This window comes from Drosophila mauritiana, chromosome 2L, assembly GCF_004382145.1.
Source record: "Drosophila mauritiana strain mau12 chromosome 2L, ASM438214v1, whole genome shotgun sequence".
Lineage (NCBI taxonomy): Eukaryota > Metazoa > Arthropoda > Insecta > Diptera > Drosophilidae > Drosophila > Drosophila mauritiana.
The window spans coordinates 14855507-14996299 of NC_046667.1; the positions used below are offsets into that span (position 1 = coordinate 14855507).

General features: G+C 42.5%; 14 protein-coding genes across 25 annotated transcripts; 7 read left to right on the plus strand and 7 right to left on the minus strand.

The window, feature by feature from the left end:
- Positions 1-4902: 4902 nt before the first annotated feature.
- Positions 4903-5854, plus strand: LOC117147310. 2 transcript variants are annotated; one of them, XM_033314161.1, is made up of 3 exons: positions 4903-4993; positions 5057-5181; positions 5250-5854. In XM_033314161.1, exons 2-3 carry the CDS (start codon positions 5068-5070, stop codon positions 5307-5309), a joined length of 174 nt encoding a protein of 57 aa, XP_033170052.1. In that variant the 5' UTR covers positions 4903-4993; positions 5057-5067; the 3' UTR covers positions 5310-5854. The 2 variants fall into 2 exon arrangements, with proteins under 2 accessions (XP_033170052.1, XP_033170059.1); XM_033314168.1 differs by having other exon boundaries at positions 4941-5181.
- Positions 5855-20050: 14196 nt separating this feature from the next.
- Positions 20051-38984, minus strand: LOC117150315 (zinc transporter 2). Of its 2 annotated transcripts, XM_033317146.1 has the most exons (8): positions 38825-38984; positions 37339-37517; positions 32686-32796; positions 31749-31869; positions 27897-28076; positions 21176-21692; positions 20851-20998; positions 20051-20393 (listed from the first exon to the last, which is right to left on the minus strand). In XM_033317146.1, the coding sequence occupies exons 1-8, from the start codon at positions 38854-38856 to the stop codon at positions 20248-20250; spliced, it is 1434 nt and encodes a 477-aa protein (XP_033173037.1). In that variant the 5' UTR covers positions 38857-38984; the 3' UTR covers positions 20051-20247. The 2 variants fall into 2 exon arrangements, with proteins under 2 accessions (XP_033173037.1, XP_033173038.1); XM_033317147.1 differs by lacking the exons at positions 37339-37517; positions 38825-38984 and adding an exon at positions 36751-37096.
- A 1203-nt stretch (positions 38985-40187) lies between these two features.
- LOC117150380 lies at positions 40188-45889 on the plus strand. Of its 2 annotated transcripts, none has more exons than XM_033317243.1 (6): positions 40188-40838; positions 41865-42105; positions 42158-42438; positions 42494-43541; positions 43638-43980; positions 44039-44118. In XM_033317243.1, the coding sequence occupies exons 1-6, from the start codon at positions 40411-40413 to the stop codon at positions 44116-44118; spliced, it is 2421 nt and encodes an 806-aa protein (XP_033173134.1). In that variant the 5' UTR covers positions 40188-40410. The 2 variants fall into 2 exon arrangements, with proteins under 2 accessions (XP_033173134.1, XP_033173133.1); XM_033317242.1 differs by lacking the exon at positions 44039-44118 and adding an exon at positions 44384-45889 and having other exon boundaries at positions 40189-40838.
- A 77-nt stretch (positions 45890-45966) lies between these two features.
- Positions 45967-47414, minus strand: LOC117150418 (DNA ligase 1). The gene has a single exon (XM_033317287.1). It carries the CDS (start codon positions 47362-47364, stop codon positions 46063-46065), a length of 1302 nt encoding a protein of 433 aa, XP_033173178.1. The 5' UTR covers positions 47365-47414; the 3' UTR covers positions 45967-46062.
- Positions 47415-47662: 248 nt separating this feature from the next.
- Positions 47663-48388, plus strand: LOC117141563 (probable prefoldin subunit 5). 2 transcript variants are annotated; one of them, XM_033305074.1, is made up of 2 exons: positions 47663-47789; positions 47842-48388. In XM_033305074.1, exons 1-2 carry the CDS (start codon positions 47743-47745, stop codon positions 48281-48283), a joined length of 489 nt encoding a protein of 162 aa, XP_033160965.1. In that variant the 5' UTR covers positions 47663-47742; the 3' UTR covers positions 48284-48388. The 2 variants fall into 2 exon arrangements, with proteins under 2 accessions (XP_033160965.1, XP_033160972.1); XM_033305081.1 differs by having other exon boundaries at positions 47702-47789; positions 47846-48388.
- Positions 48356-55798, minus strand: LOC117141527 (FYVE and coiled-coil domain-containing protein 1). Of its 6 annotated transcripts, none has more exons than XM_033305027.1 (13): positions 55562-55798; positions 54837-55480; positions 54374-54706; positions 54015-54173; positions 53432-53683; positions 53135-53369; positions 52979-53079; positions 52791-52913; positions 49894-50050; positions 49589-49794; positions 49260-49528; positions 48886-49192; positions 48356-48681 (listed from the first exon to the last, which is right to left on the minus strand). In XM_033305027.1, the coding sequence occupies exons 2-13, from the start codon at positions 55191-55193 to the stop codon at positions 48508-48510; spliced, it is 2673 nt and encodes an 890-aa protein (XP_033160918.1). In that variant the 5' UTR covers positions 55194-55480; positions 55562-55798; the 3' UTR covers positions 48356-48507. The 6 variants fall into 6 exon arrangements, with proteins under 6 accessions (XP_033160918.1, XP_033160927.1, XP_033160910.1 ...); XM_033305036.1 differs by having other exon boundaries at positions 54837-55162; positions 55218-55798; XM_033305019.1 differs by having other exon boundaries at positions 54837-55798.
- Positions 55799-56500: 702 nt separating this feature from the next.
- LOC117138614 (cullin-3-A) lies at positions 56501-63210 on the minus strand. 3 transcript variants are annotated; one of them, XM_033300833.1, is made up of 11 exons: positions 63033-63210; positions 62107-62345; positions 59980-60363; positions 59153-59914; positions 58920-59090; positions 58683-58853; positions 58511-58625; positions 58306-58448; positions 58012-58235; positions 57812-57950; positions 56501-57743 (listed from the first exon to the last, which is right to left on the minus strand). In XM_033300833.1, the coding sequence occupies exons 2-11, from the start codon at positions 62164-62166 to the stop codon at positions 57591-57593; spliced, it is 2322 nt and encodes a 773-aa protein (XP_033156724.1). In that variant the 5' UTR covers positions 62167-62345; positions 63033-63210; the 3' UTR covers positions 56501-57590. The 3 variants fall into 3 exon arrangements, with proteins under 3 accessions (XP_033156724.1, XP_033156733.1, XP_033156717.1); XM_033300842.1 differs by having other exon boundaries at positions 63099-63208; XM_033300826.1 differs by lacking the exons at positions 62107-62345; positions 63033-63210 and adding an exon at positions 60542-61440.
- Positions 63211-65366: 2156 nt separating this feature from the next.
- Positions 65367-66225, minus strand: LOC117139617 (rutC family protein UK114). The gene is made up of 3 exons (XM_033302074.1): positions 66076-66225; positions 65776-66005; positions 65367-65564 (listed from the first exon to the last, which is right to left on the minus strand). The coding sequence occupies exons 1-3, from the start codon at positions 66138-66140 to the stop codon at positions 65443-65445; spliced, it is 417 nt and encodes a 138-aa protein (XP_033157965.1). The 5' UTR covers positions 66141-66225; the 3' UTR covers positions 65367-65442.
- Positions 66226-76124: 9899 nt separating this feature from the next.
- On the plus strand, positions 76125-77138 carry LOC117147208. The gene has a single exon (XM_033314025.1). It carries the CDS (start codon positions 76125-76127, stop codon positions 77001-77003), a length of 879 nt encoding a protein of 292 aa, XP_033169916.1. The 3' UTR covers positions 77004-77138.
- A 5373-nt stretch (positions 77139-82511) lies between these two features.
- Positions 82512-83341, minus strand: LOC117150844. Its single transcript, XM_033317913.1, is given in 2 exon segments — positions 82512-82618; positions 82621-83341. Coding segments are annotated over 2 exon segments (714 nt in total). The 5' UTR covers positions 83233-83341; the 3' UTR covers positions 82512-82516.
- A 95-nt stretch (positions 83342-83436) lies between these two features.
- LOC117150845 lies at positions 83437-84746 on the plus strand. Its single transcript, XM_033317915.1, has 4 exons — positions 83437-83611; positions 83669-83879; positions 83988-84126; positions 84200-84746. The coding sequence occupies exons 2-4, from the start codon at positions 83670-83672 to the stop codon at positions 84250-84252; spliced, it is 402 nt and encodes a 133-aa protein (XP_033173806.1). The 5' UTR covers positions 83437-83611; position 83669; the 3' UTR covers positions 84253-84746.
- Positions 84747-88749: 4003 nt separating this feature from the next.
- Positions 88750-90263, plus strand: LOC117143781. Its single transcript, XM_033308619.1, has one exon. It carries the CDS (start codon positions 88896-88898, stop codon positions 90195-90197), a length of 1302 nt encoding a protein of 433 aa, XP_033164510.1. The 5' UTR covers positions 88750-88895; the 3' UTR covers positions 90198-90263.
- An 18689-nt stretch (positions 90264-108952) lies between these two features.
- On the minus strand, positions 108953-109851 carry LOC117147063 (transcription initiation factor TFIID subunit 4). The gene has a single exon (XM_033313826.1). It carries the CDS (start codon positions 109780-109782, stop codon positions 109051-109053), a length of 732 nt encoding a protein of 243 aa, XP_033169717.1. The 5' UTR covers positions 109783-109851; the 3' UTR covers positions 108953-109050.
- Positions 109852-123955: 14104 nt separating this feature from the next.
- On the plus strand, positions 123956-126197 carry LOC117150203 (protein escargot). The gene has a single exon (XM_033316993.1). The coding sequence runs from the start codon at positions 124167-124169 to the stop codon at positions 125568-125570; it is 1404 nt and encodes a 467-aa protein (XP_033172884.1). The 5' UTR covers positions 123956-124166; the 3' UTR covers positions 125571-126197.
- The last annotated feature ends 14596 nt before the right edge of the window (positions 126198-140793 follow it).

Here is a 140793-nt window from a genome sequence, read left to right on the forward strand (position 1 = left end):
AGCTGTGGATGAGAGGACTTGCGTTCATAATTTTTTATCTGCCCAGCTTAAGTTGTCCGCGTTGTTGTTCTCCACATTGTTGGCCTTTCGTGTGATTGTTGTTCCGAATGTTGCTGTTGCTGTTGTTGTCTTTGGCATGCATCATTAGTTAGCCTAATGTACTGTATGGATATCGCAGTTGCCGACCACGCCCAATCAAGGACCAGGTGCCCAGCGGACAGAAGTCCGCCTGAAGTGGATGGTCGAGTGGGGGGGATGGTGTCTGGTGGAGCTGGTCATCAGCAAGAACAATAGCGCCGGCGTAACCATGGATATAGATAGCAATCACGATTTGCACACACTCCCAGCACACACACATATACGGCTGGCTATACACAAGGGAGAAATTTCCCGTTGAAGAAAAACGGCAATCAATTGCCAAAATAGAACCGTCTTAACGTTTCGCTGCTTTCGAGCCCGTTATGCACAGTGGGCACTCGCTTCAAATGTTTGCAATATTTTAAAAATACTTTTAAAAAAGTGGATTAGCTAGAAAATAAATTTGTATCTTCCTTACACATTTTAATAGCATTTCAAAGATATTCTATTTAATATAGAAAATAAACATTTTGAAGTTGTTTCTGAATTTCAAATTCTCAAAAAGGATTAAAATTATCCTTTGTGCTGCACAGTTTTTGGTTTATAATCTATTCATTCGGCTTAAGCGTTTTAAGGTATTTCTCTGTTTGTTGTTTCAAACGAATACTGCCTGTATTTATCCGAGATAGATAATCGCAACTAGAATGGCCATTTAGACGGCAGCTCCCTGCTTACGACTTTTGCAGAGCCTAGTAGTTGCGTGGCTGCACTCCACCTCGATTACCTATACTCCTCCGCAGAGACCATCCTCTGCTCCACCCCCTGCCCACCGTCTCCACCTCCCACATTTCGCGGACGGCCTTTGTGTGTTTGACGTTTATGTTAACATGTGTGTTGTCTGCCGGCGCGTGTCTCTGCGGTGGGTTGTGCCATTGTGTGTGTGTGCGACTGGTCGTTGTGTGCGTACCCGTGCATGTGAGTGGGTGGCGGGCTGAGCATCTGCGGCGTGCCAGGAGCCCAAAGTCTGGGATCTCGAGCCCGGACCGGAGCCGGAGAATCCCAACCTCCCACTCGCACCCTGGGCTCGAGCAGCCATCCGGCTTATGCTGCGACTCTCGCGCGACTAAATCGCTTTTGTGTGCGTCGAACAGTGGAGCAAATTGCGCGGAAAATCGCGGGAACAGTCAGATGTGTATGGCTGTCAAAGTTTAATCGATATTATATATGACTTCTATCAATGATAAGACAATGAAGATTGATATATGTACATAGAAAAATATTTTTTATAAACATTTCAGACTTTATAGGAAACAATACAATAATAAGACGCTTTTAAAGCTGATTTAACAATTTATTACTTCAATTAAAATTCAAATTTTATGTAATATATATTATTAATAGGGTAAACGTACGATTATTTATATAAATATTTACCTAACATATATAAAGTATAGTTTAAAAACTGCCTAACTTTAATTTTTGTCTAAGTGAAATTGATTAATATCTCAGTTTGGCCTTGTCCACTGTGCCTTTTGGCCATTGTTTAACTTTGCTCCTTACTGCTGCTTGTTGCTGTCTTTTGTTGTTGTTTTGTTTTGGTTAGCAGTTGAAAAAGCAGAAAGATACCAGTAGGCAGGGGTGAGGGGTGAAGTCCGACCCTGATATAAGGTTGGACGAGGGATGCGGGATGTGGAAGTGGCCATAAAAAAGCGCTCGAGGTTGTTAAATTGACAACGTTAAACACTTTGTTTGGCATTTTCTGCATTATTAGGCCAACTGCCGCCGCTTGTCGGTGTAATTGATGCCAGAAAGATCCCTTTCCACTCGATCCCCATTGAGGCAGTGATTTAAATGGCTCAAAAGTTAAGTTTTCGTAATGCGTAAGCGGCTTAGAGGGGTCCTCATATATGAACGATTGGTCCAAAGCCCCTCCTGACGTTAAAAGGGTGGCTCAGAAAGCTGTGCGAACAAACATTTCAGTGTTACAGCTTCGTCAGTTGATTTCACTGTCAATTTAAAATGACATTATTATATTGAAAAGTTTTTAATCCCTTTCAGTGGCTGCCACTGAGCGGAAGGAAGGATGAAATGAGATGAGATGAGAGTGGTTGAGTGGATGATCAAAGCAATGAAGCGCGGTGCGGAAAGAGGAATTGCTATTTTATGCATAAAATTCGATTAAATGCCAGAAAGGTTAAGAACAAAAATCTCTGACTCTGACATCCTGCGCATCCTGATGCGCTGCTTTATCCTTAAATTAGGCACGAGCGCACGTAAATCTGTTGAATGTCATGTCAAAAGGGCAAAAGCCAAAGCTCGTAAAGTCAGCCACTTCCTCTTCCTTTCTTCATTTTTTTTCTCGGTTTTATGACAAAAGGCAAAAAGGATTATACACCAACCGGTCCCCCAAAACTTCTCTCAAGCAAATCGCATAAAATGCAAAAACGTATTAAAATTGACAATAAAGCGAATTTTTTATGTTTATGCGCAGGAGAGACTGGCAGCGAATAAACGGTGCTGGATAAGAGGAATCGTTTAAATTTTTTAAAATGCCGTACCACTTTAAAGCTCGTTATGCATTTTTTATGCCGCCTCAAAGGGCCGAGCAAGCGGAAAAATAAGCATGAGCACAAGCGAAACCAAAGGAATAAGGCAAGTAAGGTTCTGTTTATTTGCCACTTAATTTGCCTCAGTCTGTTTGCAGCTTTGTTCCGCTAACAACCCATCCGCCCATCCACCCACCAGCCATTCTGCACCTTCTGCAACTCCACTCGAGTACAAAATATCAGCTCAGCTGCAACTTATGAGGCAACTGCTCCAATCCCTTCGTCCCCACTTTTCATATGCACAAGCACATGCCCCTCATCGCCCCACATCTTCGGAAAGTGCCAGTTCAAGGTTTCCCCTTTCGTGCAGCCATTACTGATCTACTCTATTGTCCAGAGTTATACTTTCCTATTTAAAAAATTTAAAAAATATCCAAAAGATTATCTAGTGTAACTTCAATATCTTAATTCATTCTTTATAAATTTATATTTAATATATTTTTTCCAATTCTTTCAAACGCTTTCAATTCGACCTCCTGCCCACAACATATGTTCATATAGAGCCTAAAAACAAGCTCAATCAAATGTAAACTTTATTATTCATAAATATTGTGATAAATTCTTCTATAATAGCAGCGGGTGAACTCATTATTTTTTCACTACCTGTAATCAAATTAAAACACTAAATTACATCTGAACGCATACAAACGGATGATCAAAATGTAAATATACTGCCATTACCATGATACTTTTTTTACATTCCGTATTCACATTTTAACTGTTTTGAAAAAAAAAATTTACATTTTGCAAATACGCTGCTCACTTAAATATTCATCTATAATTTATTCATTGTAACACTTGTTTAAATTTAATTTTTTCATTCCTTCTTTTAGGGCATTTGTCCATCGGCGTGGCTTTTGTGGGTTTCGCCAATGCTGCACCCATTTTTTTTGCTTTTTTGTGTTGGAGTTATTACAGAAAGTTGGGAAGCATAAAAATTTCTTACTACTTGTCTGCAACGAACCGTAAAAACTTATGACTTGTCTGTTGGACGCACACAGCCATATAGGTGGGTGCAGTGGCTGGTGGGCGGTGGGCGGAAGTGGGAGGTGGCCGGAAACTGACCTGGGAGACGCGGTACAGAAATCTATATCCGCTTTGTCTGCCTGGTTTAGACCTGGATGTTGTTGTTACTACTTCGCTGGCGCTGCCGTTGCCGCTGCACTTTGTTTGTTTGTTTGTGCCGGTAATATTTCCTTAAATCGAGTAAACAAGTGGAGTTCAACAAAGCGGAAACGGAAGCACAATGCGTAGCCTCGCAGCACACACACACAAACAAACGTATACACGTCTTCGCTTGGGCGTGAGTGTTGCTTCCTTTATGTAAGGAGCTTCCCAAATGCGAAGGATATTGTCTCAAAATATGGCGGCAAATATATTTTCGCTCAGCTGCAACAACATCCAACTGGGAAAGGAGCGCTCCTTGCTTAGTCATTTTTTTGTTTTTCTTGGAAATTGCTGTTAAAAATAACAAAAGCTCGTCGTGAGTCCCTGCCACTCGCTTGCTTGCCAAGTTACATCCTTCCTTTTCGCTCGTCTCTTGTTTATCTTTAGTTCCACCTACTCCGCCGTGTCCTTGGAGTCCTCCGCCCATCGCCTTCATTTGCCCACTCAATTGAAATCGAGACTCAAACAGCGAACGAAGCGGCAATTGTATTTATTTGCACTGCTAAATGGCATAATCGAAGGCAACCCGGGTCAAGGGCTGCCAAATGCTCCTGGAGCCAATTCCCCACGGATTCCGGAAACGACAGGCTTTGTTGTCATGTTGTCTCAATTGCATTGGATACGGGCCTGGTCTTAGCTCGGAATTTCAGGCCTTTCAGATTGACACGCTCCTGGGCTTGTGTAAGCAAATCAGGACATCTGAAGTAGAATCTTGCACGAAGGAAAGAACGAAATCTTTTGGAAAAGTATCGATATAGTTTTACTTTTAAAATATGGTATAAATTACGAATTATTGGTACCGGATTTGCTTAAATTTTAAATAAACTTGCTGGCAAATAACTTTGACCATCAAGTTTCTTCCATTCCAACACTATTTACTTTCCGTAATGAGTGGTAATCAATGAACGAATGACTGCTCAGATGGTTTTTTGGCCTCAATTTTGTTGACAGATTTTCCAGCTCGCATTTTGGGGTGCTGCTTTTTGCTCTTGATGTTGACGAAGTAAGCCAAGGAATAACTTCAAAGTAATGTTAAGTAAAGTTAAAAAGGGAACATTTATTAAATTCCACTTAAACTTCTTGCCGGTCGCTCTAGTCGCTCTCCACTATACGCAGTATACTCGGCCGGGGGAAAATTCCTGGTAAGAAGGGAAAAGCCTGAAATGCTAACTAAGAAGTTTGAGCTGCTGTTGATGTTTTCGCAGGCATATTTCCCATGCCTTTTATTCTCTTCAAAACAGCCAGCATAGCTGTAGCTGGTCGGCCTCCAAAGTTCAAGAGCTTTACGGCAATAACTTTAAATAGAAGAGACCCATCTTGCGCCCAAATGGTTTGTCATCAAATTATGTATATCGTTGATTGTTTCTTTTCCGTTTTTTTTTTTTTTCATTTTGGTAGGAATTTGGTGCGGCCAAAACCACAACGACGGGGTGGAAAACAAGAAACGGGCATCATTAAAATACTGTTACCGGCCTCTGGTCTCTGGACTTTGGACTCTGGACTTTGGACTCTGGACTTTGGGCAATGCCAGTGCTCGACCCCGAAAACTCTTCTGTGTCGACAGAGGGCAACCGCAACCAAGATTGTTCAGGCATATACCCTTTTTTAATTTGCAACATGTCATTGGCAGAAAGACAAGTAAAAGGGACGCAGTAGCGGGGCAAAATGCGGGGGGAGGGGGCTCCGCACCGCCCTGCCACGCCCCCGTCAGCTCACGCTTTGTTGCGCCTTTTGTAGCCGGGCCTTCTCTTGGTTTTTCCCCACGCTCCTTTTTTGCGCTTTGGCCAAATAACCCAAGCAAAAACAGAATTAGCAGCAACGCCGACGACAGCGATGGGAAAAACAGAAGATGAAGCGCAGGCAAAACAGGACACGGCCGAAATTCACAGCGAGGGGAGGCCTAAAAGTTGTAGAACAAGCTTCAAAATTCTACAAGCGAATCGAAAATTAAGCCAAACAAATCTGTTAAAAAGTAAATGTTAAAAGACCCATTTTTAATAACTGCTTACCATAGTAAATTTTAATAAAATATATTATTGCATATTATTTAAAAGCTCAGTCCGTTTTTAAACACTTATCTAATATAATTTTTAGACATATTTACATATTTTACAGAAAAAATCTTTAAAGGAACTATACATTTTTGAAAAATCCAAGAATTTTGCCAAATTCTGTAATTCCTTTAAGCATGGGCGGAATTGCTCTGATTTATTTGCATGAAATTCTAGTTGGCAATCAACTTTTGAAAACAAATCCTTTAATCGACCTACGACGGTCACCGCAAAAACATATACAGTGTGATAGACGATGGGAAATGACCAAAAAAAAAAGAAATGAAAATGGCAAGAGAAAAAGGTAGCTGGTTTAGGGGAAAAGGGAATGCAAGAGCAGGGAGTGAAGTTGAAGATTTGGGGAGCAAGTGGGACGGCAGATACAATGTCATACAAATGACCCATATTAAATTTATTACGGCACCGGGAACAGCACAATGAAATTCAATAGCCAGGAGAAGAGAAACCCTAATGGCAAGCAAACAAATCAGCAACGCCTAAACCGACAGACTTATGTATGTATGTACATATTGGGTATATATATCATGCTATATATAGGATGTAAGTGCTAGCGGGGGGAGCTAAAAAATTGGGAATGAAAACCAGACTTAAGTCGGTTATTTGGGTAAACTTTTTCACTCGCTTTTCTTTTTTCGATTATGTTTTGTTTCCGTTACTTTTTCGGTTACTCCTGTTGGTGGTGGGCTTCCACAAATTGATTTATAATCCTGTCTCGAATTTCCCCCTTTCACTTCAGTGCTGCGGCGAATTTTTGAAGAAAGTTTTGTCTTTCAGCGACGCGCTCAGATTTTAATGAAATATTTCAATTATTTTGCGATTAATTGGGAAAACATTTTCCACTGCATATATTCGAGGTGACGCGTCGCAGCGATTCCGTGCCGAATTTTCTTTTTGTTTACCTGCGATATGTGCACGAAGCCCATTATCCTGCAGCTAATTAAGAAACGTGAGACAAATGACAAGCGCCGGAAAATTGTGTGGTTCCGTATGCGACAACCTCAAAAGAGACATACATATAAAAGCGAGAGACAGCAATAGTCCTTGCAAAGGCGTTGTAGAATCGGAACTGGGATTATTTATACCCTTCAGAAACATATTCCACAAAATTCTGAATTTGTATTGATTTTTCATATCGTATTGTTTAAAGCTTATGGGTTTTTATAGGAAATTATTGTAATTTAAAATTCATAATGGAAAAAAATGGACGGATAAGCGCCTTATCAAACGATCAAGTACCCCCTTTCGAACACACTTATGTGCGCAAAATAAAACACACACATACATAAGCCGAGAAACACATACGGTCGAAATATATAAGTAAGTACACACAGCCAAAGCGTGCTGGGCTTAAGACTGAAGCAAGAAATTTATTAATTATCAACTGGCCGAGGTCGAGATTGTAGATACTCTGGCCCCACCACTCCTCCTTCGCCACAAACATTGCCCCCACACACAGACAATCACGGCAAAGTCCTGATTGGCATTTAAAGCTCTTTAGGATAGCTCTCCATGCCAGCCATCGAATCGAAGGATCTGGAGTGGGGCAGCCCAAGTCGAGGAGGCTGACAGCAAAAATCGAAGTGGAGTGACTACATTGAGCCTCAGCTGAGCTGCTTAACGCTGCCAGAGTTCTGACATAATCCATGCAATTGTAAATTTAATAAGGCCAACGGAAAAGGGGCAGCAGGCGGGGATTTTGGATTTGTTGTTTTGGTGTTCTGGCTTGAGACAGCGAGAACTCAACCCAATTAAAGGATACAGAGCTGTGCTCTTTAAGGAAATGGACAGGAAAACCTTCAAGTGCCCAAGTGCATATGTGCTGCAGGCCAAGAGGTGGAAACCAAAGCCAATTCCCTTTATGAGGATTCCCTTGGTGCTGAAATAAGCAATACCGATTTTAGTAAAACTGTACATTAGGCAAACCGAGCAGATTGAAGCTTAAGCTTGCGAATATCACATGTCACTTCGCTAGTCTCAAGTAAACAATACATTTCTTTGGAATTATAACAATTTTAATCTTTTTCAAAAGGCAAGAAACGATTATGTAAATCGAATGAGCCAAATAGCCTTAGCAGTTGACGTAAGTTATTTTCGTGACAAAAGAATGGAAAACATAATCCTTGGGCATCAGAGCGCAGGTATTTTAAGACAGAGTTGAACAAAATATGAAAAAATATAGTAGTTCACACAGTTAAAAAGGCCTAATAGTTATTTAATATTTAAATATTGTTCATGTAAAACTATTTTAAACAATTAAAGCAATTTGAACACGAATAAACACATCCTGAACACGAGCACAAGATCAGCAACTTAATCCTGGCTACGTGGCGTATACGTGATATTATGTTCGACACCGAAATACTCGATGCTTTGCTGAAGCTGAGGGAACTCCATTGTAATTAGAAGGCATTGTTAGACAGAAAAAAAGCAAGTTCAGTTTCTAGAGTGCAAATGTTAAACAGAATAAGTTAATTTGATAATTTAAGGTGTGGTTTAAAAATGAATTAAATGGAAATATGTCCTCTTGATAACGGCTTTTACAAAAGAATGGTTGCAATGACATGATAAAAACGAAAATATTGGTATTATATGGAATATTTTAACGGCATTAAATGTTTTTGATGAATTATTAAATAAATTTAATAAATGTTCAAAATGAAACCGTCCAAAAACGAACTTAATGCCAGAGTTTGGAAAAGGTTTAAGAAGCTTTTGTTCGTCACATTGCCAACAATAAGCCTCATTAAAACGTTTACGAACTTTTTGTCAAACATGGCACATATTTTCAGTTTATTTCAGGCTGGGAAACGATTCAATTATTATTACACACGCTAATTGAATGGCTACCGATCTATGCTAATACATGCATATATTATTTATGCATTTTTCCGAAAATTTGTTGTTCTTCGCATTGTTGTTGGTGTTGTTGGTGCACAGTGGCGAGGAGAAAACCATAAAAGTTTCTACGCTGATGCCGCTTTTACCATTTCAATTTGTTTGTTGATTTCTTTTTTTTGTGTGTGTGTGTGTTACAGCCTTTTTTTCCGTTGCGGTTGTTCTGCTGTGTGTATGTGTGTGTGGGGGGAATTTACATTTTCGTTTTTGCGCAAAAATGTCAGAAACTAATTGTATGTAAATATGTCAAATGTATGTCGTCAACACCTGCATATTTGTGTGCGTGCGGCATTGGGGTGTGTTTGTATTGCATATTGACAATTTCATAAATGCGGTAACATTTTCAATTAAATATGCGCGCAGCTCCGGCAAACACAGCAACACAAATTGCCACACATACAGTCGCAGGTTTATAAATTTTTCTGCCACGCCCACACAGAAAACACCCATGCCATCAATCCTGGGAAAGTCGATTGATATGTACAGTATGTACACATATGTGCAGGTGTGCAGCATTTTGGTCGGTTACAAATTGCAAATCAATCAATAAATAATTGAAATGAAAATCATTTTGCTGGTTTCAACTTATCTTCTGCAGAGTCCCACTCCCACATCCAATGCGTTTCGCTTTGGTTTGACTACACACGCTCGTATGTATGCAAATGGGTAAAATTGTGTACATCTATCACTGGGATCGCATCAGAGCCCAAATCGAAATGGCCCAGACGGCACTGGGCGGAAAGGTGACAGACGACAGACACACAGACGGACAAACAGACAGACAGGACGAGCGAGTCGAGAATAAATTGCGAGTCCTTCGCCAGGTGTGTGCGATTAGTGAACTAAACTGTGGGTATATATTTTTTTTATTTCCACACACGAACCGATCAAATAGATATTTTCAATTCGAAAACTTACACATCGAACTTCAAGCACCTCGGTTTTTAAATACTGGCAATATTTTAGCGATGTCTGTTTTGTTTTTTTTTTTTTGGTAAAGAAAGATTTTCTATTTCAAACATTCAGATATTTTCCGATACATTATGATATGATAAATTAGTATAAATTAGGAAATGTTAGAAAAGTGAAATCTAAATTATCATTCTGAGGAAGTTCATAATCAACTTGATCAACAAAATATCCTTCCTAAAATATGTACACTTTTTTATATATGTAAATACTTATTTTTTTTTTTAAATATTAATAGTAGCCCTTCACATCTCTAATATATTTTAATTTCTGTGAAATTCCGATTGCCTCATGTTGCACATTTGCCTGTTTATTGTGCAGTGGAAATAGTTATTCATTTTGTTCAGGAACCAATTTTATTAAATGAATTCCTGCTTTTTTTATTGGAAATAATGCTGATAACCGATTTGGCGCCACCGGGCCAAAAAGTCTGTCATTTTCAATTTGAAATTCTGTCAAAATTTCGCCACGCGAATCGCGCAAGGGGTTGCAGGGGGGGAGGGGTTAAGTGCAGGGGTGGCGTCACCAGGCTCAACTTGTGTGCGCTGGAAAAATTCGCTTAGCCAGCCACTCCAGTGAGCTGCAGCATCTACGGGTTAAATTTAATTTCCAAAAAGTTCCACTTCTCCTTGTCCTTCTTGTCGCTATTTTTTGTATGTATTTTTTTGTTTGCAGCTAGCTGGTTTCTTTCTTTTTATTTTTTTGTTATTCGCGGCGCTTCGTTTTTGTCGTTATGCCAAAATCCTGCACAAATCCTTTGAGCTAGCACACGAACAGCTGCTTTTGGCCAGAGTCATATTGTTGTTGCCACGCCGCTTTTGTTGTTTTAAGCGTTGCTGCTTTGGTTGCAGATTTACGCACCAACAAATCGTGGAATTTTATTTTCCAGCACTATAGTAGGAAATGGGTGTAAAAGGGGGCGTGGCGCAGCCCAAGGGGCGCGACATTTTCAATTTCGCTGGTGCGAAATCCTACATATGTATGCACATACATTCATACTCGTACATATACAGGACGATGCCAATCGATCCGATCTTGATTGCATTTTGTAAATACAAACAGCAGTAGGCTAGACAAAAAGCACACATGCAGCACATTGTATGTGTCCCTGTTGCGGCGACTATTCAATCAATTTGGACACCTGACAGTTGAGCTCAGGTGACAATTCTCAGCAGGTATCTTCAACCGTCCGTTGCCTTTAACCAACTTAAATAGATTGCCCCATAAGCCGGTCTCTTCCGTAAAGATGCAGTAGGCCAGTGTCTAATTATTTGAATTATCAACAACGAAGGCTTTGTACAGCCTTACAATAATGTAAGCAATACAAACAGGTGAAGTGTTAGCAAATGGATTTTGTCGCAAATGTTGACCGAAACCTAAATTGTCAATAATATTCATTAATAGAAAAATTAATTTGTATTTCTTCGTTTCCTTTGAATTGTGTCTCCAACTGAAAATTATTTCAAGATTTACCCGATAATTACTATCAATACATGTATTTAAAGTAGTAAACTAAAGCTATACGTTAGTAATAAAATCACATTTAAATAAATCATCTTAACTATTCAGATGTTTTAATTTTCCATTCGAATGCCCAAAGTTCTTATTGCTTTTTTCAAACCATATATGTATGTATATGTAGCTGTGTTCAAAAAAATAGCAGTGCGATGGAAACTAAGAAACACAAATGTATTTCTCCATGTCCCTTTTTGGAATCCACTTTTTATTCCACTTATTTTTGTAAAATGGAATGTATAGATATAGAAAAAAGAAAATCCCGTCAGTTTTTCATGTTATCCTTTTTTTATTTACATTCTTGAGGAAATTCACCACTTTTAGGCTGTTCATAAGAATAGCAGTCTCTGGTTTTGTCCATCGTAAAGTCTCGAAATGATCAATATTTTCTAAAAAGTGAGTTTGGTTAAGATAATTCGTATATTTTAAAGGGCAATAAATTAAAAAAAAATTCAAAAAATTTTATTTTAGTGGGTAGAGGACACCACTGCTCCCAGGAGAAAAGAATGTTAATTTTTAAGCTTAGAAAGGAAGGAAAAACATATAAGGACATTCAAAAAATCCTTGAATGTTCTGCCAAAATGGTATCCAATGCCATTAAATATGAACGGAAGCCCGAAAACCGTGGTACCATACGTAAAACCACAGATATAGAGGATCGGCGCATAGTTTGTTACAGCAAAGTCTATCCTTTTGCATCCTTTGGGGACATAAAGTCTGAGCTGAACTTGGGAATAAGCGACGTTACTATTCAGAGATGACTACTGAATCAAAATGTTTGTGAGAGGAGTCCACAAAAGGATCCCCTACTTAGCCCTAGGCATATTAAGGGAAGGTTAAGCTTCCGTAAGACCTACCTAATCTGGCCAGTCTCCAAATGGCGTAATATCTTTTGGATTGATGGGTCAAAAATAGTTCTATTTGGTGGAACTGGTTCACTCCAGTATATCTGATGACCTCCAAACACGGAGTACCACCCAAAACACCCACTGATGACTTTCAACCATGGTGGACCGAAAATTATGGTATGGGCTTGTTTTTTTACAATGGTATGAGTCCATAACATATGATTTATGGTATTATAGACCAAAACGCATATGCAAATATAATTAGTGATGTCTTACTGTCATATTCTGAATATAATATACCCTTAAAATAGACATTCCAACAGGATATTGGTACGAAACGCAGAAGCTCATCGGCTAAGAATAGGTTCACCCGAAATAGAATAGATGTAATGCAGTGGCCAGCATCATCTTCCGATTTAAACCCGATTGAAAACCTGTGGGGGGACATTAAACAATATGTGTCGAAAAACTCCCCGACGTCTAAGGCTCAAATTTGGCAAGTTGTGCAGGATGCATAGTCAAAAATTCCCCCCAAACGTTGGCAGGACCTGGTGGACTCCATGTCACGTGGGTGTAAGGCTGTGCTGGCTAACAAAGGCTATCCAACCAAGTTTTAGGCCCTAATTAACACATTAAAAAGAAAAACTAAGTTCATTCTTAGTCAAGATGATTTTTTTTAAATATTTTTTCATAGCACTGCTATTTTAGTGAACACCTGAATTTCTACCTATTATGTTGTTTTAATCTATATTTTCGAAACTATTGAAGAAATAAAAGTGAAACATTTGCTAAATTGTTTGAAATTAAATACCTAACGATATTATAAAAAAAATTTGACCATTAAAATTGTAAATCATAGGAATTTTTTAACTTAAACTCGCAGGTCCCAAGCACTGCTATTTTTTTGAACACAGCTGTAGGTATTTAGCAAGTAATTTATTCTATAGTAACCGCAATTTCAAGGACCTTCCACGAAGGCTCCAAACGTTTTTAATTTTTAAATAAACTTTGCGGCTGGGCAAAGGAGGCCGTGCTGGCGAAGGCGTGTCAAGAGCAGGTTTCTGCCACCAGGAGCAGGACCTGCAGGAGGAGCAGTAGCAGCCTCCCAGAACCTTGCAATCTAAATAAAGCTGATGCCGAAAAATAACCCCAAAAACCCTTGAAGCGAACTTTTCCCACTTGCAGCGGCGCAAATGAAGTGCCACATGAGCCAATGTGTGTGAATGTGGATGTGAATGTGAATGTGAGTGCAAGTGCATTTGAGCGAGTGCGAGGGCGAGTGTGATTGTGTAAGTGTTTTTATTAAAACCGAATGACAAAGTTTTCCCTCGAACAGAAGCTGCCGTTTCCACAGCCGGAGAGCCCAAAACCCAACAACGTCAACAACAGCCAAAAGCTAATTTACACTTTTGTTGTTTCGGCTACTTTATAGAAGCCAACCATGTGTGTGTGTGTGTGTGTGTGTGTATGTGTATAACGCCATAATGGAAAAACTATTTTGCGAGGAACAAATGTTGTCAAAAAATTTGTGAATGCTAAAAAACAGTCAAGTGACTGTGAATAAAGGAGGCGGGTCTGCGCTTCTGCCCTTCATGGGGCGACTGAAATAAAAAAAATATATATTCAAAAGCGACAAAAAAAAAGAAAAATGAAAACGGAAGGAAAAAAACAAATCAAATGTGTGTGAACTTTAACACTATTTACCGCCCAAAGAGTGTGCAGCGGAAAAAGTTTATTCATTTAGCTCAACGAGCGATGAAGGCAGTCGCATCCAACCGCCAATCCAGTGCCACGCCCCCACCCCCCCCAGCAACCCATTCAACTCCCCTCACCACTCGATGTGTAGAGCATTTCGAGCTCATTTTGCACACAAGTGGTCTCAATTTGAATTACATGTGCCGTGGGTAAGCTCATTAGACTTGATACTGATACTCGTACCAGCGAACAGAATCAGTTGGATTTTTTTTCCCCATTTTCAGCCGGCTCTTTGGCAACTGTCTGGCTCCAAAAACGGATACGTCTCAATTAAAATGTATTTTTACAACATCCGCACTGGAATTTAAGCCTAATTTGCACGGCAAAGCCTGAATGTGGCTGTAAATTGAATTGGGCCTTTGTAGGGTTAAAATCGAAAAGCATTTCATTAAAGCTCGTTTGCAAACCAAGAGCAAAGCATTGAAAATATAAAAAAATAAGTAAAAAAAAACACTATTTGCAAGCCTAGAAAAAACAAAAAATCCGATCAGTTATGATTATAGTTTCATTTCATTAACATTTTCATTCCACATCTACATGTATGTATCTTCAACTTTTGGCATAAGAACACGTCTGTGACCCTGGTCTTGAAGTTAACACCCTGTCAGCGTTAAAAATTTTATGTGTATGTGAGTGAGAAAGAAAACTATCCACCCACCGCGAAACTGAAACAGGGGAAAACACTGCAGCGGAACAAAAAGAGCCTGGTGTCCAGGCAAATGTTTAAAAAAAAGCGTGAAAATCTGTGGCGAGTCAATGTAGGTGACCAACTCTATGCCATTTTTTCGCCAGCGGTCTAAATTGGCTAAGGTGTGGGTGGGTGGTGCTGGTGGTCATAGTTATGCTGGTGGCTCCAGTTGTCCCGATTCAACTCGCTGGGGTTAATTGTTTTTATTTCGCTAACTCGCCGCGAGAAGCGTGAAAAACTTCAACGAAACCCAGACCACCGCAGAGCTTTGAATAACTTTTAGCTGCCGCAAAATATTGGCTTAACGTGCCGGGCGTTATATTTTCGGTTTGCATGCCGAAATAAAAAAATGAAAAAAGGAGGTGTCAAACAAAGGGAATATAAGCAAGGAAGAAAGGGACCGCCGACCCCTGGCTAAGCCGGAAAGTGCGGTGTGGCCAAAAGAGCAGGTCGGCTATAAAAAACGAAACTCCCTTACCACCACCACTACCATGTCTCTGCTCGGCCCAAGTTCATTTGCAGTTTTTCTCAGCCAAAGCCAAGTACAACGCAAATAATGTTTAGGCTTCTGGGAGACTCGAAATCACGAAGGTGTTTCGCACTGAAGTTAGCAAAAAGTTATGAATGGGCTGAATGTGAATGATGAATGACGTGAAACCTTCGACTGATGCAAAGCCAATAGCTTCCGTGAATGATAAATGCAAAAACTGTGACAAAAAAGTGTCTTTGGTCTGTTTTAAAAGCCATAGCTCGGTTCGAAAAAAAATCGCTGATGGCAAATTCTAAAAAAAAAGGTAAGCCACAGAATTTTCCTATTTGCCTTTAATCAATACATAAAGCTTTCAAATGAATGAACCGAAAAAGGGCAAAGTTTTTCTCAATGGCTTACACCGTATCGGATCGTGTTACTAATTTAATATTATAGATGTTTTAAACAAATTCGTTGGCTATTCAAACCGATATCAGTTAAAGTGGCCTTTTTAATCTTTTTAACAACTTTACCCTTTATTGACTCAAATGTATTTATTTTGAGGTCGTTTTTGTTTTTTTTTTCGTTGTTCGGCGCAATTACACAGTCGCCTATGTAGTTTAACCCTTTTTCGCCATTTTTTGTTCGGTTTTTGCTTACATTTTCTCGTTTTTCAACTTCTCCATTGCAATGGCAACAATTGCTGTTTGCTGCGCCTGTGGTTGTTGGCCATTTCTCCCCTAGAGCACATGTATTCCCTATAAATTTTTTACGATTTTATGCAATTGTATAGTTTGCGAAAAGTTTGTTGCAGCCATTTTTCGGTGCCGCCGTCGCTTGGCATTGTTTTTAACAAAAACAACAATGGGCTTCCACAATGCACCAGTCGACCCAGAGCGCCACGCCCACTGCCCCCATCCTGCCCAGCCGCCCCCCTTAACATCCTTTTAACCATGGGCCGCCGCAAAACGCGCCGAACAAATGAACTCGAATGTCCTTTATATGCGTTCAGTGTTTATTGTGTCATTTTCTATGCTCCTCCTGTGTTTGCCTCTGCGCTAGAAAACTTGGCAACAATTTGTTGTAGCTTCTGCTGCCTGGGCAAAACGAGAAAAAAAAAATAAAAGAAAAGTGCATCTTCAAGGCCCCACTGCGGGCAACGAGCAACATCGATCCGTTTCGGCAAAGCTTTCGGATTAAATTCTACATAATTCATGGCTATTTCTGCATTAAGAAATAAACACAATATTTTGGACTTTAATGCGCCGAAGTCCCAGTTAAGTTTTCCGAAACCTTAAAAGTTGGCGGAAAACTTTTTGACACATTGTATATCCTGCTTGTTTGCTGACAAAAAGAGATGCTTGGACTGTAACAGATTTCGGTTGACGCTTTTAGTCCGAGTGGTTTTGATTAAAACAACAATGCACATTTTAAGAAGAATTTAGTATGCTGCATATATTGTCATAAAATACATAAAATAGCCTGCTGGCTAACATATTTGTTAAAGAACAAACACGTTTTATTTGGCACTAAAGCATCAAGAATTCCCTCCCATTCATCAATTAAATATTTCGCTTGCCATGGCTATGGCATTTTTTAAAGCTTTATTAAGCAACTGCAATGCATCCGATGTGGAATTATATTGGCACCGCCCACCACCTACCCCTGCTTTTCATCCCCACTCGTGGCGGCTTCCTTTCATAGACAAATATTGCACTGGCAGATGCCCAGCGGCGGACCTTCTGCACTTTTCTTGCGAAGAGGCACGTACTTCCATATACCCTTTCCGAATATATTGATGACTTCTTCAGATGCTCTGCCATATAATAAGTGGTGGCACTTAAATGTAATTCCAACCCCACCATAATACTTTGTATATTCAATTTGATAATTTCTGTATATTCAAGGACATTTTAGCTGTCAGTTGATGTTCAAAAATAAAATGGTTTATTTCAAATATTTCTTTCAGGTATCGTCATTTTAAACAATACAAATTTGATACGGCAGATTTGAATGTTTTTCTGTACATTCTGTTAATATATTTAAAGGTTCTCCCGCCTTGTTAAAAATGATAGGGATCAGCAAGTGACAGTTACAACTTTTAAACTGGTAAAGGGTATTAAATCTTTGCCTTTTCGAAGTAAGCCTCATTCTCGCTTTTTTTTTTAATGTCGCTTTCAACGATCTGTGGAACCTCACACGCCACCCGGCTCAGACTCCATTTTCCATTTTCCGGGGGCTCACCTCCCTTTTCACACAGCATGGAAATGTCGCGGCTTTTGCTTGCCACTGCTTTTATTTCAGCTGATTTTTTTATTATGGCTCTTTTTGTTTGGCCGTTGTGTATTGGCCCTGTTGTATGGCCGGTTGTGTTCCAGGCGGCGGTCAGTTACGGCCACGATGGCCGCGGAGAACGTTCGTTCGGTTTATATTGAAAAATTTGAATGCTAGTAAAAAGTTTTAATTGTCGCCGCCACGGCTGTCACATGTTGGCCTGTACGGTGGGGTCATTTAAAAAATGCACCGATGCCGCCACCGATGCCGGCGCCGCTGCCTGTTATTGTTAACAATATTTTTCAATACAATTTTCCCTTGATTAAAATACGCAATGCACTTGTTTTCCGCCGGGGCGGCATTCGGCCAATCTATGTTGGCTTAAAGTCACTACTCCCTCGCCACAGTTTTCTTACTTAATAGTTGTTTACTATGAACCCATCATGTAGGATGAATGCGAGTTGCACTTAAATATATTTATGTACCAGCAAATCGCTTTGGCCCGACATGTTTTTTATGTAGTTATCATGCTCCAGTTTTCATGTACAACATAAAAAAAAAATAAATATAAATTCGCGCCCTTTTCGTTTACTTTGTGCATTTATAATTTGCACTCTTCGCCTTGTCTTGCTTGTTGTTTATCTCCCGGCTCGAAAAGTTCGAACTGGCTAAAAGTTTTTAATGAGCAACGACGTTGGACGTCATCGTCTTAGCCCCCCAAAAAAACCCCTCCGCCGTCGAAATTGCACACGAAATTTGTTGGCGAAGTTTTGTTGTGCATTTTCGCGAAATGTTGAAGTGAAATCGTGACAGAAAGATGGGTGGCTTTTCCGTGGGAGACGGGACAAACAATTATCAAAAGCTTTAAGTTTTCCCCAGAAATGTTATATTTTAATCAAAAGCTTATCCAATTACCTTTTGAGCCACGCGAACTTCTTGGCCAATCTAGATCAATTTAATGTATACTTTTTGTTGCAATCTAGTCTCTAATTATGCAACAGTCGGCAATAGATTGAAAACGACTTAAGTACAGATTTAGCCGCTTTTGCCGCACAGTAAATAAATCATCCGGTTTTCCTACAAATTATGCAAGTGAGGACATCCACAGCTTCGAGTAAAAATGTCTCAAATTGCTTTCAGGGATTTAGCGAGGACAGGTGGCTGATGAAAATCGATACATAGCCTATTAGAAGGTAATTTTATATTAACGACTTATGCCTGCCACGCGGTAACTTAATCTCCGCATCGCCTTACATTTTTACAACCCCTTTTGCAAGTGATAAACTTAAAACTGGGTTGTAATAAATTATTGGTATAAATACATGATATTATGTTGATTTTTTAACATTAATTCTGGATCCAGATTATTACCCGCGCTTATCCCAGCGACTTCACATTTAATCATTCAGTTTTTCAACGTGGATGTTAATCTCTTTAAGCGTGCGTCCGCATCCTGGCTGGCGGTGGGCGAAGTGCATTCGATTCCAAGTGCAGGTCAAGTGTCCGCCAAAGGAAAAGCCGCAACGCTGGCACACGGAGCACGAAAACATCCTGCTCTCGGCTGCTCTTTTTAGTCCTTTTTTTTTAGTACACTGCCAGCTGCGCATGCGCAAGGAGTGGAATATCGGAGTGGGTTGTTATGGGTTTTTGGCCAATTTTTGTGCCACTACCGCTCACGTCTTGGGGGCTTCCCCGTCCGGACAAGTGAGCCACAGTCTTTGGTCTTTCAGATTGGCGGAAATTTGCGGCATTTGTTCAAGGTGACGGCGGCGGTGGGATCTTTGTTCGCCGGAGGCATGCAAATCTGTCAACAAATTGGCGGCGATTAGGCGCCGACTGTTAGACGTCGGCAGACAGTGGCACTCCCACCAATCCAAAGGGCCACAACTCCCAGTTTGCCGGCCAACAATTTGGACATAATTTGAAAGCGACGCTTCGTTCCACACGCAATGTCGCTTACGCAATGGCCACACATCAGAATTATGCATAATGACATTGGGCAGTGGGCCAGATAAGCCGCCGCCAGGTGTGATGGCTGGCCAGACCAGCGCGGTGACCTGCCCTCCACCCACACCCAAGCCCACGTCCCACCACATTCCCCTCCTCCCCATAAATTGGCATTAGTTTCAGGGCGCGGTAACCATTTTTGGGTGCAACGTAGCAGGAGCTGGAGCCATCGGCAGCTTAATAACTTTTATGCGTGTTTGCATATCGCTCATGCATTGAATTTGATGGAAAATACGTACGAGTTTCCCCCGCTTTGCAAAAATGCACCGCTGGGAATCATGAAAAAAAAAAGAGTTATTGGCCCAAAGAGATGGCGATTGGAGAATTCGATTAAAAATTGTAACCAGTGCATTTCGATAGAGTTGATTGGGATCGAGAACCAATTAAGTTTTTTCGAAACTAAAGCTATCAGCCAAAGCAATAAAAGTCAAGTGAGTGAGTTTGAATAATGCTGTGTTCTCCGTATTATTCATATTATTATGAGTGTGATATTTATCACCAGCTTGCACCACACACTGTCACCAGCTTATGATGAAGTGAACGCCATAGGAGCGTTATACATTATACACATGTAAAGCGGAATATGTTAAACCACTCCAGCTGTTTGACACTTTATGATGGGTACATGTAATGCAGAATATATTAATCGACGCTCAGGTGTTGCTGATAAACCGATAAACAACAAACGGGCGTAATTATTGTGGGGGCAATCAGCGCAAGTTTTATTATTATATTATATTTTATAGTCGATTTGTTTGTCGGACCTAGCCGAAATCGTGGTTTGTTTACGGAATACATGGATAGACGGGGTGTCACTCTTATCGGGCGTACAGCTGAATAAATATTGAATACACAATGAACTACATATATTATGAAATTTGGTTGTGTATGCGCTAGAAGAACTCTACTTCTCGGGCACATTGCACTGCTGGCAGCTCTCCATTTGGGCGGTATAGTCCTCGATCTGGATGGTGGTCTCAAAGAAGTTGTAGCGCAAATGAACCGCCGATGTGGCCGCATCCAGGATCCTCTTAGGATTCGCATTTTCAGCTGTTCGGCGGAGAGAAGAGCAGAGAGGGCAAACGATTAGACGATTAGGTAGTATAAGGAGGATAACACTAATGGGTACCAAACTCCGTTGCTCTCGCACTCCGCTGGCTCTATCAAAATTGTCCACGCTTAAAAAGCCATTTCAAAAATAATTAAGCTAATTGCTCACTGTCTGCCCATGGACATGGGCTATGAAACAGTGCCAGCGGGGGGGACGCAGCTTAAAACAACAACAAATCCATTGGGATAATTACCCTCGATGCCCAAAAGCGCGACCCCAACGAACTCCCCCCACCCAGTCGGACAAACACATGCATCAGGGCAAAGGGCACCCAACGACCTTTCTGGTCTGATTCGGTTCGGTTTGGTCTGGTCTGGTCTAGCCTGGCCTGGTCTGTTTTGTGCTGTGGTGCTGTTTTGCTCGGAAAAGGCCGACGGCCTGGGGGCAGCTACTTACCAATGGCCAAATGTGCAGATAGCGCCACTTTATTAATGCTCAGCGCCCAGATGCGCAAATTGTGCACCCGCTCAACGCCCTCGATGCCTTGGAAAATCTGCAGCACCTCGGCATAGTGCATATAGTTGGGAGTCCCCTCCATGAGCACCTGCGGGGAAAAATGGCAAACATGGAGCAGTGTTTACAAGCAATCTGATAAATCCGCTTAAGGTACTGGGCATTTATGTGATTTTAAAATCGCGAAAGGAGTATAAAAGTATGTTAAATTTGAAACTATATATGCAAGAGAAATCAAAGAAATTAAAGAAAAACCATTTAAACTCACCAGCAGGGCATCCTTCATGATCGTGAACGTGGTGAAGAGCACAATGATGGAGAACACAAACGTGCAAATGGGATCAACGATGGAGTACTCTGGCCAAAAGTAAATCACGCCGGCGGCGACAAACACTCCCACGCTCTGGATGACATCGCCAATCACATGGATGAGGGCTGCCCGGACATTCATGTTGACGGCCTCGCGTCCAACCGGTCCGCCGTGATGATGTGATCCGGGTGCCGTTTCGGCCAGAACGGCTGCAATTTCCAAATCCAGTGTGGGATCGACCAACTTGGTATTTTGGTACGAGAACGTCGGCAGCCCGCCGCCAGGCAATTCGGCATCCTCGGGCGCGTAGGCCACGCCGCCCTCAATCCGCTGGCTGGGCGAATCGGAGCATGGTGTGGATGTGGCCTGCACATGGGATGGGTTCTTCTTCTTTGACTTCTTGGAACCGCCATGGCTGTGACCATGCCCACCGCCCAGGCCATGCGAATGGCCATGCTGCAGCTGAACGCCCATGCTAACCGAGTTTGGGGAGAGAAATTGGAAACGTTATCACAAATATTTAATATGCTTGAAAATGTTGCAAGCTATTTTGTGCCGGTCCTGTGCCACCACCAAACCATTCCCGTGCTCCACCGAAAAACCATACCAGTTGGGGGCACGTTAGCCTGGCCACAGTATGAAAACAAAAACGCACCCAAAATGTTCGTTTTTTTTTTGTTTTTGGTCTGTGTGTGTTGCTCTGGCTGACAAAAGGGGGTGTGGGTTTTGGCAACGGTATGCGGGAAACGCTTTTGCATTGTTTGGCATTTTATTTCAGCATTTTAATGCACCAACAACAGTCGCACCGCACAGTCAAACAAACACACTCAGGTCATGGACAGTGGAGCCGAGTGGTCGAAGTAGTCCTCAAATGGAATTAAACTGCAGGAAGCCAAATCTTTTTTATGAAATTTAAAGCGGTAGTTGTCAGTGCTAGCAGGAACAGGAATGTTGTGCGGAATTCGAGAGCATATCTCGATTTCGAATCATAGAAATTTTGATAATCCCTTGAAATTTAAAAGAGCCAAGTGCATATAGAGCAGAAGATGGGCAAGTATTTTCGAAATTATTTAGTATAACGTACATAAAGCTAAAATATTTTAGGATTTCCTCAGCCAATTTATAAAAATATACATAACACTAAATTGCAAGTCTTCTTTTAGCTTTTCTATTTCAGCGCCCATATATTTGCGAAACCCTTTAACTAGACTTTATAGGTTGCGCAGTCATTTCCATAAATCAATTACACTTTTCTTTTCAAAATAAATAATTTTAAGCACTGTACAGTGTGCACTCCGGCGCAGCAGCAGCAGTACCGTGCCCCCTCCCTTTGGTGGATGCACCATCCCTGAATTCAGAGCCCTGCTTTCAGGGTTCATCGTTCACCGTTCACTGTTGAATGCTGAATGTTGACTGTTTTGCCGCTCTGTGTACCGGAAGGTGTGTGCGAGTCCTGTGCGAGGGATCCTCCGAGCCGACCAGCCAAACTAACCGCTCCTGTCCAATGATTCCGACCCCGGCCGCCGGCCCATCTGGGGCTGCTCCAGTTCAGTACGTCCGGACACATTGCCGCATGCAAATACAAATGTATTGTCGAAAATGGCAACCGGCTGACCAGAGCATTCTCCCCAATCCCCAAACCCCGGTTTTTTCGCAACCTCTCCAACCGCCCCTCCTCCTGCGCCCATTTCACGGCATGGATCGGCAGTTAATAGCTCGGCACATTGACTTTTTATTCATTTTAAATGCTCCGACATTGCAGATTTATGGCTTTTCTATTTGGGGAAAAAGGCCATGGTCGACCAACCGACCGACCGACATGCCAACGGACCGGGCTCTCTCTGTCCATCGCCGCCGGCTGCACTTAGCCGGCTTTTTGGGGAAACAATGCAGTGCCGGGGCATCAATAAATAAACTGGCATAAATTACGCACAACCATTGGCAGGAGCAAACACAAAGCACAAAGTGAGCAGCCACGTAGCGGAACGGAACCATCTAGCCGTTCTTATAGACCAGGCCAAGTACCCGACTCGCTCGCAGTGGGAAGTTCTGCTGGGAAATCGATTGGCGGCTAATTGACGTACTCAATTGATGACTCAAAGACATTCTGTTGGTCTTAAAAGGAGTTTACGCCGAGCGATAAAATGTTGCTGGCACTGAATACAAAGGGGCGTAACATAATTATAGCTACATTTATTTTACACATTAAATATATTTAATGCTTGATTAGTTCTAACCCAAACTACTCTAAAATTTTGCTAAAATTTATAGCGCCTGTCTTTGGAACTCCACTAGCCCAATAAAACATAAGACCTCGGTGTAAAGTGCGCGTTAAGGTTGCGATGAGCGAAATAAACGTGTTCCGTTGTCGTTTCATCCTGGTCGTGGTTCCTTGTGCTCCGCTACTCGGCTCCTTGGACCGACAGCTTAACGAGCTGCTCATCCGGGTGACAGACCAAACTGAGACCAGGATCACGGCAGACTAGGACCAGAGCACCCCACATGCCTCGAGACATCCTTAGTGGCTGCAAAATCCTGGCAACAGTCACATACGCGACCAAAGCTAAAGCCCTAGCCGAGCCAAGGCGAGCTGAGTCAAGATATGCGCTAATATTTATGTTCCTGTCAATTAAATCAGGACGTGGCATATACGCCACACACAGAGCGGAGCCGTTTCCCCTTGGTCCTTGGGCACTCTGCTGGGTCGCAGGACCTCGCTTCCAGCTACCAGCTCCCGATTGCCAGACTTATCCGAGTCCTGGTGTTGTCATGGCTGCTGCTGTCGTTTGTTGGCCACTAACGAGGCGAGTAAAGATGCCGCAAAATCAAGGGGAAATGCTTCATTGCGCGCTACAAATTACAGCGCCACAGTTGGAACAACAATGCCGGGTTGACGGAGGAGCATGGGCAGCCAGGAGGGGCACGGAGCTTGGTGCCTCTCCTGATGGCCGGGGAATGTCGCTCGCATTGGCATTTTTTGCGCTCGAGGACACACAGCGCAGGAGGGGATCGGTGGTGGAGGTGGAACCAGGGGCAGAGTGGCCGGGGTAATGCCTCGGCAATCGGATGTTCAAAGTCGAAAAGCGTATGTGCTCCGCATGGAATCCCTGGCGCCACCATGGACCGCCATCACTGACCGCGTGGCCACGCTGGTTAGGGGACCAAAATAGTAGAAGGTAGGGTCCTAACAATGTGAGCTTTTTTTGGGACTACAGAGTGGTGTTCAGCAAAACTCAGAAAAAAGTGGCTTTGATGCCTTCTGCCTCTCATAAATTCATTTGTTACTAATATTTTTCGTACCAAGGATTTTTAGGTTTTCTACCATATTTTAGATAATAATTTCGATTTTTGGAGTATTGATTAGGGGATTTCAATCTTAGGATTGAACATAAAAATATTTATGGGTACTTTTAGGTGTTATGAACTAGGTGCTTCCAGCGAATAAGCTGATTTGGCACCACTGCTACCTGAATCTGGAGCTAGATGTGGAGCTCTGAACAATTTATTTAGTGCCCATCAACGCGACGCCCCACACGAAACGGCAGAGGAAGTGTTTGCTCCTTCTTCATCACCGTTTATATTTATTTTCTCCTTGTGTTTCTTCTGGCGTCTCCTATATTTTTCCCCGTTTTTTGTTTCTTTGCTGTTTGACAAATTATGGCCACATTTGGCCTGGTAACTTCTTCGAACCGAGCTGGCTGGGCCATCACAGCGTGGTCTTAAGAAATTGAAAATGAAATTGAGTTGTCAGGCTAACAAGCTTTTGGCCAGCTTCGGTCTCAAGTGGCTGCCCGGAATAGGAAAGCGGAGGACCGAAGACCAGACCAGGCTCAATGTTCACATGGTGAACACTAAACACAAGCAAGGAGCAAAAATATATCAAGTGGAAGAAGCGAATTCATAAGAGAAATTATACGACAGATAGGAGTTGCAACAGAAGCTGAATCATTTTTAGGGTATTTAAAACTTTTGCTATACTAACTAGTAGTTAGTAACTACTTCATATTTAGATAAATTACAACGAGAAGAGTTTTCCACTGAAACGTAAGTATCTTGTATAGTTTTGACTTAAATTGCATTTGCCACAAAAACGGACTCTGTATCAAATTTATTTGATTGCTTTAAGGAAATTTGGCTGTGCATTCATCCATCTGTCCTAACTGCCATTCCCACGGCTAAGCGCCTTCATCTCCACACGCTGGTTGTAATTGCTTTAGCACCTCGCTGCCCCAGCACTTCCCGCCGCCTTTCTCGCCAGAATAAACCTCTCATATTTCACTGGCATTTGCTCTCGCTAATGTCCCACTTGCAGTTTAAGGTCAGGCACAGTGGAAACTCTTTATAAGGAATTTTCTTGATCTAATACGCTTTTCAATTCCAACCACTATATTAAGTTGTTTGTTGCTAGGTCATTGTACTTAAGGTTGATTTATGTAACTATTTTAACTATTATTTTAATCGTATATTTAGAATTCAAAAGAACTAGCACAGGAACACAATACTGGTCATCCAGAAAGTATGCTATGTTTTTTCAGCAACTTCATTATTACAACTACTATGGTAACATATTGTGGAAAAGAATGCTATGAGGATCGAAGCTAAGTTTCATTGTACTTTGGCGATTTCACTCTCTCTTCTAACATTTCTCGTTCTGTTTCTCCATTTTCCCCGCTTTTGGCCTTAATGGGCGTTTTAACGATGTGAAGTCGACGGACGTCGTTGCCGCCACTCAAAAATTAACCCAACAACAACACAGAAAGCGAATCCGGAAAATTCAGTGCGTGTGTGTGTGTCTGTGTATGCGGATGTGGGTGTGTGTGTGGCGTTTTCCAGCTATTTTCGGCATTGTGCTAATTGAACTAAAAACTGGCAAAAATAAAATCCAGAGAGCTCTCAACAACTAAATGAAACTAAGTAAAAAGCCTTCAATAACAACGAGAGCAAACGGGACTGAAAATAGTTAAAACTTGCAGCTAACTCGTTTGCCCGAACGCATAACGGCAAAAGGTGGCCATTTAATTTCGTTGTTCGAACACAGGTCCAAGGTACACCGGAAAAAATGCGTATCAACTTCAAAGTTTATTAAAATTCTTTCCCGCAGAATTCAATTGCTGAATAGAGGAGTGAAATAAGGAAACTAAAATATACTTTTCCGATGTATACGAATAGGAGTATGCTTCAGCATTGACTTGACTTAACTTCCTACTTTTATGGCAGCATACACAGATGGCCTTCGCCACGCCCCTCGTCCACCGCCCATCTCCACAAAGTCCGGCCATCTTCTACGTCTTCTTCTTGGACAAATCTGTAAGCCAGGAGAGTTGCTGCTGCTGCACGTTTTTCACAATCAATTCACGTAATCAAACAATTCAAGTGGCAAACACTGAAAATGCCAACGTCAACTGGAAAATTTTTGCGCTACCGCCCAACTAGCGGCAACAAAAACAAAAGCAACAACAGCTGCAGCAACACTCGTGCAGGAAAATAGGTGAGCTGAGGTGGGCGTGGCACAGAGGCGCTCAGTGGGCGGTGGGTGGAGTAGGGGGCCACACACACGTTAGTGTGAGCTCGGCATTGAACGTTGCGATTTATGCGCCAAAAACTATGCTTCGACAGCCACATGAATGAGCATCAATGGGGAAAGGGGCTGGCATAGGAGCGGGGCGTGGCAGACAAGGGGAAAGGAGGAGGCAGATCCTTGCAGGTTTTGCACTTGGCGAAATCAAAACAAGCGGGGCGATTAGTAATTCATTAGGCGAACTGGAAATGCCCTTCCAAAACCCAAAGTAACTTAAATTCACTAACACATTTAATCTCAAATGAAGGTTTAAATAGTGAATATTTTTAGGCTATAAAAGAAATGGCAGCTTGATTTGTATCTCGCTTAAATATATATATATTCTTTCTTTAAACAAATATAACATAATAACTTCCCAAACTCTGTTAAGCCCAATATATTTTTAAAGCTTTCTAATAATAACAAATCCAATCTTCAATTACATTGGCTTAACTGACTCGGGAAGCGTTTAACAACAAAAAAAATCAATTGAAAAATCACAATTAAATTAAGTATAACGTTAAACTTTTCGGGCCTCGATATATTTTTAGCTCGCCAAAGTGAAAAGAAATCCAATGGCCGAGGGGCTCCCCATTGGCCGCCGTTTGGAGCATTATCGAAACCATCTTCGATGGCACGTTACCCCATCCCGCCTAGAGAATTTTCCACCTTTGGGGCTGGAAAACACAAACACCAGCAAACTCCTCGTCGCCGCCGCCTTTTGGCTTTTGTTGACGCAGAAGGAAAAGTACAAAAAAGAATCAAATAAGAAACGAAAAAAATACGGTAAAAATAGAACGAGAAGAAATTCTAAACTTGCGGAAAAAGTTGTCGCTAAAATGTGGAGAAAGTTGCGGCAACAACTGGCGGATACGTAAGGGAATGCCATCCAGGAATCGAGCAGTTGGCCTGGGATCGGGTGGCATTTGGAGTGTGCACCATGTTGACCCATTTGGTGCCTCATGCCCGGGACAAGTTGATTGCGGCAATTGCAATTGGAAAACTGCCCAGGGGAAAACAGGGGAAAACTTTGCCGCCGCACGGATGGACCAAAGAGGACAGGTCGGACTGTCCGCCAGCAATCAAAGATCTGCATATCAGGATGAATACGACTGTACTTACATGACATTCACCAATATGGCCAGGCCGGATGTGATCAGCATGATCTTCGCATTCACCTCGTAGTCGCCGCTGATGAGTCGTCCGATGGCCAGCCAGACGAGGATGCCCGTGATGACCCAGATCATGAAGACGGAGGCCATGGCGCCAATAACCTCAGCGCGATACCAGCCGAAGGACATCCTGTCAAAGATAAGAGCGAGTGGAGCTTAATTAATGTGGGAGCACAGGTGAAGATAATGAGGCAGCGAATGGAGACGAGCAAAAAATTTCCACTTGCCACCCGATAAGGATGGCAAAACTTTGTTACTTTGGCGATGGCGACAACTTTGCCAACTAGCAAACTATTATATGCAAACAATAATTGCACTTTATGTGTTCTCGATGGCTTTAATAGTTGTGCCACTTTATCTTACTTTTTTATATACATTTCATAGTTTGAAACTTTTAGTTTCACATATTCATATTTGATATTTTGTTGAACCAAGCCAATTATAGTTTGAGCTAAAATTGAGCTGTTTAATATTTTATTTCCTCATTAACAAATTGGTGACAATTGGCATGCTCTTAAAATTTAGATTCTTCAAAAAAACCGCTTTCAGAAAATAATATCCTTTTAGAAGCCTTAAGGAGAAGGGGGAGGTGAAAGGACAAACTTATCGGTCACAAGCGAAACATAAATTGCTGATGACATAAAGAGAGGTCACTGTGGGCAAGTTGGAAATTAACACGACTTGATAAATGTGACCAAAATTCGTCAAATGCCATTTTAATTTGTGTTCGCTTAGGGGCGCGGCTGCTCCCCCAAATGATAACATTTCGCCGGGCAGGAGTGTGTTCCAGGATTTCCCTAATGTAATGAGCGTTTTGCATGTGCGCCCACCCCCCTCCCTCCATCGCTCTGCTTATTTTTCATGTAGTTTTTTATAGCTTATTTTTCGTTTTTTGGTTGGGTCAAAGTCAACACCTGAACGGCAGCGGCGGCGGTGACCAAGTCGAGGGTCGTTCAATTAAAGCCCAACCTAGACGAGAAAACAAGCCAAGCCACATCAGAACGAGCCAGGAACAGGACCAAAACCAGGACCAACCGGTAACCGACAGGTGGAAGTGGGAGGAGCGACCACTCTCGTTATAAAATTGAAATAATGGCAAAAGGCAACAATTTTGCCAGCCTGCTAACTAATGCGATGCCAGAAGGCAGCAGGCAGCTACAGCAACGAATGTCTCGCTATAATAATACAATTTAATTTCCAGCAAACATCCGTCGTATCCTCACTCCTGGAGCCATAGCTAGCAAACCCTACAGAAACCACCCAAAAAACACCCAGCCGTGTCAATGTATGGCGTAGCTCTCTATACGTGTATATACAAATACCTCTGTATATACAAATTTATATATATATATATATACGCTAGTTGGGGCCTTGCAGTTGGCGTTGCAAGTGCAGCCATTTGCTTAATGACCGCCTGCTGCTGGCGGCCACCCCCTCGTCCGACCGACGGCCCGCCGGTCCTTAGGTCCTTTCTATCCCCAACGGAGGAGCAGCAACATCGCTACCTCAATGGTGGTTCCGGCACACTGGGACCGGGTGCGATAATTAAAAGAAAGTAGCCAAAACACTTAATTGGGATTAGCGATAATGAAATACGGTAGTGTGTTATGCCAAACTAACTTTTTGGCAGCCAACAAAGTCAGATATATAGGGAAAATGAAATTAAAAGGAAAGTATATTAAGGATAGTAATTATGTAACTTTAATATCTAAATAAATGATGCTACATCATAGCAAAAATAGCAGTTTGAAATCAGTAGTTATGAGATCATTTTGGATTATTAACTTAACTTCATAAAGAAATATTTGCAAAATCGGTTACTTAACTTTGGCCAATTTAGTTGCAACATTCCTAATTAACCACTGCTAATTGATTTACTCGAAGAAATTTGGCACTTATCAAACTATGTCATTACAGAAATCCTATGCTACTGCAAATTTGCATCATTCATTATCATGGAGGAATATACCGCAGGTATTAATTGAATTATTCCACTGTACCGTGCTTAGTTTTACCTAGCTTTTGCATTTCGTTTTCTGCGTTTGCCTTTGCAATTGTGCAAATGTGTTTTGTTTTGATAAATTAGGCTTGTCAACTCGGCAACGGCAGCCAGAGCGCCAAAATGGGTGGTGCGGTGGGCGCAGGAGCCCCCAAAATAGGGAGGAAGGCTGCGAACCGCACTGAAACCAAAACCAGCCAGAGGACCAGGCCCAAAGAGAGAGGCATTCAGCCAGCTCGAGACTGGGACTGCTGCAACATGCAGCAGCAACAGCAAAAGCAGCAGCAACAGCAGCAGCAGCAACAGCAACATGCAGCATGCAGGAGCAACTGGAACAGAAACAGAAACAGAAGCAACATCAACGCACAGGAGACGACGAAGATGGAGGCTCTGAGTCCGGGAGTCTGATGGCAGGAGCGAAATTTACAAAATTACCATGCAACACGCTTGAAATTGCAAAAGTTTTTCATTATTCACTTTGTGGCTGCAGTCGAGTCGTCGAGTGAGTGAGATTTTTGCATGAATGAGCAGAACGTGCCGTTTGCCTCCCTCCTTCTAGTTCAGCCCAAGATGGATGCCGTATGGGGAAGGGGCGTGCGGCGAGGGGAACTCTGAGAGGGGGGGGTCGGATGTTGGGGCGGAGACAAAGGAGTGCTCCCAAAGACCAATTGAAAAATGTGCAACGGCCAAATGTACAGTGCGCAGCAGCAACAGCACCAACCAGTGATGCCAAAAGCCATTTGAAAAACTAAACGTCATTTCAAAAAAATGTCATCGTTATCCAAAAACATTCGCAGGAATAGATTTGGAATCTCCAAAAGTTAAGAAGAAGTTAAATTTACAGAAGAATCACGAAAATGAATTAAAACACTATGTTTTTTAAGAACTTTCACAATAAGATCATAGAAAAAGCTCCAAAATGCAAGCAACTTGTGACTTTCGTCCCTTAAAATTTACATATGCACTTATTTATTTCGTTATAATGCTGACTAAATAAGAGATATAACTTGAATGTTATAACTTGAATGTTACTGCTAAATATAAAATTTGGACAACACTGTGAGCAATTGCAACACAGGGGCCGCAGACGCAAGAGGAAGGCACTGAAAATTTGGAAACAGGCTTTTCGCCTAATTAGACGATGGCGAATGGGAAATGCAGGCAGCAGCAGCCAAGGATATGGAGGATGGCCAAGTCGAGCGACAGAAATTATGGTGGAGAGCAGCCTTATAAGAGGGGAATATAAATTGCAGGGCAATGCAGATACACTCGTTATAAGGGGAATCCTCTCCAGAAGTGTTTTGCGAAGAAATTTTATATTCAAGGCTTGCAAATAGAATGATTTGTCAGCTTTCTATCCTTTTTTTGTCTTGGAAGCTACAGATAATTGATTAAGCTTTAAGAATGATGAATATTCTAAAATATAAAAAATTATAATCCAAAGATTAATCGATTCTTAATTGTATTAAATATATTAAATATATTAAATATATTAAATATATTAAATATATTAAATATATTTCTCTCGCTCTTATTATTTCAATATATTCTTAAAGTCTTCTCAAAAAGGTCAAACAACATTCCAGTGAAGGATATTTAAGGAATAGCTTTACGTTATTTCCGAGAGCAGAATCCCAAGGACCCGGTGATAAAGGAGGACGCAGACGAGCCATGCCAAAGGAGTTGGCAGCAGATAGTGAGCAAAAGAAATGCGAAAAAGATTGAAACTTTACGTTTTATTGATTTCCCTCTACCCGGCAAACGACTTTTGGCAGTGTCTACATTCCGGAGGGCAGTACTTACCGCTGCGTAGATGGGCGTCCGGCAATCCAGATGGCAAACAACGAGATCATAAAACTGGCGAAATCGGTTAGCAAATGAGCGGCGTCTGTTGCGATGGCCAGGCTGTTCGATAGGACGCCACCTGTTCGGGGTCGCGGGAGAAAGTAAATAAATGCGCAAAAAATTAACTCGACATTCAGTGGGGCTTGTGGATGCTGATTGGGGGGATTACCCCCAAAACGGCTGCCGTGTGACAATACCCCCGGCCTCAGACGGAAAACATTAAAAGGGTGGAGAGCTGGAGCCCTTTCTCTCTATTTCCCATTATCGCAGCAACAATTTCGATTTGAAAGCGAAAGAAAAAAAGAGTGCAAAACGCAAAGCAAGGGGCGCAGAAATGAAATCCTTTCCTGGCAACTGGGAATTGGTAGCCGCCTAGTCGTGGTCCTCAGTCCCGGTCCTTTGTCCTTTTCCCAGCGAACATTGTAGGTAATTGCAAAACGATTAACGACAACAGCCGTCGAAGCTCCGACGACATCGTCGCCACTCGAAAATTAAATGTTTATTGTATAACCAACCCCGGTGCCGTCATAAATGGAGGAGGGTTGATGGCAGACAGTAAGCCCTTCCGGTCGCCATATTGTTGCACATCCGGTCCTCAGTTTTTAATCGTCTCGTCGTCGTCCTCTCGTCGTGTCCTTTTCCCGTATCCCTATTCCTCGCTGCCCACATTGTTTGACTTTGCCTTATTTCTTTCGCTTTTCACTTTATTCGTTTTGTTTATTTGTTGGCTCAGATTCTCAGAGGTGAGTAAAATTAGTTTGAGAATTGAGAGGCAGACGGAAAAGAAATATTTCAAAAAGAAATTGAAGGAGGAAAGAGTCCTTTGTGGAGTCGTTCAATTGGTAGCTCCAATGGCGCATGTAGCCCATTTTATATATATACTAACTCTACTTACCAACGATTTCGGCAATCATAAAAACCAGACACAAAATGCTCGCAATGATCAGTTTTCGGCGAGCCTTCACATCCACGCCCTCGCTGCGGGCACGATGGCAATGATCCCGGACTGAAATCAAAAAAATATAGGAATTAAATTTATGAATGATAAAATATAGAAAAAAATCTTGAACACGATCCACATTTTATATTTGAGTGCAATGAACAAAGGTTTTGCTTTATATGGATTTTGTGTTCGGAATATTTTACATATTAGCAAAAAATTTCGTATACAAAATTCTTGATATGATATTACGACCTATTAAAAATAAATGTAGTATTTATACTTAATCCCTGGTTTTAATATGCTAGTTTATTATTTTTTTAGGTAGAAGATACTATTGTAGAATTAAAACTTTTGCATAAGTGCCTCTCCCTGTTTGTTTTAAACATTTGTCGCCTGCTTTCATGCTCCGCATTTATTCTTAATTGTTAATAAAAGGTCTTGCCCACATGCACCCCAATTGATGGCCTTTAAATAAATTTCGCGATATTCTTAAGCCCCGCCAAAGACTATAACCTCCTTTTTTCGCAAAAGTGGTAAATTAACAATGTGCCAGTGCACACTTGTATTCCCTGTGGGGAATGAGTTGGACGTCGCCCATCTGTTATGCCGCTGAGCATGCAATACATATTTACAAAACAGGCATTTAAATTTATTTAACATGGTACGTGAATAATGACCGCCGGCGGAGCTCCTACTGCTGCTCCTGATCCTGCTGCTGCTCCTTGCCAGCCACGCCCCTCCCATATGGATTCGGTATATGGCCCATTTCCGGAGGTTTCTGCGCTTGTTTTTTATGTTATTTTTCGTTCTTTTTCTCGCTTATTTTATTCTTTTTTTTATTTTTGGTTTTATTCATTTTGGGTGTCACTGACAGGCGAAAGTTGGTAGCTGCTAGTTGCTTGGCTCGGTTTGGTTCGCCAGTTGGCTGGCTGGTTGGTTGGTTGGTTGGTGGCTCTCGGTCGGCTAGGAGCAGTCTATTAAATACTTTATTGCATTTGTCGCAGCCGTATTTCATGCTTTGTCATTTCCGCTGCATTTTCTTTGCACTTGCTCCGGTCGCCACCCACTCCTCAACTTTTCCTCGCCAAGCTGCCTTTCATTGTCCGGAGCGGGAAAAGCTACAGGAGCTTCGTGCATGTGCATATGCTCCGCTGGCTGCTCGGCTGCTCGGCAAGTGGAAGCCATAGAGATGAGCCCGTGCAAGAGGAGTTCTCACCCAGATTTGCACTGTCAATTAAGCCTGGTGGTCAAGTGAGCATTGCAACTTTCATAGAAATCTTTAGAATAAGTCGTTCTTATGTTTTAAGTCACAAGGTGCATTCAATTCATTTAAATTATCCTAATTGACTTAATTAAAATTTTTAGTGCCAGTTAAATCATAAATATTGAAGGGTAATGTAAGTAATTACTTTGAATGACTATCAATTATTATTAATTTAAAATTATGTATCTCATTCATGAGTTATTTTTTTGTCTTCCGTGAGTGTCAACCCTCATGTGGAGCGCCTCATCTCTGACATGGTGGCTATGTGAGCGCGGTTTCTTCATTTGAATCCAGCACAAGGCCACCGACGCCTGGCCTGCGTCTGCTGGCAACCGCTTCCTGCTCCTCCGGCTGCTCCTGCTCCAGCGCCGGCACCTGCTCCCAGCGCCACCTCCTCATCGACCGCATCCTCCACATCCTCCATGTCCTTGCCCACACACTCGCACAATGGCAGTAACAATGCCGGCAGCGAAATTAAATTCCTGTGCATAACCAAGGCCCGGTACTCTGGAGGAGCAACTGCTACTGCAACTGCAACTGCAACTGCGATTGCGACGATTGTGGCACGTGAAAATTTCACCTATTAGACCCGCATCCAGTTTCGAGTTTTCAGGTTCAGGTTTCCCCCTCCGGTGGAGCAGCCAGTGCAGCCAGCTGATGCATAAGAATCGTCATACTTGCAATTTAAACAACTCCGATCCATCTGCATCTTTAATTGGTCGCCTTGGACCGTTCTGGTCTCGTTCCGTTCGCCTTGTTTGTTTGCGCAATGCGGAAAGTATGTTGGACTCCCGGGGAGCTGAGGTTAATGTTCTGGGATTCCGGGGGGAGGGGCTGCTGCAAGACGGTGGATATGGGCGCCACATTCACTGATGTGCTCTCTCTCATCTCCTTCTTCACATCCATATCTGGTTCTGCCATGGCAACAATTGTGCTCTGTACTTGTTCTTATAAATAATTAATGGAGGGCAGGGAGCAGGCATCGCCATCAGTTGGGGCAAGGGAATGGGAATGGGAATGCCAAGGTGCAGGCGCACAGGCATTAATTGGATAGAAATAAATACGCGTCAAAAGCCATTCCATTATTTGCAAATATCAATAACAATGGCTCGACAGGTGCCCAGAATCTACGCCAGCTGAGATCTAAAGATGATCCAATCCCTTGGCTTTGGAAACATGTCAGTCCCTTATATAATTGAGCACTTGTTACACGGAAAAAAATAAGAGCCTAGTATGCTGTATTAGTACAAATTGAAGCTCATATTAATAATGCCTTTCTTTTCCAGAGCTTTGAAAGTAAAATATTTCTTTCTTTTTTTAATTTAACTTTTTTACTTAAGCTGTTGAAATTCGTTTAAATTTTTTTAAATAACATGAGAGACATCAAGTGCTTTGTTTGCGCAATGAACACCTGTCTATATCCAATCATTATACAATCGAATGATATTAATGACTCATGAAACCAAATCAGATTTTACGGCTATCGAAGGCTCAGCATATTTGATTACGCGCTCATTATGTTGATTATAACTTCACATCTGATATATGTATATTTCCACGCCACATCATCTCCTGTCCTAATTAGCAAGTTACCATTGCTCTGGACCGCCGCGCTCCGCCTGAGCACATCCATAACCAGGAGTCCGGAGCACGCGGCGATAACAACGAGGGAAGACGTTCACTCGGGGGGACAATGGACACGGCGACCTATTCGAACTGCTTAGTATTCCAGCATTTGCGAATGGACCCATCTGGAGCGCGTTTTACAAACGACTAACTACGGCCAAAGCAAATCAATGCAGCTGCATCGAACTGCACTCGGCTAGTTGAGCTGTCTAATGGGAGTTACTAACTCAAGCCATGATTGAATGCATCGAGCGCCCCAAGACGATTGCATAATGTATTTATACAACTACGAGAATATATCGCTGTGTGTGGCAGTGTTGGATGGAGGCAGCTTTCAGTAGCGGATCCACCTCGTCTAGACGCCAGTTAATTTCATTTCGGGCCCAGCTCGTCTGCCAATAAATCGAATCATCGCCAAAAGAGCAGAAATAGCTAGCAATTCTTCCTGCGCCACTTGCGACTATCGCATACTTATTAAATGTAGTTTCTGTCAGTAAAATGGGCATAGATATTATATATGTAGTTGAACAGATGGCTGTTAACTGAAGTTATTGTATTGAGTGTTTTTAGAGGATGCAGTCGATCCTTACACCAAACCCTTTCCTACAGGGTATGAGATTAGTTTCAAAGCCGAGGTGCAGGAAATTAAAATATAAACTTGACACAGCCACGTCGATTTCTCGGTTTCTGACCCTATATGTATGAACTATATGTGAAGGCAATGAATGAAAAAAATGATCCAAACATTTATTTGGTCCATCGACGATGTCGTACGTAAATTATGGCGAGCGTTACACTGGCTCCTCCGGCGATTTATGACATATGGCCATAGTGGTGGGATGCGGTCTGCTCCCAGCAGCGGTGTGTCAGCAAAGAGCATAAATTTTGATTATGCCACAGATGCTGATGGGGGGAGTGGATTGGGTGGATTGGGCGGCGGCGGCGGATTGCTCTCCGGCTAGCCGGCCCAGTTTCCACCATAATTTGGTTTGCCAACCTCGAGAATCATCAGCTGATTGATGACACTGGGTGGGGAAGGGGGGTTCGGTGTATGTTTGGTGCATGGGCGAATAGTGGGCGCGTGGGCGGAAATAAAGCTTCGAGTAGGTGGTAAGTTGTTTGCTCACCATATTCGTGCAGCATTTCCAAGCGGCTTTTATCCAGCGAAGTTGCCGCATTCCTATATAGCCGGGCATCATTCATTTCCGACGATTTCCGTGCCGTCTGCCAATTAGCGAGCATTTACCCGATATTACAGCTCCTCAGTCACCCATACATTTGGGTCCGAACACGAGTAGATTGCAGCGAGTTTTTCGATTTTGCCCGAATAAAAAAATTAAGGAAAGCAAACAATCAACGATTCGCGCTTAGGAACAATCAAGCTTCGGGTACCATACAAAATGGGGCGGGGGGGAAAAACACACACGGAAAAATAACAATGTGAAAACTAATTTGGTTGATTTTCGTTGTTGTCGAATTTGATTTGTTTGCATTTGACTTTTAGTGCAAAGTGCCGCTGCCTGCTGCGTTTTCTTGATAATTTATGAATGACTGCAAATTGCTGCGAGGCAGTCCGACCTGATTGAAAGCGACACGAAAGTGCCCCGCCGTTTGTCACAGTCACCTTGCCACCGCTTTAAGCCCGCCCCTCAGCCCCTTTTCACCCCTTTTCATCCCCTTTTCAGGCCCTCTTAACCCCTTGTTGCCTCACTCACCTTCGACGTTGTTGGACCGCCCGTGTAAACAAAAAATTTGCGCAGGTGTTGAAGGCGTTGCCGGGTGATTGTTGTTGCCATTGCCAGCGACTCCGTTCGAACCTGGTTGTCCCTGCTCCATCAGGTGAAAGGATGGGGCCGTGCCATAGTTGCTCCGGCGCGTTCGTCCCGAGTCGCGTCTGCAGGAGAGGAAGATGGTTACTCCACGGAACACTCAAGATCACCCACATAAAAAGCACAAGAACATTATTCCAAGGGGTATATTAGATATATTTATATAAATATGTACAGAGTTAGGCTTTAATTGGTTGTAGAATCTGCACTGTACATCATAATATACATATATTTTATATAACTTTATACTGCAAATGCTAGTTTTAATCAAAATGTTCATATTTAGAAATAATCTTACAAGTGTGTATCCCAAAACGAGTTAGGAATGTGGTCTAAACAATATATTCCGCTTTCCCAACTAATTCTTTAATTAAAATGTGCCATTCGTTAGTTTTATTCTGCACAAGTTTCTATAGAAATGCACTTGTTTTCCACGGTAAACAAGTGAAAGACGCCCAAAAGAATGAGAAGTAAGTAAGTGCAGCCACAGCAGGAAAAGTTTTTCCGTGGCAGCTTCGACTGGAAAAACCCCGGCAGAGAATTAAAACGTAGCGTCGTTGCCGGTGCCAACAAAACACTGCGGCATTTAAGCAGACACAATGTACAGTGGGCCATTGACTGCCATAAGCCCCACCGAAGCCACCGTCCATCAGCAGGCAGTTGCCACTGTAATGAGCTTGATGCTTTGGAAAGCGAGGCGAAATGCACCGAAAAAGGGTTTTTTTGATAGGTGCTAAAATGAAAAGTGCTGCGAAAAATTCAATTTGAAGTTTTGTTACTTAACGCAAACTACGATGACTACTTAAAGGCCACGCCCACTCCGCCGACGCCGCCCTCATCAGCAGCACGTGTGTGTGCGTGTGATGTGCCCGTTGATAAGTTTCTCATGTTGCAGGGAAGTGTGTGTGTGTGTGTGTGCGTGGGGGGCGTGCGTTGGTGGGCGTGGGTGTGCCAGAGCAAGTGCGCGTAATTTTTACTACGGAAAGTGCAAATGGCGCTAAACTACTTGCTCTGCAACTTTCCAACGCAATTGCACAAAGGAAGAAAAAAATCAAAAAAAAAAAGAAAAAAAACTGGGGGCTGAAAAAAAAAACAGCAAGCAAAATACGTTAGCCGTCGCACTTTAAGCTTTCGATCCAACTTTTGGAGGCCTGTGCGCACCTAGAAAATCCCAAGACTCCGGGAACCCGACAGTTGTCACTGCTCCCACGCGGTCCGCTCTTACGCCTATTTAACAAATCAGCAGCTCATTTGGCGCTTTATGTTAATTCGGCCCAAAAGAGATTTTATTTTCGGCCAACTTTTTGCACTGCGCCAACTTTGGCCCAGGAAGTCAGGCGATAAACCGTTTTCCCAACATCCCATAACTTACTTGGCAATCGGTGTATCCTCGTTCCTGGACATTATTATTTCCGAATATTAACACACTTTATAATTTTTTAACAATAAAAGACACACTAACACCAGACGTTACAACACAAGAACGCACCGACAAGTGTTCCTTATAAGATCCCATATGCTCCACTGCTCCACAGAGGCTGTGAATGATAAGATGCGAGCAAATAGTAGATAACCGTGGTTATCTTAACTTACAACTTTCAGATCGGCGAGAGCCGAGTGCAATGCAAGTGTTTGTACTTAGAGGGGGTGAGGAGGGGTGGATCAGTCTAGAAGGTAAAGTAAAGCAGAAACAAAACACTCAAAAAAATAATGTCTGGAACATTGTCTCGCAATAAGCAAAAAATATATGTACGTATGAAACATAATATTATTATAAAATATTATATTTTTAAAGCGGATTAATATAATAATGACAAATATAATATACATGTAAATATTATTAATAAAAACAAACAAATTTAAACCAAATTTAAGTAATAACATCTTGAAATAAACTTTTGATATAGTGCTTGATGAACTATTAAATAATGAATTATTATTATCAACAATTGTCATTTTCACACAACAAATCTGATCTTAAGTTGCTATATTTTTTTAGTGAAATATAGTATGGCATTTTAAATGTTGTGCCAACATTTTTCTACGTGCAATCTCAAACGAAAAGAGGAAGAAAGATGCCCATTCTTATCAGGAGGTATGATATGTCAAGTGTGAATATAGCACACGGACCGTTCAATGATGGTAACGTGCGGTGAGACAACCAACGGGATAAGTTTGCTTTTAAGAGAAGGTTTATCCAGCCGGCAGATAAGAATGTGAATGGGAAAAACACTCGCCAGAATTTTTGAATCTTGCGCTTATCGTAGGGCTGCCAGATAGCTCAAAACAGTTTGTCGTTGGTATTTAAAAAGTAGTCCTGGCTTTACAAATACAGGTAAACATTGTGGGTGAAATGTTAATAAAATAACGAAGTTCAAAAGCTACAAACTCGTTTTTCTAATTCTAAAGGCATACGAAAATTATAAATATATATTTTAAGCTACGTTTTTAAACTCTGATAAGCATAAAGATCATAAGAGAAGAAGAGCCTAAAGATTTGAAAGTAACAATATAGTAACAATATTTTGCGCAGGGTATATGATAAGATAAGATTTATTTCATTATTTCAAGTACAGGGTTGATAACTTTCTTAATTCATTGGCTTTGGCAAATGCATAATATGGGTTAGAATATTCTTGAAATACCACCCCCAAGAATAACGGTAACTGGCAAGTGCCATCCCTAAGCGATAGGTCCGTTACGACTGGCACATCGCTGGCACGAGTGGCGATGTTTTAAAAAATCAATATGAAGGCCACAACGTGCGGGAGTTCGTGAAAGTTTAGCTAGCGTTATTAGTCAATGATGTCGGGGCGTTGTGCACTCGAATTGATAGCCGATAATTCGCCCGGACTGCCGCCGCGGCAGTGACCAGATAGATGGCCATGGCCAACTGAACGGAAGGAGTGCGCGAGACCAGAAAAAAGCGAGCCACAAGCACCAAGCAGCCACCAAGTGATGGCCTCCTCCACATCCTCTGCGCGTGGGAACAACAAAGCAGCCACCACCAACACCACCACAGCCACCGCTCCCGTCTCCACCGCCTCGTCGGCTGCCGTTTCCGGTTCCGGTGCCACCTCCGCGGCTGCTAATGCCTCCGCTCCGCCAGCTGTGACCCTAAGCGAGCTGATTGGCCAGCAGCTTAAGCACCTGAACGCTGATGAGCTGCTGCACAAGGACGAGCTGCAACTGCTCCTGCTCATAACGCCTGTGCAACGACAGAAACTGAGCCGCAATCTGGAGGATGGCGATCTGGAGGCCAGCACCTCGGCGGCGCCACTTTCGCGTCCCGAAAATGGCGAGGAGGATGACGACCTGATTGGGGCGGTGGGCGGACTGGGTATTTCGTCCCCGACTACGACCAAGGAGCCGGTGCTGGATTTTAGGTGAACATAACGATGGGGCCACTAGTCCATAAAAGCACAAACCTTAACCTAATCGCTTCCACTAACTAACAAGATTTGTCAAAACGATGTCGATATTGTCATTCCAAAAAAGCAACCTTAGTGGTTATCTAATATCCTAAAATAGGTAGAAAGTTTAAAAACAAATAGCATATTCACATTGTACAGTGATTATACCCATTATGTGTAAAGAAATAGGGTATATTGGATTCGGAGAAAAGTATGTAACAGGACAATGATTCGTTTCTGGCTCTTTTCAGTATTCATGTTCATGATCAGATTCACTAGCCATGTCGATCCAGACATGTCCGTCCGTCTGTCCAGCTGGGTAACGGGTATCTGATAGTCGAGGGTATCCATTATTTTTATTTTTTTTTTTTGCTTGTGAATATATTAGATTTTGGTATGAACTTGAAATTTAAAAGAACCTGACAAAAAGCATACTTTTTCATACATGTGTATAAGTATAAATATAAATCCTTTTTTTAGGTATTTAATATTACATTCATTTTTTTAGTTTCGCATGTCACCCTCGAACAATATGCAAAGCAAATTAAAAACGCGTGGTGCTTTTTCAACCAGTGGCCTAATGTTGGTTAGGCCAAGCTATTATGCAAATCCATAATTACCCCATGAAATTAATATAATTTGTGGGAGTTGATTTTGCACCCTTGCACATTGTGCTTCGTTTTAGATTGAATGACCCGATTTTTTTAAAATGTATCTTAAAAATTATATTTAATTTATTAATCTGAAATCGTTATATAGGTTTAGAAAAATGTGCAATTTGAAATTCACATTTATGTCATTTCATATGGTTCATATGCCCCTTCATTTGTTGCTAGCACTTTTTACCACTTTGTAAAAACGGCCCAGTATAGTCGGTTGCATGCATTCGTACGTTTAGGTTAAGAAGCATTGTTTGCTGTCGAACTCGGTATTTGGGTCACTTCGTTTTGACATTTGCCGTGAATAATTAACCATGCCACCCTTTTGCCAACCGCACAGGCCACACGTACTCAAATGGTTTCAACATCTGCGCCACCAAACGGGCCACTTCAAGTCGGAGGAGGAGTCTCGTCGTCTGCGGGAGGCTGGTAACGATTCGTACCGCAAGGAGCGGCATCCGCTCAAGGCCAGCGATCTCTTCACGGAGGCCATATTCCTGGCCCCCGCCCGGAACACGCTGGCAGCCGCCCTGGCCCACGCCAATCGCTCCCTGGTCCTCTTTGATTGCGGTCTATATGCGGTAAGAAATCCAGTAATATATGTTGTAAAGATATATATTATAATCTTGATAGGAATCCTACGACGACTGCCTGTGCGCCCTGGATCTGGGCTATCCGGAGGAGTACTTGCCATTGATTAAGCTGCGCCAAGCCGCCTGTGCCTTAAAACTGCGTAACTTTGCGCTCTGCGAGGAGCATCTGCACGAGCTCCTGCACATTGAACTGAACCAGGTGTTCGAAGCGAGGACCCATGAGCTCTGGCACCAGTGCGAGGTGCTCAAGGTGGAGCGCTTCGAAATGGCCGTTCAGACGGGCGATGATCTGGATACCAACGATTCGAAAGCCTTTGAAATGTGAGTTCGAATGTTCCATGTGGATAATGCCTAATAGGTTGTATATGTTTTATAGAGCCTGGTTGGACAACTCCTCGTCGCTGCACACAACCAGGGCGGTGGCCAAGAACGCGCTCATCTTCGAATCGGAAGCGGTGGCCATGGTGCCCAGTGGCAATTGCCGGGTGTGCGACAACTGCGGGATCACTCAGTTCATACCATTTCCCTGCATTTACTGCTCCAACCGCCTAGTGGTCTATTGTTCCCGACAGTGCCGCTTCAAGCATGCGGCGATTCATGCGGTGGAGTGCTTTGGCCACCAGATCGAGCTGTTCGAGTCCTTTGGCGAGGTTTTCGGAATGCCGCGACTCCTGCAGCTGGCCTTCAGGATGCTGATCACAGGACTGCCGGAACTCTTGGGCCATTGCCGAAAGAAACCGACGCTCAGCAAGCTTTGGTCGGCCATCAATGGGGGATTGCAGGAGCGCCAGGATATCGCCTATAGCGCTGTGCTGCGTTTGGAGCGTTTGAAGGAGGAGCGACCCACGGACACGGTGATCGCATTGGCCCTTGCCGCACACATCCTGTCCATTTACCTGAGCAAGTGCACTACGTTTTTCGACCAGCTGGAGAAGAGTCTGCCTACGGCCTCTCGGATGTCGAGTGCTGAATGGGAGCTGCTATGTGCCGCTCTACTCATGCGTCACATTGGCCAGCTGCGCCACAGATCGTTCACTGCCTGCCGATCCTTCGTCCTGCCCGCTGATCCGCACGTCTTCTCGTCACTCAACGAATTCCAGCTATGGGCCGCACCCATGCGCCTGCAGGAGGGCCATCTCCATCTGCTGGCCGGCGAGGTGGCTGTCGTGTCGTACTCCGTCTACCCGGATACACTGAACTTGTGCCGCCACAGTTGTTCTTCAACGATATGCGCCAAGTTCTCCGGCCGCAAGGTGACCGCGTTGGCCCTTTTGGATCTGCCGGCGGGCTCCGGCATCTACAACTGCTTCGCCGGAGGCAACTTTCAGCAATTGCCCCGGGAGGAGCGCACCAAACAGCTCCTGGAGAGCGGCATCAGGTGCCACTGCAACGCCTGCCAGTTAACGCACTCGGATGATCAGTTCGTAAGTTGGGACACCATTCTTCTTTGATTAATGGCTTGCATGTTCTGATTTATCTTTATTGATGCATTAAATATTTAAATATTTATCATCCTCTAGCATAAGTTCCATCGCTACCGTTGTGATAACCCAAACTGTATGGAGATCTTCACACCCAACGCCCTGCCCCATGCTCCAAGTCTGCGTTGGTGGCTGTCCGAGGAGTACACCCAGCCGGAGTTCAATGGCGCCGACCTGATCATGTGTCCGCATTGCGGCGAGTACCAGAAACTGGAGTGGTTCTGGGCCTTCACCACGTCGCTCATCGATTGCGAACTCATCGAGGAGAGGTGCAAACTGTACGCGGCCATCGAGCGCGCCGAGAACCAACTGATGGATCTGCACGAGTGCAAGGTGGCTCTGGCCAGGCTGCTTCTGGAGCAGTGCCTCATGGTGCATCGCGGTAAGTGCTCGGAAATGGAGAGCTTTGGCATTTATATATGATTTTTGATCATCACCAGCTCACGTTTCCCTCTTGGTTGCGCACCTTTTCCGCTTCTCAATCCAACATTTCATTAAATTTATTCAGATTATCCATTAATCTGTCTAATAGTCTAAATCCAGTTCAGAAAGTTTTCTACCTCTGGAATAAGCTATAAAGTAGATATATATTCAAAAGAAAAACTGGTTCTTAAAAGGATTATATTAGTTTTTTAATGACAACTTTATTTATTGAAATTTCGCAATCATGTACCCCATATATTTTCTGCTAGTCCTCTTCTCCTGGATCCTGGTAAACTATCTCTTTTGATCTCTCTCTTTCTCTGTCTGCTCCTCCTACCTCTAACAACTGCGCCAACCAAAAGAGGGGGCCACAGTCCTGGACGACTGGGAGTTCAACAAACTGGGCTCCATCCTGCGATCCGTGCTGCCCAGCGTGATGGCCCAGTACGGCGGACAGTCGATCGAGTACGTGAAGTACTTCTCCTACTTCTGGGATGTGATGGCGTTGAGCAACTACAAGTGCAACGATCGGGAGCTGATGCAAATGCTAAATGCTTTGGAGTTCATAGCCGACGAGTTCAAGGATATATTCATCAACTACTACGAGGATTATATTGCGCCCAAATTTGCTGAAGAGTCCTATGGCAGTGTCGTAGATACGCAAGTTTAGATGAGAGCCCCAAACAAAATGAAGCGAGCAAAGTTAAATAAACTTAGATAATATATTTTACTCAGTAGCGAAAAGAAAAGAAAACACCCACACAGATTCTAGGAAAATTCTATTGTTGACCCATACAAAACATAATTGCATATATACTTTGTGCTATTATTCAAAAAAATGGTGCTGAGATATTAAATTGTACGAAACGAATGTTACATTCATTTAGGTAATTAAGTCAAGGCAAATAGCGTGCGAGAGAAATCAAAACGATCATATTAGTAGAGAGTCATATCATGCACACATTATGTTCATATCACACCTAGGAAATGATTAATTACTGATTAACTGATTGATTATATAGCAAATGACTTTTTCATTTAGCATTGCGAGCAATATTTATGAATTAACATACATAGCTACAAGGGCCAAACTTAGCGATGGTTCACTGTACTCTCATCGATTTTCGCGCTCTTCAAAATTTAGTTAAATGCCCCACATTCGAAACTTTGGATCTCGTTGAGCTGTACAGTGACCACTGCCTAAATGGAATAACCTAATCGGTAGATTATAGGCCGGGGCAAATCTAAGTGTAAGCATTAATTTAGCTTCTGAGAAGCTTCTACCTAAGCGTAGCCACTGATCTCGATTGTTTGCCACGAACACGACAAATTGTTTTATCCACCACAGAGAAAAAACCCCTTACTCAATCACTTACATACATATGTATTTGCTTGCCATCGGGCAGCCTGACTGTAAGCTTTTAATGCTTAAAAATCAGATAGGAATCAAACGCAATCACTGCAGAAACAGAAAAGCAAAAACCAAGAATAAAAAACCAAAAATGTAAAATGAAAAACGAAAAACCAACAAGACAACAAATGAACAATTTAAATTAACGAATATTCGAATTATATGAACAAACAAGTGTTTTTTCAAACCTCGCCTTAATTTTTTAAAGTGTTTTGAAATACGGTAACGATAGCGGAGATAACGAGTTTCGATCTCGAATCGAAAACGAAAACAAATACAAAACCAAAAACAAAAACACGCACTGATAAAGCATAGGCCAGGCAAAATTCACACCGACACGCCCACACACACACACACACAATCAGACACGCGAATCTATATAAATAAATAAATACAAATTACAAACAAGATACTCAAACAACTTCTAGCAGCTATAAACAAATGCAATAAATTCTTTTTAACAACAAATGAAAACTTTGTTTTAATATGGGTTAATGGCTATTTCTTTGTAAACCCATCGTAAAACATATATTATTTTCAATAATCATAAATAAATTTATTTATTAAAAACAATAACTGTTTCCATGCTTAACCAATAACCTTAATTTAGCAACATCTCCCTGCTTTCATTTACTTCTTGGAAAAAAAGTTCATAATGCCGGCTTGTTTGGTTTTAGGCGCATCCTTTCCAGCTTTGGCGGCTGAAGGTGGTGACTTCTTTTTGTTGACGGGAGCTGCAGCCTTTGGGGAAATCTTTTTGTTGGCGGGCTTGGCTTTTGTCGGTTTTCGCTGCGTGATAACAAAGCCATCTTCATCCAGATAGGTTTCATTGGCCGGTTCCGTATCCATTTTCTCGTCCACTGCGGCGGACTCTTCATCGGCGGACTTCTTGGGCGGCTGCTCCTCGTCCTCAGAGTCGCTGATTCGTCGCCGCTTGGAGGACGAGGCCCTTTCCTGATCGGAGTTGTTGTCCGACTCGATCACCTTTCGCCGCAGCATGTCCAGCTTTTCCTCCTCGTCGGAGGATTCGGCGCTCTCCTCGTCGAACAGTTGCATGGAGGTGTTTGCCTTTGAGGGCTTCTTGGTGGGACTAGGGGATTTCTTCGTCGAGGCTTCCTTTTTGTTTGAATTGGCAGCATCTTTCTTGGATTTAACTTCAGATTCCGGTGGCGACTTCTTGGCGCCTGGCGGTTGCTTCTTAAAGAAGTTGTCCATGGTGCCGGACGTTGATTTGCTGGGCGTGGCTTTGACATCCTTTGGCTTGCTGGCCGCCGCTGTGAAGAAGCTATTAATGCTACCCTTTTTGGCTGCTGCAGGCTTGGCTTTAGAGGCCTGTTCCTTGGGCGAGGTCTTCTTATCCTCCGGAGAGGACTTGCCCTTGCTGCCCGCTGGCTTTTCCGCCTCCGACTTTGCGGGCTCTGATTTAAGTGCAGATTTTGAAGGCTCCAACTTAGCCACAGACTTCGATGACTCTGATTTATTGGGTTCAGATTTGAGTCCATTGTTGTGTGTCGTCCCATTTGCACTGGGCACTACCTTTCCCGCTCCAGGACGCTGCTCCACTTTGGCCAACTTCACCTCCAGATGCTGCATGGGTTTGAAAATCGCACCCGGCGCTTTGGTGCCACCGGCTATTTTCACACTATACAGCTGGGACTCCGCATCCTGGACTTTGGCCAGCCAATCCTGCACCCTGCTCTCCAGCACCACAGAGTACAGATCTTCGCCGGAATCGGATCCTTGCGTTTTACGCTTGCCATGGACTAGAAATCTCTTCTCGAATTTTGTGGCAGGTTCCTGCTCTTTGATGTAGGCCTCCAGCGCATCGTTCACCTCCTTGTAGGACAGCTTGTACTCCTCCAGGAGATCGGTGACCAGCACACAGCGATCGAAATCAATCATGCAATCGTCGAGAGCCTTTTTAAGCGACATTTCGACAATTTGTTTAGTTAAAATAGCGCGAAATCGTATTGCGGGCGTGCCAACTCATGTGACTAAAAAATGTGCTAAAAATCACCAGTAGAATAATTAATACTAAATTCGAATTTTGCTATGTGTTTTGTTAATGTGAAAAAAGCTCTTAATTATTTAAGTTAATTCATTAAATATTAAATAAATTATTTTAATTAATTTGCCTAAATTCTGAGCTATTTATTAGTCCTAACATTTGGCTTGAATATAGCTAAATCGAAACTACTGCTGTCTATCGATAACATCTACTTGCCGCTATTGCGGAGAGAAGAAGAAGAAACAAGAAGTAAACAAACCAGATATCCCAATAAATTTGAATTTCTTTTTAATGCCGAAACAATGCAAGTAAATCCAAAACGCAACACAGAAGCTCACAGAAAAGCCGAGTAAGTGGATAAAAATACAAGTGAATGCAGCAAATGTAAGACCCACTTACAGGCAGGATGCAAACCAGGCGCGCATCACCCAAATTGAGGAGTTCATCAACGAGGTGCTGAAAGAGGATCTCAGACAGTTGGAGAAGTGCATCGGGCGGTTCAACGAGGAGATCATGGAGTACCTACAGCTGAAGAACACACTCCAGACCTTCGACACCCACCTGCCAGATGGCTACAAGACGCAAGTCAACATCGGCAGCAACGTATTCATGCAGGCTCGCGTCCGGAAAATGGACAGCATTCTGGTCGATGTGGGCAAGAATGTGTTCCTCGATATGAGCATTCCGGAGGCAGAACGCTACTGTGACACCCGCGTCAAGATCTTGACCAAGCAATCAGATGTCCTGCGCGAAGAAAGCGTCAAGAAAAGGGCCCAAATCAAAATGGCCCTGATAGCAATCAGTGAAAGAACCAAACTTATCCAACAGGATGAAAGCAAATAGCTCCGCTGCGTCCACAGAAGCTGATAGCATCTGTATCCTTGTTCGTATCGTATCAGTGATCACATTATTACCAAGATTACACAAGCACTTAGTTTTTATTTTCTACCACAATTTACAAAGATAATTTACAAGTTACGCGCCTCCAAAGTGTTGATGGCATAGAGATTTTGGGTGAGAACGATTTTTAAATGGAAGGAGGAGGGGCATGCAAATCCTGGCGACTCCTACGACTGACCCTCTGACGATCGAGTACGCCGCATTATGGATTGAGCCACCGGTTGCCCAATTCCAGCTGGACTTCCTGAGATCAATAGGTTGCAGTACTGATCGCTAATAGTCTGATTCTGGTTAAAAATCCGCTGGGAGGTGCTGGTCAAGTTCTGCAATCGCCTGGCCATCTGCGGAAGTCACCGATAGGTTAGACAAGTTAGAAAATGTTATTTTAATTCCAGCTGCCCGTTTTAGAAGTCCAATGGTTATCCAATTCGTCAAAATTTGGAACAGGCTTATTGAAAATGAAGAAAGAGTTCAAGTTTTACATGGTTTATAGATGGCATTTTGGCATATAAAGTGTGTGAAAGATTTGTATATTTCCAACTCACATCGTTCCCCGCCTCGGGATTGGCCAGACCGCCACTTGTCGGAGGTGGACAATTTATCGCGGAACTGGACGCGCAGTTGACCGTCTGCTTAATTCTCTTTATCTCCGTCTCTAAGAGCTTGTAGTCCCGGAATAGATTGCGATAATCCTCGGCCAACGTCCGGTTTTCTTCCAGCAGCATGTGGATGTGTTCCTCGGCCCGCTTGGCGCAATGACGCATCGCCTCGTCGGCTCTAACCTGGGCATCCTTCCATTTTCGAAAGGAGTCGATAATCTGCTCCTGCTGCTGGTTAACTTCGGTCTGTTGGCTGGCGGGAAGAGAGAACATGGCAGCTGCTTTTATATGGATGCACTCTATCCTGGAAAATTACCTACTTTAGGCGGATCTGCATTTGCTGGCAATTTTCCGAAATGATGCGCAACTCCTCCCGCAGAGACTCAGTTGTCTCGTTCATCCGCTGGATACTTTCGCGATGCCGGATGTCATCCAGCTGCAGATGGCCCTGCATTTTCCGAACAAGATCGCGCATCTTCTCCATCTCCAACTGGGCACTCTTTTGTTGCTCTTGAAGTGCCCGATCGCGTCCCGCGGACACAGCCTCCTTCTCCTTCAAAGCGATCACCTCCTCTCGCAGGATTTTGCGCTGAAATTCATAATCGCTCAGTTTTAATTGTGCCCAAGGGCGACAATAGTCGGTTACCACCTCTGTTCTCAGCTCATCCTGCAGCTGCTCCACCTGATCCAGTCGCGTTTGCAGGCTCTGCGCTTTCCTCTTGGCGCCCTTGAGCTCCTGGCACTGATCCTCGAAGCTGGCCATCAGGCTTTCGTACTTCGTGCAGAGCTCCACGCTTTGATCTTCTTGGGTTTTCAGCAGGGAAGGGAGTTCCCGCAGTTGGCGGGATAGATCACCTGATAATATACATATATATATATATATATATATAAATTACATTTAACATTATTATAGTATTATAGGTTTTTAATTAGAAATCAAAAGTTTTCACTCACAATTCTTCTGTTTGAGGACATGCATCTCTTCTTTGAGCCGATTGTTCTCGCTGAAATCGGAGTAGCTATTGATCATGGTCTGCAGCTGGGTAATCTGGTTATCTCGATCCTTTAGATTTTCCTGCAGTCCCTTGACTTGGCAGGAAAGGTGTTCGTTCTGGTGGGGAAAATAGTGGGCGAGAAATCAGAGAAACGATTAAGAGCAATTTGGGAAATGTGTGCTTTAGTGGGTCCAACTTGTATCTCCAGTTCACAGTTGATCCGTTCTGGGCAGGATTGGCTGGCTAGCGAGCTCTGCTGCAGCTGCTGCTGCTGCTGCTCCACCTGTTCGGTCAGCTCCTCGAGATCCCTTTTGAACTCATCGATGATGCTGAGGTAATTATCCCGGGTGGCCTGCAGCAGGTCCGACTCGGTCTGGCAGTGGAGCAGCGTGTGCTCCAACTGCTGGCGGTGGGGGCAATCGGTGGAGCTGTTGCCTGTGTTCTACAAATGCAAATTGAGTTGTGGCGCACTGGTTGGTACCGCTGCACTCGAGGCTTACCATGGCCACTCAGAAATCGGTAACTAATTGCCTGCAAATCCGCGCACGAAATCACCTGTCAGTTGTCAATTGTCGATTGCAGATACGCGGATGTATCTTTGTGTTCAAATCGTTTTCGGTGTCGAATGCCTGGGAATGGAGCCTTCGTGCCGCCGAGCTCACAAATATATCTCGCAAATATATCACCCAGACGAATTTCGGCTTCATTACCGTTTCATTTCATTTCAATAATATTGCTATTAAAAGTTTGTCACGAAAATAAAACCAATTCGAAACGTAGGTGGCAGGGTTTCGGGTTTCCGGTTTCAAAGTTTCGCTTCTTTGGCACTTTGGCAACACACAAGTTTGTTGATGAGTGTGGGGGGAGGGAGGGGCTGACTTCCCCCAGTTTTATAGATATTATTATTTGCGCGGCCCGACTGTTTGACACGATTTGAAAATAAAGTTAGTTGCAGTGGGTGGCAGCGAATACTATATTATCGTCTGTCTATTTCTTGGATACGATAGATGGATATATGGATATTTATGAATGTGGAGGGGAGGGAAGTGGTTCGGAAGCGTGGCTCGGCGCACTTAAAACTCTTTTAAAGGCATATTATATTGCAGTGGGTGGGGCGGGGACTTAGTACTACGAAATTGATAGCTAAGCTCAGAACTCAGGCTCGGGGAAATGTGAAAATCGATTGGGACGAGGGCAATGAATTCTTATGATTCCTTGTCTGTCATTAAACCCATTAGTGGAGCCCAGCAATTCGCTTTTTCCATCGACTCCATTTGCACATTTACGGTTCGCACCACCAACTTTCTTCACTGCACTTCACCCCCTTCCTTTGCAAAAGCACTCGAAAACAATTTGCACTTTTGGCAAACTTTCTCCGCGCGTTTGCACCTCACAATTTCCGGGCTAATTGCCCGATTTTCCTTTCGCTTTTCAAATCGACGTAGCGCGACTTAGGCGACTAATTACGGCTCGTAAATTGGCTGGCGAGGATTTGGCGCGTTATTCCTGGCACGTTCCTTGATTCGCTTCACGCGACTAAACGGCCAAATCCGCCGACGGATGACAGGATTCTGAAGCGAACTGCTCCGCTGCTGGGGCTTCCTGCCGAGTTGTGTTTGATATTGCGCCCGACAGTTTCGCCAAAGAGATGATGGCGTGAGCAGCGACTTTGTTTATAGTTCACACCAAGTCAGTCATCAGTCATCTAAATAAACATTTATTTAGGAAGTTACTAAATATTTGTATGTGCACTGAGCTCAATTTAAGTTGGTTCGGAATTATGATTTACTCCGGGCATAGATCGAGATCGATGTTAGGGTTCGTGGTCCTTGCAGTCACGAGGATCACGAGCAGTCCTAGTCAGTGAAGTCCCAATCCCGGCGGCACTCATCAATATGCATATCACTGCTCGCCGGAATCGCGTGTCGATTGTGGGTAAATAAATAACACGAAACCTATTTCCGATTCGCTGGATTCACTGGCTGGAGGGCAGAAGGTGCTCCCCCTCGGGGGCAATTGCAGTTGAACATACAGCCGAGTTTCCACAATAAACACATTGGCGAACGATTTGTATTTGTCGTATGTAGACATTTGCCCGGCGGGAGGAGTGAAGTGGATCCCTTTCTTTTGTGTCTGGGCCGAATATATATACATATATGGGTAAATAAATCGGGGACTCGAATGGCAACAGAGTAGTTCTTTTGCCAATCCAGCCAGGATTTACCGAGTAAATACTGTACCGAGTATATATGTGAAGGCGAATGTCGTTTACCACATAAGAAGAAAGTTCTATGTGCTGAAACGGAAATCGGAAATGTATTTCAAGCTCATAATTAGGTTTGGATATGAAAGAAACTTTATTTAAAACTAGTTAAGAATAATCATGTTAAAACTATTCATTTCAGCAATCTGTGATTCTAGTTTCTGTTTAACCATATATAGATAGATATAGATTCTTGCCATATGGAATTGAGTTTTCGTAGCGAACTATCGCGATGATAAATTACTTAAGAACGACAAACTTTAAGCTAAACTATACAAACTACTTAACGTGGCTTAGATTAGACTAACTGTTTAGGAGGCCCAACAAGTGACATAGTTACTTGGAGGTCCTAAACGTTGTAGTTGTCTTTTTCGTTGGTATAGTTTTAGTTGTCGTTGGCTTGTTTGATGGTTTAGTTGTTGGTTGTTGTTTGTTTGTTTTTGCCGTGGCTCCCGGGATTTTGGTGGCTTTGGTTGGCTTCCTTGTTTGGGAAGGTGTTTTCGTATCGCATTCCTGCATTTGATATGACAACCGGGGTTATTGGAATCGGTTATTGGTTATTTGCGATGCAATCAAAGCCGTCAGATACTCACAATTGTCACTTGATTTTTCTCCTGCTCGAATGTCTGTGCAAACATTTGCGCAATGGTCGTACAAAATGGATTTTCTTTCGAGGATTCGTCGTAGATTTCGTTGTAGGAGAACTCCTTGGAACCCTGAAATGGTGCACATATTTTTAATATGCCTTTCATGCAATCCTGCAGAATAATGAAGAACTCACCAAGGAGCAGAGGAGTTCGGCGATCTCCCTTAGAACATCGTTATTTCTTTGATAAACGCCGATTTCCGATTCAAGCCTCGCCTCCAGCTCGGAAATTTTGACTTTTTGCAAAGGGAAATAGTTATAGCGAAAGTATCGAGAATCAGATATACCCACTTTTCGACTCGGTGTCCAGGCGCTGGTACTTTCCGTGCAGTTCTCGATTGACTTGGCTAAGGCTGAGCAGGCGTCTACGTAGAGCTTCCAGCATTTGAGCATCCGCGTCCCGATCACAGGGCCTTGATTCGGAATCAATTGAGTTCAGGCAGGATTGATCAAGGTCCGACTGGAGGATTTTCAGATTACTACGAATGCTCTCCAGTTTTTTCACAGTGTCCTCACGCTCGGTTGCCTTTGATAAAGAAAGAAGGTGTAATCGAAAAGGATTTGCTAAAACTCAGTAGAATCCCTCACCAGTTTTCCGATGAAGCAGGACAGACGTTTTCGCCAACTCTCTATGGTCTGGAACTCCTGTTTGTTGTGCAGATCGAGCAGATCATTGAGCTCCGTGTTCAGCAGTCGCAGCATTTCGCTCTCCTGGGTGTCGTGGATCGAGAGATCCTCGAGCATATCGCTTGTAATCCCGTCCGCGGTCAGTGTATCGTTGGGCGACTCCTCCATGCTGGCCTGATCCCTGGACTCAATGCACCGGGTGATCTCTTGCAGCTGTTTTCACGGTTTTCGAAATGTAAAAAAAAGCTAGTTAGAAAGTTTCGATGTGCTATTAGATTAAATACACTGAAAATTTTACCAAGAAATTCGGCATTTCACTAAAAAGATACTCGATTGAGTATTCGATTGTACGTTCAAACAGCCGATTAAGCGATAAGAAAAGTATTCCAATGAATCTATAATTAACTGAGCTCAATAATGAGTAACGTCACCTGACGACGATGATGTTTTTTTTTTTTAAACCAACGAATAGAATGAATTACATAAGCACACGATACACATATGCAGATTTATGGTTGAGTAATGCCACAAAAGGATATCTCACCTGTTGATTGAGCTGTGCTATGCACTGATCCTTCAAAAGTAGCTTCTGCCTGGCCGTGTGTACCACCTCGTCCAAGGCATTGATCTGCGACTTTAGTTCGCCGATCTCGTCATGCTTGGCGGCTATCTCGCCGACTAAGGACCTCATGCTCTCGCTCATCTGCGAACAAAGTGAAACTCCAGTTAAAGCCAAGCTTTAAATATCGCTGAACATAATATCAAATTTTATTAAAAGCAGCACAAAATGTACGTATTTAGTCAGCGAGACAATCATTTAGATTTCTCGCTCTTGTGGGACTTCGGGTCACACTTGAGCTTGGAATCACCGCCGCCTTTTCCCTTCAAGGATCTATGGCCTACCTTCTCGCTCTCGCATTCCGCGTGGGCGTGATCCTTTCCCACGCCCCGCAATTGGTTAACGGTCAGTGTCTCTAGGGAAATGCCGTTGAAGTCAAAGTTATTGCAGTTAGGAGAAGTCTGCACGCGTTCTATGATCGCACAGATGTCCTCCCGCAGCCTACGATTCTCCTCGAGGGTATGCTGCTGTCGCACTTGGACAGACTGACAGCAGGAAACGATCTTGCTGTACGCCTCCTTCTCCAAGTCCGACACGTTGCCCAGGATCACGCTGTTCACGTGGAGCAGGAAATTCACCCACTCCTGGAATGTGACCAGACGCAACTGGCAAGTGTGCTACAAGAGTATGATAATGGGTCTTATGAAATAATTTATCTGAACAGCGATTTTTCTAGAATTATTGCTGATAAACCGTCTTAAGAACTAGTTTCAATAGATACCCTCCTTGATTTACAACGAATCTCACCGTGTCATCACCCTCGCGCTCATCTAGGCAGTCAATCTCGTCCAGCCGCTTCAGAAATATGCTGTTCAGCTCGAAGCTCATATTGCCAGCATCGCCGTTGGCGTCCCGCAGCTTCTGGATCAGACAGCGGTAATGATCGGTGGTCATCGCCTCGGTGCTGGCAGTGCACTGATGATGGGATGAGGCTTCCAGCGTCGATTCATGACGTGGACGCGAGGCACTCGTTTCGGTTGGCTGCACTTGCCGACACTTTTGACTGGCAGATGATGATGGTGGTGGCGGTGGCGATGCAGGTCTCGACGGATTCAGACCCATGGACTTGGCGTCTAGGACGAAACCGGCTTGGCGACTGGCCATGATATCAATTCGAAATGTAGTTACCGCGTTCCTCTTACTTAGAGCCGATTTAGAGCTGATTTAGTCTGCCAGGGAATAGCTTGTGTAATTAGACATGAGTACGAGCTTAAGGTTTCCACATCGGAACGTTCACTTCGAAAGCGGCAATCTCAAGGCACTGCTGATCGGAAAGATCGAATGCAGTTCTCCTCGCCTTCAACTGCACGCAAATCACAAATCGCAAATCACAAATCACTTGGCGCAAGTGCACTCACGAAAGTACAAAAAAACAGTTGTAAAGTTGTAAACTTATTAAAAACAACACAAAAATGGGCGGAAGAAAAAATAAAAAAAAGGAAAAACAACGAGAGAATATATCTGATTCGAACCTTGGCGGCGACGTCAAGCAGCTCAGCGCGCTGCGTTCATATCTTTTGTTTGCAGTCTTCTGACGTAGCAATGTAGTTTTGTTTATTTATATTTTTCTTGTTTTTGAGCCACACACACGCGTATTAAGTATACGGTTTCAGCATGTTGTTCTTGTTTTTTTTTTTTTATTTCTTGCCCCGATCCGAATTCCGCGCGTTTCGTCTGGGCTCCGTTCGCGATCGCCAACGAAAGCGAACTGAGCGCTCCACCACTCGCTCCACGCCAACCGCCAAGAGCGGCTCTCTCGCCAGTTGGGGAACTCGACGGACTCTCAGCGCTTATCAGTGCGTCGGGAATCGAATTGGATCGCTCCGTGTTTACCCAAGAACTTAGCAGTCTGAATTTTTGGCCGGGCTCACAATACAGAGGTGGTCAAAAGTATTTACACAACGAGCTTTTTTTTCAATTGTCAACTAATTGAAAAAAAAGCTCGTTGTGTAAATACTTTTGACCACCTCTGTATGTATCTTACACAATATGCGCAAGTCATCGCTGTTTGCCCAAGTTGCGGTTTCGGTTCTGCCAATTTCTTATAATTGTTAACTCATCCGCAGTGTATTTGCCAAGGGATAAGTTTGTTTGGCCGCATTGATAACTCCGATATGATCGTTCAATGTGGTTACACAATAATACTTGGAAAAAGTGTTACGAACCCAGCTGCAAAAACAACGAATTTAAAGATTAGGAACTAAAAAATTTCGAATGATTCAGAGGATAATCATTTCAAATACAATTCAGTCTTGCCCATCCCAAATTTTACACAATATGTTGGGCACCAATTGAAAACAATATATTTTTGCAGATTTAAATTGTTACCAAGTTCGTTTTATTGTACAGGCGAATAAAAGCATTTCATTGAAAATATTTAAAATCCTTTTAAAAGATAGACAACAACTGTGTTAACGCTCATTATACGTTTTATTTATATCGATTTCTCCTTTATGTAAGAACAAAATTTATTTACAGTGTTTAGATCGCGTTTGCTTCTGTTTTCATGTTTTCGGTTCGGCGTTAAACTGTTTTTCAAAATCAATTCTATGTGTCCTACTTAACTCAAATCCATTACAGAAGTGTTGCCTACATACATGTGTATGCCTGGAATTGATTCCACATATCAACTAATAGATAAAACAACTTTCGTACAGATTATCATAATCACTTCACGTTCAACACATGCTTGGGGCGTACACAAAAAATAAAGATAGAGGAATATGAATAGTCATTGCAATCCTTGCGTTCTGTTCACATGGATCTCAAAACATGGGATGAATGATGAAGCTGGGGCATTTATTTGGATTTGGATTTGGATTGGGACAGACACGTATAAATGTACATCAAACGCTCTCTAAAATTCATAATTCATTTATAAATTTATTACTTTAGCTATATTTATAGTTATTAATATTTTTTGCTTAATTTCTGTTGTTGCTTCTTTACCTTTTACTCAGCTGCTTACAATTAGGGGCTGCATTATGCATTATTATTTCTCTTATCTTGCTTTGCGTACGATTCTTGTGGGTGGATGTGGTGTGGTTGTGGCTCTGAATGGGGTGGTGGTTGTGCAGGTGTGTGTGGTTGTTTGGGCTTACTGCTATACACTTGTTATGCGCAAAGAAATTACCATAAACAGTAATTAGAGAATATCAAGAAATATATTAGAGGGATAATAATTATGGTGGTGCCTTATCCAAAACCATTTTTAACTGTTGAATTTTGAATGTCAGGCTTACAAAATGGGTTGCGAAACGAAATTTCACGATTCGGGGCGCGCACTAATTGATATATTTATGTATTCGGGTTATTGGCTGGCGGTCATCTATAATCGTGGTCAGTATCCGCCATATCAATGCCGCTCGTATGCTCAGGCCATTCTGTCCGAGCTGCAGATTGTTTTTTTTTTTTTTTCGTTAGAGTGCAAGCCCTGGCGATTTGAAGATGAGTGTGATCCGGATCCTGCTCAAGACGCTCCTGCTACTTTTAGTGGGCCGCTTAGGCCAAGTAGTTGTACACTTTACGATCTTCCGGCGATCGTTGCAGATACTCGCGCTCGATGAGGCCCTCAATGCGCTTTTTGATAAACACGGGCGAGGGCAAGAAGCGCGACTTCAGCTGCGACGTCACATCTGATACTAGCAAGTTATGCTAAGAAAATATAAACAGGAGTCATAGTTAAATCACAATCCAAACCAAGATAGCAAACGTATACTTACAGCCAGACGCTTGCGGGCCTTCATTATGCGCACAATAGCCGCTTCGATCTCGTGCTTACGATCCTCGTCGACCTTTCCGCGCGTCTCCTTACGCTCTGGCTCTGATTCTCCCTTGGCGGCTACCGTTTGTATCTTCACCCTAAAATAGTTTCGATATTATTACCAGGCGTCGTTCCAACTCACTGAAAATTATATCTAACCTGTGGAATTTGGAGTTGAAGGCGTCGTTTACGTAAAACTCATCCGTGGGCTCAATGTCCTTAGTTTTCGTTTTAGAATTCCGTACTAGCAAACGCTGAGCGGGTTTGCCCATGGACAACGATTGTAGTGCTCGGACGAGCTCCCGTTCCGGTATGTCCGTCTCCTGGTGTATGTCATCGTAGGTGAGCACGTCGCGGTTATTAAAAAGCAGTAGCACGCACATCTAATTTTGGAATATGAAATATTTATTTTTGATCAATGAAAGGAACAAAGTAAAAGATGTTTTAGCTTACCTGGTAGGTGGACACTTGCAATATGTGCTTGCGTGTGGTGGTGGGCACCGCACAGCCGCTTGAACTGGAGCTGGGTGCATCTTTATCCTTTTCACTTTCAACTGCCTTGCGGCCATAAAACACAGCGTTGATATAGGCGGTTCCTAATCGAAGGGGTAGGTATAAATACAGTTGCTTAAACAAGAATATCATATAAGAAGCTCACCCATTTGTGGCTGTAACGTCAATTGACGTCCTGAGTGCTTATTTAGATAGAAGTTCTTGAAAATGTCAAAGGCTTCACGCGGAGCGGCGGGTATATTGCAGTTCGGAGTTGCTGTCTATAAGGGAAATTGAAGCTAAGTAAACCTATTCACATACTTATGGAACAAGCTTACCTGTGTGGGCCAAAAACCAGTGGTTAGTATGCGTACCGTTAGCTCCACACCGCCAAGGGATAAATTGTTATTATTTACAAAGTTCTTAAACTCATCCATGATCGTATTGGAGACTGACATATCTTTAAACATTCCCTCTAACTTCGAGGTGAATTGACAGCCGCATTCAGTCTGCAATAATAGAGATAAAAGCGATGAATAATTATGCGAAGATGCCATCTTAAAAACTAAATCTACCTTTAGTTTTGATATCATATTCTTCTCGAAATCATCAGAGACTGATTTGTTCAGCAGCAATCTCTTGGCTAAATGCGTCTTGTAATAGCGCTCAAAGACATCTTTCTCCAATAGGAAACGGAAGAGGACCATTGTCTTATCCAAGATGGACTCGATTTCCTGTTCGCTCATCTGTGGAAAAGTAATAGACAGGATTAATACATTTCAGAAAGCATATTGTAAATTCAACTCACTCCCTTGCCACCCTTTTTCAGTTTGTCATCGATGAATAGCGATAGATACTCCGGGGATTTGTTATTTAGGTTCAAGAAATGTTCAAAATCGGATGAGATGACGTTTTTGAATATGCGATCGTTGGCGAACGAGTGCACCAGAAACTGGTCGAAGCGGTCCTTGAGATCCAGCAAGTTCTGCACGAATGTTATGGGATTCGTGTTGCCGTTTTCTTCTTCCTTAACCAGCATGCGTCCTTGCTCTCGCAGATATGCCGACATTGTGTCCGCTATCACCTTGAGGCCCTCCTCCTTCAGGCGCGAGAAAAGCTTATATGTGCAGGCCAGATCCTCGGTCTTTGAGTTCTTGATCATGTACACCACGCCCGAGTTCTCCATTTCAACAATGGGTCGCATGTGCTTTTTGATCAACTCTTCTTCGACCACGCGCACAATGCGGGGCTCCGTATCCTTATCGAGATACAGCGCTGCCCGGGAAGATTCCTCCGTGATGCGCGCCTCCACTTTCTTGATGTAAACGCCAGCGTTGTTCTCGGCAAGAAAGTTCTGCGACTCGAATTTGTAAAACGCCGCCGACTGCGCAAGGAAGGGCTTTTCAAAGTCCTCTTCGTAGACAGTGCGCGAGTTAATTCCCAGGGTGATCAGCATACTGCAAGCATTCTTGATAGCCAGATGGTTAATGGCTTCGCCATGACGTTCCTCCATCACCATGCCCAGCAACTTCTCTCGCAGGGCCTTTTGAATCTCAGAATAGCGAACCACCTGATAACGGAAACGGCGATAAAAATATATTTCCAACGAAATATATGCAATAAAGATATTCCTACCTGATCCCTGAACAAAATTAATCCCAAATTGTACACATTGTCCACCTCGCGCTGCTGCACATAAACTCTATCCATGTACATGAGTATGTCGCGGATCATCACCATAGATGTCTGGTGGTCTGTCCAGGCCTGGTTTAACTTGGGTAGGAAATTGCTGTGCAGAGCCTCCAGCACGTCCGCCCGCACCTTGTGCTCCAGGTGCTCTGAGACGACCTCCCTCAGACCGTAATACAGTCTATTGCCGTGCTTGTGCAGCACCATGTTGTACGCATTCCGGTAGAGCTGTTCAAACGACAGTCCGGAGTTGTTCTTTTTCTGTATCTCCTGGATGGCATTCTTTAAGCTGGCCCAAATGGTCTCCACGTACTTCTCGTCCATGGAGGCCTGGAAGAGAAATGGAAGATTATCAGCTTGGATAGTTAAGAAATAATTTTTTCAGGGATTAAAACTTATAAATATGGCTAATGTAATGTAAGATTATAGGGATGTTCTTAAGAATTTCGCTTTTTAGCAAAACTACTAAAAGTTAAAATCCCTGGTTTTTATCAGATGGTTGGCTAACATTGAAGGCCCTTCGCTTGTACTCCGGCAGCCAGAGTGGGTACTTCCGTGCTATTTCCTTAAAGCGTTTTTCTGTACTTTCTGCGCTCGCTGCAGCGGAGGTTGATGGCCCAGAGGTGCTTGCACTAGGTTCAGTTTTAACGACAGCTGGAGCAGCAGGAGCTGGAACTGGCATGGAAAGTGGCATCGGCGTGAGCTGGTAGTTAGTATTAGTTCTGTTATCAGCCCGAACTCTGCCACCGCTGGCGGCAAGGTGATAACTGCGCCGCGAGGCAGAAGCTAATCCCTGCGAGGACAATCGATGTTGGGACTGCTGGTGTTGCAGCATTGAGGAGGCGTTGGGCACATTGATGTTCATGCTTCGCGCCTGATGCTGCTGTCCAAGAACGCTTTGCCTTGCAATCCGGCAAGGCACGGCAGAGTCCACATTACCGACAGTTGCGCCATTGAAGTTGTTGGAGCCGGCCACCATGCGATTGTGGTAGCGGCCGTTGGCGTTGAGGTTGTTCAGTGGCTCCGGCTGCTGTTGGCGGGGATCGCGGCCTTGCATGAGATTGCTACGCTGGTCCAGCTCACACGTCCTGTCCCGGTAGTGGCTCCTCTCTTCCTCGCTAAGTGCCAGAGAGCAAGGGGCTGGATAATAGCCTGCTGCTGAAGCCGGTGCCTTGCGGGACCGCTTTTGGTTTGACGACTTAATGATGATGGTCTCAATGTCACATCCGCCGCGCGGTTCTGCTACTCCTGGTCCGCTGCTCCTCCTCCTCCTCTGTGCTCCGTACTCCGGCCAGAGTTCTACTCGCGATTCGGGTCTCGCCCTTCACCCTGCTCTCCACATACAGGTGTTCACAGTCTTTTCGTGTGTGTTGTTGGTCAACAAAAATTTCTCGAAAACTACGATTGAATTCGTTGTAACTTAAAAACTAAAATGTGTGTTGAAAATTCCCCTGGCCCCGGTTGGTGTTTTGATGTTTTTATTTGTTTTTGATTTTTGTTTTTTGCTTTTCTTGTCGCCTGACATTTTGTAGGGAGCAATCGCTTAACCTGTGAATCTGCTAATTGTTTTATAAAAATTATCTAACTCTTAATACCCGCAAATGGCATTATCTTATCGAAACATTTTGCAAGTTCACGCTGTGATCGACAGATTTTTCAGTGCAACTCTCATCTAGTGTCAGAGTTATAAAACTGCAAAGCGAGTAACGTAGGTTTCCAAATGATTATATCACGTTTTTCAAATTCCTTCGCAAATTGCAATTAGGACTGTATAACGTAAACTCAACCTTTTCAAACACTTCAAGGTAAAACTTTGAAGAAGTTTGACATAATCTGGGATTATACAAATTGCTGTGGAAAGTTTATCATGTTATCCCCATTAAATTCATTCTTAATAGTGATTTTTTGGATTTGAGCTTAAAACGCACATGTTTTTACATTTTGTGGTTTAAGTTTGTATTAGTTTCGGTGTTGTCAGATAATAGATAATCTCATATCAGTTCGCTCTTAGCAAATTAATACGATTGAGAGCGGGTATCGTGGTTTCAACGATGCTCCATTGTGGGTTCTTACCGGAAAGGCCCGAATGCGCATTTTGCCCTCCTTCTTGGGAGGATTTCCCCGAAGATTCATGCTTTGCAAGCGTCGGCACTGCTCCTCCACTTTATTGGCGGTTCGGACTCCGGAGCAGGGAGCTGCAAGAAGAGCAGGTGCTTCTCCGACTTTTCCGATGACGGAACCTGCTTTCCTCGGCGGCAATCAATGGTTCACACAAAGAGAGCACAGTTATCCTGGGTTATCCTTGTGTTATCCTGAAAGATAAGGAGAGGTGAATGGATTAGTTCTATCACAGATCTCCCAGCATGTTTACACGACAATCCGCCTAGGGTGGTGCCGAGATGAGCATTTTGGTTTCGTATATTTGTGCAAACATTCCACGCAAATGTTAGGGTGTCAAGCGCGATGTACACAAGCAGACGTGTGTACATACATATATATATGCCCGTGTGTGTATGTCTATTTGGGGAAGCGGCTGGTTTTATTCGCGAATAGTTTGCAATTGCGGATATATCCCGGGATACCAATCCGCCGTACTGCGCCGTCACTTCCTTTGTCGCCGCCTATACCGCAGATATCGGATATATGTGCATGTACATTGATTCGCTGGCCCATCCGATCTCTCTGCGTGAAAGAAACGGTGAAAAAAAACTCACACGGCGACAATATAATTGTTATGTACATATACGTGCAATTAATACAAGAACCGTTGTTTTCGCACGCACTTCCGACCGATGATCGATAAATCTACGTCCCGGGAAAGTGCATTCAGTTGGTAGACGTTATCGAGCCAATGCTTCTATTTTCACTTTGTTGCTTTCTTTATTTTCTTAACGATTCTTCTATTTCACTTTGTCATGGAAAAGACGGGTTACATATGTGTGTGCGTGTGGGTGCCTGCCCGTCTCACGGTCTACGCTTGTGTGCGTATGTTTTTGTACCTGGCCTTTCGAAACGGCTTTCCACGGCGTTTCGCACAATTTGCACTCTAACAAACTATATTTTACCGGTGCGAATGCATTAGTAAAGTCACTACTATTATTTAGCTTAATTTGTTTCTGTTTTAAACGTTTACGTGCATTTCATATTGATTGTAGGTTTTAATAGGGATGGGCGACAGAAGTAGAATTGTTGTTGTTTTTCGAGGCGAATGGTAATAGCTATCGATAGTACTTTTCCATTGGTCGATAGTTCCAAAACCAAAATGAATAGGAAACAAATTGACTTGGCGTCGCAAGCAATTTGGGGAGAATTTAGTTAGTTTTTATTTAATTTAATGAAGAAAAATTATATTTAAAAGGAAATAAAACTGACTTTTTACGATGCTTGCATCACAAGCAGGAGCATAAGGATTATTTTCAATTATTATTGATTTCTTTATTTATATTAATTTAATTGTGTTATTTTATTTTAGATTGTATGTCTATTAATTTTATATTTATAAGGTTCATAACTCTTACAAATATATTAAAATTGTCTTTTCTTTTTATTTCATCATAATTTATATAACTTAATTTTTCCCATCACTAGCTAACAGTGTTGCAAAATTCGTGTTGCTCTCTGTGAATGGTAGTATTTAAAAAAGAAAGCCCTAAAAGTATGCTGTATTTTCAGTAGGCGCTGGACTTTAAAATTCAGTTAGCCCATTTATAAATTTTGTAATACAGATAACAATAGTTAGCTATAACTATGTAAGTGCCAAAAACAAAATGATTGATTGGATTTTCCGTGTGTCTGAATATAAACAAACTGTTAAGAAGATTTGAGGTTTTTAAGATATAAGACTCTTTCATTGGACTATGAACGCACAATTTTATCAATAAACGCATGTTTAAAAGAGTAGGCAATTTATAAAATACAGGTAGAAAAGTTTTTAAGTCTACCTTACATCTTATCTGGGAAATTCCCGCTCTGACTGCGAGAGTGAAAGCTCAGATGAAGAACTAATTACCCTGCGACAAGGTCTCGGCATTCGGTTAATAATTTAATTATGACAACTTGCAACAGGCGAAAAACATATGTAAACGGATATCCAGCGATGGCTACCGCATGTGGCTTTCTTAATTGCCCATCGATGCCCAATGTCTTTAGTACTCCCTTGGCCGGATAAGCAAATTGGCAAAAATGTGCAACAGAATTGCGAGTTTCATTTGGGCATAAACCTTTGAGCCGTGCGTGTAAATTATGCGCACTTTCACCGAGGAGCCCTTTGCGGCTTCATTTGTCGTGCGTCGAAATTAATTAGCCGCACTTCAAGTTCCCTTCTGCGTAGGTGTTCCTCCGATGTCGTCAGCTCAGCCGTATTTATTACCATTTATGCACGACTGTCTGTTTGGCTGATGCGCCGCGAATTAATTACACTATGGCGCACAGTCAAATCAACATGGATGTTGCACGCTGCGGGTGCGGGTGCGACTGCAAATGCAGAACAATGTTGCTGAAAAATGAATGGTTAGCTGGGCTGGTGTAGTTGGGGCAATAGTCGCGGCAATATAGCCACATAAGCACCGCATAATCGTGCCTCATCGCAACCACTCATATTCACACCAGGCACTCGCTGCAACAAGGACAATAAATCATCGAAAGGCAGCCGAGTGCAGACAAATTCACTGAAATTTAAATAAAAATCAAAACAAATGCTAGACAAAACACGAGTCCGGGAGTCGCGGTCCGTAAAAGGCGAAAAGAGCCTGAAAAGGCAGCCGCATCAATATGGAGCATACACTGAAAACAATAAGGGGTGGCAGATGCACGTAATAACTGCATTGAAAATCAAAACTTTATTTGTTGGCCAATACTTACGCTTCTTACTTACGATTGTTTTTTAACCAATTTATATTATATTATATTTTGTATTTTCTGCAGTGTATGGGTAATGTCCTACAACAGCAACAACAGCTCAAAGTCGGCATTATGAATAACTTTTAAATTTGAATGTGAAATAATCGCTTTGTCTGAGCGGGCTACCGTTAGCAACATGCTGCTCTTGCAAGTGTTGCTGGAGCTGCAGTGGCTGCTGTTGCTGCCAGTGATTTATGCAGCAACATTTGATGAAATATAATACAAAAGGCGCACAGCAGCCGCAGCAACAACAAAGATAAATTGCCGCACGCTAAATTGTAAGCTATATAAGGTTTAAATGCAAAGTGTGTTGTCCGTAGCCTGTTGCACGTTGCATGTTGCATGCTGTTGCTCGCCGCTCGGCTGCTGCATGTTGCAACAAATGTTGCTCGGCATTTATGGCTTCATTTGACAACAGTATTGAACTCGCTACGTTTTCCAGCACTTTTCCTACGCTTTTCTTTTTATTCATTTGGCTCTACATTCTTACAATTTACTGCGCATTAGTTGCTATTGCACGGTTTTCGTCTCCACGGATCCGGTCAAGGCGATGCACTCGATCTCCACCAGAGCATCCATTGGCAGCTTGGCCACCTGGAAACAGCTGCGGGCCGGGAAATCCTTATTGAACACTGGAACGGCAGATAAGGAAACATAAAGCATATACATAGTTGTTTTTGGAAATATAGTATAGCTGTCATAAAGTGTTTACAGTAAACAATAAATGGGCGATAAGGCGCTAACGATGCCGATTGCCTTATCAGGCGATTGCGATCAAAAGGCCGGTGTATACAGTAGGTATTGCATTATAAACGACGCTTATAAATAGTGCCTAGTACTCACCCCGCTTGTAGACCTCATTGACGGCCCCGAAATCGTTGAGATCCTTCAAGAACACAGTGTTCTTGACAACTTTGTCCACTCCGGAATCGGCCGCCTTAAGAACAGCCTCCAGATTCTCCAGCGCCTTCTCCGCTTGCTCAGTGGGTCCTCCAGGAACCAGCTTCATGGTGTCCTTGTCCAGACCCAGACATCCGGACACATACACAGTGCGATCGGCCACCACAGCCTGGCTACATAATGGTAAATCACAATGGAATAGGAGGTGCGCCCATCAGTTTTCACAGGTAATTGTTTCCTTACTTGTAGGGAGCCACTGGCTTGGCAGCATTTGCAGTGCTGATAAGTTTCCTCACAATCGTCGACATTTTGATCTCGAATACGGCACTATATAGTGGCAAAAAGCAAAGTCAATTGCAGCTGCTGGAAGTGAACTGATCGAAAGCTTCGACTTGCGTTCAACAAGTTGCTTTTGCTATCAGCTTTTGCTTTTCACAAGCTCATTCGCTTTTTCCCGCGCAAACAGGTGCAAACAGCTGATTTGATGAACAGCTGTTCAATGGATCTGTTATCATGATGTTAATATAATGTCAAATATAATAATATATTCTGTTGAAAATGTAAAATATTGGCTTATTTGATGGAAAAAATTATAATAAGGGGTATATAGCGATTGCAAAAACAGCCAATTTCACATCGCTAAGATATTTGCTTTATTTTTGCTTTGCGTGAAACCTGACAGTATTATTAATACATTAAGTTAACTCAGCTTCTTTAATATCTTAATTAACATTTTTCTGTGGAATTTATAATTCCCGACCTGCGGAAATTTGGGTCGCACCCGCTTTCTCTAGCTGGCTGATTTTGTTTTTGGCCAGCCGATATTTGATTTAACGCCATGAAAAATGCATGCCATGTCACTTAGCCACGCCCATCTGAGCCGCCCCGACTAATTATTTATTATTTGGCAATTGCTGTCTGTCAGCCGCTGTCAGCCGGGCCAAAAAGGCAAAAAGAAAGCCAGAATCTTTACGCATGCCAAAAGTACCGAAAAAAAAGAAGGAAAACACTCTGTAATTATATGAAGAAGATGGGCCAGATCCTGAAGTGTGGCAAAGGGTCTTAATCCCAGACTGAAAGCTGCACCCAACCCCAACTGCAGCGTGCAGCATGCAGCGTAGGTGCAACCTCAGAGCAAAGAGAACACGCCCAGCAAAACGCCGCCTCAAGATTGATTGCAGACGCTTTGTTGTTTCTGTAGCTCGAGCACTGAAAAAAAGAAACACTTACTCACTTTCCTATAAACCACAATTATTCTTAAGACATTTTTAAAAATAAAGGTAATACTTTCTCATTAATTTTATATTTAAAATTAAATGCAGATTAAATACCTAAAATTGATCTCATGTAAGTGATATAATGCAGAATATGTCCTTCAGAAAGCTTCTTTTGTTGATGAACTTTTTTAAGATATATTTTTTTACAGTGCATTCGCGATGGTGCAGCCATCCCACGAAGTTGCAACGGATTGCTGAAAGAAATTTCTTTCGGCTGACTGTGCCCGAAGCATTTTGATGTCGCATTTTAGTGCATTAATTACTTTATGATCCACTTTATGGGCATAAAATATGCAAGTTCCAAAATCGGGGTAAAAGCAATTTCCAAGAGGCATCTTCGTGGGTGTTGCAGTGCTTGGTTTTCGCATCTCCCTTTTGAGAGTCAACAAAATCAACATTGATATTAATTAGCCGCAGCCCGGTATTGATTTATACACACAATTTACTTTGTTTAATGATGGCCCCTGGCCTGGCAAACAATTTTACATTAAATGCTTTAATAAATAAAGCTCTAAATAAGCCAAACTGCAACGAGAAGATGCCATATGCCATATAATTACCGGCCCAATAACAAATTGCCCCTGAGTTGCAGCAATGCAAAGGTGTGCATTAAGAAAGGGCCGCGCCAGAACCAGATTTTGAGCCCCAATCTCAAACCCTCAAGGATCCCAGAACACTGCAGTCCCATGTCTGCAAGTTGCTCGATATTTATGGCACTTGTTGGAGGAGTTGCAAAGCCACAATCCCATGTCGATGTTATTGCAGGTGCGGATTTTTGACTTAAAGAGGGCAAATGTTTCTTTTTAGGTTCATGAACCACACTAAAGGTAAAATAAAAACGTAGTTAAATATATTTGTTAAGCCAGTAACAAGGCAAGTATGCTTAAGATACATTTGACAACTTTAAGATACTTTTTTTTGGGCAAACTCATAGAACTGCCATTGAGCACAGCTTGAAAGAAGAGACCGCACCTGAAGACAAAAGATTCTCCAGTTGCGATCCAATGAACTTTCCCTTTCCACTTGACATACTCCTGCAGATGGCTCCCCATCATTTTGTGGCTGCCATTTTTTATTGGCTCAAATAACTTCATTTGTTTAAGGCTTTATTGGAGCGCCGCTGGCTAAAAGCGATGCTGGGACAGGTCTCTCCATGGCGCAAATTACAACGATTTCTCAGACGACCAAGGAGCTGCGGCTACCGTCGCTTGCCCGGTTGGTCTGGTTATTGGATACTCTATAATTTGCATGTGATTTTTATGGCTTGCTCGATTTTCATGCTAAGTTATTTGATTTTAATTTGCTGCGTAATTGCCGGGCTTCGACGTCAGTTGTTTGGCCAGAGGAGGCAGGAGGAGCTGCCCCAACTGGTAGCCACGTTGTCTAGGTGCACCTTCCCGCCCATTAACCGGCAGATTTATGTTTATGGCACTATTGACGCGACTAATCCCAAACACCACCATGTTGGGCTACTCAATTTCTCGGAATTGGAATGGAGGCAGTTTATCCAAAAGTGGGTGGACCGAATCGAAACTCAAGGACGATCCGTGAAGAAACTCACCCAGTAATTAGCAGAGTAATTGCAAGGGAGCCAAAACTGAAATATGTGCGCTATATTTTAGTCTTGCCAATAAGGATTTGTGCTCTTAATGATGTTTGAATCTGTCGTAAACGGAAATATACACTGCACTTTCAGGCTGATTATATAAGAAAAGCCTAAAGGTTGAAAGCCACTGGAATTGCCTTTTGATTTATTCGCTCATTAAAACATTTAAGGCCCAGTGTAGTTAATAAGCATACTCAATGATTTTCTAATACTTTTCCTTCACTATATAATATTTAGTAGTTACTTTTACTATTATTATGTTCAAATATAGTGCTATAAGATACGCAAATAAACCAGGCCATAAACAATTGTTAATGTGAGTGCTATTGCTTGTGAATTTTCCAGTCGCATTGCTACCTTTCCATTGGCTTTTTACCAACTCATTTCGAATCGCTCATATCCACAACGCCCACGTTGGATGATCTGTCAGAGGTGCCTCTCTACCGGCTTTAATTACCGTCCCGATTCCGCCACCCATTTTGCTCCGATCTCTGGCGATGCAATGGGCAAAACTCCACAGGATATGGCCAATGGAGTTGACATGCAACTGCCAAAAACGCTGCTCTGGAAAAATGTGACTTGGTCGCGCAAGTGAAAATTGCACTTATACTCGTAGTGTGTGTGCGCTGCATTTTCGTTAATTTGCAATGCAAAATAGCTGCACGATCCACGGCCGATCCAGATCCACGGGCCGGGGCACACGCCCTAAACGCCACAAATGAAAACTAATGATTTTCACTTTATAACTGCAATGGTTGGGAGGGCAAGGTGGAGTTGGCTCACGCAAAACTTGCCGCACGGAAGCGAATGGGATTGCGGGCTATGGGTTGAGTTGCTCTGGGCTTGCATGGAAAATTTGAAATTTAATCGCTGGCAATTAATTTCGTCCAAATGCAGTGAAAAGCGTTTCACAGAAGCGTGCGGGCAGGGGGAGGGTAGGGGCGTAGTGGGTGGGGCTAGGACTGGCGCCCCCACAGTTGCAGCAGCTGCACCGCCCGCTGAGCGTCGAGGTGGGTCAGTCGCATGTCCACCTGTATCGATTGGGAGCAGCAGCCGCCACGGGAGCAGATGCACTGCAAACAAAACTACATGGAATACAAGTTAGTTCACAAAGATTTTATTATATATTATCTAAAAATCAGGGGTAGATTGGAAAGTCCTTTCCTTGATAACAAAAAGTATTTGATAAGAAATAAACTCTATATTGAAAAGTTATATTTCAAAGTCAAAATTAAATTAAATTTCCTTTATTTATATTCTTTAAATTTAATATTTTATTCAGTGATTAGTGATTTAGTGATTTTCTTAGGTGCACCCAACTCAGTTGGAGCGGCATCTGTGTGGTCCACGGGCTCCATCGGATCTCCAGTGCTGAGTCTTGAATTTACCCAGCTCGATGACAAACGAACGTTCAGCATCCAGTGCTCGGCACCGGACATTCAACATTCGCATTCAACATTCGGCATCCAACATTCAACATCCAGCATTCGACATTTGGCAAGTGGTCAACCGCTCAACGTCGCAGTCGGTGGGCAGGAAAATTGAAAAATTAACAAGTATGAAATGTGCAATTAAAGTGGGCTAGTCCCGCCCCGTCCCCCACATTACCTACCCCACCAACCAGTGGGTAATTCGAGCACCTAGATCTGCTTCTCCAACTCCCGCGGAAGTCTAGCAAAGTGAGGATGACAACGACTGGGACAACGATGTCTACACCTGAGCTGCAGATACCAAGGGGCAAGAGGCGAATTATTAATCTACTTTTAATTGCAGCCACCCGGAGGAGCTTCTTAGCCGAAGGTACTAGGTACTTGTTGTGGCACTTAGCTCCACCCCGAGATCAGGCACCATTGATTAATGTGCGCCAATTGTGAAATAAATGTTTGTGTGTCGGAATCTTCGGCTGCTGGCAACTCTTGCTACCTAATTGAATTATTGGCAGGGGCAAATTTGTGGCAGACAGATATTCATATTCGCATTCAAGTACGCGCTCCGCAAAGTGGGCGTGGCAGCCAGCCTTATTGATTGTTGTTTGCTCAAAGGCGGAGTGGGTTTTTAACCACTAATAATATGGGGACAGGAGGAGCGAGGAGACGCCTGGCGAGATGGGAAATCTGGTAAATAAAAGGAATTCTGTAGCTCTGGAATTCGTAATTTTAAAAATCCGAATGATGAAACTAGTTTTTAAATATATAATATTTTTGTTACTCAGTTCATATAATAATAAAGTAATATAAATTCATAAAAAATAGATTTCCCAACTGATTCAAGGAACAACTAATAATTCGTTGCCGCATCACGTGTGCCCCACCTGGGTGAAAACCATTAGTCCTACCACGTAGCAGCCCAACAGACAACTGATTGCATCACATGACCCAGTTCGATCATATTTTCGTACACAAATATTGACTTATTTTTTGCCATTTTACTGGATTTTCACCCACTTTGCCTTTGGCCTCGACATGATCTCGTCCGGCAAAGTGGCACACTTGGAGTCGTAGTTGCAGTTTTCCAACTGGGAAATGCAATTGCAGCAAATTGGCCAGCAACAAAAAGGCAAAAACATGGCAAAAACAACCACAATAAGCAACAATGTACAACGAGGTCAGACTAGGGCGATGGCGTCGATGTCGATGGGTCCATGGGATGCGAGTCGCCAGTTGTTGCTCCTCCTGGCCATGTTCTCCCTAATGTCAACTCATATTGTCCGCGGTGGGAGGAGGGCGGTGCTGGCGGTTTTGGCCTACTTGGCGGCCAAAAAGCAGACACACTGAGAAAATATTTCAATGCGATTAATATTTGAGGTAAAACACGTGTTTACATTTCGTTTGAAGTTAAATAATCATAACCATGACTTAAATTCTCAAGTGCATCAAGCGAAAAAAGTTGCGTTTGCATTCGCATTGCCGGAGGTGGTGTCACTGAGCAAACGGACACCAACTTTGCATTCGGTTCTGCTCTTCTCAATTTGGCAGTCTTAGCCAAAATGCTATAAACTTGGCCATAAACACAACAATTGAATGCGCCGCCGCTGAAGGACAGAACAAATGTATATTTCGGATGGATGCGAGTATTCAGGGCGTTGCCGAAGCTGTTGGCTGAGGAGCCGTGGTCCCCGTTCATGGGACTCATCCCCGCCCAACTCCCCCTCGATGACCAATTGATAACAGCCGAAATAAAGGGAAACTCGAAGCTCCGAAGGCGACATGCATCTGCAGTTGGGCCCAAGTATCTGCACTCCGCCTTCGCCAGCCTCTTGTAGCTGTCACTGGGTGCAGAAAAAGAAAACGACGGAAAAAATTCATTAAATTGAAAAAAGGGTACCAAGTGCAAAAGGTTACAGGTAGAGCCAGCGCACACAAAAAACAAACGAACCGAGGAAAGGGTTAAAAAACAAAACACAATAAGCGAAATGAAGTAAGCGCGAAAATTATTGACTCGATGGCGGAAGATTTCATGCTCTTACCAGGAAAATTTAGAAAATTAAATTATTTTTTTGGTCAATATAAATTTGTTGTTTGTTATGTTGAAAGTAAAAACATTTAAACTGCGTTTTTTCAAATCTGTTTCACATATAACTGGAGTTGTAAGCCCGATTCGAGTTGGCCAAAAGCAACAAAACCAGCCGCAGTGAAAATAAACACCAACGAAACCGAGAAATAAATCTGACAAAAGTTTTTCAGTCGCAGCTTTGACTTTAGAATGGCCCGATGTCCAATGATGAAGTGATTTCCAGGGGCGGGGGCGCTGGCTTTTTCCCAAGGGGTGAGGATTCAGAGGATCTGAAGCTGGCGGGGGGAACTTGCAACTTGAAGCCGGTGGAGCGACTTTAATGCGCACGCGCTGCCTGCCACTTAACGAGCGGCGGCCACAAGGAAAGAAAGCTCCTGCTGCCTTCGAGGGCGTTGTAAGATCTCCTCGACGGCTGCAGGAAAAAATCCACAAAAAAAAGGGAAAAAGAGGTGACAAAGTCACGAAATTCTTGTCAATTTTCAACTACAGACCAATTTGTTTGTCTTCTCCCGGTTGCAACAAAACAGGAGGAAAAAAAACGAACCGCAAGGAAACTAGGAAAAAAGCATCGTGACAAATCAAGCTACCAAAATTGGAAGCCAACTCTGCGGCTAGAAGAGTCTGAAGCTGGCTGCCCCGGGGCAATCGACCCATATTAATAACTTTTTCCCAGCCCAATTCTTCTCTCCAGCTGCCTCAGTTTTCCGCACAGTTTTCTCACATTGCCGATTTTGGTCGGCCATAAAGCCAAATGAAATCGTCTTGGCTAAGTGATTTCCCCAGTTCCCGGCCATATATAGCCGATTGATTGCTCCACTAAGCGACGATTCTTGCCCAAGGCGGCAAAACACTCTTGGATCTTCGATGTGCTATTGGGTTCAATCCCTCGACCATATCAAACAAAATAATTTGTGCAACACTTGCGGCACAAAAAATTTCAATTACAAACGATCTAAGGCGCTTTTACTGCCACCAGAATTTGATTTTGATGTAATGGTTACTGCTCACGTGTGGGAGGTGTGAATGTATATGGATTTTTCTTGACCAAATATGGCTAAAACCGCTGTTGGGCCCAGATTTCACAAGCAAATATTTGGCATTTTTCGTACAGAGGAAAATAAACTAAGATTATGCTGTGGTTTTAATATATAGAAAATTTTACATTGTTAATAGTAGGTATAAATACAATGGCCATTGAAATTATAATATATGTTTTTAGCGATGTTTAAAAGCTGTTTACATATTTTTTGCAGTGTTCATTGCAATTGCTTGAGTGAAATATTTTTTTAGAAAGTCCCCAATTGATCTGAAAGAGGCTTCCACTTCGCGGGGAACATGAAAAATCAATCATGTCAGGATGGGAATAAGATGTTGACAACGGGCCAGATCAAAAGCCGGATCGGAAACATTATGGCCACATTGTGTAAGCTGAGCTGAACTGGCTAGCTTGGCTAGCAGAAATGCGTAACGAATTTATGGACCCAGATGGGTATGACAAATCCACCAAATCCGATTTAATTCCGAGCACATATCACAGCGGCGACCACACCCGAGCTCCCAATCCCAGTCGGCCCACTTGATCCTGGCTGGAAAACTGTGAGCGCCACATGTTCGTGCCTTGTTTTGATTTACTCTGGCGGTTGGTTTATTTATAGACGCCTCCAACGGGCCTCCTGTTGCGTCATCTGGGGGCGGCGGTGGGTGGCTTGCGGCTCACAACTCTCGATCTCGAAACCACCACCCAGCTGCCCCTCACGGAAAAACCTTCTTGAGTCCGCCGTCGCTGTTGCTTTTTAATTTGGCAAATTTATACACACCACGCGGCCACCAGAAGTTCGCCAAGTCGGTTGTTTCTGGTCGGCAATTGGTTTATGGTGCCCAGCACCGTGGAAATAATGTGCAGGAAAATATGTAAACCAAGGTATGAAGATGAAAGAAAAATGGTATAATTTAAATATAATACATTAAAGTATTAAACAAAACTTAAATAAATTTATTTGAATTGTTACTCTTCAGATTGAATATGGGCAAAGGATGGTGTATTTTTGTTTAATTTCGCACCACTGTACTGGCAGTTGATTCATTCAGTCGAAAAACCGTTTCCAATCCGGACCACCCACTGTCTTAAATTTCAGCAAATCCACTCGGAAACCGAGACAAGACTCTCGACTCGCACTGGGCATATTTATCAAATTGTGCAGAGCAAAAAGGAAATCGCAACAGATGCTAAACAAATGTCGGCTTAATTAATAGATTTATTGGTTTTGTCTTGCATATTACAGCGGCGAAAAATTGTTAACGAATTAATCCTTTCAAGGCGTGCAAATTGCGGGGCATTACTCATACGCCCCGATGTGCCCCCGAATCCACTAATGAGCCACCACCACCGGCTGTTCGCCTCCCTCGGGTCAATAAAAATGGATAAAAACTGCATTGGCCATTGCCAAATAAGGTGGGTCCAACTGGCGGGCGCATCTCTCGCGGATATTTAAAATTTATGTAAGCCACCGAAAGGTTTTGTGCCAGTTCCAGCGAACAGCGGGCAAAAAGAGCCAGCCATTCAACCATTCAGCCATTGAGCCACTCGTAGACCAGGCCAAAACTGTGGGTCGCGTTCCGCCTAAATCTTCGACAGGCAACACATGTTCGGCCTGCGCCTCCTTTGCTAGCTGAGCCCAGCTTGCGTTTATCATGCCACAGTCAAAATGATGATGACGATGGTGGCGGATGACTGCGCGGATTCTGCGCTGCGCCAAAAAAAAAAATCCAAAGAATATTGTTTTCATTCACTTGGATATAAACTTCATTTGTTTAGAATGTAAGTAAGGGCACTGAATGTTTTTTATAATAAATTATGGTAGTATTTATGAGACATCTTCTTCTTTATATAAGCTTAAAAATAAACTTAGCTAAGCTTAATATTCACCTGATTTATTCCTAAAATTAGAATCCACTGATAGGTGATAATAGGTTTTTTTGTATATTTAGGAAATATTATTCAACTGCAATGGAATTTCTTCCAGTTGAGTTGCACTCGGCTACTGTTCTTTGGTTCTCTGGTCTAGGGTCTGGCACTTCCACTTCAAGTGCAACTGCAACTGCAACTGCTACTGTGCGCAAAACTGTCAAAAAGCGAGGGAAGCACAACTGATGCTGGTCGCATGGCCTGAACTCCATGTGGGCTTGATTTAGTGCTACGTTCTCTGACTGCTGATGCCGCGGCTGAAGATTCGGGATGGGGATCGGGATGTGGACGATCGGAGGGACCGCTGAGTTATGACTTGAACTCTGTAGCTTTGCCCATGACTTCGGGTTGTGGACCTTGATCTGGGTGGAATTTTGCGGCCCAGCTGTTTGTGGGTCAATATCAGTTTAAGTGCCAGTCTTAACGCCGTAGAACTAAAGCTTTCATAACTATCAGCGCAAAAGCCTATAACCTTCTTTGCTAACTGTATTGATTATTGTTTGCCAATTGAGCAATCAGCCTTATCAGTTAAGTTGGCTGTTCATTAAAGGGCACTCGAAGAGCAAGATTGAGTATTTGCATTAAATATCAATTACAGTAGTTATTGGCAGTAGAAAACTCTTCTATATAGAGTAAATTTGTGTAATAGAAGGTCCTTATTAGCGATTAATTTACTATTTTTAAGGGGAATTAAATACCCAGAGGGCTTTTAAGTTAAAAATGAAATGAAAAACAGTAAGAATTTTTTTTATACTGGTGAGAAGTTATACAATATTGATGAGTTTTGTAACAATTATTGCCTCTTATCATTCAAAGAGACTTTCGCAATTCGAAATTCTGTTTATCATTCAGTAAATAAACACTCAATTGATCTCATATATAAAGAGGATTGATTAAGCTGAAAATAGTCACAAGTCAATCGAAGTTCATAATGGCTGCATTTACAAACTATTCCTTAGCTTTCCTAGTTTTGGCTTATTGCCTGTCTGTTGTCCCAGCTAAGCATCCAAGTCGCCAGGAAGCGGAGGAGAATATGTCCAAGTTCATGAGTATCCTTCGGCAGGAGCAATTTAGCGCCGGCTCACCTCGATTCAATGATGTCCTGGGCAACGCCAGGGCCATTGTCGAATATCAGGACAAAGGATTCATTGGAATTCGAGGCATTTTCCAGTGGATGACCAGCCCGAATCCTCGCAACGATGGCGTCTATAACTTCATGCAGTTCTTCGCCGACGAATCAAGTGGATATATAGGTATTCAAAACTACGACAAGAGCTCCAAGTTCACGGTACTGTTTTCCATTTGGGATGCATCGGATGCATTTCCGGGTGATGATTTCGCCTGCGAGACCTTCGGCGGCGAGGGCGTCGGTTATAAGTGCTACAACAGCACGTTCCCGCTGATCAGCAATGCCATATACTACCTCGACGTAGAGATCGAGGGTTCCACCTTCAGGGGTTATATCTCGGATCCGCAGGAGAATCTCGACAGTGTGACCAGCACCCAGGTGAACCGTCATTTGATTGGTGAAATCATCACTCCGCACGAAAAGCTAACTAACCTCATACCATTCGGATACTACAACGAGAACTATCGCGATAAGGACACCTGCAGGGAGGCCTTTGAACTGGTCACCGTCAACCAGGCACCGCATCAATATACCAAGTATGGTCATGCCAACACCAAGTTCACCGAGGCCTATCTCTACAACTCGGAGTGCGAGGTCGAGAACATTTTGGTGGCTCTAACGGCGGACAAGAAGAGCACCATCTACTTCACCAGACCCACTGATCTGAATCTATACAATTGAGCATTCAAAGATACTGGATTGGAGTACCAAGTCATTTGTTGTTTTTATATATTTAAATAGTTTAAGGCAGGATTATTAAAATCCAAAAACTGGATTGTGTATTACATGTATTAAATGGTTAAAACAAAGACTTTTCTTTAGCACATATATTTGTTTATTAAAATTATGCAATTTCAAAGACCTCGTAAGTAAAAACGAAGTTTATATATTTTCGTTGTTAACTTATCACCAAAATCTTTGTTGATTCCCAGCTTGCCTTTCAGAACTCCTGTAGATCATTGGATTTTTCTTGTAAAACCCAGGCAATCTTGTTACTAGGCAAAATCAGAGTGCCTGGTGGTTTTCAGGAAACTTGTCTAGACTTTTTGCTGCTCCCGTTTCTGCTCATTAAGACCAATCCCCCAGCTGGATGCGTTTTTAGCATGTCCTACGCAGTCCGGCACAAACTTTTTATTGTCTGTGCGGGCAGGCGGACAAAAAGTGGCCGAGGAGCGAAAAAAATAAATGAACTGTCCCATTGTCTTCTGGGATTAGGGCTACCGGTGCTCGGCTATGGCTTCTCAGCTCAGTCCTGGAGCTTCTGCGCCGATGGTGGGTGATAAATGTTGAGGAGCTAGCGGCGGCACTGGCGCAGACTCCATTGAAATTAGTTATTCACGCGGATCGTTTAAGGCAATCCAACACCAGACAAACTTGGTAGCTGCCTGCTGTTCTATGGTTGCATTCATTTTGGATACCCATTAATTATGGAGATGAATGGTTTGTAAAGTATTAAAGTAAAATCATTAGTAAAAATTATAAATAAGTAGTACGATTTTTTAATATATAAGATACAAAACACGTTGTGGCTCGTAGAAGACCTTTTCGTTAATGTATTGTGGAGTTCCCCTCTGGAATGAATAGAAGTTCCGAAATTCGATTGACAAATATCTTTGCATACTTTTTGGATATAGATTATAACTTAGGGGATAATTTCAAAAAGTTAAATAAGTTCCGATTTAAGCGCTTTTAATTCTACTTCCTTTTGATCATCCTTTTTAACACATCTGAAACTATAGTACACTCCAGATTTCAGAACACCAGGTATCCGAGAGTCGCAAACGCGATGAGTTGTGCCACGTTTTTTTTGTTGGCCATTGCTCTTGGTCATGGCTTGTCAGTGATGGCTGCTCGGCTACCGCTTTTGTTTTAATGATCGTGCCCGGGATGCTCATTTACCGCTGCTGTTGGCCAACTGCAGGCAGCAAACGGCAAACGGGATGACTCCTTGGCTTTGTGTCTCTTATCAGTGCAACATTTTGCATGTTGGCCAGGAAAGCGCAGTGGCCACGGCCACGTCCTCCTGCTGGAGCTTAAGCATTTGTCACAGTCCTTCCCCGCCGCTGAAATAAGGCCCAAACCATACACACACACTTAACATGTGTCTTTTTATGTATGCTTTTAGCCAGTTTTATCGCCGGCTTTCGGCTACTGCGGCGCTGCAACGTAGCTGCAGATCCCCTCCTCTAATGGCTCATTTCCTCGAGCGGCCAACAACAACGGTAATTAACCTGTGCATGTTAATGAACTTCAAACTGCAAACTCCTACTCCACTGCACTGTCCAAAAAAGTAGTAAGTTAAAGTTAAGATACTTGAGCAGCACTTAAAATTACATAGAGAGGTAGAGGTGTTAACAGATAGGATATCATAGATGGACCTAAAAAGTGATTATATTATTGTTAAGAATATTATTATTTATAAAATTTGATTTATTAGTACTCCGGTTTGTTCCCGGCTTAACTTTAAGGTTCAACATCTAGATCTTCATCATATGTTAGGAAAAGTACTTTCGTTCACTTTATTGGGTTACTAAAAGCTTTAAAAACTATTAATCACTTAATAAACATTTAAGACAATTATTTTTAAGCATTAATGATCGTCGGCATATTTTTCCCAGTGCATCCCGACCAACTGTCCCCAGTTTATGTAGATTTTTGTCTTCTCTCCTCACGTTGGCGCTAATGCAAATGTGAAAAGGCATTTTGTGAGCCAAAATGAGGTTGTTGTCGTGCCACTGACAATCTAATTAGAATACAAAATGCTTTTAGAGGCAACTGCAACTTTGGCTTGAGCTCTTGCTCCTTAGCTTCATGCCCAGTGGGTCTTCAGTGGGTTTCAAGTTCATGGTGTTGACATATGTAGTTGGTGGTTGGATAACCCCGGAAATATATATCCCCTTTGTCCCAAACCGTCTAGTTGAATAACATTTTGACAGCACCTTCGGCGGGATTTGATTTCACCCAGTAGGACATTATTGTGATGAGATGGCGACTCGGAAAAGTCAGAGTCATTTGATGGCCGCGATTGGGATGCAGCCATTGAGGAACTGCAGTTCAAAATTGTCAACTTGTATTCATAATGAGTGGAAAGTTTGGCAGGCAGTTGAGTAATATTGCAGATATATTATCTACGGCCTAAATGGAAAATTAAGTCGGATTAGCGATTCAAGTGAAGTGCACATAAGTTTACCTGTGTCATCTGTATTTAACTTTTGTCTTAGTGAAATTCAAATCTCTTAACTTAATGAGTTGCTTAAATTAAAATTTGAATTTTTACAGTATGGCAAAGAATATTTTTTATCAGAACAATAGCTTCCTAGAAAGTAATTTTCCCTCAACCTCAAATGAATCATGCGTCACGTAGCTTACCCCATCTGCTCCACCTTGTACAACAAGTTTCAACTTTGAACTTTAACAATTGATTCGATGTGCCCACTCATGGCTGCCCAAGTGGTTTTTTGTACCAGGAACTGACATCACATTGTATGGTTTACTTGAAGTATGGACGGAGGTGGAGCAGGAGGAGATCACAGCACGTGCAGGGAGTCAACAAGGCAGACAGACACACATATTGGGCTAATTAAGCAGATTTCAAATGAAAGCCAACAAAGAAGAGATTCGATCGTGGGCCAAACGACACCACCTGGAGCTGAATCTTTAGATGGAGATGGGGATGGGGATGGAGTCGGAGAGGGCCCGTGGAGCACCCACAGAGATCGGAGCACCCATGGCACGCGATAATCAATCAAAAACCATTAAAGCCAAGCGTTTCAGCCGAGACAAAGACAATCAGTGCGGAGTAGAAAGCATTTCGCTGGAAAGAAAAGGCGTAGAAAATAAGGGGCAGACGCGGCGGGTGGGTGTGGCAAAATCAAATATGCGTCAAGACAAGTTAAAGATCAAAATCAAGATCAAATAGAGCACAAGATCAACTGCGAGGGGGGAGGAACAGCAGTTGCAGCAAGATGATTGACAGAATTAGAATAGGAAATCGTGAGCGGTGCGGGGGAGTCCCCTCTTTACGATTACGAGTATTATTAAATGACCCAATTGTGGCTAAACGGCTTTTTGTTTGGGCCAAGAAAAGTGAATGGAGAAGAATGTCGCCCGTCTGGGCTTCGGTTTCCATACCTCCTGCCTTCCCCTGGCCAAATGTCGCTCAGAGTTGGCAAATGCAAATTAAACCCCACCACACCACATCGACTTCCCAGCGTGCAACTTTCTAAATGAAATTCCAATCGCACTAGGTCCAACTTCTCCTGCCCCTTCTATTTTCCTTCATGCTTTTCCGCTCATGTGTGCGCAAAATTAAAGAAATAATTTCGAGTAAAAATATAACAGCTGATTGTCACCTGGCAGGCGAGGAAAACTGTAGGAGCCTTCATGGGTCTGGCTAAATCAAAGACTTGACATCGTGAGCTCCTTTCTAAAAACGTTTGTGCTAATTTACATCGACAAATGCAGCTGGCGTACTAAATTATTGGACTACATAGGTAAAATATTATAAGCTTTTTAAACTAACTAAAAAAATGTTTTATCAGTTCATAACAATAAGATTTTGTTGCTTAGCTCCACTTAATTCTGATAAAAAAGGACACTCAAAAAGTATCCATAAGATTCTTTTTTGAAAGCCATTTTGCTTGTGCTCGCGCTTTAACAAGTATTTCGCCCTGTGTATAATTTATCCCCCAATTGTCTCCCCAGTGGGCTCAATTAGAGACGCATTCGCAAATTGCATTGCACTTTTATTGTCACCACTCGCGAGAAGTGTCTTGGATTTGAGTTTGAGTCTGAGTGCGGTGGCATTTTGTCGCGACGCCAGCGACGGTGTCTGGATCCCATCATCAGTCACTCCTGGACAGTCCGGATCCAAGTAATTGCCCCCAACATGCTCCGCCTGCAGTCCAAGCCCCAACCACTTGTAGGCATTTTGTTTGACTTGGATTATCGCTAAGTGCATGGGTTTAACATTCCGCGGATGTCCAACTAAACGAGGGATTAACCGGCACCACTTGTCGGTTGTTGTTCAAGTCGATTCCGACCTTGCATTGCAGGAAATTATTGAAAATTAAAGTTTTTCTAAATTAAGCTGAATATGTGTGGGCAATTTACACGGTTTACGAATGTAACATGTAGTTCTTAAAGACTTTTCATTAATAAAAAATAAGTTTCTCATCTATGGCAACACATTGTAACCTTTCTACTCCACTTTTAAAATGATGTACTGAGTATTTTGCTCTCCTTTCGCGGCTTATTCAAAATAATTCACCAACAGCAACAGTTTAAGGCCAATCTACTCAGCACATTCACACTACGCTCATGATCTCCGTAAACGGAGTACCCGCATCCCATGCCAAGTGCCCATTAAACCGCATATATAAATCACCATTAATTTGACAGTGGATTTTTACATAACTCAGGCCAACAGGTGAAAGCGAAAAGCGCACAGCTGCCGGCGGACAGTGGAGAGATCATGGAGTGTCATGGAAAACTCGCCACTTGCACTCGTGGAAATTGACTGGTCTCCCCGGAGACCCAGCTCCTGCTCCTCCACCACCTGAAGGAAGAAGGAGGAGGAGGAGGAGGCTGGCATGCAAAATCGAATTGTGTGCTAATATTTGGCCAAAATGCAAAGAGCCCGCGGTTATCGCTGCACCACGAACATGACGAAGTGACTCCAGATGGGGAAGTTTTCAAAGCAGTAATAAAAATCATTACTTTCCAGCCCAAATTGGCAAATGTTGGCAGCGGGAGAATGCGAATGCAGGATTTTCGCCTGATCGACATGCAATGTCGGGGAAATTGCTGTCAAATGGGTAAAAGTTGCAGGCAACACTTTGGAAAAATGCAGTGATGATGGCAAACTATGAAAGGGAAAAATATTAAAGAAACGCATTAAACAATAACTTATTCTAATATTTCTTTTCTTGATTGAACCTAGAGAAATATAAATGGGATCTTAACCCTTTGAGGGAGATGCCATAGAAGAAAGCTAACGCATCGGCGCATTGGTATGGAAAAACTGTGCCGCAGCAAAACATGGCTTTTGTTTTAGCCCTAACCACAGACAGATGTCCCAGCTAAAAGCTTTTCCCGAAAAATTCCAAACGCCGATCCCCCCTTAGCCACCAACACATGACAAGCACAATTTCTCAATTTTATTTAGGAGGCAGGCAGCAAGAAATCTTTTACTTTCACTGACGACGCACATTCTTGGAGCGCCGCTCGGCCTCCGTGGAGGTGCTCTTGAAATTCCGCATACAATCCTCATCCGAATTTTAATGCCTCCAATGGTCCCGGTATTCGAGTCCTATTCCTTTCGCTGGCTGAGAAACAGTGAGATGCGTGACTTGGGCATGTTGGCCAGATGCTTCTGCATGTCGAGGTTAAACTGCCTATTGCGATTGCGTTTGTCCAGCGACTTCTCATCTCGCAGATGCAGATCGCTGGAGGAATTGACGAGTCTCAGGTCCGAGCTCGACTTAAAGCTCAGCGATAGATGGGATTGAGAGCGCATTAAGCAATGTAGTCCGCCCGTGCAGGGCTCCTCATACTGACTGTTTGGTTTAGGTATCAACTTGCGCAGTTCTTGCACTTCCGACGCCAAGGAGTCCAGGCGTGTCTCAAGTCTTGTCTGGCCCACACTGCGTCTCAGCTCTGAAGCGGTAGTGGTCGCCACAATGGGTCCATCGGCAAAGCCAACAGTGCGTCGCCTCGCACCCGATGGCAAGGATTGTGGGGAACTGGTTGTCGCATATTGTCCACTTGCTCTGTTATCACCCACATGTTCTCCTTCTATATAGTGTCCAGGTGGTGTGTGATACTCATTTCGGTGGGTCATTATGTCACTTAATAAGTCCGCGGAAAGAGGTACAATTCGCTTCTTTTCGGAGGATTTCATTGACGCCATTTTACTTTTAATTTGGAAACAAACTGGTCGAATTAAATTTGGATACACATTGGATTGGATATGACAAAAAATCCTTTAATGTTTGAGTGACAGGAAAATGAACACTATGCTGTGTTATATACATATGTATATAAGTTTAGAGAATTGTTTTCTACTGCCTATTACTTTGAATAAGCACCTTTTATAATGTTGTCAAATATTTTGTCAGATAAACAAAATTTGAATGCACACAAGACACTAAGGAAAGTCCGTCCGGCAATCCGGTTAAATTCAAAGGAGTTCCTTTGAAAAATTGTCAAATGTTGTAGGGTCCTCGGATACCTGGCAACAGAAATGGAGCTCGGAAGAGACTTCATCAAAAGGACGTTAGAATTGTCACGTATGTGAAATAAATAGAAATAAAATCCACTCGCTAAGAAATTCCCTTTTATCGCAGGATGCCAATAATAAAGAAGTTTTGCTTTTGTTTTAGTCTAAGAATTGGCGCATTTTCAATTGCGTATGCAGGTCTTACAATGGATGTATTAGACACAGTAGCGACTATATATACTAAGTCACAATATTGTGCGGATATACTCCTACTCTGGATAATTTCCACCATTTGGAATATCATTTCCGCATTGGTTCTTTTGACTGCACTTTTTCGGGTAAGATTAATGTGCCATAAAACATTTAGCATCATTAGGTAGTTGTATAAATGAATAAAAATATTTGATTGAAATACTTGCATTTTATCTGAGCATCCTTTGTTTCAGGAAAATCCGCATCTGCTGCCCGTCCACCTGGTGACTTCTCTTTGTGGCCTGATTCTCGAAATGACCAACCACATGGTGATTGCTTCACTCGGCAGAACCGACTACGTTTTGATGTCCTATGCGTTCATTATGATAGCCTGTAAGTGATGGCCTCCTCTTGGCCACATCCACTTCCACCTCCATCCATCTCCACTTCCAACCATCGCCCACAGTTGTATCTGCGGACGTCGTCATCGTGCTGAGCTACTACCAATCGGAGGTTTAGTGGACCACTCCGATTACCCATTAACCCAGGCGACCGACCGGGCGCAGCATGTAGCATTTTGTGGTGCGCGATTAGGCGCGAAAATTTATTTGGAAAATGTTGCGCAATCCGCGCCGTGCATAAATCGTGGCCAATTGTCACCAGCGGATTGGCAACCGAACCTCAGCGACCTGCGTTTAATTATCGCCCCGCCAGCGCCCGCCGAGCTACATGCGTGCTAATTGACCAGGCTGAAGCTCAACGCTGCTCCAATCCGAATCCGAATACGAATCCGACTCCGAATCCCAGTCCAGGTCCCAGTCCCAGTCTCAGTCCAAATGTCCAAATGATAACCGCGACGATGAAAACGCATGCTGAGCCAAATGAAAATTATGTTGCAATGGGGCAGGCGTGCTGCTCGCTGGCTGGTCAGTGAACCGCAGTTTGCACCACCATCCATCCATGGGGCTTAATTAATTTCCTTGATTAATTGAAAGTGCGCCTTGCTCGCAGTATTTTCGTTTTTTGTCTTGTTTTTTTTTATGTTTATTTCTGGGCCATGGTATGTTTATGTGTATTTTTGGCAGTGCAAAGTTGAAGGCAATAAGAAAAATCGCCCCGGATTCGATTCGGTAGTATGTGATGGGCGTTGCCCTGGCCAACCCTTGGCCATTACTCTTGGCCCGATCCGTACCTTTCCTTTTTCCCCAGCTGGTATTCGATTATGGCCGGAATTATGATCCTTGTTTGCTGGATTCGTTGCAATTACTTCGGGATGCCCTGTAAAATGTAAGCAACTTTTTAAGTTGTTTAAAGCGCTTAAAAAATACGATTTGCTCTTCGAAATAAAATCTTAAAAAACAATGTCTCTATACAAAACGATTGAGGTCATTCAACATAAACAATGAACATACATCACCAGCGAATCGGAACCATAATCTTTGACCTTGTCAACCCACTGAGAGCAGCAAGTACATCAAGATAAATTAAGCCTCAATTGCGGATTCAGCATCAGACCAACTAACATCCATCATTCCAGTTTTATGGCCGCACAATAGAACCCGGAATACCCAGCGAGTCAATTTCGCAGCGGCAACTGAGCAGTTGCAATTCAACTTGCAACGTTCACCGAAAATTCACTGATTTCATAAAATATTACGATAAATGTCGCTTTCAACATTTATAAGCCAAAAGGATTTTAATACTTTATTGCTTATAACCGCAAAGCGACAGTAAATGCTCCTACTTTAAGAAACAAAATGCAATCGCATTGAGGCGAATCGAAAATAAGGAAAACAAGAAAAATGAATTGTCTTCATTTTGTAATTTAATGGTATTTTATTGAATTTCTGATGCGGATGGGCAGGGACAAGGCGGATTGCCCCCATCCTTGGGGCATCTGTATCTGTATCGGAATCGGGATCCCATCCCATCCGATCCGATCTTCCCCAGCCTGTTGACATTTAAAATATGGCCGCGTGTCAATGCGACTGCCCTACGCCCATTTTTAAGTCAGGTTTACATTTCGATTTCGGTTTCGATTTTTAATTCGCCACTCGCCCGAAATCCCAGCGTAAATTCAATTTGAAGGTCCGAAGGAAGGCCTGCAGAAAAATGTGCTTTCACTTGACCCGCAATGCTGCGTAAATAAATTTTATCGCTTCGCTGACACGTGCGCGTAATATTTCATTAAATTTAAAAACTACACCAAGGGAAATATGCCAAAGTAACGAACAAAAAAAAAATAAAGAAGAAAATAAATATAATTGCGTTCGGTTCAAAACGGCAGCATAAACAAATCGACGATTGCATCGTAACTTCGTTTTCAATTTGGCAAGTTTGACACTTGGCCAGTTAGTGAGTGTCCCGCCATCTCCGCCAGGCGTTCCAAGTCCGACTCTCCAGTCGCCGATGTGTGTGCCACCTACGTTGGCCCAAACTTAGTCCAGCTCTCCACCTGGAGTCAACCTGTCGTGGCTACCGCCGCCTGCCACTCACTTGCCGGCAGTGCGTGCTGCAGTTGCTCCGGTGACTGCTCTGATTGCGAATGCCAATTGTTGGCGAAGCAATGCCAATGTTTATGATGGCCCATAATTTGTTTGCCCGCGGCTAGGTCGTAAATGCAGCTCAGGATTTATGCACAGACCAGCCAAATTACTAAAGTAAATGGTGAATGGTGTTTAAATTTAAATATTTCAAGGTAATTAATTTTTATACTTTCGGCTGAATTCTTTATAAATCTCATGAGGCTTGTAATGTTTTTTCTGGGTGTGGAAGCCAAGGAAGTTTTATCCTCTACAGGAATGCAAGGAATTCCTTCCTTAAAATTATTTAAATATATTTATATACATAGTTATATAAGGGCACTGCAACTTTGAAAGTTTAGTCCAAACACTTAGTGCTGTAAATACAAAAAACTTGACAAAATGAACGCCCACAGAGACGGACTAAGTCGCATGAGTGATGTACGCCTATTACGAATAATTTTTAAAGACTGGCAAGAACGCCATAAACATATGGCCATTATGCTGTACGCTTTGGCTAATGGCCCGCCTGCCACTAAGCCCACTGAGGTGAGGAATATATGTACATACATACATACACATGTTTCGGCTCTTCCCGTGCCGGAGCAGCACTTCCAATGAGCTCGTAAAACTCGCCGGTCTGTTGGACGACTGCTTCCAGAGCTTCTTTCGGTGCTTACTGATGTCTTAGATGCAACTACAAGTGCTGCTCCCGCTGGTCATTAGCCGAGATGGCGGCACGCACCCGATGCGGCATGGAGTTGGGTCATTTGTGCCGACGAATGGGGCGTCTCTTAAGCCGATGCTAATTTCCATAATGCACGCCTTGATGGCGGCCAACAGGTCCTGATCCCCACTGCGGTTTGCGCACTCTGCGAATAAACAGTGAGTGGTTATGGGTCTGGGTTTTATACGCTTTACATATGTTAGCTTACAATTTCATTAGTAATTCCCATGAAAAACGATTCATTTTATCATTACATAAACACCCAAAAAAACTCTGTAAATATGCAGTAAGTATCTTTGAATACTCTTTTATTTTTCAGTGTGCTATCACCTTAAAATGAGTAAATGTCTGAGTAATCTAGGAAACTTGGCTCAAGGAATGGTCACGTGATACGTCAAGTGCGGGAGAAACCTATTCGGAAATACAAAAATGAGTATTTTGCAATCAAATGAAAGCCAAAATCCAATTTAGGATCGCCTCCAGTTGACACCTCCGTGGCCTAGAGACTCCACTTGCCTCGGCTGTGGCCCTGGCCATGGCGATTTAATGGCTTCGCAATTGGCCTGACCCATCTGTGGACCAGGCCAAGTGCCAGGTGATCGTGGCCAGTGCGACTGCGAATCGTGGAGCGGAGCAGGCGGCTTTTGTCGCTGTCCCCGGCAACATGAGTATGATTTATTGTACTTTATGTAGCCGGAGCAGCTTCTGCCCGCAGTTCGTGATGGCTTCGCTGGCTTCGTTAGTCGCGTTCCTGGGATCTGTATGCATTGCTATATACTCTGTTCATGGGTATTTCGAAAGTGTTCTCAGTCAGGAGTACTGTATCTTTGGTTGTGCTTAGCATATTAAGTAGTAACCTGGGATCACATTTATACATGATTGACTAAGGAATATGCAACATCAAGCAGCAAATCACACGATCTATTTATATAAAATAAGGACCATATGCTATTGAAAGGGTATTACAAAGTACTGTTCTGTTTTTTTAACTGGACATTCTGCACTTGGCCGTGCGGCGATTATGTGTATCATTTTTCTTTGCCAGCGGCTGGGATTCTACGTTATTGTATTTTATATTATTTGTGCTTAATTTGGAGAGCACAGGTAAGGAGCAGTGGGAGCCGTGCACCTGATCCCCAGAGTGTTGTGACTCTTGAGGCCGTTGGACAAGTTCGTTGATTCGCGGCAGGCAAATGACCATGTGCTCCTCAACATTTTGTGGGCAGGAGCACTTGGACTATTAGCCAAGATATTTTCCCTCCGCCCCCTTTCTTTTGGCGTTTTTTTTTTTCCTTTTGTCAATTCCCAGGGACTTTTGCTTGGCCAAGGAACGCGATTTATGTTAGTATGGTGTCAGTTTAAGTTAATGGGTTATACTCCCCGCCAGTTTTTTATTTCATATTTTATAGGTGAACGTTTTTTGTGCGTCTCATTCTTATTTTTATGCACAATTTTATTCTTTTTCCTTTGGCAGCTGCGCAGGTGAATTTTTTTGAATTTATGGCCATACCTTTTAAATTGCTTTGTGGCAATTTCCGTGGCACCCACACAATGCGAGAAGTTAATTTATTAGTAAAGCCACTATTTCAGGTTTGTTTTGATTTTCGTTACTTAGCTAATCTATATAATCTTGCAAGTAACCAAAAAATGTTGGCCATCTTCCCTGCTTAACGAGTTGCTTTTAAAAAATCGTATACATTAACTTTTAGTAATTTTCAATTCACATTCAAATACAAGCTTTATATCGAATATTTTATCGGAAATCAGTGTTGATCAGGACTCTCTCAAATGTCAAAATGTTGGCACGCTGTAGTATTGCAAAACAAAGCGTTCTCTGCCTCACGTGTTGTTTCCACGCAACGCTTATAAATTACGAAATAAGCTCCGAGTCTTATAGAAATCCAGAGTAAGATATGAAACGTCATTATTATGGTACTGCGGATGACCAGCAGGAGGTAGAGAGTTCTCCAAGTCCGCCGCCTCCTCCGCCTTTCCAATCGCCGTTATCATCGCCCGAGTCTTTGCAGACTCCGACTGAATATCCCATTTTGTACGTGGATGTGGTAAAGAATAAGCTCAAACAGGAGGTGCCGCCGTCCGCAACACCGCCCCAACCACTTGCGCCGGAGTTCAGAATCATTTGCGAAGATTTTCCGGCTCTGCCAGGATCATTGCCATCCGCACTACCATCGACATCGAGATCTGGGCAACGGTCCGACAACTGGACCGCCACGTTGAGCGACAGGGAGCAGGTCAATTTGGCCAAATATCGAGATACAGTTAAATCCAGTGATCCGTGTGTCAATACAAGCGGTAACGAGGTGCTCCGTCAGCCAATCAATGCTCCCGAGAAGCGCCAGAATATGGAGTTGCTGCCCCAGGTGTACGGATATCTCGGCAATCATTTTCGCTTAAATTTGAGCATGATATTTAACAAGCAATTCCTGTTCGAAGGCGTCAGGCAGAGGGTCATAAATGCGGCCCACAAGAGGGCTGCCCTGGCAAACCCAAAAATCCATCCTCCACCCGGATTCGAGAAATGCAAAATCTTTGCCCGCTTGATAACCAACAGCGCTGGTATGCCACTGGGTGGAGTCACCTTTGAGCTGGGCTCTCCCACTTCTGATACGAATGGGAATATGGGGGCGAAATCTTCGGGCTCCACCGTTCAGGGAGCCTTTGGGATGTTGGGACTGGCCAAGAAACTGCGATCGATCAATCGGAACCCGCTTCTATTCGGAAATAATGTGGTCCACAATATGGATGGAACCGCGGACTCGATTTTTACCAGGCCAATTCCAGAAGCCCGTTTGGCTCCTCAAGAGATGAACTACAAATTGCCATTGAACTACATGTTCAATGCAAATATGCACCTACTGGAGCCCAAAATCGAGGAAATGCAAGATGAGCTCCTATTTTTCTTCTTCTACACATATACTGGCGACATGATGCAGATGCTCGCGGCTGCTGAACTGGCGGAACGTGGATGGCGCTATCACAAGCTTGAACGTGTCTGGCTCATTCGCCAGGCGGACAATCCCAACTACTTATATCACGGATTCCGGGAGTTCGGAGAGTACAATTACTTCAACATGTGGCAGTGGAAGATCCTGACACGACACTTTTACCTGGATCCCGAGATCCTGGAGCGCACTCTATCCAAGGAAGAGCTGTACGTGACGTACGGATACCATCCCCAGATGTCGGGTATTTAGAAGAACATAGAAGCTCTATTGTCATAAATTCCCTGGCTATTCGGGTTTAAAAATTCGCTCTGACGCTGTAACATCTTTTTTATAAAATCAAATTAAATTTTGTATAAATATTCATAAGTGTTTTATTGAATTGGGTGTTTCCCGTTTTTGGGAATTTGTAGTGTTTATATTTATTCTTCTATTCTTGTACTAAAACCCTACTTAACCAGCAGATCGCGAGCCCCGCGGATGACCAACCCATGCCACCACCAATATAGTCACCTTGCAGCCATGGACCCACCGCCGAAAAAACCAAGCAACCACACCCTCCAACTGCCATCGCAAGTCCACAATCCACACAAGACCACTGAGTACCCAGCACCACCACCTCATAGCCAAGCCCCAAAGATACGAGGAAAATCGCAGCGCTCATTAGCAAAATGGAGCAGACGGACAGTTGCACATTTGGAGTCGCAGCTTTCCGCCCAGACACGATCTCTTGGCCAAGTGTCGCCGTCATTTAGCCCGCTAATTGCCACGTAAATTTGCAACCATTTTTGGCAGCTCATTAAATTTATTATTAAAACAAAAGCCGGAGCGAAGCCAAGTTAATTGCCATCAAATTGACATGCGAGCCGCTTGGAGACGGACGACAACACCCGCCTGGAATGGCAGTTTGGGATTTGCTCGCTGGGATTCGGACCGGACCCGCCGGAGCTCGCAACTCTGCGCATGCGTATTAATTGCCATGGAAACTTCATAATTTCATGTGGAAAAATGTGAACGTCAGGCGGGCTCAGTCTGTACAGATATATATATATATATATACAGCCCACCGCAAGTACAATGTGTAATTTAAGCGAGGGAGACTTAAAAGATTGGAGTGGAACCAGGTTTTTGGATCTGTCCACTTGGCGGCTTATTTATGGCACGGCGAAGTTTGATTGAAATGTGTTGTCTGTGAAATTGACAACTTGGGTGAGATTTGCACGGCTTACAGCTGGATTGGTCTCGGCTTTGGATACGCGATTTGGTTTACCTATCGGGTTGGAGCACTTGGATAATATTTTGTAAATGCTTAAAGCTTTAGCTAAATGTATAGTTTTACTAATTTCATATTTAATAAACATTTATATACACAGCAATATTAAAGCTTTGATCAAATCAATATATGTAAGTACTAGCAAGAGTTTCTTCGTCTGCTAAACTATTTTCCAACATAAACTGATACTCTTTTTTTTGCAGTGTGCCTATCTGGAGCCAATTAAGCATGAATCATGGTCGCAAGACTCGTGGCAGGAGCGTTGTGCAACGAACGCTCTGATTAATAAGCCGCCCGCACATGGCCCACTCCTGGCCGGGAATTAACCCCGAACTCCCAAGCCCGATTCCGATCCCGATCCAGGAGTGCACCTATAATCGCGAGGCATAACCCCGGCGCACGCATGTGCAACTGCAATTACCGTTAAGCGGGATGGAGGAGCGAGACAGGTAGGGTGTCAACACGGTCGTAACTTGCAATCAACTTAAGATGACAGGGGAAATGAAGCATTGACGCCTCGCACGTACCACGTACATACATATGAAGCCGGCAAGGAAGCGGCCGAGGAAAGTGCCTGCCGAGCCAGCCACATCACATCCCATGGTCCACTGGTGGGCTGGCGGAATAAAAGATATAAAAAGGCGCTGCTGCAATCAGGTTTCTCCTACTGCTCTTGTCCACGCCGAGTGGGTACCAAATTAGACACATTTTATTATTAAAATCCACTTGTGTTGAAATAAAACACGACTTTCTGTGTCGCACATAATGAAAATATATGGCAAGTTAATGCCGGCAAATATTTATCAGCACGAAGGCACTGTGGCAAGATGGTCGGTCCATGGTGCGAACCCATTGTACTATACTATTGTATCATATTGTACTATACTTTAGTTATCTTTGGCTTTAAATAGTAATGACCAGTCTAGTTTTATATTATATATCCTTTTAGCAGCGCCCAGAAACCACTGTTTCTTGCCACATCTGCCTTGGAAGATTGCTAGAATCTTCCTCAGAACTAATTTGATTTTTCTTAGCTGCAATTTCAGAAGTTTGACTTGGCAACAGCCTCTGGAGATGCAAGAGCGAAGATCAATGAACGCTGCGATCAAGGATTTTGTCATCGGGGGAGCGTTTTCATTCAAGTCACGTAGCCGTCTTTATGCATATATCAATCCGGCAAAGAACCTAGCCCAGCGATGCTAATTGCCGGAGCCCAGTAGAGGCGTCTTCCTTTTGCCCAATGCTGGGCGAGGGCGAATTTGTAATTTTAATTAGTGGCCGTCGGTGGGGGAGAAGACCACCATCCACATTTGCATGCGAAGATCGCGTCAGGTATATTTCGATTTTGGCTGGTATTTGCTTATTTATTGATTTATCTCTCGGCTTTTTCGGTGTTCGGCGGCTGATGCCAGCGGCCGGCGGGTTCGTTGTCTCATTCATCAGAGACGTCTGACTGTCTGGCGACTTCGGTGGGCATTATGCCATAGCCAGACCCATGGATATAGATATGGCCATAGCCCTGGCAGGGAGTTCAAAGACACAACGGGACATTCAACCTGGATGGGGGAAGCGACAAGGCCACGGCAACGACACCACGCTCCACACCCACGTGTGCCCAGCGGCTAGGGAGTCGTTGACCAGGAGGGTTGACTGAACTGGAGCTACAACATCCACTGGAAGAAATGTAACAAGTGTGGTGGGGTCAAGACAAATCATAAGGTAATTTTCAAAGTGAAATGTTATATACCAGAGACACTAGAATAAATATTGTATTGGAAACCCTTTTTTATGCTTATACTTTAAGTAGCATCCAGTCGGTGAAGAATTTAAGCTAGTTATGCTCAAATCTTGGAACTGTGCTTAACAGGTATTAACTAACTTAGGAGGTTCAAACAGATTCATTTTGCATTAAAGAAACAGTGAATAATTTGGACTTTTGTATCTTTTAAGATTCCCGCATTCTCGTCATTGTATTCACTCGTATGATTTTTTCCAGTGTGGAAAACGGAAAATCATCCCGGGAAGAACTGTTGCTACTGCCTGCCCCAACAAACGTCAAATTGCAGCAGTGAGAACTATGGGCCTGATTTGCAATTCAGCAGTAGAACAATGGTACCAGCATCCGCATCGATCGCGGAACGGTGATCTGTGATCGCAGATCGTCTTCCCGTAACAATTTCCCTTCTGCTTTATGCAGCATGCACGGAATTAACGGATTTCGAACCGATACGATTTAATCTGAGCCGATGCGATCCAATCCGGCGATCCCACTCATAGCTGGCCACTGAACTGCAGCGGAGAAATCGCGTATCCGATCGGTTCGGATCGGATCGGATTGGATTGGATTGGGAAAAGCGAGCAACACAAATGTAGGTGGTGTGCATATTAATAAAGCGAAAGTGCAAGAACCACAAAACAGCCGTTCATTGTGCTACAATGGAGTGCACCACCCCCAATGGAGGCACCCCACACTTCGGACTTACCCCAACATCTTGGCTGCATAATAAAGTTGCTACATTTCCACGCGTTATATCTATATCGCCATCGATATGCGGCCGGCTTATCTAAGCATTTTGCATCTTTCCCCACACACCAAATTTGTCAAAACCAAATTTGAATTGAATTTGTCAAGGCATACGGTCCATGTACCCCAACGGCAACGATATTATGTAAGTTTAATTAGCATAAATGTGATTGATCCCCCAGTCTCGGCAAGTTTTCTCGTATTATTTGATTTTTTATTGATCTTTTTCGACCGAATGAAATGCAAAAAAATGCAATTGCATTTTTCCGTTTTGGCTCTTTTCCCTATGCTTTTTGTTGTTATGAATGCTGAACGTAACTATACATGGCAAACTGATCTCTAGAGACCAAATACTTACCCTACTGATGGCTATTAAATGGAAAACATTGAGCTTGGCCAAGAAAATGGGTAAAGCTGAGTGATTATGTTTTAGCTCGTTAATTATTAACCAAATTATTGCCATTTTGGTGCATTTAAACTGCATGAAGTGGTGACATTATGTAATTCACAAATACAAATAGGGTTTTTTTAAATTCAATTTAAAACTGCTCTTTTTAAAGCGTTCTGTAAACATTGAAATGTATTCAGCATTTATAATACTTCCATTCAAAAGCTTGCCATTCAGACGAAAACAATGAACTTCATTGATCATTGCAAACTCCCCTTGCTGATAGGTATTGCAAATGTCCATAACTCGCGAATGACGTCCATCTATTGTTTAAATTTCCATACCATGTCATGCACATATTTAATAGCCATTCTGCATATGACAAAATATGCAATACCCAGAGGTAAGCCAAAAACCCAAACTCTGTTGCAGGTGAAATTTGCATGGTCATATCTATGCCTTTATACGAGGTCGTGGGGAAATTGAACTTGTGGCCAGATATGAGAAAAGAACCGCAACTTTAAATTCCGCCGGCATATTATGCTAAATTAGAATCAAGCGAGATTAACAAATCATTTGATAGTTAAATTTTGATCTCTGATCCGATTTTATAATGAGCAGTAGGCATTTCTGTGGTGTTGCATACGTTTGGGATGATTTGCAGTTTAAGCATTTAAGTAACCAGCAATAATAGCAGGCCATAACATAAAATTTAAATTAAATTAAACATTAATTTGCTACAACCAATTATCCAGTTGCAGCTATTTAACTTGTTCTATTCTTCATCGACTTAAGAATCCTATTCTTTTTATTTTATTGTAGTGCCCTCTGCCAAACTGTGCGTAATTCGAATGCGGGGACGAATCGTCTTCATAGAAAACCTGTTTGCTTCTATGGCCCCATCAAAATCCTCATTAGAATCAATGTCAGCCTGGGGGCCAGGTTCCCAAGTGCATATAAAAATTAATCAGGCAAAAGGCTCCCCGCCGCAGAGAGCGACAAATTAACGAAACGAGCCCAAAAACGGCAGCAAAACAAGCAATAAAATCAAACTAAAACTCAAGTCGAACTGGAAGGAACCACAACAATGCCACAAGTTGCAAATGCGAGTGGGGCAGCAAACAAATCTCCCCAGCGACAAAGCAAATGAGACCCACTGCGCATTGCAGTGCAACAAATATATTTTACTTTGAATATGTATTTTAAAAAGATTTAAGTACATATATAGCAGTTATGTTAATGTTTCCAAATTAAATAGAATTTAATATGCAATATATAATTATAAAAACCTTATAAAATATAAACTTTTTATAAAATTTTGCTTAAAGGATATGGAAAAACATAAGTTAAGTTGTGAAACAAAAAGTAACATAGTTTTATGACGTGTTTTTCTCTGTGTAAAGAGAAGGCAAAGGAGCTGGAGTTTGGGCTTGGAGTAGGAGTTGGAGCTGGAGCTGGAGCAGCAGGCCAGTGGGACAGTTGGCCAAAACCGGCCGTGGTCGCAGCGAAGTCGAGGCTCTCGCACAGGCCAGCGCTGTTGCAACATGTCAAAATAAATCAATTGATTGATCTTGTTTTATTTATGTCCAATTCAATTTCGATCAATGAGCAGCGCACACGAAGGCAGCATGTTAAGCGGCCCGACCAAGATGCCCCGATCCCTGCCAGGTGAGGAGGATTGTGGCTGAGGGAGTGTTGCGGAACTGCGGAATGGAGGCCTGTTAGCCCGGCCCAAAGTGGACGCAACTGGCGCTTAACTGGGACCGCAACTTGGCCCGCGGGGCGCGTGCGTAAAATTATGTGGCGAGCGGAAAGAGGCCCGAACTTCGATTTGGCCAGGAGCAGATAAGGCTCGGAAGGGGCGTATACGATGCTATGGGGCGATAAGCCAACTTGGTGTTTGCACCGATCGCGAAAAGCGAGCTGTACTTACGTGTTGATTGTACTTAACGTAGTAAATTAATTAGTGGAGCGGTGGAAGAAAAAGCAATTGCAAATTAATGGTTAGCATACGAGTGTTTTCTAACAAATAATATTTTACATAATATCATTTAAAAATCATATTCACGTGTAATACTGTTTTAATTGCCACCGAAAATTGAGCAGTTACCAAAATTCCATTAAATTAAAGCTCGATTCCCATAGCAGGGAACTCTCCCCGTTACTTCTTGTCCCATGCATTATGCATGACACCTCCTCCAGCAATTTATCCCATGACAAAGATGGTGAAAGACGACCTTAATTGCCTCACATGTTCTGCCACCCACATATGTATGAACCATTGGCGTTTGGAAATAGTTTTCTCCGATCCGAGATCCAAAGCCCCATCCAGAGCCCAGATCGAGGCCCTACCTTTTCGCTGGTGCAATCGAAAGTGCGGCGTGCATCTGTTCAGATTAATTGTCAGCTTTCTATGCGCGCACAACTGTTTAGGCAGTTTCCCGTTTTTCCCATTTCCATTTTCCATTTCCCCACACTCGGGCTGCCGCATCACGTGTCACAATTAAAGGCTAGGAAAATGGATTGTGTGGAAGGTGAAGGGCTGCAATTTTTACGTAGTTTCCAACTTCCGTCAAGCACTTAAAGAAAATTTAAAATATATTACTTAATAAAAAGGGTTGGTTGTTGATTTGAAAATGAAAATAAATTTTTAAAATTTTAAAAAATATATATATTGGTAAATAATATCTATAAAAGTCTAATTTGTCATCAGACGTAAGCTAACAAATTTACTCCTATATTTTTTGATAACTTTGTAAAGGTCTTCAAAAATCATTATGTTGGGTTTTTATTCCTTTTTTTTTTAGTGCTGGAAAGCAGACCTACAGAACTGAATTTTCAGTGCTGAATGGCGGAGAAAGTGCATCTATTTCGGCTTTCCTCTTCCAGAAAAATGATAAATTAGCTTAGAAAAATCACGAGTGTCAGGGCGTGAGTGCGCGATAGAATTGGAGTTCGGAATAGAGTGGGTTACCCGTTCCTGCGCGTGTGTGGGGACTTGATTAATGCACTTGCGCTCAGGCTCGACTCGAAACCTCCGACTATACTATATGCGTATATATATATATATATCCGAGGAGTTAGCTATATGGCACGCCTTGCACGGCCCACGGCTCGAGTCTAATAAAGTAATTTACTCCGCTAAATAGTTGCCGGCAGCCAATTTTAAACCCTCCTTGATATTTTCGGGTGCCTTTTAACAAGCTGCTGCGCTGCATTGCAAAATTAGCATTTTAATTGAAATGTCACGCCGAATGCTGACTGCCGCCAAGTGCCTTTAAACACAAGTATTTCCATTTTATTTCCCAGACACGACACGCACTTTTTCATATGGCCATTTACAAATTTTCGAACTGATGTTTTCATTAGCTTTTTGTCTGATGAATGGCATTTCGGTAAATTTGCCAAGTAACCTGTTCGGCTTGTCAAACGGCAGCCAGTGATTTAGATATGCCTATTCAACGCAGTTTTATTTATTTCGGCCTGGAGAATGGCAATTGATGATGATGAATGACGCATGCTGAATCTGAAGCAATGTCGAGGTGCAGAAACTATCTTAATTGGACGGAAAATGTTAAAATAAAAACCAAAACATCTTAATTTAGGTAAACAAACTAAATAGTTGCAGTTTTTAATTACAATTACTTATGCGTGCCATGCGTTAATTTAATTTATTTTATTATCAGTAGAAAAATCCCACCTCTGTTCCAATTGGAAACATTTGTTTCATCTTGTACACGAACCTTTCCTTCAGACCTAATTGGAGTTTTCCCATGCTCATACCAAAGTCATCCCCAATTTTGAAAGCCAATAGATTCGATATTTCATAAATAAGAAACACATCTTCCGAAAAACGCAAATGGGGGAAAGTCAAAGTCGGGCGAAAGGTGACAATCCTGAGAAACAAATTTGAAAGCCATTCAAGCCATCGTTTTCCATTCGCCTCCTCTTCCAGCTGCATCTCTAATCACTTTCCAGCTACCGCAGATGCAGTCTCCTCTGCCCCAAAAGACTTCATGCCGCATGTGGCTGCCATAATTATTGTTTATAAATAATACAATGCTCACGTGTTGAGACTAAATCTCCACTTTTCATTCGCACACACCCCTCACACAGATGAGTTATGATCGTGCATCCTGCAACTTCACTTCTCTAATAAAAAGAAAATAAATAATAATATTTCAATAAAATTATTTAAGATTAATTAGGAATAGGGATTTGAAATGATTGTGTTATTAAACATTGCATGTAAACGAATGATAATTTTAATTATTGTATATTCCTGGCTTGTCACTCTTTTTTTTTCAGTGTGGCTACGTTTGGTTAAATTTTACTTGGTATTGTACAGCCACCGTGTTGGGTTACTTGTTGTGTTAATAAATTTAAGCATTTTGTGCATAAATTATAGCGATTGCATATTAATTTTGGGGTTATAATACGGTAGCATTGCATAGCAGCTCGTAAGTGATAGGGTTTCGGTTTAGCCTAAGACTTCTGTCATGTAGACTACATTATTTATGGACTTACACGTGTTATGATGGCACCCCAGGGGCCAAGTGTCGTTACACGATCCAAAAATGTTGGCATTAGGGATGCAATAGAATGCGACTAATTTCAAAATTATTTGTGAAGAAAGTGGAGCAACTATCGAGTGGCTTTCTCAGTCTTCGAATATGATTGAATAGCCCCATTCCCTCTGATTTCATTTATCGGCTCATAGAATATATTTAACACCAATAAATCAACGCCAAGTGCCAGCCATGAGATATTTTGGATATATTCTATAGATACTTTATGTAATCGATTTGATTCGCTGAACCATAAAAATGAGTTATCGTGTGTGTGGCACATGCCGTTTAGAATTATCATATAAATTCTTTTGAAGCTATGAACGAATCTTTGGACTGACATTAGTATTCGAAAGTGGCCAGTTTTCTCCGCTAAAGAGCCGTTTCTTTGTCTCATTTCTGGCCCTTGTTTATTACATCAACAATTGTTGCAGGTGAGCCGTGTGAGTCTTATATGGTCATTGTTTATAAAAACCTAAAAATATTATATCAAAAGGTAAACTTTTATTTCTATTGTGTGGTATTGTGGGTGAAAGTACTCCACAAGCGGCTTGATACACTAAAAGAATTTTTTTTTAAGTAATCAAAAATGTATAAGTAATTGAGCAACCATTTTTTGAATATAATCAAATAACTTTTTAATTATACTTAGGAGAAATTTCTATATAGTTTAAATGCATTTCTAATATTAATATTGCTTGGTACTTTTTTACTTAAAGATATATTTTTTAAGTGTTTTTGTACTTTGGTGTCATTATTAACTCATTAAGTGGTGTTTATGTAAAAAAATTTGTTTATTTTCCAGGCAAAACAATTGCGATGTTGCATCATCACCAATCCGAGAAATACGAATTTCAGCCTCATTTGAATATGCCTCCAAATGGCGTCGACGACTTCCGCCAAATGCGTTTTAGTGCAACTTTATTTCGATTGCGAAATTTGTACAATTGTGGCCAAAACAAACAAGCAACCACTACAAAGGCACATGTCCATATTTGCGTTATGTGTAGCGAGTACAACGCATTTGTGGCCAATTCACCGATTCCAATTCCAATTCGGTATTTATAGCTTGACATTTGCGCCAACATGGTCGCCATTGCCTATCCCCCCATTTTCCATTCCGCTCACCTGGCTAGTTAACATGTGTTTACCTGCACCTGCGCCGAACCAGCCCCCCATCCCGCCCACTCCAAAAGGCCCCAAATTTACAATGGCAGCCATTTTTGGCTCTTGGCCAAGATGAAGATGTCGTTGGCACTCGTTGTTTTGGTCTGAAAGTGAAATGTTCAGCGTTTTGTGGGGCCTCAAACTGGCGGCTAAATACACCGAGTCCGTTTTGAGTTTTCGGCCAGGCTATAGAGGTCAACTGGCCATTCGTGAGATTCTCGGAAGAGTCGACAGTAACATTGTACCGGGTTCGGGAAACAGTTCCAGTTGGCCATAAAGCACCAAACGGCCGTTGGAGGACAAGCAAAGAAGTTTAAAATTTTAACGGCTTATGCAAAGTGATGTCGAAAATGCTCTTTAAAACAGCAGTTGAAAAATTAGTTTAGAATATAATGAAAGCTAAAATTCTGTACATTACATTGTGATTGCAACAATAGAACATTACACTTTATAATTTGTTCAAGTATTTTTCCTTGCTAAGAATAAAAGAAAGAAATACAAGATTAAATTGTATTAATTTTTCCTTGCTAAGAATAAAAGAAATACAAAATTAAATTGTATTGTTACTTTTTGAATAATGTTAGTGCAAAGTCTATATTATATATCCACAATTTCTATAGAGCAAAAATATTCTAGATTAAAGCCACTCACCTTCCCCAAAAGATATCACCCAAAAGAGCGACACGCACCATTTCATGGTTCAAAAGGAAACAAGCTGCACGAAGCAGAAAGCCAAAAAAAAAAAAAAACAAAGTAAATTTCATTTTACAAGCGTACAAATTAAAAATGCCCAAAGTCTGCGCTTTAATTAGTCAAACTCGCGCCAAAGCCACAAAAGCAAAGTGATGGTGGTGCTGGTGGTTTTTCTTGGCGGTGGCGACGCACGAACCACGAGATGGGGAACAAATAAAGTTGGAGCCGCCAAAGCCGCACGTTGAAATCGGAATCAGTGTCGGGGCATCGGGGGCCTAAGGCTTGAATTCAGAGTCACGGCTGCGACATATGGCGACAACTTTGTGAGATTGCCGGGGGAAACTTCTTGGTATTCCAGACGGTCAAATTGGCGTGCGGCTTCGACTTCCGCCGCAGTACAGATATACATAGACATACAACGACACTTGTCCAACGGTTTTTAGGCTAATTTTTAAGTGGCCAAGTTTTGGAAATTAAATGGCCTACCGGCCAGATTTATGCGCCAAGTCTAGGATTGCTTCTTAGTGGCACTGGCACTGGCACTTGCCCTGCCACACTTGGGGCCACGCTACACTTTTACAACTAAATTTCCAAATAAACTAGCTTTTTACGACTGCCCCACAGCGATCTCAATCACATTTCCTGGTAACTTGTAAATGGAGTAACAAGTGGATAGGCCTACTACTCTCGTTTATATTTCAACTTTTTTTTTTGACTTCAAATGCTTTATTGCTGCTTCTTTGAATTCTCATTTCTCTCGGTCTTGGACCAAAAATGTGACATATTACGAATTTGGTTTAAATTAATTGCCCAAGATGCGAGCAGAGATATCCGCAATACGTGACGAGATCGAGGGAACAGGAGCACCAGTCTCATATTCTCTTGGCTTCTTTGATGGAAAGATGTTCGAAAGATTGCATCTATACACTCCTGGGTAGGAATCTTGAATTGTTTACAGGGAATTAAGAACCAGAATGGCCAGTATGAACTGGCGCCAAGTGTGGGGAAAATTGTACGTTCAGTATCTCAATATGATTCTATTTGTATTTCATTCATCAATGGTGCGTTCCATCTGATATCTGGTATGTGGAGTTCGATGTAAGAGATATAAAAATGTTGGGGAATTTTACGGGCTAATTGCTATCATAGATTTTAATTTTGAGTAAAATAAAATACGGGAAAGAGATTAATATTTCTTACAATTTTTCGTGGTGATAAGATCTCGACATGGTGTTTTACCCTTTGTGTTTGCAGCTCTTCTACAGATTAGCAATTTTTCTTTGAGTGCGATATCTCAACCCAATCGATTTGCCATGCCATGTACGCCTATATTTTTTGTTCAACATATAACAGAAGTGGCAGAACCCCAAACAGTATCAGTAGCTATAGAATTGCGTTCCCCGAATTACAGTAGCTACCTGTTGATGCCTGAGCGGATCCGAGACATAAGCACTTGTTGTGTAGGCGTAGCCTGAACAATTTTTGAAATGAATTGCCCAGAAAGACATGGTTCACACGCACTTTTGTAAGCGACAAAAATTCCACAATCTCTTAGCATTGTTTTGGCAAACAAATAATTACTTCGGCGCGGTGAATGATATCGCCGGCATTCAATTCTCTATTATTTTTAAGGCATGTGAGCTGGGAACACCCGGACAGCCGGACAGGTACAAGTCGCTAGTCGGTGAAAATACCCGAATTTCTATTGATTTGCCATTGGGGAGGAGAAAGCCTTTGTGCTGCTAGCACCGAGTGTGTGTGGCCCAGTGCGAATTGAAATTTCGGCTTAATTTTTTTTCGGCTGGAAAGCGGCTAAAATGCGACTCCAGCGCCATTGTTCCCGCCCATTTCGGGTCAAGTGTGTGGCAAGTTCGCTGCTTAAGTCTTTCGTTTTTATTTTCTGCTCGCTTGCTTTTTGTTGCCCGCTTTGCTTGTTTCTGTTTCTGTTCTGCTGTCAGCGGCTCATGTCAGCGAATTTGTTAAACAAACTAAAATGAAATTTCGTTTCGGGCCTCGTTTAATTAGTGAAAATATGGCTGTAGCACAATTAAGGCGATGTTTTGCATTCGTCGGGGGATTAAATCAGTCCCATTCCGCACTCGGACAGGCAGAAGGAGATGATCTCGTTGTTAAACTGCTAACTCATAATGCGAATGCCTCGTCGGTCCGCGTCACTTAGTGCTTATTTTGTCTGCACGTCTGGGACGTGTCGGCCCGCCAAAGCTTCTCAATGGCCAGACGGATTTGCACGGTAAATGAAACCAGCCGAAAGATGGAAGATGCATAAAAGGCATTTAGGGGCACTGCGGAAAAAATTCTAGAATTATAGAAACTCTTAAGACGATAAAAGAATGTAGATAAATGAGGTATCACATTTCCTAAATTGCGCTGAAAGCTTTATCAGAATATATTTGTTATTTGTTATGTGGAATGGGAAAATAAATGTGTAGGAACTGTTTTTTATAGAAAAAAACTAAAAAATATTAACTTAAAATTGATAGTATTATCTTACATTTCCTGTATCACTTTCCCAGTGCAAGTCACGTTTTCGGGCGTATACAAATTTCGAATAAATCCGTAACTGCAACGTGAAAGAAGCCGATGTGATTTTTTTCGGTTTTTTGTTTCTGTCATGTCATGGCCTGAATGGTCGACTGCTTCTCTTTTTATAAACTGACTCCCCCGAAAGTGACACACTCGCCCGGTCTGGATTTTTGATTATTTTCGATGTTTTCTCATCTGGCATCGCCATCTCTGCCCCCCTTTTTTGTTTTATTTCTCGTATTTTGGTATTTTACCCCCCTTTGGGTTGAAGTGTCGTGCGACAAGTGCCGCAATTGAGTCGCTCGCCTCTCGAAACTTGTCAACATTGCCCCCCTTTTTCGGGGGAGGTGCGCTGGGTGGACATGCCTGTCTCCAAGTCCGAGCATTGTCTGTACGTCGAACAGGTGACGCTGGCTTTGTGTGTGGGGCTTTGTTGTTTTGTTTTGTCTTTTTGGCAGTGAAATCGAGCAGAGCAAGATTTTCGTGGGTCTTGGCTTGGATCTTGATCTCCTCCTCGTTGGCTGGCGTTGATTTATGGCCAACAATTTAAGCCATTTCATTTTATTTTATATTTCTGGTTGCCTCTACGGCATTGGCTTAAATGTAATGTCAACTGTTTTGCATGTCATTTGAATCGAGGGGTGGGGAATGGCTGTACCTGTCACTCGGCCACCGAGCTTCGTGTTGTATGGGAAATGATTGGCCAACAAGGGGAGTTATTTGCCATGTTATGGTGCAGAGAAAGTGAAAAAAGATTTGATGGAAAGTCTATCGGGAAACGAATGATAGTTCAGATAAAGAAGCTACCATTAAATCGGTTAATCTATATGGTAAATATTTTATATTGTGATATTTGCGCCAGTATTATCAATACTGGCCCTTCACTTGGCAATATCCAATATTAAATCCGCAAAAAAGTGCAGCTTCCAGCGAACAAAAAGAACAATTAAACGTCTCTTTTTACATTTTCTGCTTGATTTGTGCTCTGGAAAAAATATAAAAGCCCCAAAAAATATCACGAACTGAAATGCGTGGGAATAAATTTTGCGTGCGACTTATTATTCGAATTTATAGCAGTAAAAAGAGAATCATAAAAAATCGCAACAAAAGGAGGAGCGAGAAGGAAAACTGAAAAACTAATCGGACAAATATAAATATGACAATAAAAAAGTGTTTAGTGGCCGAAGCGAACCGTTTCGTCCAATTGGGCAACTGTAATAAATTATCGAAAAACACGAAATGCCCGCGCTCCAAAGACCCAGTTGCGATCTATTAAAAAAAAGCGAAAATAACCAGAAATTTTGCAAAAATTTGGGGCCACAGATTAGCATCGGAGAAAAAATCGGAGGTAGGGGTAAAACAGGTTCACACGCTAACCAAGGCAGGACCACCTCATCTGCAGGAAGTGTAACTGAAATTGCAGGGGTTACTGCTCCTTGGACCCCGCCCTTGCTACCTGTCCTGTGGCAGCAACAAGTGAATGACAGGATAATCGTCCTGGGTACCTGTTCAGCTCCTTTGTTGCCCCGGGTTTTGTGCTGCTTTCATTCCCCGAGCTGCTGCCTCCTTTTTGGCATGTGAACAAACTCGCATAAAATCTCTTAATGTTTGCATTCTGATGCGGCTGTCGTCTCGTTTGATGCGTGATCTTGTTGATTATGCTGATGTCTGGAATTGAGATCGAGAATTTCGGTCCTCCGTTTCTCAGGCCACCGATGGCAGGTTGGTTCACTGCCTCATTCGGGTTCATCTCCCCTGCCCCTGGCGAGTGTGAAATTCTTGCTGGTTTTGGCATTCATGGAAATTGCCTATGCCTTGGAATTTTGTGGGAACAAGTGCAGCGGCATCGCCAGAATCGGCCACATTACGTGCTCCTTTTAGTCGAGCCAAGGGAAGAACCCCCGCAGACGAGAGCGTGTGAAATTCAAGTTTTTGGGAACGATTTTGTTCTGGTTTTTTTTTGGCAAAAACTGTGTGTGAAGTTAGTGGGAAATACACGCAACAAATGAACAAAAAGGACACTGGAATATCTAAGAATAAATACCTTTTCAAAGGATTTTTCTTATAAGCTGTTATAAAACAGTATTAATAATCATGTCACACAATTCGATCAAGCACTTCAAGCTTTTCGAAAGATTACCAGGTTCTTATAACATTTTTTTAAAATTTCGACCAGGCATCAATCAATATGCGACGAATTTTAAGTCCGAAAGCCGCTGAAAAAGTCACGCACCTTAAATGGAACTGCCCGCGTCCCATTTAATTAACATTCCTGCAACCTGCTCCTTCCTTTTGTTCAGCATCGCTTTCATCCTGATCCCGATCCAGGTTCCGATACTCAATACCCATTGCAATGCCGCTGCCGATGTGTGTTTATGTGCCCTAAAGTGCTGTCACCTTAGTGCGGCACGCATCGTGATTTATGCTCGTGCAACGAGAAAATTAAATAATAAAACTGAAAATCTGTAACAAAAATGCTGAGGAGCGCTGCTCTTATAGCCGCTGCACATGCGCAATAAATTCGGTTTTTATGACACCTGACAAAATACGCAGCAGCCGCAGCAAAGGCTGCAGCAGCAGCAACTGCAACTGCAACAGAAGATGCAGTTCAAAACGGAGATGGAAGCGGCGGCTTCAGTCGAAATTCTTAATGACTAATGGCATAGGTGGATGCACAGTAAAAAATTCTAGATATTTCAAATGAATGTTATATAAAGCTTAAAGATTAATAGAATATATAAAAAAAGGTAATTATTTTTATTTATAAACATATAAAACTTTGTTGTCCCAGTAATCGATTTTTCCTTATATTTCCTTTATTCTTAAGGATATTTTATAGAAAATGCCTAGATTTTTGCCGCCAGTGTATGTGAGAGGAGAGGCTGCCCGGGATGTTTGGATTCGTTTATTGCCCAGTGTCTATTGAAGATTAATTTCATTTACACAACTTCATCGCCTTGCCGCCTTGGCTACAGCTTAACACTTTGTTGCTCGCCTGGTTGCGTTTTGAAGTTAATAAAGTCATAAATTGTCTTACCGGTGGCTGGTCGCTCTTCCCTCTTCCCGGATTTCACTGTGCCACAGCTCTAATACGCAACAGTTGGGGCCGCAGTCTGTAGCGTCGCAAATCGTTACGTGTCCATGTGGTTTTATGGCTTCTTTTGTGAGTGCCCACTGTTGGGATGGTGGAATGGTGGTCCGCAGCGCTTAGCGGCATATGTTGCGGATTAGAAACGGAGCCCTAGATACCCAAGGGAATAAGTGTGAGGCCGTTGAGGCACTCGAATTTCTAACTCATCATCTTTATGATCGATCTCAGCTGAAGACTAACACCTTCAAGACGAAAGGGTTAAAGGTTCTGCAGAAAAGTGTTGAGTTAATAACAATCAGAGCATTAGGTTAATAAGCAAAATCCCATATGAACTAATTGTTATGTTGCCAATCAAAGCTGTTCAATTACAAAGAATGCCTTTCACGTGGGCAAGTTAGTTTCCACCACTTAGTGGAACGAAGGAGACCTTCGAAAATGGGTTTATTTAAGTGACTAGATAGATAAGGAGCGTGCTCAATGATATGCAAATAAGCGCGAAGCAAGATGTCATTGTGGCTCCCCATCAGGTTCCTTATCGGCGGGCACACACGGGCAGCTTAGCCCGGCTCCAATCAATTCCGATTCCGATTCTCCGGGCTCCCCGGCTGAATGTAACACCGGTCCCGTACGCCATTCGGCAAACAATAATTTGTTGGACTTTTATTTTTTACGGCCGCGTATTGGCACAGCTGCTACTTCAGCGATGAATCGAAGAAGAGACGGAGTCGTCTTTTAATAATACAACGATGACAGACATATATCCACATCGCCGGATCGGATCGGAGTTGAGCGGAACGGAAAGCAGCGTTATGCAAAAAAGGTGCAACACATTTTCCTGCCCCACACAAGAGCAACTCTTTGTGTGTTCCTGCTATACAAATACGATAATGGTGCACCTATAAAAAAAGAACCTAACGGATCGTCTGTGGTGGTGTGGTTCCGCCAGCGGTGTTGCATGTGCTGGAATTCGCCTTCCTGTCCTTACTGGGTTGCAAGGTTCTCGGCAACACGGCCCTCTGTTCAAACACACCTTGCTTTCGTCATAAAAAGCAGGCTCTTCCGCCTGGAAAAGCGGTCGGTACACTGAAAAGAAATGTCGCTCGAAATATATGTTAAAAAATATTAAAAGTCAATTGTTAAGCCACTAATCAAAGATTGATCTAATGAAAATATTATAAAAACGATATATATTTATAAATATAATATAAATATATATGTGGATTTCTATATTTCTTCAAAAGGCCCGAATGAAAAACTTTTAGTAACAATTTAAACAAATTTTATTGGGTACGACAATTACTGTACAGACAGGACTTTCTCCATTACGTCCATAAAGTGGTCAAGGCTTCTTCAGTCGTCGTCTCATTTGTTGTTATACGATTTGGATCGTGAATATATAATCTTACACTCTTTTTATGATTTAATTTCTATAGTGAATTTATATTAATTTCTTTTCTTGTCTTTTAATCATTATATTAAAAGTATTGTTCTAAGTGCTTTAAAGTAGCAACTTTGGGGTGGTTTTCTCTTCTTCCGATCGCCGGACAAAGGATACAATAAGGGGGAGAACTTTTCCTGCTCATCTACCTGTCAAGTTTACGCCTGACAGCATTTGATATTTTCCTCGAGCCTACACCAGCTGCTCCTGAAAAGTCCTTGAAAAAAGGGATACACGCCCGAGTTGAGGTTGCAACATGTAGCAAGTACTTTGTAGAGGGTGCCTTGAATAGGGGTGGCTATCTTCGCAACACGGACAGGTGGTGATCCTGCGGATGGGCCCACTTTCAATTTGTTTATGCATTAGGTGCTTATCAAGCGGTTATCTATGAATAGAAAGATATAAACAAGTTGTGGGTGCATTGTCCTGGGTGCATATTTTCAGTTCCGGCAGGATTAATAGAATATGTTATATATAAATAGAGAATATCTTACTTGAGGGGGAATCGCATTTAAGATCTATATGGTGGCAATCGAGAACTTGATAATATAGATTCTAAACTTCCGCTTCAAAGGTTGACACCAGCTGAATACGCTTTCTATGCCAGGTCTTGTTAACATATTCCAAGCCTCAATGCATTTATAATCGCACTAACCCCTTTAAAATGCCCACAATTACATGGAAATTAATGCTCCCCACCTCAGAAGGTTCCTAGCACGATCCTCGGTCATGTCCCAAAAACCAAAAAAAAACAAAAAAATTCTTACGTGAGCAAGCAGACTTGGGGAACGGCTTCAATTGAAGTTCAATGAAATGTGTCGCCGCGTGCGCTTTGATTTTATTGCCAGCACTTAACATAATGAGCCGCCCCGATAAAATCACGTTTCCTATCGCGCGGCGCATGCGCAATGTGCTCGATACTCGATTCCAGTGCGCATATGCTTCCTGTCTCGCCGGATATTCCTTTGAGTGCCCCGCTCCATTGTCATCCGTCTGCTGCAGTGCAGCACAAAAGTTCAAAGTGCACGGAGCAAGGGATCCATTGAATGCCAAGTGCAGTCGAACAAAGGATACGGCAAACACCACCTGTTTCCTTGGGCTTTCATTGGGTTTCCATTTGGGGATTTACGCGAGAAGGAAGTTCATTGAACTGCGATTGCTGCAATTGAAATCGTAACGCGCGTGCAGGGGCAAACAAAATTCTACAGGAATTGGTTTCCTTTGAATATCATACGTACAGTAAAATATAAAAAAATATAGAAATGTATTTGCACATATGGATAAGATTTATTTCATTGCATTTTTTAAAAATTTTCTGATTTACCAATTTTAAAAAGTTGTTCATTTAAATGCATTCTCATTTTAATGTGCTGAATAAAACAGAATTATCTGTTTTGGAAAGTCTTTATAATTACATAACTATGACTTGTATTTCAAATATGCTTCGAAGAGCATGTTGGACCGGGCGTAGCGTCTGTCCTCCTCCATAAACTGCAGAACATCCCTGATGTTCATATGCTTAAATCGCGGAGCAAGTGTTCGCTGGACCGGAGCACAGGGCACGACTTTCGATCCACTTGGAGCACCATCTGGGGCTGGTTGTTCCGCCGGGCGCTTTCGAGCGCCGAGGGCCAGCAAGGCCGTATCATTCACCGATTCCAGACGAGCCACCTTTCTCTCCTCGTCGATGTTCTCTGCACGGCGCTTGCGATAAAATCCGGTCTCGTCATCCGATGATCCGTAGTCGGCCATCTCGAGATCGTTGAGGAACATCATCGTGACCCTCATATCGTTCTTCATCACACAACGTTGGTCGTTGTGCAGATGATAGCTCGTTCGATGCTCGCACAATTCGATAGTCTTCTTGACCACATGTTTCATGTAGGTCTCCAAGGCGGCCAAAAAAGCCTCCAGAAGCCATTCTTGCTCGGAAATGTTGATATCATCCGCCTGGTTGCCCTGGGACAAGTGCTTCATTATCTTTTTAAAGATACTGTTGCGGTCAAAGAAGGATGCACGTTGATTTTTCTTCATGGACACTTTTGCCTTGCTTGCATCCTGAGAGCCTGCGTCCGGCAGAATAAGATCATTGACGATGAGCAGCTGACCAGCATACGGCTGAATAGGAACTTCAATGGAAATAATTGACATCACGGATATAATTCACAAACTGCACGAGGCTTCCTTTTTTTGCTGTGAAAATTTCGATAAGTCTAACTGAATAAGCTTTACAGCTGCTGTTGTCAAAAAACAGTAACAGAACAGGGTTACTGCCTTTCAAACTTAGTACTTTATAGTTGATTTAAACTGTTACGGACTTTGAAATAGGTAGAAATTCTATTATAATATATTGATAATTATCAAACTTTTGAGTAAGGTGCTATTTAGATTCTCGCGACTGCAATATGCATCAGCTGGACATTCAAATTCCTATGCAGCCCTTATCCTACGCCACCCAGCCAGGTGCTAGTGGTGCTGCCACGAGTCATCAGCAACACCTCCATGGAAACATATGCCGGTGTACCCCGCTTGAGTGCACCCACCCCTCGTGGACTGTTGACCGCAACATTTTCCTACACTGAAATAATGTACATCAACTGACTTTATAAATATCTTTATAAATAAAAAGAAAATAAATTACATTTCAATGTTATAGTATAACAGTAACAGGTATCTTAACTTTTAGGGTTTCCATCGTATGCTGTTAATTTCACTTGGATAGCTGTACATAAGCCCTATGAAAAACATTATAACCTCCTATGAATAAATGGCACAATCTGTGTTGGTAATACTCCAACTAGTGACTTTCATATTCGTAACTCAATTGGAATTTCTCTGAGTGCCTTCTATGGCCCACTAACTCGGTCCTGGCTAAGCACTTGTTCCTGTTCAATGCCCAGCAACAGGAGCGGAATGGGTTGGAGGAAAACGAGGCATGGGCAGGCGCAGGACACGATATGCAAAGTGCACAGGAATGCAAGTGGGCCTTCTCGGGCGACTGGCGACGTTCGACGGGCACGAGCGCCTAATTATTCAAATGGAGGCGGTCTGATGCCCTCTGGAATGCCCTCCGTCCTAGACGCAAAGCCTCGAGTCCGTCGCCGGTCGGGGTGAGCGGATATTAGTTAAGACAGCGGCGCGCGACAGTCGCCCGCTTACCAACTCCTGTCGCCGTGTCCCGCACATTTCCGTGCACCACTGAACTTCTGGCCCGAAAGATCATCGTAGCCACAAACACACACAAGCACATAGGGGAGTGCTGGGCCGCATTTTTAATTGCCACGTTACCTGACATTTCCAGGAGCAAGACGCGTGTTGTTTTGACGTCGGTTAGAAATTTATTAGAAATGCACGGCGATGTGTCTCTTTGTCGGCTAACTCAACTTGGCTTAACTTCCGAACAGGTTCATTACGCGTGCCGGCGACACTCGGCGCGGCGTTGACCTAATTACCTGTTTAGGTTTTTTAGTTTGTAAATTTCCAGCCCTCGCTACTTCTACTTATAGGGGTGGTAGGCTACATACTCCTGCGGGTGGGTCAATGGTGTCATTAGAGTTTAACTTAAGTGCAAGGTGCAATATCCTGGTAGGAAGGTATACTATATTTTGCATAAAGAAAGAACTGTACTACCTTACTATATTTATATTTGGTATTTAGGTTTTATTGTGGAATTTACTTTAAAGTCGAGTGCAGTAAAATGTGGTTATAAAATGCAAGGTAATAGCTCATTTTCAGCCTATATTGCCTAGTCTTTCCCTCTTCATAGCCTGGTTATATATGTATATGCCAATTTCATGCGCCTTGCATCATCATATGTACACACATGGCAGGGAAAACGTCCGACTGCCATTTCCGTGGAGTCAGCCGCATAAACTAAGCTAACAATTCAACTAAAATGCCAACCAGATAATAAAACTCAAATCGATTGAAGAAGTGGAAGCATTGGCCTTTCCGAAAGATGGAAGATGGAAATAAAAAATGCGAACACGACGCTGGGAGTCGGGAGAAAGACTTGCAGCCGGGCAGGGCATTCAAACGACCACCCACACACTTTGGATACGGAGTTGGAGTTCGCCATTTGGAGGTGGAGCTTGGAGTCGGATGCAGAGCATCCTCGCCGCCTGCGCAGTGTCAAATAGACAACGAAAACAAATGCACTAAGAAAGAAGTTTTCAAAATTTTAATTCGAGAATTAAAGTTATTAAAGTCAAAGTTAAAGTTAAATATTTATCATTCTTATTATAATATTATTATTATTAATATTATTGTTATTATTATAATAGATTGAATTGAATAATTTTCTTTTTTTGGCTTACAAAAATGCATATAATTTAACTTGGGATCAAACTAAAGGAAAACCTGTGAATATTGGGACCATTATTAGAAACACTCCCGAATTGTTCTCAGTGTTTACGAGTGTTGCGTGGAGCGCAGGCGTAGCCTCCACAGGACGGACAGATGCAGTTAAGCCGACTCGCGATGGAGGCATATTCCAGCGAATAAATATTATCATATGGAAATTTCGCTGCGCAGCAATTACGAATGCAGCCAAACGTTGTGGCAAGTGACCTGGGAGACGTCAATCCAGGCACAGGAAATCGAAGTCGCAACTCGACGGTTTTGACGATGATGTAGCACCACCAGCTTTTATGCACTGCACGCGGAGTTCCCTCCGTTCCCCGGATCGCGAACCCATCTCCTCCTTAACTAAACCCACCGCCATTTAGACCATGTTCATAGAGATCGCAGCGTGTCGCAGTCGTAGAAAGTTTGAATGGAGCTGGCCGAGACGGGTACAGTGGTTGCAGCCTAAGTTGAACATTTATGGAATTGGTGCTAAAAACTTGTATGCTAAGAGAACTGAATTAATCTGCCAAAATACTGAATAAAAAAGAACTACCTTAAGCCAAAACTAGATCATAAAAACTAGATTAAATAACTACTTTTCCCCTTTTAGATTTTTATTATATTTATATATAAGATTAATATCTTAATACTAATGGAGTGCCTCTTTTTAAGCTCTTTTCAAAATGACATTTAAAAGTACACTAACCCATTACCGAAGGCAAGTTACTTGCATGGAGTCTCCACTGTCCCCTGGCAGACCCACAAGCAACCGTATCCACTTCAGTGGCTGTACGTACCTGTTGGAGCTGCGTTTTGGGGGCGCAGCAAATGAAATTGCCAATTGTTGCGCTTTCGGTGGCAGTGGAAGTGGAGCTACTGTTTGCGTCTCGTTGCTGCCACACACCTTGCAGCTGGAACGGAAGCGAGCCATCTCTGGGAGATCTCCTGCGGGTCGCCGTTGTTATAGCTCCGTCTTGCCACTTTCAGCGCTGGCTGCTGCCTTTTTAAGCCATTTTAATATGAGCGTTGCACATCTTGTGGGTGTGGCTGATTGGGCAGGCCAAAAAGCTACAGCATCGGACCAAAAAAAAAAAAAAAATAAATAAAAGAAGGAAAACCAAACCAAAATGGATGAGCTCGGGCCCAGCCCGATGATCAATCTCAGCCATGGAAACGCTTTACCATGATGATGATGATGAAGACGACGACGTGGACTCTGTGGCCGCTGATGGTTTTGATTCCAACCACAGCCCAGCAGCAGTTTTGCAGTTCGCTACTGGTTTTCCACCAATTAAGTGGGCGTGGGCATTTGAAAACGTTAGCCCCATCTGTCAGAGGAGGAAGCGATCTATTTGGCCTATGGAAATGGCAGACAGGCCTGGAAAATGTTTCAATTATCAGTCGTTTAGGTAGTAATTAATGCCAATGCAATGGCAAGGTGAGATTGCGATGCACACCTGCAATGGGATTTCTTTTCTTGCTATCCTCCTGTTAAGGAACGGAAGTAAATTGACACGCCTGCAAAAGGACACCCACTTCTAATTTATTTTTACAGCACCACGTTTCCGTTCCCAGAACACCCCATTGAGTTTGGCATTGTCCTGGGGAACAGGTCACAGGAATTTCATTGTTTACAGGTTTCTTTTAATTTCAAAACAGCAACAAGTGTGATTTTTTGTTGCGATAACTATCAGCAAATGGCTTTCTTATGAACTCTAATTCACTTCAAATATTTTTAAGGATTTTTAAGGATATGCTTACACTAAGACTCTAAGAGTCTTATCAAAATCTCATCCCAAGAAAATATTATTATATTTTTAAATTGATTATGCTCATTATGGACCCTGCATTTTTAAGCATATTGCTGTCGAATAATTTCACTTTATTTTACATATAACTGGCTCTTTGAAGTAAAAGCAACAGTAAAAGCCACAGAATAAGAAGGCCAAACCAGATCTTATAAATTATGCAAAATCATCCGCATTTACTAGATAAATAAATGTCCCACCAATGCTAAGTGCAAAATCGAGCGAACAAAGTGATTCTTGGCCGGTGCAGAAAAAGCAGCAAATGCAAATTGCTGGTGGGAAGAAGAATATTTCCGGAGGAGGACGGAGTAAATTGGAGCGCTACTTGAGGATTCTCCCACAGCCCACTGGACTACTTTTGCCATTCGATGACAATAATGTTGTCTGCGCTTCGTTATGGCCAGCTAGCAACGCTGCCACTTGGGCCTCACCTGATCTCACCTCTAGCCATTGCCATTGTCACCAACGACATGGCCATAACCATAGTCTCTTGGCCAACTGGGATCAGTAGTGGCGGAGGAGGAGCTGGAGGAGGGGGAAGACAACCCGCTGAGTTGGGCATTGTCTGCACGCTGGGCAGATTTCCCAGAATTGACACCTTGCCTTTTGCTACAGATTCGTACTTGCCGCGCCAAGAAGTCTGGCCTGTTCTGTTTGGGCAAAGAATGAACAGAAATAATACAAGACAAGGGGAAAACAATCCTGCAGCACATTCATCATCCGGACAATTGTCTCTGCCTTCCAGGTGTTGCTCAGGAATTTCAATTTGCATAAATTTGGTCCAGATTTGCGTACAATAGAGTTAAGGGGATGCGAGTGCAACACCCATGATTATCGAGACACTTTTCATCCAAAATAAAGATGTTGCCGATCTGCAAAGGAAGCAGAACAATGATCCTTAGCTGCTTTGAATTTTGGGCGCAATTTGTGTTCAGACCAAACATTTTCAATATCAGAAATTAATTGCGCTTTTAGATGCAGCCGTGATATAGATATAAACAAACACATGCAATATTTAACAACCTTTTACTATATGTAAACACATTAGAAAAAGATCCATATTCCCGAGCAATCTGTCCAAACAAAAATATTACCGAAAAATATCAGGAAAAAGGATAACCGAAATTATCTTATCTGAAACATTCAACTCTCAAGGGTTAGTTGAATATAAAAATAATGCCAAACAGACACTTGTTAAGCAGTTGCCACACAAAGCAAGAAAAAAAACGAGGTAAATAGATGCGGACTATGAACAAATATTGGCTCGACGACCGCAGGAAAACCGAAATGTTAGATAATTTAAGTGTCATTTGGACACGCACACGTTGGGCACCTGAATTTTGAGCATTTAACATTTACAATTCCCATTGCCCATTTTGTTTGGACGCTACCTAAGGTGATCGTGATTTTCGATGACAAGAGCATATTTACCACAAAATGGGTTATTTGCCCAGTCAAAATACAAAAATATACATATTTGGTTGGGCTCGCAAGCAAGATGTTGCTAGGCAGGTGCTAAACGATAAGCTATCTGCCAGTAAACTAAAAATATATATCTTTTCGAATCGATTTTTAGAGCTGCCTGTGGCCAGACCACCGATCGAAAACGAATAACCATAGCCCGCGCCGCTTGACAACATCGTTAGAAAGCCATACAATTTGGCTTAGCATTGTCCCACATTGAGGTCCTTTGTCCTCTGTCTCTGCCACGAAATGAATCCTTGGCGAGCGCCTTCCTGCCCAGCATGCGACCTGGCATTTTGCGCAGTTTTCCTTTTCTAATGGCAACGTTCTAATGGCTTTGTTCCTCATTGTTTTCCCAGTAGCAGTAGGTGGCGCATTAGCGCTGCCCGATCCCGCCTTTTGATCAGGTGGGCTCTGGGTTAAAGGATCCTGAACATCTGTGCACGTACTACACTGGCAAAAATAGTTGAAAATTTAACTCTAAGTCATTTAAGATGAAACACGAACGCAGGCAATGTGGCCACTCTTGAAACACCAACTTATATACCTGTGCGTTGATAACAAGAACAATTCACAAATATTGAAAATAAATAATATAGCGGTTTCAGAACCTGCAAATATATAAAAGTATCTACCCTGCATGTCCTGGCACAAGCCAATGCCGCAGTTCGAAGGATCAATCTGTGATCTCCTCATACAAAGGCAAAAAAAAAAAAATAGAAGCCTGCTCGTCCGCAAGGACAGGTGATGAACATCTTTCTTCTGCACTCCTGCCATTGTTCTGCCAAAACAAGAGATACCAGGAGTCAGGCGAAAAACGAACCTGTGCCTAGGCTATATGGCGATGCCTATCTCCAAGTCTATTATTCGCAAAAAGATCGGAGGTGGAGTACTTCTGAATAGATCGACAGCAAACAAAAGCGGAATATGGACAGCTGACAAATCCGAAGAGATGAAGCCATGTCGACGATGGCTTGTGGAACACATGCCAGCTGCCCTGGCGAAGATCAGGATTTGGCAAGGTGCTCTACTCGTCTTGATTACATCATCAACGGCTAGGTGGTCCAGATAAAATAATCTCTAAGCCCGCTTAGAAACGAACAAACTGTCAGCATAAATCTGGCTTATACATATGGAGTTTGTCATAATTTTCAGCGGAGAAATTTTCGGACCCTCGTAATTGATTGGGAACGGATGTGGCAGCCATTCTCGATTGCTTTATACCTATTATTAATTGCCATAAATCTTGGAGCACTAATAAGAAGTCTGGGCCACAAATTCAGTGCTCAAGCTGCAAAGTTGCCAAGGCATTTAAGCCGTCATTTGGTCCGACTGACAGTGGTCATAAGGTGTTAAGCTATTTTATTAAAATGTTAAAGGGTGTAATACTAATCAAAACATTATTAGCCACAAAAAAACTTTATGTTCATTAGTTAATAAAATTAAATGTCTGACACAAACAAATGTGTTACTAAAATATAATATTTTTTTTCTTTCTGGCCCACTGTACTGTCTTTGATTTCAGCCGTTAACTGTTTCGATGCTCGCCTCGAATTGCTTTCGTCAAATTATATAATGATGCCAACAGGGACCGGCCTACAACTCCGAAATCCGGCGACCAGGTCAGCAGCAGGAACCACGCCCACTCACAGCCCTCGAAATCAGCCGACCACGCACCTTTTGCGTGGGTGTGGCCGTAGCAGGCCAAATAAAAGTCGGTAATCCTTCGCCGACCATCGAATCCTTTTGTGCGAAGCAACGGACCCTTTTCTCTGGCCACTTGACAGTTTAACCAAAAATGCAAACCGTTGAAATCAAGTTAAATAGTTTCTCGTTAAGCAGGGCAGGGCCGGGATATTGAACCCTTTCGTGGTGCCTTTATGGTGGTGCCTCTTTGGCCTCGCCGCGGAGCACCTGCCAAATGATTGATCATCATTTTGCCGCGGCCCTCGACTGAAGTGCGTTAGTTTGTATTTTCCGCTGCTTCAATGCTAAAAGCTCATCAATTATCGCCCCGAAAGCCCAATGCATCTGCCTATTTTGGGGATCGGTCTGTCAGTCCGCAGTCTCCAGTCTTCAGTCGCCCGGCTTCAGTCTTCAACTCTTTTCGAGGCGCCAAAGGTCGCACTTTCCTCTTTCATTTTCTCCTATAATCATGTCCATCAATTTGATGGGTTGTAGGTGAATATACAAGTTGTCTTTCTCGCTGCGCAATGGAATGAAGTTTTATTTTATAGCCCAGCACGTGGGAGGTCCACAGATCTCACCCGTAATTGGGTTACAGATGTTGGCCTAAGTAAGGAGAGGTCTTAAACGCGATAAAGGCGAGTAAAATATGGGTTGGCTGATTGGGCTGCTCAAATGTGGCCACACTTTCTTCTCGGGTAGACAACTAACTATTTAGGCCTATGAAAAATTTAAAATATTATCAATATTGTCAATCATAAATTCGAGTATGTCAAATAAGTTTTATTTCCTTAGAGTTTCAATTTAAATATTTATATTTATTTAATAGAGAAAGTACCTAACCTTTCTACTCTTTCCTGCGAGTTTTCCTATCCATTTCCATTATCCTGGATTTCCGACTGGGACCAACGCACCGACATCGGCACACTTATCCACTGCCAAAGCCAGGAATCCACTTCAATCGCATGCGCAGATGTTTCCCAGGAAAACCATTCAGGATTCGATATTGAGGACTCAGGCTGCAAGGATTTGTTCATTAGTGCGACCACTCGAGGCACGCTGCATTTGAATAAATAGAAGCAAGTAAAATAGAATGGAAAAAAGGAAACATGACAGGCGAAACGGTAGCTGGGGATCCCCATGAAATTCGGGAGCTGGGGAAGCGTTGAGTAATTGAAAAGAAAGAAGCGTGCGCCGGCCTGGCGGTATATAAATCACCGTGCCACAGGATAATGCATCCCGAGTGCCCCGGAGCACTAATTTGAATTGCACCCCGGCATCTGCCTGGAAGTGCCTGGAAGTACAATTTCTGGCTTCGCTCGAATGCAATAGGAGATCCCCCCGATCCGGGATCCTTTGTCTGCCCGAATGAGCCGCACCTGGCTGTGATTTTGAGAACCCAGCCACTTTGGATGGCAGGGGAGCAGGTTGAGCCCAACCAGCTCCACGATCGAGGACAGAACATGTGCCCAAAAAGCAGAGCCACAAAAACCTCTAACTGCTTAAATTACAATATTAAAAGTTTATTTTATGGGGCAAGTTAACAGTGGACATCGGAAGGAGAATCTTCCAAGTAATTTGTTAAAAAGCCTTCATAAACAAATTCGTAGTTATACTTTTAAGTCTATGTTAAGTATTACTTAAACCTAAATATTTAAATTTATTTCTTTAAAATTGTTTTAATAATATTATTTTCAGCTTATTATAAATATTTCCAGCTACTCCCGCTAATATAGGTTACTTTTTTGTAAGTCCAAGAGCATTCCTTCAGCTGTGGACGTGGCACGATGGGTGGAGGAGCAGTGACAGAAATCAGATCGAGCGCTGCCGCTTATGTGAACCCAACTGAACCTGCGCGGAGTGTACCGTTGTCCCATGTGGCGTTGCAACATCCCGGCGAGAAAATAATATAACATGAAGAAAACAGTTCCAGCTGGTGGCACGAGCGTAATGCTGTCGTTATACATTTTTACAGGTTGAAACCATAGCGTTGGAGTGCATTTTTTGCGATTGCAAATGGAGATGCACTGGAAAAAAGCAAGAGTAATTTAAAAAAAAAAGCAAACCCTTCATGAACTAAGTGAACAAAAGTGTTTCTGTAACTTTCTTGATTTTGAAATACCTTTAGAAATGTGCTCCATATTTGGAAGTACTTATATTTAGTATGCTCAAGTTAATTTCGATTTTTTCCAGTGTAAGTTTTGGGCACTGTGGTGGGCATGTTGGTTAGGAGAGGAGGCATCCACAGGCACGCCGTCCCAACTAACAGCCATTAAGCGACTGCCTCCGCCCCCCTGCGCCACAATTTTTGCATATGATACTTTGGACTTTTTTTTGGATGGAGCTCCGTTGCCGCCTCCTGCTCATCGAGTGGGTCATGGTTTGGGCCACGGCTTGGGACCAGGTTATCGCCCGGTTTATGGTGGCATCGCGCGTCATGTTCATGCCGAATTCCCGCTCCGTATGTAATAATTTTCGCCGACTCCATCGTCATTGGCAAGCTGTTTTTGGGGAGTGCATCATTATGCTCGTGGCATGCATTATACTTAGTCGATGTGCTGCAAGTTAATGTTGTTATAATGTGTGTGGCTACTTGGCGGGCTAAAATGAGTTGGGGATCGGCTGGCTGGATGTAGGCTGATTGAAAAAATCAAAAAAATCCTTTTTTACAATATTTTAGCCCTCGAAATCATAACAGATATTGAAATTTTAAGAAATCTAGAGGCACTTTTGGAAATTTATACGATGCTCCTTAACATGAAGTTTCTGCTTAACATTTATTGCGTTTTCCGAAATGGAAATAAATTTCTCCTGACGTAATTAAGTACTTGTTTTAGTTACATGCATGTAGTATGTAATATCCGATCAATAATTCAGCAAACATAATTCAGACATTTCAATTGCTTCTCGTTTTTACGTTGTCTGGGTGGCATTAAAGGTTGTAAACTTTATTTACAACATCCCAAAACTCGAGCTGCGTTTCGTTAATCAAACATAATGTCCTGCAGCATCGATGGAGAGAAAACTTTCATTTGCAGAAGACCTTAAACAAGAAGCCCCAAGGGGCAACAACAAGCCACACGCACTTTCATTGCGCCTGGAATTGGGTTTGGTATTGGAAACTTAACCAAACTGAAGATCCCAATCCCCACAGATCCGTGACGCAGTCTGCTGTGGCAATAATAAAAATGCTCGATTGTAATTCTCCTGCTGCAATTATTGTCTCCGCTTTCAAATGCGGTAGGCCTCGCAAGTTTTCGAGATCCGAACGGGGCAAAAGTAATTTTCAATTTTAACAGCCGGAGCATAAAATATAAAGCACAACTTGCAGCACACTTGTTAATGCCACACGTTGGGGCAAGTGATTCCTGTTTGTATGGATGCACTGCAAATAAAATTATTCCTTAAAGTCTCAACAAAAAACTCAAGCCAATAAAATATATTTAGATATATAATGAAAGAAGATAAATTAAAAATGTATTACTTTTAATATAATTCAAGATCACAACACATAACTTTTATTTTAGCCCAATAACTTGTTTGCAGTGCCAACTTTTGTCGCTTTTTGCCGTGTGTCCTGCAAAAAGAGGGGAATTACAAAAGTTTTTCATGTCTTCAGACAAATCTCATTAAAAGGCGTCGCATCTTCGTGTCGAGCCCGCAAGGAGTCGAGTTCTCGGATCGAGCTGGAAGTCGGAGTCCACGTCCATGTCCAAGTCCATCCAGAAATCGTGGCCCAGTCATCGGGCGACTTGTGGTTTCTGGCCCTTTTTACCTTGTTTTTTATTTTTTTACCAGGCGGGAGGCGTTGCATTTAAAATGTCGTTAATAATTTGTTGCTCGCCCCAGACCAAGATCAAAATACAGAGAGCTCCGAACGCTGAAAGCCAGAAACCCTTTCTGCTTTTTAGAGCTCGTCGTAAAAAAGTTTTATTATTTTTGTTCCATTTTCATTGCCGCCAAAATAGGATTAGCCTGTTGCGGCTTGGCCTCTTTTTGCGTCTTGTTTTTGTTTAATTTGGCTGGGTTTTTTTTTTCTTTTTTGTTGCCGATCGTGTCTGGGATGTTGCAACATCCAAAAATCGCTTAAATATCACCATTTTACACGCTTCCCAAATGTTATAGCCGCGCAAAAGGATGCGTATTGGCTGCGATTTTGAAACGAAGTCTGCGGTTTGCGTATTTGGGTCACCTATTTTCAAGTTTCGTGATTGATTTTTAGCAGATCTGCGGCAGAATATATGGAAATTAAGTTAGTGGTTTTAAATACTAAGTTACTAAATTACAAGACAATATTTATATAACAAAAGATTTAGAGGAAGATCTGTTAACATTGACTGAGCTGTTGGTCTTTTCTGATTGTATTGTTTTCTATATTTTTTTATTTCTTATTATATTAAGTAGTACCTGTATAATTAGCGAAATTTCCACTCTCACTTGCCGGCGTGGAATTGGCCGCAATAAACCCGTTCCAGTGTGATTTAAGAGCGGCAACAAACGCAAACTAATTAACTTGCACAGCGGTCGGATGGTTAGTCGCCGTGTCCGGTGGGTGGTCCTTGCCCGACCCACTCCCGACCACTTTTACTCCGGCCAGCGCCAAGAACGAAGCCCAGAAAAAAAAATTAGTTAACAAGATCATTAAATCTTTGTTAACAGCCTATCGAGCAGAGACAACGGCAACAGAGACTCCGCCGTCTCCCAGAATTCTAAGGTGGATTGGAGGAGACGTCATGGGCAGCGTGGCCATATAACCACCACAGCCAAGCCAACGACGTGCGATAAGATAACAGATGCCCAGAACCTGGGACTCAAGCTGATCTCAATACCCATGCCCAAAGTACCTGGACATGGCATGTAAATCGGAGGACGTGGCACAGACCGCAAATAGTGGCCAAAATAGCTAAAAAAGGTATGGATTTTCTTTCAAAAACTAGCTATTATCAAATTTATATTTTATTCTCATTAAAATGTATTTTTGGAATCAATATAGATAAATGAAATTCTAATTATTATATTTAAAAATGAATATTTAGAGAAATGACTCGCATTTATTTATTAAAATGTATTGATTAAATGTAAAATTGGCTGGAAGAAAAATAATCCAGATGGTCATCACTGCCCGCCAAACTCGAACCTGTCTTGTAGAATTGCACATGTTTATCTATTAATTTATGCTGGCGGTTTTTGGGTTCCTCGTTTGGCAATCTCAGTGGGATCGCACTTGCGCCCGGATAGTCTGCTTCCTGGGAATTCCTGTGGAACGGGGCAATCTGCATCTGGATGAGAATCCTCTCGAGCACAGCAGTCGCCCTGCCACAGGGACAAATGCTTGATAAGAACGCTAATTAAGTTAAATGCCAACTGTGTGTGGTTTCTACACTGAAAAAAGATGTTGTAAAGAGTAAAGCATTATACTGACAAGCTGAAATTACATGCAGCTTAATTGTTTAATTATTAATAATTATTTACAAGCTTAAGCCATATTTTAAGTATTTAATTTCTATGCAAAACTATTAGAAATTACTTTCTCACTTAATAATAAATTTGTTTTCAGTGTTGCCGCGATTCCAGGTAAGTGATCAGGAATTGGCGTGGCTTGCTTCCCTTTGATTTATGTCCTGCCATTGGACAGCGGTCGGGAATGGGAGGGGGCCACACCTACTATCTTATCTGTTGGGTGAACACTTTCGCTGTTTGTTTGTTTGGGTGCTGTTGCCACACATCTGCCACTTGGTGTCGAGCGTGCTTGTGTGTGGTGGTTTCCACTTGAGGACCGCGACGTGCTCCTTAATTGTTTACCAGTTGTCTACTACATGGATCCTTTCCCTCCCACAAATCACAAAAACGCATAAATATGAGTATTTTTAAATCGCTTCTTTGGCGCCTCAAATGGTTTTCAAATCGAAGAGAAAATTTCGAGAGCGGAGCAGAAACAAAGTGGAAACGAAACAGTGATAGTGAAGAGAATCAACTGGCTTAAAGAGAATGGGAATGCTCTTCTCTGTATTGAATTTTAGCTTGCCTCTTTCTAAATATTCTAGTTGCAGATTTACCTTATTGTATTTCTGAGAAATTTTAATGTTATGCATGCTCCGTTAATTGTAATTATTTTCCCTCAAAATCGAATCAAATCCAAGCCGTAAAATTCTTACGAATGGAATAATTTTTCTATCATTATTTGAAGACGAATTAAACAATAATAATATTGGTACGCGGAATTAGTAATGCTATAAAGATGTTTACAAATATAATATCGTTTACTTACATACGGGGAAAACCATAGTTAAACAATAATTGTCAAACTTTTTGCTCAAAATCGATTGAATATTGCTTCATTTTGATTCCTTACAATAACAAATTACAAACAAATTTACTACGTTCACTCCTTTCGCTTACAAAAAAAAAAAAAAAATTTTTATTGATGCAGAAACCTACCTGCTCATTAATGCATCCCCGTGTGTCCTAATAATGTTAATATTTTATGTTAGGTACCTGACTATGTTTTTTGCGTTTCAGTTATTAAGTCAACTAATGATGCACCTGATAATGATAATGAGGTAAAAGGAAACCCTCGTTCGCTAATCCTCCAAAAGTGGGGTGTTTTCGAATTTCTAGTTAAATTTCTAGGTAAGATCATAGCTCTCCTTATTGCGCATTGAATGCAAATGCAGAGAGGACGAGAGAGAGAGCAGCTGCGGAGAGCGCAACAGCGCACACAGGTAAACATATTTGACTATATAGCCCACACTAGAGCAAATATAACGGCATCGCTTCGTTTGCGGCTTCGATTGGTGCAAGTGTACGAGTTCGGCACGTGAGGCAATCGTACATAAACAACACGAAACCTGTTTAGCCGAGTGTCGCGATTGGTGGAAGCATCTACCTGAATGAACATGCTTACTCTCGTCGGAACGCCCGATAGAGCGCTCTCTTTTGGCAGCTTCGTGTGATGAGCCGAGTGCAGGGGCAGTATAAAAAGGCCGCACCACCACCAAACTCGCTCAGTTATTCCCAGACTCTAACCGAATCACATAACCAGCTCTCCCAACGCAATATACCCGAAATATAACCGATATTCAACCGCTTTGCTTAACGGAACACGCGTTTTGTATCTGTGCATCGATCGAGTATTGTGCCTGTGTGAACATGACACACTGAAAACAAAGTGACGAAAATAAAGAACTTTTTACAACAATTCCGGTAAACTATCAATAAAAAGCCAGTAAAATGCATACCGTGGAAGACATGTTGGTGGAGAAAAACTACAGCAAGTGCCCGCTAAAAAAGCGCCCAGTTAATTACCAGTTCGAGGCGCCTCAAAATCACAGTAACACCCCAAATGAGCCGCAGGATTTGTGCGTCAAGAAAATGGAAATTCTCGAGGAAAATCCCTCCGAGGAGCTGATCAACGTCAGCGATTGTTGCGAGGACGAGGGTGTGGATGTGGATCACACAGATGATGAGCACATCGAGGAGGAGGACGAGGACATCGATGTGGATGTGGACTCCGACCCCAATCAGACCCAGGCTGCGGCTTTAGCTGCTGCCGCAGCTGTGGCCGCCGCTGCTGCCGCCTCCGTGGTTGTGCCCACGCCCACTTACCCGAAATATCCCTGGAACTTCCACATGTCGCCCTACACCGCCGAGTTCTACAGGACCATCAATCAGCCGGGTCATCAGATTTCGCCGCTGCGTAGCGATCTCATTGCGCCCAGTTCCCCGAGTGACTCGCTGGGCTCGCTGTCGCCGCCACCACATCACTACCTTCATGGACGCGCAAGCTCCGTTTCCCCGCCCATGAGATCGGAAATCATCCATAGACCCATCGGCGTGCGGCAGCACCGTTTCCTGCCCTATCCAGCGATGGGCGGCTATCCGAGCTTGGGCGGCTATACCCATCATCACCATGCGCCTATCTCGCCGGCTTATTCCGAGAACTCCTACTACTCCATGCGATCGATGACGCCTGAATCCAGCTGCAGCTCCTCGCTGCCCGAAGATCTATCCCTGAAACACAAGAACCTGAACTTGAATCTGAACACCAGCCAGCCGGGAGAGCAAGCAGCAGCCAAAAGCGGGGATATGTCGCCCGAAACTATCCCGAATGCCTCCGCCAAGAAGGACAAGAACCAGCCGCCGCGTTACCAGTGCCCGGATTGCCAGAAATCTTACTCCACCTTCTCCGGGCTGACCAAACATCAGCAGTTCCATTGCCCGGCCGCCGAGGGTAATCAGGTGAAGAAGTCCTTCAGCTGCAAGGATTGCGACAAGACGTATGTTTCGTTGGGCGCCCTGAAGATGCACATTCGCACCCACACGTTGCCCTGCAAGTGCAATCTGTGCGGCAAGGCCTTCTCGCGACCATGGCTCCTGCAAGGACACATTCGCACTCACACGGGAGAGAAGCCCTTCAGTTGCCAGCATTGCCACCGGGCCTTTGCAGATCGCTCGAATCTGCGAGCTCATCTGCAGACCCACTCCGACATCAAGAAGTACTCCTGCACCAGTTGCTCGAAGACCTTCTCGCGGATGTCCCTCCTAACCAAGCATTCAGAGGGCGGATGTCCTGGCGGCAGCGCGGGATCCTCCAGCAGCAGCGAACTCAACTACGCCGGCTATGCCGAGCCGTAAGGCAATACATTGTATAGCTGAGATCCCAGCCATGTTCCACCAAAAATTAGTTCCTAGCTCTCTTAGGCGGCTCCAAGTTCCCGAAACTCCCAGTGCAGACACACAACTTCAAGCAGAATTTCACTTGTTTTTATTTTCTAGTCAGCATTTTCTCCCAGAAAAGAGAAAATTAAAAATTACGTTTTAATTTGTACACACCCCGCAACATTTTTGAAAACACCACCACCAATTTGAATAGCTCGAACCATTTTTTAGAGTGTGTGCCCATAATACATCCTAAAGATGAACTTTGTAAAGTATTCTTCGATTTATCCTGTACATAATGTATTATGTCTAACTGTAGACTCTAAGCTGAACAAATGAAACGCCAGACAATCGTAAGCAAGACATACATCTCTATATTTTATACGATAGTATTTTTAGCCTAGCTGTAGAAACCGTAAACTATTTTTGATATGACCACTACTTTTTCGCGTACACATTGAAAATGTTCTACTGTAGTTTAAGTGAAGATAAGCAAACAACACATACATATATTTTGATACGAAAATGTTTTGTAATTCTAAGTAATTTATTGCATCAAGCGAAGAAAGAAGAAAATACATTTTATTTACATACAAAAAAAAACATTTAAAACTTTTTTATTTAATGGGTTGGCTATGGGATTATTTCATTTCAGGATAATGTGCAAATCGTTCTACACAAACTTAAAAAAAAATCTATTATTTTCCTAATTTGCTTAATTATGAAAGTAAGGCTAAATTAGAAACTCCTATAATATAGAAAAAGCTGTTTTAATTCGATCATATTTAACATGTTATTGTCATCATCAGTGATCTATTTTAATTCTTTGAACATTTCTGGTTTCTTAATGGAAAATTTCTCATATTTAAATGTATATACAATCTTATAAATATTTATCTTTTGGATGTTTAGACCACATTTTTTTCTATTGTCCACATTCAATTAAAAGTCAATTCCTATTTCCGGCAGAAGGTTCAATGGAATCTAGAATGATCGTGAGTGGTCTTCCAGAGTTGTGGTTTTATTGGGTCATCATGTTCTTCTTCCCGAACAAATAAACAAATCGAATCGAGTGGATTGGAAAATAAGAGCCCACCAATCAGCCATTCGCGACATTTTATGGCCCGCCCAGAAAAGCAAACGTAAGGCGCATTTTCTTTGGCAGACTCGGATCATAAATTATATTTAAATTTCGGTGCACGTACGACGAGCACAAAATGGCAGTCACTAAATCAAACTTCAAGCCTCAGTAGGCCCGCGCCCTGGCCAAAAAGTCCTATTTAGACATGAGCCCCACCGATCTTAATGAGAGAGCAGTGAAAATAGAGTCTTGGCCTGGTGGAGATCATCAAGTGTGATCGATGCCTACCAGTGCATCCAGCCAAGCGGAAAAGCGCGGGGAAATCATAATCGTACGGCTAGGTATATCGTTCGGGTGACAGAGCATACGAAATTATGGGTGCGTCCTCCTGAAGCCAAACGAAATGAAACGAAACGAAAACTCATTATCGAGATCAATCGATCGCCAGGCGGAGGAGAGCCTGCTCCAGAGGCCCACAAATAGCACACACATGTGTGTGGGGATCGGGATCGGGATTGGCATGGGTTTGGGTTTGGAGATGGGGATTGCGGGCCCCGACGATCCGCGATCATCGGCATCAGCGATCGACGACCACGACAATTGTTGCCAAATTAGATCATCAGGCAGCTAGAAAACCAGCTAGAGCCAAACGGCAACGGCAGCAACAAGACTCAGTCAAGTTTCACGTGGCTACACTGAGCGAAAAGGCCAGGAAAAAATACATTTTTAACTTGCTAATCTCTTTATAATCAAAGCAAAACCTAAATATACATAGTTAATGGCAGGCACATCTGTTTTAAACTTGCTTACTACATTTTTCAAACATTGTGAATATGAGCATTAAACTTTTTCCAGTGCATAGCGGGATCCAAGCCCAATCGGATGGATCGGGCCAACGTAAATATACGAAAATTAATATGCACGCATTTCGTGGCTCCACTTCCTCCACGGCGGCTTGCTCCAGTCTCGGGTTACCCAGCCTGCAGATCCACAGGGTCCAAGTGCCGGTCTCCCCAGCGCCCCAAAAAAGCCGCAGCTCGTCGATGGGAGCTCTGCTCCCAAAACGACGATCGTTCGTGCCAGCTAGCTGGCTAAACAATTTGCAAACGATTTCTAATAAGCGTCTTAAATTGTAACAAAATAGACGCGCATTTAGGGCCTTTTGTGTGCCTTCGCCTGGCTTTTTACGGGCTCTCGATAACAAAGATCGGGCGAATAAAAAATAGAAAAATGAAATAAAAAATGGCCCAAAACATGGACAGCAACAAAACGGCAGGCTAACTGCCTCGCTTGACCCTCTCCCTACCCAAAAAATAGATATAAAAAGCAGCCCATTGGGTCTTTATTTCTGATTATTTTATTTTATTTGTGCCAAATTTCGCGCTTGATCGGTGCATTTTGGGCTGTTTTTATTTTTTATTATTTTTTTTGGGCTAGCTATTCCACTGTGGGTAGCGGGTCCAGTTGGGGTTACCATGATGAAGATCTTTGGGTTAGGCCGTCGACAATTTGACTGATTTTGGGGACCCTGGCTTTTTTGGTGACTTATTTATGGCAAATGAATATTGTGCCTTCGGTTTGTTTGTGGGAAAATTTCCGATAGATGAATCTGGTTGTGAGGTTCATTGAACTGCGTTCGAAGGATTTTGCTAAGTTTCAAGATTTTGTTACCTTTTTCGGGGAGTTTTGGAAATTACATAGGTATTTAGCTCGGCATTTTATTGCTGGATTATGTTCTGAAGGTACTTTGGGAATATGGCACTCATAAATAAATACTATGGTATATTAATTCGTGAATAAGTATAAAAGTATACATTATTTAAGACTTAAATTAAATATAAATTTACTCCAGCTTAATTCCACTTAAAATCTGAATATTATGCTAAAGTTGATATACCCTGTTTCCAGCTATTTACAGCGCTTACTTCAATTCGTTAACAATAAACAAATATCACTTTCCTGACGTTTTTCGCAACTGCAGCTGTCTGTCTGCTCCTGCACCTTTTGGGCAACCATAACCCCACAGCTCCCCATTCAATCCCCCCTCCCCCGCGATATCCCACCACTTGGTGTCACTGATAAAAACGGAGGATTTTTGCCAGAAAAAAGTGAGCTGCACCATAATAAAGCAGCTAAAAGTCAAACGGCAACGCAGAAAGGTAAACAGATCGAAGCTTTATGAATATGCAGAGATAAACGAGCGGAGGAACCTCCCCCTTTGGCCACCCACCACCTGCGTCACCCTTTTGTCTATTGAAAAAAAGCCAACACTCATTTTGAATTTCAAATTTTTTAACGAGCCAAAATGAAAAACTTTCCAAACAAAAGCCAAAATACACACACACACAAATATAGAAGATCGATCCAGAGCAGAAAGAGATGGCTTGCGAGGGGCGCGAAAGAGACGGAAGAGGCAGAGCGAGCGACAAAAAAGCGCAAGCTGAAATGAAATTTAGCGTAAAAACGCAGATCTTTTGTCTGCGATAAACGTGAGCGTTTTGTTTGTCACGACGAAACGAAGTGTGCTTTTTTGCGCGATTGCCAAAGTCGGATTTGGGAAATAACCCCCATTGGAATATATATATATAAGGGTGGAAATATTTTAAGTAGGGATTAACGTCGTAGATGGTAAACTCATAAATTAAATCTTATTGCAGAATTTCTTAAAAATATCAAGTTTAATAAGAATGTCCTATTAATAGCTTAGAAGATATCGCATTTTTCTAACCGAGATATGCAAAATATTTCTTAACTAGTCCAAATGGGTTGCATAATCAGAAGAAAAGCTGTCATAAGAAAAATCTCATTGTTCGAAAGATAGGAGAGAGATGCACGAAATGCACAAATGGGGCTTGCTGTCTCCCTCTCTTGCAGAGCGCCTTCCCCCACACCCCCCTAGCGACCATACTATGCATTCTTTGACAGTTTCAGCTAATTTGAGTGAGCCAACAACAACAGCGCAAGTGTTTTCTGCTTTGTCGCTGTTTTTTTTCTCTTGTGTTTGGGGCCTACTCTATTCGCCTCAGTGAGAGGAAGTGGGAGAGAGATGGAGATACGTTGGGGCTAAGCTGTAAGTTTGTGTGTGAGTGCAATGGTGAGTGCGTGAGCTGCACGACAACGATATCATCTTCAAATGCGAGAGTGAGAGAGACGACGTAGGCAGAAAATTGTTGTTGGTTCGGCCAATTAGTTAGTGGCTCTGCGTGCTCCAAAAGTGTGGGGGGAGGGGCGGACAAAAGGGGGTGGTACGTCGCAACAGGTGAGAGCGGGACAGCGGATAGACCAAACTCAACAATTGCGGCAGGCAAAACAGCAGTTAACGCGTTTTATTGTCTGTTTGCAAGTGCCCACTGTTTCCCGCTCTTTTTCACCCCACCCCTCTTACTCATTCCTTTTCGGTGTTTGTGCGAAAGTGCTGCTGCAAATATAGCTATTTTTAGCGGGGAATATAAACACATTTATATAGCTTTACATACTAATTAAAAAAATGTCTGATGATTGTATAAGATGGGGTGAATAAATTACAGTCATACCTTTCTTTTTATCCGTAAATACAATGCTAATTGAAGTATTGAAGAACATCTTTCGTAAATGTTGTAAAACAGTTTTATATAGATATAAGTATATTATCCGACATAGCTAAATGACCAGAACTCTTAGTCGTCTTGCCATCTCATTTGTTGTATTTTCCCCCCTTTATTTCGAGTGTGCGTGAGCTGTTTTGCGTTAGTCAGAGGAGAGGGGATGCAACATGGCGTTGATCATTAGCGGAGATGGTGTTATTATTTGCACGTTTTGTGTGAAATGCACCCGCTCTCTCTCTGTCTCCCACTCCCGCAACTATCCCCGTCTCTTTCGGCGAATGCGTTTGCTCGATCAACATGAATAGATTATAGGCCATGGGCTATAAGGCCCGGCTTTAACTATTTGCCCGTGGCTCAGAATAAATGAATCTTCGTTAAAGTTAGCAGCTGGCAATTAAAACGAAAAACAAACTTTCTTCCACATTTACGGTTGCTTTAGGTGAAGAGCCCACTAACCTCAAGTAACTAACTTTAAATGATATTTCATTCGGCAGCCACTAATTAAGTTGTGACTCGCTTACACGAAACTTTGGCTATATAATCAAACAAAAGAAGCAAAGTAATCGATTAATGCTGATTAAAGATAAGTACGCAATAAAGCTGACTGGCTTCGTCATTATAATATTGTTAACTCATTACTTTAAGACATTATAAAAGAAGAAAATATGCAAATACGCACATAAATACTATCATTATATTCATTGCATGGCACTTTTTATTGTGTGAATAAGTTTTTATTATATTGTTTCATTATACAGCGAACTACTTCCTCGTATCGATTACATAATTTCCTGCGCTTAGAATTATATTTATTTTGAGAACACCTATGTATCTCCTACAATCCTGTGGGAATCGCGCTTCATTTGGCTCATTTCCATATCTCCGACTTCCTTTCTCCCGATCTCCACAATCCCCACCTGGCGGCCATCACCTTCCGCGCCTCCGGCAATTGACCCCCGATGTCAAAGGCTCATCAAAACTACAAAAATTTGGGATACAAAAAATTAGATCCTGCTCCCACACGGATCTCCGGACTTTGGGACAAGGTGCAGTGAACTCATCGGCAATGGCATTCATATGCTAAAGATCCCACTGCTCTATTTCCTTGCAGGCACATCGGATCGAATTACCAAAAAAACGAGCAGAGATAAAAAACTACAAAACATCAAAATCAAGGCAGGAAAAAGAACCTGTTCTCTGGGATTTCCCCGCACCCTCGCACTGATTTTCCCTGGACGTGCGCATGCATAAAGATGAGGGTATTTCGGATTCGGGATCCAGATTCTATATGCTGGGAATGAGCGCTGACAAGCGGGCATCATCGGAAAAATCGAATTCTTGTCGGGGTCATGGGAAATTCTGGTCCCAAATCGGAAGTGGAAACCGTTGGAAAATCACGGCAGGATGCGCTATGGAAATCTTGCCCTGTCATGTTTACTTATAATTTATGTTAATTTTCCATTCCATTCCATTTCAGCATAACAGGACTCTAGTTTTGATTAATAGAACACACCTTGAAACAGAAGGGAGCTACTACATACGTGTGAATTTCAGCTGCGAGAAGTTTCAGCCTCTCGGAATATTATGATGAATGTACACATGTAGGTACTTCTTGGGTCCCACATTTCTGCCCCTCTTGACACATTCGGTTCTCCGGCCGCCGGCGGCCACTTAAAATATATTTCCTAACAATCGACTCGGCACATGTCCAAATTGATGCCCTGGGGCATTGCTACCAAAAATGGTCTCATTTTGCGTATGTTAAATTCAAATTGTTATGATCCGTAAATGTCAAAAAGACGCAGAGCAGCAGGCTAAAAAATTAAGAAAAAAGAGCATTAAAATTCGTTTGCTATTTTCATACACTGCGAATAGTGTTGGGAACTTTCAGTTTATTTTTAAACCTTTTTAAACATGTAATTTTCAAAGTTGATTTAAAATGTTAGTCTTATTTTAAGCTATTTTAGTGATATTTGATTAAATAGGTATAAATCATAAACGCAATTGATTAATTAATTTCTTTCTCTGTACTTATGCCGCAATATATGTAGAAACAATTGCGGACTATTTTCATATGTATATCTGGGCAGTCTTTTGCAATTCAAATGCTTTCCTATGATTCATGATAGCTGCTTGTGGTTGTTGTTCCTGTTGCGGTACTACGTTTTGTGGTCTTCAAGGTCCATTGCTCTAAGTGCCTTCGAAAACCGCAAGATCAAGACTGGTCCACCACCACCCAGCGCCCACTCACCTGGCGTCCCATCCTCAAACCTCCAGCCATCCATCGGTTGTAGATCAGCCCTGGGCCAGAGGTTTCTCTTTGGCGGCTAGCTTTTCTGAACTTTCTTCGCATCGAAATCGAATGAAATGAAATGAAATGCTCCTTAAGCTTAATTGTCTCAGGTTTTTGTATTTTCTTCAATTTTTTACTCATTTACCGGCCGGGGTCGAGGTTGCGATGCTTTTGGCCCACAGGTATTCAAATGCTTTGAAAATATGCCTGGTATTTCTGTAAACAGTGGGACAAAAATGCTGTGAGATAAATAAATAGTTTATAGATGAAAAAAAAGAAAAATAGTTTTAATTGAAAAATGTAGGATGATGTTGAGTATCTAATCAGACCGATGAATCTAACTCACAACTCATACATTTTAAAATCAATTGAAATTAAGAAAATGTGTTTTACAAAATACATATGATATAAATGAGTCTAAGCTTTAAATAAAGTGTATTGAATATAAGTTGGAAATTGAATTAATTATTATTAATTCATTCATTTGTTTAGATTTCGACACACAGTTGCTTTTGGCAAATAGAGCTCCCATATTTACATTGGCTTTGAGTTCATTTGAATTCAGAACAATAAACAAAAACCGGGGGCTAGAGATTTCAAACAATTCATATATATTTCTCTTTTCATTTCTCTAAAAAGCCGGGCTTGAAATTGGTTTCGATTGTTTATGCATTTTGTAGCACACACAGTACCCCCCTCTTCTGCGTGTTGGAGAATTCTAAAAGCCAAAAGACTTCCACTCCATCAACATGAAAAGTGAGCTCGAGCCAAATTCAAGATATTCCGCTGAGTGGGCCACAGTGGCACATCAGCAACAAAAACAAAACTGATTTCGAAAGATGCAGCAGCAGCTGCCGAGTGTGATGGCTCGATGGGTACACTGAGCGAAAAATGCAGATGCTGCATAATATATACAAAATTTGGTAAGTCTAATGAAACTTAGTTTTCTAAATGTCTTTTAAGTGTATACATAAGTTAGAGTTATTTAATATATTTATAGTCATATATATAAGAATTATTTTAAGATTCGATTTCGGTATATTCAATTTCTGAATTGGAATTTTAGATTTTAAAACTTAAAAAATTACAGGGTATGATTTTAACAAGTTTAACTGTTTTGATAACTTCTAGTTTGCATATCCCATTTATACAGCGTTTTCTAGAAAACTAATCAATTTTTTCAGGTGCAGAGGATGCCTAGAGCTTGGGTTCAACCTGGCCAAGTGAAGGGGCCCGGAGGGGGCAGCACCCCCGCTAGGCCGACAGCTGCTCCGGCTTTCGAAAAAAGAAGCTGAACTGCAGCAGCGGAGATTCGGAGACGGCGGCTTGGGAGGCAGCTTCCATAATTTCCATGCCAGTTGTCATAATCAAAAGCGTTATCTGGTAGCTAACAGCCGCATAAATTTCAAGTGGTCGGGGAAGAGTCTTCGACTGCCACCAAGTGGCCCACCGACTCCAAGTGGATTTGCGGTTGGCTTTGGCTTTGGCCGCATCAACAACACATTGGTAATTACGAATGTGGATCGCACCGGTGTTTGGATCTGGCATATTGCCAGCCATTGGCTTCTCCGCAATAATGACAATAAAGAAATTATAACAATAACAAACTAATAGTGAGATGAGGCGGTCACAGGGGGCTGAGCCAGAGTGGCGGAGCGACTTTCGCCTATCCGATTACCTGGAGCTGCCAAGAGATCGAGACTGAAACTCGGGAGCTTAGCCCAAGGCAAATGCGATGGGGTTTTGGGTTCAAGTTACCGCCGAGGAAGCGGGGTATTTTTCCTGATTTTCTATAATATTTTTTATGTATATGATGGTAGTCTATTAGGTAGTTGAATAAAATATTTTCTCAATTTTTTTAATATTAATAAAATATTACTATACGCAAAACATGCCAATTCACTGCGAAAAGATTGGTACAAGTGTCAAATTTAGATTTTTGCAAATGAAATTGTTTTTAAGGAAGAATACAGATTAGTAAGTTATAATCAAAACTCAGAAATTTATAATTTTAGTGTACTTGCTAAAAAGGATTTTCAATAAAACTTGTGGTGTTTACTTGTATTTCGAATAGCACTTTCTTAGCCAAACCTATGTAATTGAAATCTAGGCACACGCGTGATTTCGATTTTCACTCCTTAAAACTTTTAAGGAAATGGATATGCCGGCGAAATGTCCATTTTGGTGTTTCTTTGCAGCGTTATTTCCTTAAAAGATATTTTGCCATTGCCGCATGGAGAATTGTAAGTGAAAAGTTCAAATGTCAGGCAAACAAAGGAGACAAGAGAGTCAAGAAAAAAAAAAAGAAAACGGGCAGACAAAAGGTAAAAGTAGGGAAAGAATTGGCAAACGATTTTTTATGCAAATCATAAATCCAGCCACGATGGAGACACCCAGACATCAGAAACAGAAACTCCAGGCAATCCGGAATATGATCCACAAATTGATTGGGAAGCAATGACGGGGCATTTGACTGATTGACTGACCGACCGAATGACTGACTGATGGACAGATCGGGCTGAAATTTTGCACACTTTCCCAGCCGAGAAGTCCAGAAATAATTAACAATTCGTAGAGAGCTAATGCCAACACGGTTTAATTTCATTTCGCACAATAGAAAGCTTCGGGTGGCGGTGCCTATTACTGAAACCACCTTCCGCCTCCTGGCCGCTTAATACACCCAAGCCCTCTCTAAACTCTCATTACACGCAGAGAAATTAGTGTTGACTAACTATAGTTATAGTTGAGGAAAGAAGCCCTAGGAGCATATTAAGCAGGAAAAGGAAAAGCAAGGTGTTTCAAAAAGAATATAATTCTACTGGACAGTTCAGTTTCTTACACCATCTGTTGGATACTTTATACTATGGATTTTTTCCAAGTGCACCATCAAGACCTGTTTTCGCGGTTGACCTGGCCCAAAGCCAGCAAGTGGGCTTCAATAGAAATTAGCAAATGTGTCGCATCATTAGCCACAACTTGTGGAGTTGCGGAGTTTCAGCGTTTCAACGATTGTGTCTCTGATGAAGACCCTCAACTGAGTGCTATACTCCCCCGATCCCGCGACATCTTTCTACTATAGCTATCTTTCTTTTTTTTTGCGGTTTGGGGCGCCGGATTAGCCGCATTGAGGATGCGGGTCCGATGTTGTCTGCGGTCCGTTCGAAAATTTCACCTGAGGTCTGTTGATGTGTGTTATATAACCACGATTTTTGGGTTGGGTAGGTGTTAGCCTGCTGATGGCTCGGTGATTTATTGCGTTATGACAGTGGGCTAAAAGAGTTGGATTTTCGGGGCTAAGTGTGTTTGGTTTTGCGAATGAAAGTGGGTGAGTGGCCGTTTCAATTAGAGCCGTTTCCTCATTTCCATAAATTCCTTTTTTTTTTTGGTGTTTTTTGTGTGCACTCTTTTCCGTAATATCCACCCACTGCCAATCTAGAGCCTTTCCAAACGATAAATCTCACCTCTCTCTGTGAGCTATTTGATCAAATATATTTTCACACTTGCCACATATATCAAGGTACGAAATTTGCACTACAAATGATTTCAACACCGTGGGGCCGCCGGAGGAAGTGCCTGGGCAATGCTGAGTTATGGGAAACACCAAGCGCAATGTTCTACAAATTTAGCTGGCTAAAGAATCGAGGCGAAAATCCTCAAAAAACTTGAGGCATAAATCTCCTGACGCCTTTCTTCTGGACGGCGCAGGCAGTAAAAACAAAATGCTGCATAATTTCGTGGCAGCGCCCGCCTTTCCTCTCAAATGGATTACAATAATAATTTTTCATATGCAGATTTTTGCGGTACTCCCCGAACAAGTTGCCAGCCAAAGCCATGAATAATATTTCATCGGGAGGAGCAGGAGGATCTGGAGAAGCAGGCGATCCTGCCTAGCCTACGCCCGCCTTCCTGCTCCCAAAAGGGTATGGTAGTCGAGTGGGCAACGCTTTGTTTGATGCACTTGAAGGCAACTCAGCGACGCCAATGCCAATGCCAATATGTTGCAGCAAATTTGCATCATTGCCCCTCGCGATCCACCCACTTCAAAGTGCACTGAGAAAAATTAACAGCTGAAGAGTGCAAAATTGCAAAACCTTACGTGTGATCTTGCAGCGAAGTTTATGGTTTCAAATACGATAGGCATATCTAATTAACTAATTATCTAAATATTGCTGCTCTTACTGCTCTTTATTTTAGTTTTAATCCAATAAATTTTGTTAAATCATTTAAATATAATACGTAAAAATTCTGAGTGCATGGTGGGCAAGCGTTATCAACGCAAACGTTGGCAGCTCAAGAATTATTATGCTTTCCGCTAAATATAATAAAAACAAACCACAGACGAAGGAGTCCGCGACTCCGATTGATGGACTTTAAGTCAAAGTCAAGTTGGAGTTCAAGTTCTGGACCGCGACCAAGACGAAGACGAAGCTGTAGTTGGAGCTGAAGCTGAAGATCCGGAGCCGTCGTTCTTCTTCTGCATAATGCAAGTCGAGATCAAGGCAGGCCTCATCATCATATTGCCAATAACGCAATGCAATAGATTTATTGAATTATTGCTTTGGCCGTGGCAGGTACATGGACTCCAGACTCTACTCCACTCCACGGCACTCCAGTCCGCTTTGCAGCACTCCACTTTGGGTCTCGGGCTTGGACTTGGATTTGGGTATGGATATGGGGTATGGGGTATGGAAAAATGCTTTTCGAGTGGGTGATAAATTCAAAGAGTCGGTCGCAGAGTCATTATTCCAAGCGGCCATAAAAGAAAGCTTTCCCGAGTGCTTGACGTTTGAGGCAATTGGGCAGGAAAATGCAGGAAATTGAAGGAAACCTCCGGTCTCAGTTCCAATCGCCTTGATAAGTCCAATTAAAGTTGCCAGAAAAATGGGAGGCCGTTTTACTCAACATTTCGGCTCAATCATAAGCAAATAATCAAGCCATAAATTTGACCGTTCAGTTGGCAGCATTTTGATTTTCTTTTGACATATTTTTGAAAGTAAAATTTGGGGAAATATTCACAAATAATTTGCAATTACCTTCTGCGCCTTTTGCGAGACTTTTCGATGATTAACTGCATTGACCTGGCGTTGTTCTAGATTCTGACAGCTGAATTGGACTGCAATTCGATTGGATTGTGCCCTTTAAAGTGAGTGGAAATGTTGCTTATTAATAAGGTTGAAGTGCTATAATTTAGTAGCTCAGAATGTGAATTCTTAGATAGCCTTCTAAAGCATGTAAGGACACTTAGGATTAAGCTTTGGGTATGTGAAGATTTCTTAGGCCTTTCAATTATTGGCTGCAAAACAGGTTGTGTATCAAATTTCGATTGGAGACACAGGTTGGACATTCGAAACTAAATGGCCGGGGTGGACTGGTGAATTGCTCCGGACAGTAGCCGTGGCGATCTTCAACTTCAACTTCATTAGAGGGACTCCGATATTGTTTGAATGGCACCGCCGAGAGCGGCATAATTGGACCCCCAGCTCACTTCACTTTCCCACTATGACACGGCATTAATAATTGTGGTCCAGACATTTCGAATTTACGGCTCTTACAGTAGCATTTGCTCCACAAGTCCACAAAAAGCGATAAAATCCAAAAAAAAAGTGGAGCAAGTGTGCTCTCGATCCGCAATTAGCCGCAGCTTTGTTATCACTCATTTGCATTTTTAAAACCACTCCAAATGTGCTAATTTCATGTTCAGGACTTTAATTGTAACCTGGCTTTAATGGCATCTTTTGATCGAATGTTTAATTATAAAAAATTACTCTTGCTACATACACTAACATTATAAAAAATAATAGAAAGAACTAGTTTTGGTCAACAAAAAATGGTCTTCAATCTTTTTGTACTACATTTTGAATCTTAAAAGTACTGAAATCTCTATTTTATTTTATCTTAAAAATTTTAAAAATTTTTTCTTGTTCACGCTACCAGAGTTATACTTACAAATAGCAATCTTAATTAATTTGTGTAATAAAACCGCTGGCATTCGTCGGCAGGCTGAGTGAAACTGTTTGGCCAACAAATTGACAGTTACAAATGCATCTGAGGACCGGGTTCGTGGCCTGTTTATGATATTTTAATAAGATCGGACGTACGGCCATTTGTTGCCAATTGGCAGTTTAGTTAGTTTTGGGCCGCGCAAATGTGCAAGCACAGTTAGTTACACGACTCTGGTATAGACTATATATAATAATAGTCGCCGGCACAACAATCGAGTGAGATATTTAGATTAACAGGTTGTTTTCATTACGATTCGTGCTTTTTAACAAGCAAAACGTGCACTTTCTCCGCACGCAGAGCCAATAATTTCCGAATCGTTTGCTCCACTCCACTTTTTTACAGACACAGAGACTCCAACTACGAATCGGAGACCCAAAACTCCTACTCCTTGGCCATTGGATGCGATCCAATCCGATCCGAGATGCTGGAACAATAGGCCATAGTAACCAGGTATTGCACTGCGGAAAAGAATATCGCAGTGGGTCTTAAAGTCTCGTTTCAAACTTCAATATTTGATGGTATATTTGTCCAGAAATATTTGAAATTCATAATATTCATAGTCTGGAGTTTCATAAAATTGCATTTAGAACACATCTGAATAATAACATTTTTATATTGGATTAAGGTGGCTACTTAGTACTTATCCTTTTGAGACTAGAAGATATTTTAGAATGTGCAAATCGTAGTAAGAATTTTCCTCAGTGCATTAAGCAACTTGGATCTCAGCGGTCTCCAAACATCGGCATTAACATTAACATTGACTTTACACGACTTGCCGGCGATCTGGCATTGGTAGCTTCATATTTTTATTGTTGTTTGCGCATCGCGCATAAAGAATGTTTGCATTTTGGGATCGTGTCTGCGTCCTTAAGATTCCCCTTCGTTTACTTCACAGCCTCATCCTTGGCTCAGTTTTATTTTATTTTATTTTTTCAGTAGAGCTTCTGATAAAACGCATTTTTAAAGTCACAAGATTTCAGAAGGGGTATGCAAAGTACTGAGTTAAATGTGCCACAAAAATATCTGTAACTTTACTGCACTACTTTACTTCTTTACTTTACTACTTTACATTTTCTGAATGAAGTATGTAGTTCTTAGCTAATTTTTTATCAATTTTGGTTCTATAAGGTGTAATAACATGTATGTTTCTATATATGCAATCTAAGCACCCAAACACTTTCCAGGACCTTTCCCCTAGAGTATATAATCTTCGCCTTATCGGGATGGCATCTCGCTCCTACCAGTTGGTTATGCAAATAATGGTCCCTTGTCTGGGTCACGTTTATATGGGCTGAACGTTGTAAAGTGTCAATTTCGTAGATGCGCAATTCCCGGGAGATATATCAAAGCCAGAACGTGCAGCCTATGTCATAATCTCGGACAATAAGAAGTTAACCCAGAGGAGGAATCTCGATGCGGCGGTGTGGTGGCTTGGTGTTAATGTGCCATGCAGCTTGGATTTTCCCACATTGTGGTAGCTAGTAGCTAGTTTGGCCCCGGCTATTGGCCATATTTATGGGCATTTGTTTTGCGTTGGCTACCGGTTGTTGTACGGCACTTGTTGCCCCGGCTAGAACAATGGGATAGTTTGCATGTTCAATTTCCACCATTTCCACCAGGACCTGCATAATGAGGAGCTGGCCGACGGTTGGAGAAATGCGAATCTTTCCCAGCGTCAAATCACGACCCCGCCAACGAGCGAACAAGAGCCGCCAATGAGGTAGCTAAATGAGCGCGGCTGGAAAGTTAACAAATTGCTGCTTTATTACCAACATCTCACTTAAACGAAGGCGGCCAACGGAGCTCCCAACTGATAGATGTGGCCAAGATCCAAGACCCAAAACCCAAGCCAAAGACGCAGGCGACGGCTGAGCGGTATAGCGAAGTTCCAAACGAAAGTCAACCCATTAGGATAACTATCGCGTGAGAGAGCACCAGGCGGGTGTGGGCTGCAGGGCCGAGATCCTGACTCGCCGATGCGCAGCTAAGTGGGCTAAAGTAATGGGGCAACCGTACCAAAAGCGGGGGCCACATAGCCGCCCGATCTCCGCCAGCATTCGAGCGATTGCCGGCGCGCATGCGCAATAAACAAACACGCCATGTTACCGTTGTCTGCGGCGCAGCACTGTGGACAAACTGTGGAGCTGAGCTGGGCAATCGATTAAAAAATGTTTAAAAAATATATTCAAATATCCCAAGAAAATATGGCTAATCTTAAGTTTTTTCCATGCTTTTATT

What these genes read in the sequence shown, in the direction of transcription:
- LOC117147310 (XM_033314161.1), top strand. Translation starts at nt 5,068, where the DNA reads ATGCCTTTTATTCTCTTCAAAACAGCCAGCATAGCTGTAGCTGGTCGG. An exon ending in ACCCATCTTGCGCCCAAATG is followed by an intron (nt 5,182 to 5,249) that starts GTTTGTCATCAA and finishes TCATTTTGGTAG; the next exon opens with GAATTTGGTGCGGCCAAAAC.
- LOC117150315 (XM_033317146.1), bottom strand. Translation starts at nt 38,856, where the DNA reads ATGTCCAGGAACGAGGATACACCGATTGCCAA. An exon ending in GCGGTCCAACAACGTCGAAG is followed by an intron (nt 32,797 to 37,338) that starts GTGAGTGAGGCA and finishes TTTTGATTTCAG; the next exon opens with TCCGGGATCATTGCCATCGT. An exon ending in TATGATTGCCGAAATCGTTG is followed by an intron (nt 31,870 to 32,685) that starts GTAAGTAGAGTT and finishes GACCCCGAACAG; the next exon opens with GTGGCGTCCTATCGAACAGC.
- LOC117150380 (XM_033317242.1), top strand. Translation starts at nt 40,411, where the DNA reads ATGGCCTCCTCCACATCCTCTGCGCGTGGGAACAACAAAGCAGCCACC. An exon ending in GAGCCGGTGCTGGATTTTAG is followed by an intron (nt 40,839 to 41,864) that starts GTGAACATAACG and finishes CCAACCGCACAG; the next exon opens with GCCACACGTACTCAAATGGT. An exon ending in GTGCCTCATGGTGCATCGCG is followed by an intron (nt 43,981 to 44,383) that starts GTAAGTGCTCGG and finishes GCCAACCAAAAG; the next exon opens with AGGGGGCCACAGTCCTGGAC.
- LOC117150418 (XM_033317287.1), bottom strand. Translation starts at nt 47,364, where the DNA reads ATGTCGCTTAAAAAGGCTCTCGACGATTGCATGATTGATTTCGATCGC.
- LOC117141563 (XM_033305074.1), top strand. Translation starts at nt 47,743, where the DNA reads ATGCAAGTAAATCCAAAACGCAACACAGAAGCTCACAGAAAAGCCGA. An exon ending in GAAGCTCACAGAAAAGCCGA is followed by an intron (nt 47,790 to 47,841) that starts GTAAGTGGATAA and finishes ACCCACTTACAG; the next exon opens with GCAGGATGCAAACCAGGCGC.
- LOC117141527 (XM_033305027.1), bottom strand. Translation starts at nt 55,193, where the DNA reads ATGGCCAGTCGCCAAGCCGGTTTCGTCCTAGACGCCAAGTCCATGGGT. An exon ending in CCGAACTCCTCTGCTCCTTG is followed by an intron (nt 52,914 to 52,978) that starts GTGAGTTCTTCA and finishes GCACCATTTCAG; the next exon opens with GGTTCCAAGGAGTTCTCCTA. An exon ending in AGGATGAGCTGAGAACAGAG is followed by an intron (nt 49,529 to 49,588) that starts GTGGTAACCGAC and finishes TATGAATTTCAG; the next exon opens with CGCAAAATCCTGCGAGAGGA.
- LOC117138614 (XM_033300826.1), bottom strand. Translation starts at nt 61,090, where the DNA reads ATGCAAGGCCGCGATCCCCGCCAACAGCAGCCGGAGCCACTGAACAAC. An exon ending in GACGTTACAGCCACAAATGG is followed by an intron (nt 58,449 to 58,510) that starts GTGAGCTTCTTA and finishes CCCTTCGATTAG; the next exon opens with GAACCGCCTATATCAACGCT. An exon ending in TTCAACTCCAAATTCCACAG is followed by an intron (nt 57,951 to 58,011) that starts GTTAGATATAAT and finishes AAACTATTTTAG; the next exon opens with GGTGAAGATACAAACGGTAG.
- LOC117139617 (XM_033302074.1), bottom strand. Translation starts at nt 66,140, where the DNA reads ATGTCGACGATTGTGAGGAAACTTATCAGCACTGCAAATGCTGCCAAG. An exon ending in AAGCCAGTGGCTCCCTACAA is followed by an intron (nt 66,006 to 66,075) that starts GTAAGGAAACAA and finishes ACCATTATGTAG; the next exon opens with CCAGGCTGTGGTGGCCGATC. An exon ending in CAATGAGGTCTACAAGCGGG is followed by an intron (nt 65,565 to 65,775) that starts GTGAGTACTAGG and finishes CTGCCGTTCCAG; the next exon opens with TGTTCAATAAGGATTTCCCG.
- LOC117147208 (XM_033314025.1), top strand. Translation starts at nt 76,125, where the DNA reads ATGGCTGCATTTACAAACTATTCCTTAGCTTTCCTAGTTTTGGCTTAT.
- LOC117150845 (XM_033317915.1), top strand. Translation starts at nt 83,670, where the DNA reads ATGCCAATAATAAAGAAGTTTTGCTTTTGTTTTAGTCTAAGAATTGGC. An exon ending in TTTTGACTGCACTTTTTCGG is followed by an intron (nt 83,880 to 83,987) that starts GTAAGATTAATG and finishes CCTTTGTTTCAG; the next exon opens with GAAAATCCGCATCTGCTGCC. An exon ending in TGCGTTCATTATGATAGCCT is followed by an intron (nt 84,127 to 84,199) that starts GTAAGTGATGGC and finishes CATCGCCCACAG; the next exon opens with TTGTATCTGCGGACGTCGTC.
- LOC117143781 (XM_033308619.1), top strand. Translation starts at nt 88,896, where the DNA reads ATGAAACGTCATTATTATGGTACTGCGGATGACCAGCAGGAGGTAGAG.
- LOC117147063 (XM_033313826.1), bottom strand. Translation starts at nt 109,782, where the DNA reads ATGTCAATTATTTCCATTGAAGTTCCTATTCAGCCGTATGCTGGTCAG.
- LOC117150203 (XM_033316993.1), top strand. Translation starts at nt 124,167, where the DNA reads ATGCATACCGTGGAAGACATGTTGGTGGAGAAAAACTACAGCAAGTGC.